General features: G+C 37.8%; 1 protein-coding gene across 2 annotated transcripts; it reads left to right on the plus strand.

Annotated features, from left to right (window-relative positions):
* The first annotated feature begins 36,846 nt into the window (after positions 1-36,846).
* Positions 36,847-96,561, plus strand: tmem26b (transmembrane protein 26b). 2 transcript variants are annotated; one of them, XM_028795385.2, is made up of 6 exons: positions 36,847-37,196; positions 60,039-60,144; positions 80,538-80,612; positions 81,101-81,312; positions 84,061-84,137; positions 96,200-96,561. In XM_028795385.2, exons 1-6 carry the CDS (start codon positions 37,012-37,014, stop codon positions 96,463-96,465), a joined length of 921 nt encoding a protein of 306 aa, XP_028651218.1. In that variant the 5' UTR covers positions 36,847-37,011; the 3' UTR covers positions 96,466-96,561. The 2 variants fall into 2 exon arrangements, with proteins under 2 accessions (XP_028651218.1, XP_051778799.1); XM_051922839.1 differs by having other exon boundaries at positions 36,847-37,189.
* Positions 96,562-144,179: the final 47,618 nt, after the last annotated feature.

Below are 144,179 nucleotides of genomic sequence, written 5' to 3' on the forward strand. Positions count from 1 at the left end.
CATTACAATACAACTGATTGTGCCATGCAATAATATAGAATCAAGTACATTCACTTATATAATATTTATTTTGTACACAAATAAATGCAGAGTTAAATGAACGGGAAAACTGAATCAATCAAATGAACGACTTCAGTAATATTTAATTTGAAATTAAACTTTTTGGCTCAAATTAAGTAAATAAGCTGCATAGACAGACAGACTTAATGCCTCTGCACATTGACATTTACAAATCTATTGTGTCGTGTTTGCATGTGCTCATGTCATTTTATTCATCTTTCAGTTCATTTTTGATTTTCCACAGAGACACACACGCACACACAGACACACATATAGAGACCATGCTAAAATCTACTTTGCTCATTTTTGATTCATAGAATCAGAATTTGAACTTAACTCTGTACCAAGTGTTTGACCCCATCACCAAAGTTCTATTTACATCGAAGAATAATGTCCTAAAATTGGCTAGTCAAAACTTCATGTCTCAAAATGATTGAGAATCTGCAACACTATTTGAAATCTGCAGTGCACATTTATCATCTGACTAACCAGAACAACCTGGTCAAAGCCATTCTTCTTGGAAGAATGGACCAAAATCACTTTAATCAGCGTGCAAAGCTGGTACCTACTTAGCCACAAGACCTAAAGGTATTATTGTTGCAAAAGATGGTTCTAAAGAATAATAAACTCTGTGGTTTCCCTTTTTTTTTCTTCATAAATTTTTTTCCTTATTATTTAGGAATTAAGAATTTGGAAATTTTTCACCATACTGCATGTATCACAAGTGTGAATTTATATAAAAGTGCATTTGTTAAAAAGATCATACGAATAAGAACTGGAAAGGTAGTAAATGCAGCCATTGATAAAATATATTGCTGCATGATTGTGCCCTGTGGTGAGCTGGTGTCCTTTTCAAGCCTTGTTCCAGCCTTTCACCCTTCTGCCTGGATAGACTCCAAAACTCTCCAGTCTGCTCACGATAACCCACAGTTGGATTAAAAGGAATTAAAAATAATTAGATGTTAATTCATGCCCTAACTAAGTATGGTATCCTAAACAATATTAATTTGAAGTGGAGACTTTGTGCTGCAGGTTTGACATGGCGAGTGGCAGTTAGAAAGCCATTCCTTAAAGGACAAAATAAGGAACCGAGGCTTGCCTGGGCCATGAAATAATGGCTATGGACTGCCACGTGCCCTGTCAAACCTGCAAACCAAAGTCTCTTTACAGTAGAAACAGAGACTTGCTTTTTTCCACCACTGTTAAGCTGTGCTTAAAGGTGTTCTGCTATGAGGTACCTATCACGCAAGACGGTGACCCTCAGAAACTTGTCTTCTCATTGGTTTGTGACTTCGTGTCTGCCAAATCTCTTCCTATCAGAGTTTCTTCCAGTTTTCAATTACCTTTGGATTGTATAGGACACCCTACTTTGATTTTTTTTGTAATGTCTTTAAATGTAAGGCCTGTACCTCTAAGGGTAATAATGCTCTGTCTCATTTTTTGTTAATTGTCATTTTCTTGACATTGTCACTGGAATTTACAACAGTGTAATACTGTGTACAGTGTAATATTGTCCAAGGAGTACTTCAGAGGGTGTAGTAACATAGTCTGTTCCAACTCTGCTTTAAGACAGAGAATTTTTAAGTAATAGACAGAAATTGGGACACCTTTGCAAATTGTTTGTTTCAAATTATAAGGCTTAATTTACTTTAACTGCTGCAGAACTGTATCTGTAGGTGGTAACCTATTAGTTGTTCACTGTAGAAGGCCCATTTGTAATATTCTGAAATGTCCTTTTTTCAATTTTGGCTAACCTAAACTCTACATTAAAACCTCTGGCAGTGTATTGCTTACGTTTTCAGCGTTTTAGGTCATTTATTGCAATTCAACTGATTAAATTTGAAGAAAAACTGGAAAAACTGAGGTGTTCTAAAACTTTTGACTGGTAGTGTTTAGTGAAAGACATCTCAGCACAGTTTACAAATATGTAACATTTCCAAAAATATTTAAACATTATGACAATTACAGGAAAAGAAGGCTAAATGAGTTGGCTGAGAGCTACACAGTGATTCAGGACTGGACCAGCAGGCCGGCAACTTAGAGTTCAACATGTGGGTCACTAGGCCACACCACATGTCTGTCACTCAAGCTTGTGTCATTTACAATGCATTTACAGCAATGTACTCTTGTATCACTTTCAGCTTTTAACAAAATACTTTGATGGAAGAGGTTTGGAGGCTATGTACAGACATTACACTTACATAAGGGAGTAAAAGAACAGAATCCAGCAACTGCTCCCACCTCCACTAAATCAATACAAATTCCACTGTTTAAATGCTCTGTTACACTTTACAAATGTGTTCACACTTTATTGTTCCAGAGGTTATAGGAAATACAGTAAACTATATCCTTATGTCAAGAAAAATTCTAGCCATTTTCTAAACCCTCTTAGCCTATTCTAGCAGCACTGGATTCAAGACAGGAGCCAGTCCTGGATGCGTTCAAGTCCATCACTATACACAATTACTTACACGCATGCATTGAGTAGTTTACTGTCTTTAGTTCACATAGCATACTTGTGTAACTAGAGTTCTTGCTACAGACATACACAGAGAAGAAAGCAACCATCTTATCCAGTTTTGCCAAAGGAAAACTGCATTGGCTCAAGTAGCCAAGTGCCTTCTGACTGTGCAGTGTCCTTTGTCTGCAGACTTATATCATTTGAGCACTTCTATACTTTTCCTTGAGATATGGGGTAAAATGAAAATACCTGGAGAAACACACACAAAAACACAGAGAGAACATGTATGTTGTACACCATCAGTGATTTAAACCCAGCTCACTAGAGACAGCAGTAAGGCCGCAGTGCTTAATGAGAGAGATTCCCTTCTGAGGACCTTTCATTCATTCACATTTTCTACTTTTAATCAATGAACTAAGGCATTTGTACCAAAAATTCATAATATACAGTTTATAAAAATGCAGTCTGTTTTCGTCAGCTTTTTTATTTAAAACAATGGATACATCTTTTTGTATTTTTATGAAACTAGCGAAGTGGTAGCGCTGCTGCCTCACAGTAAGGAGACCTGGGTTCGCTTCCCGGGTCCTCCCTGCGTGAAGTTTGCATGTTCTCCCCATGTCTGTGTGGGTTTTCCTCCCACAGTCCAAAGACATGCAGGTTAGGTGCATTGGTGATCCTAAATTGTCCCTAGTGTGGGCTGGCGCCCTGCCTGGGATTTGTTCCTGCCTTGTGCCCTGTGCTGGCTGGGATTGGCTCCAGCGGACTCCCCTGACCCTGTGTTAGGATATAGCGGTTTGGACACTGACTGACTGACTGAAACTAGCCATAGTACCTGGCATTGCCCAGATATATTTGTAGAATGGGTTAAGGAAAGAAAGCAAAGGTTTGTGCTTTTTAAATGGTGACCTTGCTGTTAGTGTTAGATGTCCCATCCATCATCTATACCAGGGGTATCGATCTGTGGTTCTGGTGGGTCGCAGTGGCTGCATGATTTCATTCTAAACATCTTCTTAATTAGTGATCAGTTTTTTTTCTGCTAATTAACTTCTTTTGCCTTAGTTTTAATTAACTTGACTGAGGCCCCTTAGTTGTTTCTTTTTCCTTAATGAGCAGCCAAACAATAAGGAGACACAAAACGAGCCGCCACATAACCAGCTCACCTGTGTCCATCACACAATATCTGAAAATATCTGGAAATGTCTGCTATGGCAGAATGAAAGCAGCAACAAGCTGTGGAATTAAAAAATGGGCTTAATTAACAGCAAAAATTGGAATCTCACCTAAGAAACTGGTTGGAGTGAAATTGGTTGGAATTTGAAGCCCTAATTTAGATGGTCATCTGTCGGCTTCTTTCTTTTCTCATTTCTGTTTGGCTGTCATTTAATGAAGAAAAGAATCAATTCAGAGGACAAAAAATGAAGGGAAAAGAAGTTAATTAGCATTGAAACCTGGTCTCTAATAGGAAAAAGGTTAGAATGAAAACCTGCAGCTACTGTGGCCATCCAGGCCTGGAGTTTGACACCCCTGATCTACACTGCCTCTCTATCAATGGATCTGCCCTCATGAGCTAAACAACAACCTTTGGACTCTCATCTGTGCCACACTGCCCTTCCACTCTCAATTAAAACTTCACCCATTACCGTCCTCCAAAACTGCACAACACTCTATTCTATATTACAGTAGGTAGAAGCAGCATGTAATGTTAAGCTATGGTCATTTTGTGTGCAGTCTGGCTTCAGTCTGTTCAGATGTTTCACTTGTTCTGAACCAGCAGGTGGCACTGGTGTGCAAACTGTAGCACACAGAAGAAAAAAAACACTGGGACCCACAGGGTCAAAATTTTGGGCTCTAAAGCTGTCTGTCTTGTCTGTATGGTCATAGAGAGCAACTATGCAAAATTAGGTTCAAAGCAGTTAAAGGATGCAGGATTGAATATGGAACATACAGAAAGACAGACATTCTATTTATATGTATATAAAAAAATATATACACATATAGATATAGTTATAGATATAGATGTATATAGATAGATTTGTGTAAAAGAGTATTCCTTTTTCACACACACACAATATTCTGCAAGAACTTGATTATGCAGTGCACAATCAGAATAGACAATGGATGGATGAATGAAGTCAGAATATATGTATTGTTTTTGATAATCTGCTCCATTAAGTCACTCTGAGACCTGAGCTGTAATATAAACGAGTAATAGCTTCAATGTCTACGTGATCTATTGTTTCAATTCTAATAGTGTTTCAAAATGAATTGCAAACTTCAGCAGAAAAGAACAGAATTTGACTTTCAGGAACTCGCTTAGACCCCCTTGTTGTCATGCCAGGCATAATACTGTAGGATTAATTTAAAAGAACTCCATGCCAGAATCATTCAGGCCTATGTTTTGTTACAGAGCAGAGTGACTTGAAGGAATTACAGGCATTCTGCCATAAGGTGACCAAGGATTCCAAAACATTCTCAGTACAGGACAACTTTGAAGAAACAAACACCAATTATTGCCAAGCATTTTAGGAGAACTGGACTTGTTTAATTTAGATATGAAAGTTTGCATGACGCGTATACACAGTAGAATTGTTTAAAACTAAAAAATATAAAAAAAAAATACAAAATTAGACATGTAAGCAAAGTAAAACGTGTCATTCATTAGAAGTTTATAGTACTAGTGTGTTGTACCGTGTTAGCCATTATGAAGGTAGAGAAAAGCCAAGCAAAATGGCACCTTTTATTGGCTAACTGAAAAGATTACAATATGCAAGCTTTCGAGGTAACTCAGGCCCCTTCTTCAGGCAAGATGTGATCATTACATCTTGCCTGAAGAAGGGGCCTGAGTTGCCTCAAAAGCTTCCATATTGTAATCTTTTTAGTTAGCCAATAAAAGGTGTCATTTTGCTTGGCTTTTCTCTACATTAGAAGTTTAAAAACTTTGTTTTTCTACGTCTTAATTTGAAGTAAAGCCAACTATTTAAAAACAAAGTGTGGTCCCAGGAGTAAGTGTATGTCTAGTAGTTTACTCAGTAATGGTGTATTCTATGAATAGAAAGTTTGTTAAAAATTCACTTCCCATCCATTTAGGACAATAGGCATATGTTCAGCATCAGACTTAAATGGATGTACTGGAAGTGGTGAAGTCATTACAGCAGATCTTACCTTATTGAGTGTGTTGAGTGTTAGTGGCACAAGTGAAAGGTAACCGAGAGGATTAAATTATGAATGCTCAGTTATGACTAGAACAGCATTGAAGGTGTAAAGAAAGTCAGATATACATTTAACACATAACATTTTTGTTTTTTTATTTGTAGTAATTATATTTTATGCAGGATAGCACAATTTTCAGTGTTGCTTCTTTTGTGAATCTCATGTCTTGAGTTTGAGTACCATTGTACTTAAGAAGTTTCTATGTTCTCCACATATCTGCCTGGATTTGCCTCTGAGGCTCAAGTTTTTCTCCCAAATTCCAAAGATGGGTTAGATGAACTGGCCAATCTAACTTGGATCTGTCTGAGTATGCACAAATGGGCCCTACATTGGAGTGCCATCCTGTCCAGGTTAGTTTCTGACTTTTTGCTCTGTGCTGAAGCCCTTCAACACCTTGGTTTAGATTAACTGGGACTGAGAATGTATGTACTGTATGCAAGCATTTTTCGTGTTACATTGCAAAGCTTTTAGGGCAATGTCAATCTATAAAATCTTAGTGTAGCGTTACCTTAGCAGCCCTAGTACATTAGTTGGAAATCAACATACAGTATCAGGTGTAATGGTTTGCTGATTTTGTAGCATGTGTTCCATAATCATCTGAATAAGCACCTTAGAATAATGTATGGACAAATGGACATGCAACTGTTATACAAAATCTAATGCAATATATACAATAAAGCATACATACAGTACACAGTACATGGATTTTTTTGTATTACTACATGATGTTAAAATTTTACAGCATGAGTGATTGTGCAGAATTTTAGAAGTCAGTATGCACTCTGCCTACTAGAGGAATATTAATGAGAGTTAGTAGACTTGTAATTTGTTTTACAATGCTTTATGCTAAATGGTGACATCGCTAGGGTTGGTGTCACCCAGTGCAGATTAAGACCCTTACAGGTCTCTGGGTAACTTGATGAACAGAACTCTGTAACAGAGAGTTGATCATACTTTATTCAATGCACCATGTGGACACTCAGCCATTTCATGCAGCGCAGTAATGCCCACTATCAATGTTGCACAGACACTCAATCGTATCATCAGGTGACTTCCCACTTGGTGAGTTCAGCCCAAAATACTCCAAGAATAATTCTGCGAACAGTCATTTGGGTGTCACTCCTTTTAAGTCGTCACCCGGTGCGGTCCTTACCCTCTGCACCTCCCTTTTGATGTCATTGATGCTAGAGATTTTCAAACAGGAAGGAAAACATGAATAAAAAAATTATTGTTTAACACAGGGGGTGACCGATTGTGGTGCCATAACACGTATGTAAAAGCTGCCGACAAATCATATTGACAACTATTTCTAATGAGCAGGGCTTTCCAATATTGTTTACACTTCTTTTAAATATAACTTCCCTTTGTATCTATTTTGGATTGCAGGCAAGGCAAGGAACCTAAACACAGGAAGCTGAAAAGACAGTTTTTTGTAGACTGTAGAATTCTGCACACTGATTTAATTGCATCCCTAAGTCATGCATGAATGCTTTCCTGTTTTGAAAAATGTTTTAGTAACTAAATGCAGTAACTGATTGCAATACTGACAGTGTCATTTTTGCTATGAATATTCTGGTGGAGCCACTCGCAACTGGTATAAAAGCACTAGCCGAGTGGTCATAGACATCTTGAGAAGCCATATACTAGAGGGTGGGTGGATGGGTACATGAGTGAGTGAGTGAGACAGGGATGATCAAGCACTTAAACAGCAGCACCAGCAAGAATCACACTTTTGCTTAAATCCAAGGAATGCTGCATGAGGGATAGACAGGGAATTTCGGATTGTACAGTATTAGGATACCAGCACCAATGACAGACAGACAGATAGATAGATAGATAGATAGATAGATAGATAGATAGATAGATAGATAGATAGATAGATAGATAGATAGATAGATAGATAGATAGATAGATAGATAGATAGATAGATAGATAGATAGATAGATAGATAGATAGATAGAAATGTGACTTTTTACAGAAGCGCTTTAAATAAATAAATAAACACACACTTTGGTCTGAACACACACTGGAATGACTCTAAAGCAAGAAAATTCAAAAGAAAGAAAGGTCTCAGTGAGGCATTATGCAGACATATTGCCATTAGTATAAAGGAGTCCCAGTAATGTTTCTTGTCACACTTCTGCATAAAAATACATTGGATGAAAGTCCTCAGTCTTAAAGAGGATGTGCAGCAGTGTTCATGATGGCACTCAGTTTAGTTTTAATTTTCTCCTCCACTATGACCTTCCATGGTTTGCAGACTGCATCCTATAACTGAGCTTGCCGTTTTAATTAGCTTGTGGATTAGCTTGAAGTGATGTTACCAGCCCAGCACAACACAGCATAAAAATCACACTGGCCATCACATAGTTATAGAAGATGTGAAGGATGTCACTTCCCATGTGAAAGGAACACAGTCTCCTAAGGAAAAAGAGAGCTGCTCTGCCCTTTCCTATATAGTTCTTCTGTGTTCTGAGACCAGCTCAACCTGTCATTAATGTGGACCCCCAAATACTTGTTGGAGTGGACCACCTCTACATTCACTCCTTGAATAGTGACTGGGCATAGAGGCTCTTTGGTGCAGTGAAAGTCAATAACCAGTTCCTTGGTTTTCCTGATGTTAAGATGCAGACAATTCTCTTTGCACCAGTAGAAAAACTTCCACCTGACTTCTACACTCTCTTTCATTCCCTTTATCAATACACCCCATAAGTGCAGAATCATCTGTGAGTTTCTGCAAGAGATGTGACCTGGTATTATACTTCTAGTCTGAGTGTGCACAGAGTAAAGAGAAAAGGACACAGGACTGTTTGTTGTGGTGCTCCAGTGTTGGTCACATCCATATAGAAACACAGTACTTGAGTCTCACAAACTGTGGTCTCCCCGTCAGAGAGTTCATTATCCAGGACACCATAGGCTCAAACACCTGCATATCTATGAGTTTATCCCTTAACAGAGATGTCTGGATGGTTTTGGATGTGCTGAAGAACTCAAAAAACATCATTCTCACAGTGCTTCTAGCTTTGTCCAAGGACGAATAAGCCTTATGGAGTAAATGGACAATTGCATCCTCCACTCCAATCTTTGTCCGGTAGGCAAACAGCAGTGGGTCCATACTCAAATAGTCCAGGACTATCCTCTCAAGGTCTTCATGATGTGAGACACAAGTGCCACTAGTCTGTAGTCATTAGGTGAAGAGGCTCCTGCCTTCTTTGAAATAGGAACAATGCAAGATGTTTACACAGCAGTGGGACTTTCTGACGTCTTAGAAGGCGTAACAAAGACACTGAAAAATACTCTAGCTTATATTGGGACAGCAAAGTTATTTTTTTCTTTCATCTTAACAACCTTTTTGTTCAAATGTTAGCAAAATTAATAAACCTTAGATGAATTAACCCTGAAAGAAGAGAACTAATAAAATGAAGAGATAAGATAACCATCACTAGAGAAAGTCCTGTAAGGCTTTTTTTAAAGTACATTGTCTGTAAGATAGGCCTCTGATGTAGTCTGTTGGTCAATCAGTCTGTTAGTCCACATATCTGGTCATAAAACTCTTGTCTCTATTCAGACCATTTTGTAAAGTACTGAATTTAGGTATACGTTTGCATTCCGATTTCTTTCTGTTCCTGTTGGGTCTTGAAATTACCCATAAACACAGTGACCTTCAGATCCTTTATGCTGTGGCCATTACTGTTAAAGTGTGCTGCCACCGGAAGATCAACACTGTTCTGATTAATATGAAATCTATGTCAGTTCATTTGCTGGCGCAGTGTCTGACCAGTTTCCCCTACATACAGTCCAGTGTTGGGGCACCTTATACACATGATTAGGTAGACCACATTAGCAGATTTGCATGTGAACAAACCCTTTATTTTATGCTCCTGCTGGCAATGTGGTATAACTACCTGATCTGTTGTGTAGATATGTGCACAGGTGCCACACCTGTTCTGTAGGCAGGGAGATGTGCCACTTGCTGCTGAACCACACATAGAATTTCGGACAATCAGTTGTTTGAGGTTTGGTGGTGCCTGTATGCAAGGAGGAGATGTTCTGGGAATATATCCTTCAGTTTATTGTCTTTCTGTACCATGGGTTGAAGCTCTTTCATAATTTTGCGAAGTGTTTCCAGATGTGGATGGTAAGTTACAACTAGTGGGACCCGGTTCTTGGTTTCTGCACCTTTGTATTCCAGAAGGTTTTCTCTGGGTATAGCCATAGCTCTCCTGATTTGTAGGTCTGTTGATTTGGGAGTGTATCCTTGTTTGACGAAGTCTGTCCTGAGTTTCTGCAGTTGTGTGTCCCGATCCATTGGGTCTGAGCAAATACGATTGTAACATATTGCCTGGATGTAGATGATGGAGTTCCGTATATGCTTTGGGTGGAAACTGTTATTTCTTAGATATGTCCATCTGTCTGTTGGTTTGTGAAAAATAGAGGTCATAAGGGTACCGTCCTTTATGCGAATGGAAGTGTCCAGAAAGCTGATTTCTGTTTGTGAATAATTTAATTTAAGTTTTATGTTGGGGTGGAATGAATTGTAATTCTTATGGAAGCAAAGAAGGTCTTTTCGCTTGCGGTCCAGATTATAAGAATGTCATCTATGTAGCGAAGGTAAAGTATTGGTTTTTTGCACATGTTGACAAGAAGTCCTGTTCTAATCTTGCCATGAATAAGTTTGCGTAATGGGGTGCGAAACGACATCCCATTCCAGTTCCCATTAGTTGTAAGTAAATGTCCTGACCAAAAGAAAACACATTGTGAGTTAATATGAATTTTATCAATTGTATCACTGGCTCTGTTTGTAAGCCATGTTGTTGCAGGTACGTCTGACAGGCCATAGTTCCATCATCATGGGAGATGTTTGTGTATAATGCCTCCACATCCACTGTAACAAGGAAGGCTCCCTCAGAAATGGTGTCTAGGGCAGCAAGTTTTTTAAGGAGGTGGGTGGTGTCCTGTACATAGCTGGGTGTGTTTCTGGCAAGGGGTTTGAGAATGCTTTCAACCTATCCTGAAATATTTTCCATCAATGTGCCAATTTCTGAGATTATTGGCCTTCCTGGGTTCCCATCTTTATGGATCATTGGGAGCATGTAGAAGTATCCCACTTTTGGATCCTCAGGGATTCGACTACTGATGTGGTCCTTGATGGTAACAGGTAAGTTGCTTAACAATTTCTTCAGTTCTTTCATGTAAACATCAGTGGGGTCCTTCTGTAGTTTGCAGTAATAAGTGGTATTAGAAAGCTGCCACACTGCCTCTTTTATATAATCAGATGTGTTCATGATTACAAAGGCACCCCCTTTATCGGCTGGTTTGACAATGATCTCTGTGTTTTCCCTTAGTGAATGTATGGCTAACTTTTCTTGTAAACTGATATTGTATACCTGGTTCTACTCTCTGTCTAGGATCCCAGTTTTGACCCTCTGTCAGAAGCTGTCTATGTATCTGTCCAGAGTGGGGTTTCTTCCGGTTTTTGGTGTTCATGTGGGTTTTTTGGTGGAATTATTGTATCGGCTCATGCTTGCTTCCTGTGTATTACTGTCCTCCTTATTATGGAAGAATTCTTTAAGTCAGAGCTTTCTGAAAAAATTCTTCCATATCACTGCAGAGTCTGATTTTGTCAATAGGTTTAGCCGGACAGAATGAGAGGCCCTTCAAGAGTACTGACATCTCATTTTCGTTCGGTGTATAGGAAGAAAGATTAACAATACAGGTCTGGTGCTCCATGTTTATTAATGATGTGGGTAAGTGTCCAGCTTCCTCTCTGAGTCTTTGTAGCTTTTTCTTTTTGTTTTTGATCAGAAGTCTCCGGAGTCGCTTATAAGATAATTGCAACTCTTTAATCATATCTTGCAAGTTGTTCTCCAGGAGAAGAATGAGGTTGCAGACTTCTTCTTTGATATTCTTTTTGAGGCTGTAGCAAATTTTTATTAGATGGTTTCGTAGCCTCTCTGAGCTTTTAATGCATAGCTGTTCTGCAGTTGTAAGTGTGTATGGTTGTATTTTGTATCAAGAGGCCTTTAGGAATGAGGTTCTCCTTTTTGCATTTGGTCAAGAAGAAGATATCGCTGTCCAAGTGGGCTAGTTTCTTCCATCGGGTTTTCAATTACATGTGAATCCAGTACATTGTGGTGTCTGTTAAATCTTTGTTACACCTTGCCTGATGAAGGGGCCTTAGCTGCCTCGAAAGCTTGCATTTGTAATCTATTTAGTTAGCCAATAAAAGGTGTCATTTCACCCTACTTCTCCTGTATCAATCTATGGCTAACACTCTACTGCTATGAAGCCTTAGAGACAGACTGAACAGGTGACAGAGGACACCACAAAGTTGGTCAGCACAGTCATTAAGAAATGGACTGACTCCTTCTGGTCCTGCAGCTTTTCCTATGTGTAGCTTCCTCAGTTGTCTCCTTAGCTGGTCTTCAGTTATGGACAGTCCACACTGATCAGAGGTGGACTTGTCACTGGCCATTCCGTTGACGTGGTAGGAGTTGTTGATGTTTTAGGGATGGTGTAGGGAGACTGATTGATGGAAGAAGGTGGCAGTGGGAGGGAAAATCTATTCAAAATTAAATGTCAGCCAAGTAATGCTTGCAAAATCACACAAATTTAAGATATATCAACATACTGGCATATATTACAAACTCCCAAGCACAGTATTAAAAAATATCTCAATATCAGTATCAAATACTCTAAAAAGCAGAATGTGAATCAACATTAATGAATTTTCTATTTATGTTCAATGATCAAACTGCTAAATCATTTTCTACATAAGTAGTCAAAGGGACTCCTGATAATAATGATGACTACTCTGATGACTATTATTTTAATAGTAAAATATGCAAGTCACATACACCATTGAAATTGCACCACAAAAAGTCGGAAATGAAATCTAGCTAGTACAATTTGCTAACTTTTTAAACTGGAACTTCCAAAAGCACAGCACATACTTGGCTATGCCATTCAACAAACTGAGCCCTTACGACACACTGTTCATGTGTCCCTGTAGAACACAGACTTATTTATTGTCTGTCCTGAATTGCTTTTTACATACTTGTGTTGTATCATTTGACTTATTATATTTTTGCGGTTGTTTTACAGTACAGTACATTAAAGCATTTTTACAAAATGTTACATTATTATTCAAATGGGCTTAAGGCTTAGTTAATTTTTGCACAACGGTATCACCCGCAGGGAGATTACGATGTTCTAACCTCATAGAAGAAGACATAATAGGCTAAAGGAGGCTGATCCATATATAACAATGGTCAGTAGAACCTGCAAATAGCTCACTGCATGGGCTGAATTGATAGTACTCCATACATAATAATAACAATAATACTTTACACTTATATAGAGTGTGACAATGCGGGTCCCCTTCAGACTTCCTATTCACATAAGGAAGCCTCTAGAACCCAACTCCATTGATAATTATGACCGAGATGAGCTGACAAATCTCACACAGAGCAAGAGGATGGTGGAAAAGTGCCAAGGTGCTTTTATTAAAAACCAAATCTACACAAAAGAAAAAGTGTCCACTGTGTAGTGTTTCAAATGTCCATAAATAAATCCATAAAAACCAAGTGAAAAAGTGGGGGATAAAAACCATAATAAATAAGTTCAATAAAAGCAGAGGTTAAAATGCAGTCATTAGCTCCTTCCGATCTCAGCCCACCTCCTTCTTCATTTCCCCGGCTCACCCATCACTCGCATAGCTGCAGGAGACTCAGCAGCCACAAACATCACTCATCTGCCCACCGTCTTGGCTGCCTCTAAACAGTGCAGCTAGACCGTCTGAGGTGGGCTTTCCTCCCATCTTTCTTCACACTCCCACAGTTGTACTTAGAGCGCCATAACCTACGCTCCTTTGCAAGGCTCCAGCTCGTGCTACCTTCCCCTTCCAGGTGGCCCAGTCGTCTTCCCATGACTGCTCTTCACATCTTTTTAACCTCTATTCTAGTCAATTCTATTCTCTCTTTCTTTCTCTCGATCCCCGATTCTCCTGTGCTGGCCCATACTTATACGGCTCCATGGGTGCAGAGCCTTAATCACACACTGCAGGAGGCCGATGAAGCAATTGAGAATGATTGCACCTGCACGTGCACTCACCCCAATTACCTCATTAACTCCCCGCAGTTGTGCAGTCGCACCCACGGGCCATTTTTTTTTAAGCCACGTACCCACTATACCACATAGAGCTTTTCTCATTACTCCAAGCACTTTGCAAACTTCACACCAGGTGGACCTGGAACACGATGCCGTGATCTCTTTACTGTGAGACAGCATACATAGTATTGGTCAATGGAAAGTGTGGGTGTAAAGTCCCGTCAGAGATTGAAAAAGCCAGATGTCCCATTGGCATAGACGTGACGCTGACTCTGTGCCAAGAAAAATGCCTCCAGACTACTCCAAAAGATTAGCATGCAATCATTAAAGACCCCACTGAAGAACTGTAAGGCAATTATATTGTAATGGCTTCTCTTTATCTGTATGTATGTACAGTATATACAGTATTACTGTACATTATATTGCAGTTACATAAGGAGTGAAATCTGCATTTTAAAGCAGATTAAATACAATACATTTTTTCTTTTGTACCATATTTCTCTTTTCTTAATATCTCTTGTGTGATTACTGATGAGAGATAACTATTTTTATAATTTTATTCCATTTTGTTGCTGCATATAATTTTGAATTTGCTAGTAATAAATTGCTGCGGTGGGTTGGCACCCTGCCCAGGATTGGTTCCTGCCTTGTGCCCTGTGTTGGCTGGGATTGGCTCCAGCAGACCCCCGTGACCCTGTGTTCGGATTCAGCGGGTTGGAAAATGGATGGGTGGATAGTAATAAATTGTCAATTATTGTACTGGTTATCTGGCTGCTGTCATTGTAATTAATGTTAAAAAGGCATAGCCCCTTTTATTGTGGGCACACACTGGAACTCAGTCACTGAGGTTTGCGGTCTGATTATTATTATCTTGTGCATGATCTTTAATTGTTAGGCTTTTAACTACACGTAACAAACATGAAGTTAAGCTGCCTAGCCTCTATGGTTTTATTCTGAAGTATATGCTAAGAAATGGTGCTTAACCTCTGAAGTTGCAAATAAAATAGTATTTATGTAATTCAGGGGCTAAAATAGCTACTTAGCCCTTGAAATTTTATTATGAAGTACACACAAGTTAAACAGAACTTCACTTATGATGTTACAAATATAAAGCAACTAAGAATAAAGAAAGGTCTGAAGGCCAGGGAGGACAGAAACAACAACAAAAAAAACTCCAGACAGCTGGAGAAAAAAAAAACCAAAATCTGCAGGGATTCTGAGGCCATGAGACGCATAGCCCCCACTGGGAATTCTACCTAACATAAAGAATTAGATGATGATGGTCATGTGGACCTCTGGCATTCAATCCAGCAATGTAGGTCAGGGGTCTCCAATATTTTGCTCGCGAGCTGCCGGTAGCTCATAACCCCTTTCCAATGAGCTCGCCAAAGGGTTAATAAACCCTACATAAATTTGAAAACTTGATTAGTCAAATGAGGGGTGGGCGATCTTTCCAAAAAATCATATCACAATCCTTTTAACACAAAATCACGATTCACAATCTGAATTGCAATCTATCTTTTCAATGTGGCATACACTTAAGGGAATATCCGGACTCAAACTCATCAAGACCTAAGTAACACTTTATTTTAAATATCAAACAAAGTTGAATTCAATTGTTCTCTCGTTCACTAGCTAAGCAGAGTTAAGGAACACACCCCGAAGCTGGCGAGTGAGTGAAGAAGGCCCCTCTGGAAAGGAGACTCTGGTGAGATCGGAGATAACAAGAGTATTTTTACTGTACTGTATTTGCAATAGACAGAAGACTGAGAATGAAGAATGAGAAGCATTTTGTTGGTTTCCCTTTATTAATTTGTACTTTGAGTTCTTCATTTATCTATTATTCCATGTAATTATCTTGTTTAATAAAAAAGCAATTTTTTAGTTCATTTTTCCTGTTATTGTGTTACATCTGAGTGTAGCGTGTAGCCATACAGTTCCTGTCCAATCACATTAGTTATACAATTTATTTAAATAAAATAAAATTTCTTCCTGTCAAAATTAAACTAAAAGACCAGTTCTTCATTGTTGGTTGACTATTTGATTAACAATGCATGCTGATTGATTATAAACAATGGATTTTATTTAGGGTACACAAAAAAATGTAGCGCCAACTAAGTCAACAAGTTAAGAAGGATGTGCAGCATTTGTTATAAATATTTTGAAAGGAGCACTAATGTGCATCCTTGCTTCTCATTGTGTAAGCCAACAGTCACACAGATGACTAGGTTAAGGTAAATGGTGGTTAATGTGAATGTGCTATGTGACCTACTGTGGAATAACTTCACAGCCAATGTTTCTTCTTGCCTTGCACCTAATAGATTCTGGCTTCCTTCAAATTTGATACGGAGTGAGCTGTAGGAGCACTCAACCAGTCACGTTCTATGCCATGGAACAGCTTTTTTAAAGCAGACATGCTGTTTTTTAAGTGATTTCTTTGGGATCTTTGCTCCAATCAGTACAATGTCTATCTGAATTTTATATTTCTCTCCCTTAGGCAGACCTTTAGTCTTCCCAATGAAGTGTTTCAGATCTGGACGTCACTTACACTCCTAGTGAGTAAATGGCAAAAAGGGGTAGTCATTTGGTTTCCATTCCAAAACTTCTAAGTTGGTGTGACTCCCTATTTATCAGGTTTCCCATGTGAGGCTTATCACTAGTTTCTCCCAGAAAAGAAAACAGAACAGGCACCGAGGCATTATATTGTAAGTCCATCATAAACCCGAAGGTTCACATTCTGGTTCACTTGAAAGCTTGCTGTGTGAAATGACACAGAAAGATTGAAACAAAATAATTTATTTTCTCCTTATTTAGCACAAAGAAAACAGACTATGAGTGTGACCGTCATCTTAAAAACTTGTTCTATCTTCAGATCTCTGTGAAAAAAATCTACCATTTTTGAGAAATGTACCCATAGCTGCCTGCCATGCTTTTGTTGAAAGATTTGTTTTAATGTAAGAGCTGTCATATTTACTCCATTTATAATGTATTCTCGTATAAACACTCAATCTCAGTTTGTGAAAGATGAAAACCTTCAGTTCCTTCATATTTCCATTAGAGTCCATACAACTCAGTGCTGGAATCAGTGAGAAGCTCCTCTCTGAATTTCTTTAGCATTGTAATGTCCTTATAATACAGAAACCAAAATAGTACACAGTATTGCACATGTGGCGTCACAAGTATATTATATCATTTAAGTGTAATTTCTCTTGACCAAGTGGAATCAAAAAGTATTCAGACCCTATCACTTTCTGCACACCTGCATTGTAGATTTAATTTTAAATATTAAACAAAAGACAGTCAATTTTCCCATCAGTCTACACACAATAATTCATAATGAAAAAGGAAAAACATATATTTTTATCCGAAAATCCTGCTATCTTTTTTAATTGCTTTCAAGACATCCAGGCCTTTTTCTTATAAGCACTTTCTAGCTCTCAGCCTCCTATTTTATAACTACATTGAATTACAAATTTGGCAACATATCTATATTAGCTTGATTATTTTCTCCCTTCTTATTTAAAACTGCTTCCAACTAAGCTACTTGCGATTCTCACACACATCTGCACAGGAGACAGCTTAAGGGCTTTGGTGATGGTAATTACCCGCCGAACCAGGGGTTGGCGCTGTATACTAATGCTGTCTCTTCTCATCCCTCTGTAGAATGGAAAACTGACAGTCATTTCATCTCTGATGTTATTTCAATGTCTGTCCACCTGGACCCTCTACTTCCTGCCACTTCAACTCATAACCCAAAATTGGCCTTCTTGAGTCAGTTAAGTTATGAACTTGAGTCTTTGAAGACGTTTCTGCAATTGTTGCATGCTTTTCTTTTGCTTTAAGGCTTTCAATTACACAGGGCACCAAGGTGGTGCCCTAACTCTTTATCATTGTTTCTGTCATATTTTACATGATGTATATTAAGCTAAGTACATTCTCAAAGTAATGGTAGCAGTTTTGTTTTTTTTTAAACAGGCACCACCATTTTTGGACTTTATTGTTAATGGCTGACATGTGGTTGTTTGGTGTGACATCATGGTTCATGGCTGGTGTGACATCCCAGGTAAAGGGCTATAAAGGTTAGTGCTCTGGATTTCCTGGTTGCCAAACTTTGAAATCAATAAAGAGATACAGCATTCTGTTTTGTTTTAACTCAATGTTCAACTCTTGTTTTGGCCCAGTTACGTGCATTATTATAGCTTTCAATCTACTTGTTCTCATTTTTCTCTATGAATTTTTTGTCTTACACTCTGGGCTTAGTTTATTATATTCCTACTCTACTGATTATGACTTTGGGTTGCTTTCCCCAACTACACTTTATCTTCTGATTCAAAAACAACTGCTTCCATGTGCAACCTGTACGGGCTATTCTGCATGATGCTGATCAGAAGTACAAGGTGGCTTGACTTTTGTTTGCAGATTGAATATCAGCATATGGTGGGATTTGTCTACTTAAAATATACCTATCCTAACATAGATTTCTCCATAGCTAATTTATAGTATATTCCATAGTACCAGAATAAGATTTCAGTGTTCAGCTAACACTGCAGAACTAATGGGACCCCAGAATTATCACTGTGAACTAGTAAATCAAAAAACGCATAGAGTGGAGCATTATTTATATAATGTTTCCCGAAACTCTATGATCTTCTTTATAGTAAAGATGATATACTGGCATAATTTGTCCAAATTACGAAAATTCTGGTATGTTTGTTTCTACATGCTAGCAATAAAGTGATTCTGATTCTGAAAGTATGGTAGAAAGTTAATATGTTAGTTTTAAAAATGTATCTGTCACACGATACCTCAAGTGAAGAAGATTGTAGAAGATATTGACAGAATATAACTAATCTAGTAGATAAATTGAGAATGCAGGGCTGAACCTAATGTAACACCACTAAAGTCTAGAGGGCATAAAAAGGTGAGAGAGACTTTAGCTACATGTATCTGTTCTCAGTTATTATGAGATATGATGGAATTTAACTACCCTTGTATCAGCAAGGACCCCAGAATCAAGTATATGCTGTAGGTGACTGTAAGATTTGCGAATGCTAGAGAAATGTTCATGAAGTATGATAGCGTGTGATCATTAGTAGCAATGTTTGTGAGATTGTTGCACTTTTCTCAGATTATGTTAAGTTTTTCTGGTAAGGGATATGTACTACAAAACTATTTGAGCCTTTATTTATTACAGTTAAAATGTTATGGGATTCAAAGAGCTTTTCAAGGAAAATAGGACTGGACTGCATTCTAAGCTGACTTAATAAATGACATGTGAACCCTGATCCTGAAATCACCTTACAAAAAAGATATCCTCTTCCAAGGAGAGCTGAGCTCTGAGTAGAAAGGTGAGTTAACACAACAGTTCTTCATACGCAAAATAAGATAACCATTAGGAGAGAGTTGAAGAAAAAGAAAACCAATGAGCTTAGAGCTTTTGCTAGACAGTAAGCAGGTCATTATCCATTGCATATTGGAAGTGGGTGTCTTGCATTTTCTTAAGCTGGTCTGGCAGTAGACAGAAGAATGTTGGTAAATTTTATTGTTGTTTGTGTGAGATCTGTTACTTCTCCTTTCTCACAATGTATAAGAGTGAATCATACACAAAACTACAGCATAAGTAACTGACTTCTAAGAAAGAGATGTCTGGAGTAATTTATGTAGAAGTGGAATGATCATTTGATAGTTGCAACACTAATCAGCTTTCACTGTGTGTTTTTTGTAAGATTAAGGAGACCAAATTTCTGTTATGTCTATAACACTATTAATTTATATATATGTCACATACATTTATTACAAGTGGTTTAATCTGGTTTCACTGTAGAAAATACATTAAAAACAATGACTAAAGTAAAACAAAAGTAAACATAACCCTTGTATATCTGCTGGAACTCATTAATAGAAAAAAGACATCTCTACCACACAGAGAGCAGGGAATGCTGTTGCAGTTGAAATAAAATATTCTACACAAGTCTAACAAAACAGCTGTCAAGTGGGGCAGATTTCCAGGAATGTCAGGCAATAAAAGTCTTTTTAAATGCTAAAGAGCTTTATTTCTTAATGTACAGCAACACTACTTTGGATGATATTGGTCACACAATCGGATTTTTATTATTCTTACATAATGAATTCCAGGTAATTGAGTTTGTACTGGAAAGATTTATCACTTATCTTTTATTGCTGTTCATGTAGCCGAAAGAAAAAATGTAAAAATTCCTGAGGTTCACCGTGTTTTCACCAGAAAAGGACATATCATCATTAAAATGTTATTTATCAAATGTCATAATTTACAGTTTTTAAAGTTTTTTTCAACTGTTTAAAAATGGAAGGTGTCTTATGAGTGAAAACCTAGCAATCTATTATTTGACAGAATTTCAGGAGAGTAACTTTAGGCTTCCTTATGACTTGCAAGATAACATATCCTTTTGATCAAGACAAGAAATATTTAACTTTAAACTTTGATACTCCCTTAATAAAATTTGTGAATTTCCCCTTGGGATTAATAAAGTATCTATCTACAGTGCATCCGGAAAGTATTCACAGCGCATCACTTTTTCCACATTTTGTTATGTTACAGCCTTATTCCAAAATGGATTAAATTCATTTTTTCCTCAGAATTCTACACACAACACCCCATTAATGACAACGTGAAAAAAGTTTACTTGAGGTTTTTGCAAATTTATTAAAAATAAAAAACTGAGAAATCACATGTACATAAGTATTCACAGCCTTTGCTCAATACTTTATCGATGCACCTTTGGCAGCAATTGCAGCCTCAAGTCTTTTCGAATTTGATGCCTCAAGCTTGGCACACCTATCCTTGGCCAGTTTCGCCCATTCCTCTTTGCAGCACCTCTCAAGCTCCATTAGGTTGGATGGGAAGCGTCGGTGCACAGCCATTTTAAGATCTCTCCAGAGATGTTCAATCGGATTCAAGTCTGGGCTCTGGCCGGGCCACTCAAGGACATTCACAGAGTTCTCCTGAAGCCACTCCTTTGACATCTTGGCTGTGTGCTTAGGGTCGTTGTCCTGCTGAAAGATGAACCGTCACCCCAGTCTGAGGTCAAGAGCGCACTGGAGCAGGTTTTCATCCAGAATGTCTCTGTACATTGCTGCAGTCATCTTTCCCTTTATCCTGACTAGTCTCCCAGTCCCTGCCGCTGAAAAACATCCCCACAGCATGATGCTGCCACCACCATGCTTCACTGTAGGGATGGTATTGGCCTGGTGATGAGCGGTGCCAGGTTTCCTCCAAACGTGACGCCTGGCATTCACACCAAAGAGTTCAATCTTTGTCTCATCAGACCAGAGAATTTTTTTTCTCATGGTCTGAGAGTCCTTCGGGTGCCTTTTGGCAAACTCCAGGCAGGCTGCCATGTGCCTTTTACTAAGGAGTGGCTTCCATCTGGCCACTCTACCATACAGGCCTGATTGGTGGATTGCTGCAGAGATAGTTGTCCTTCTGGAAGGTTCTCCTCTCTCCACAGAGGACCTCTTGAGCTCTGACAGAGTGACCATTGGGTTCTTGGTCACCTCCCTGACTAAGGCCCTTCTCCCCCGATCGCTCAGTTTAGATGGCCGGCCAGCTCTAGGAAGAGTCCTGGCGGTTTCGAACTTTTTCCACTTACGGATGATGGAGGCCACTGTGCTCATTGGGACCTTCAAAGCAGCAGAAATTTTTCTGTAACCTTCCCCAGATTTGTGCCTCGAGACAATCCTGTCTTGGAGGTCTACAAACAATTCTTTTGACTTCATGCTTGGTTTGTGCTCTGACAGGAACTGTCAACTGTGGAACCTCATATAAACAGGTGTGTGCCTTTCCAAATCATGTCCAATCAACTGAATTTACCACAGGTGGACTCCAATTAAGCTGCAGAAACATCTCAAGGATGATCAGGGGAAACAGGATGCACCTGAGCTCAATTTTGAGCTTCATGGCAAAGGCTGTGAATACTTATGTACATGTGCTTTCTCAATTTTTTTATTTTTAATAAATTTGCAAAAATGTCAAGTAAACTTTTTTCATGTTGTCATTATGGGGTGTTGTGTGTAGAATTCTGAGGAAAAAAATGAATTTAATCCATTTTGGAATAAGGCTGTAATATAACAAAATGTGGAAAAAGTGATGCGCTGTGAATACTTTCCGGATGCACTCACTCTATCTATCTATCTATCTATCTATCTATCTATCTATCTATCTATCTATCTATCTATCTATCTATCTATCTATCTATCTATCTATCTATCTATCTATCTATCTATCTATCTATCTATCTATCTATCTATCTATCTATCTATCTATCTATCTAATACTCCCTAGCATTGTTTTTTTTAATCCCTACTGCTCAATTTAAAGAACGTGGCCTGATTGTGTACATCAGCTGGCCTATTTTTAAAATATGACACTGCAGAGTCTGGCTGGTTACTTATCACACTTCCAGCTTAATTAATGGACTGATTGCCCAAGAACTCATGGCTGATGACTACTACAACTGGTTAAAGGTTCACCAAGAGGGGCTGAGAGATGCAAACAGAAAGGCAACATAGTATGTAAAAAACAACCAATTACTACCAATTGAGATACAGTGTATTAAATATCTAAGACATTGTGTGCTTAACGCACTTAACCATCAAAAGCACAATACCTATTGTTGTCCTATTGACATTCAGCCTCTCACTTTCTCCAACCAGGGAAGTGGTTATCCTTCTGCTCCTAATGTCTGCATTGCTGCTGACTGAACCCATGAGTTTAAATTCCATCCATGGTTGAGTACTTGGCAAGTCACACCATTATTTCCAGAGCCAAGAGCCAGTGCAACAGGGACATCAGGCTAGAGTTCCACCTGGAGGCACCTTGTGTCCCTGCACCCCTGAATTTTCTGCTGCCTGTAAATAGCCAGGCCCCCAAGGCAATATCTTTACTGAGTCTTTTATCAGAGGAACAGTAGGGCCCCATATTGTAATATGATTTAGGCTTTTTATATGTAAAATTCCTTTTACATATATTCCTTTAACCGCCACCTTATCGTGGTGGAGGGGTTTGCGTGTCCCAATGATCCTAGGAGCTCTGTTGTCCGGGGTTTTATGCCCCTGGTAGGGCCACCCAAGGCAAACTGGTCCTAGGTGAGGGATGAGACAAAGAGCGGTTAAACAAAACCTCCTATGATGGAAAACAATTTTGGACAGCGTTTTCCCTTGCCCGGACGCGGGTCACCAGGGCCCCACTCTGGAGCCAGGCCTGGAGGTGGGGCTCGATGGCGAGCGCCTGGTGGCCGGGCCTGCACCCATGGGGCTCGGCCGGGCACAGCCCGAAGAGGCAACGTGGGTCCCCCTTCCCATGGGCTCACCACCTATGGGAGGGGCCAAGGAGGTTGGGTGCAGTGTGAGTTGGGTGGTGGCCGAAGGCGGGGACCTTGGCGGTCCGATCCTCGGCTACAGAAGCTGGCTCTTGGGATGTGGAATGTCACCTCTCTGAAGGGGAAGGAGCCTGAGCTAGTGCGCGAAGTTGAGAGGTTCCGGCTAGATATAGTCGGACTCACCTCGACGCACAGCTTGGACTCTGGAACCAATCTCCTTGAGAGGGGCTGGACTCTCTACCACTCTGGAGTTGCCCCCCGGTGAGAGGCGCTGAGCAGGTGTGGGTATACTTATTGCCCCCCGACTTGGAGTCTGTACATTGGGGTTTACCTCGGTGGACGAGAGGGTAGCCTCCCTTCGCCTTCGGGTGGGGGGTCCTAACTGTTGTTTGTGCATATGCACCGAACAGCAGTTCAGAGTAACCACCCTTTTTGGAGTCCCTGGATGGGGTGCTAGAGGGCATACCTTCTGGGGACTCCCTCGTTCTGCTGGGAGACTTCAATGCTCACGTGGGCAATGACAGTGAGACCTGGAAGGGCGTGATTGGGAGGAATGGCCCCCGCGATCTGAACCCGAGCGGTGTTTTGTTATTGGACTTCTGTGCTCGTCACGGATTGTCCATAACGAACACCATGTTCAAGCATAGGGGTGTTCATATGTGCACTTGGCACCAGGACACCCTAGGCCTCAGTTTGATGATCGACTTTGTGGTCGTGTCGTCGGACTTGCGGCCACATGTCTTGGACACTCGGGTGAAGAGAGGGGCGGAGCTGTCAACTGATCACCACCTGGTGGTGAGTTGGCTTCGATGGTGGGGGAGGATGCCGGCCAGGCGTGGTAGGCCCAAACGTGTTGTGAGGGTCTGCTGGGAACATCTGGCAGAGCCCCCTGTCAGAAGTAGCTTTACCTCCCACCTCCGGCAGAACTTCGACCACATCCCGAGGGAGGTGGGGGACATTGAGTCCGAATGGGCCATGTTCCGTGCCTCTATTGTTGAGGCAGCTGACCGGAGCTGTGGCCGTAAGGTGGTCGGTGCCTGTTGTGGCGGCAATCCCCGAACCTGTTGGTGGACACCGGCGGTGAAGGATGCCGTCAAGCTGAAGAAGGAGTCCTACAGGACCCTTTTGTCCTGTGGGACCCTGGAGGCAGCTGATAGGTACCGGAAGGCCAAGCGGAATGCGGCTTTGGTGGTTGCTGAGGCAAAAACTTGGGCGTGGGAGGAGTTTGGGGAGGCCATGGAGAACGACTTTCGGACAGCTTCGAAGAGATTCTGGTCCACCATCCGGCATCTCGGGAAGGGGAAGCAGTGCAGTGTCAACACTGTATATGGTGGGGATGGTGCGCTGCTGACCTCGACTCGGGACGTTGTGGGTCGGTGGGGGAGTACTTCGAAGACCTCCTCAATCCCATTAACATGCCTTCCAATGAGGAAGCACAGCCTGGGGACTCAGAGGTGGGCTCCCCCATCTCTGGGACTGAGGTAACCGAGGTGGTCAAAAAACTCCTTGGTGGCAGGGCCCTGGGGGTGGATGAGATACGCCCGGAGTTCCTCAAGGCTCTGGATGTTGTAGAACTGTCTTGGTTGACACGCCTCTGCAACATCGCATGGACATCAGGGACAGTGCCTCTGGATTGGCAGACCGGGATGGTAGTCCCCCTCTTTAAGAAGGGGGATCGGAGGGTGTGTTGCAACTACAGAGGGATCACACTCCTCAGCCTCACTGGAAAAGTTTATTCAGGGGTCCTGGAGAGGAGGGTCCGTCGGATAGTCGAGCCTCGGATTCAGGAGGAACAGTGTGGTTTTCGTCCTGGTCGCGGAACAGTGGACCAGCTCTATACCCTTAGCAGGGTCCTGGAGGGTGCATGGGAGTTTGCCAAACCAGTCTACATGTGTTTTGTGGACTTGGAAAAGGCATTCGACCGTGTCCCTCGGGGAATCCTGTGGGGGGTACTCTGAGAGTATGGGGTACCGGCCCCCCTGATAAGGGCTGTTCGGTCCCTGTACAATCGGTGCCAGAGCCTGGTCCGCATTGTCGGCAGTAAGTCAAACCCGTTTCCAGTGAGAGTTGGACTCCGCCAGGGCTGCCCTTTGTCACCGATTCTGTTCATATCTTTTATGGATAGAATTTCTAGGCGCAGCCAGGGCATTGAAGGGGTCCGGTTTGGTGGGCTCAGGATTGGGTCACTGCTTTTTGCAGATGATGTTGTCCTGTTTGCTTCATCAGGCCGTGATCTTCAGCTCTCTCTGGATCGGTTTGCAGCCGAGTGTGAAGCGGCTGGGATGAGAATCATCACCTCCAAATCCAAGACCATGGTCCTCAGCCGGAAAAGGGTGGAGTGCCCTCTCAGGGTTGGTAGCGAGATCCTGCTCCAAGTGGAGGAGTTCAAGTATCTCGGGGTCTTGTTCACGAGTGAGGGAAGAATGGAGTGTGAGATCGACAGGCGGATCGGTGCGGCATCCGCAGTAATGCGGGCTCTGCATCGGTCTGTCGTGGTGAAAAAGGAGCTGAGCCGCAAGGCGAAGCTCTCAATTTACCAGTCGATCTATGTTCCTACCCTCACATATGGTCATGAGCTATGGGTAGTGACCGAAAGAACGAGATCGCGAATACAAGCGGCTGAAATGAGTTTCCTCCGCAGGGTGTCTGGGCTTTCCCTTAAAGATAGGGTGAGAAGCTCAGTCATCCGGGAGGGGCTCAGAGTAGAGCCGCTGCTCCTCCGCATCGAGAGGAGTCAGATGAGGTGGCTCGGGCATCTGATCAGGATGCCTCCTGGACGCCTCCCTGGTGATGTGTTCCAGGCACGTCTAACTGGGAGGAGGCCCCGGGGAAGACCCAGGACACGTTGGAGGGACTATGTTTCTCGACTGGCCTGGGAAAGCCTTAGGATTCTCCCGGAAGAGCTAGAAGAAGTGGCCGGGGAGAGGGAAGTCTGGGCATCTCTGCTCAAGCTGCTGCCCCCGCGACCTGACCTCGGATAAGCGGGAGACAATGGATGGATGGATGGATATGTAAAATTCTAGTCAATTTATTTTTTTTCTTAGATTAAGTATTCTGATTGTGTGATTTATTATTTAATTTGCTTAGAGCTCCTAAATGACTACATCCTGGCAAAGATACAAAGAGTTCCCATGATATCCTGAGTGCTGCGAATATATGTACAATGATAACTAATAAAAAATGCACCCAGCTTTTTCAAATAAGTTGCATCGCGTTTTTCTTGTTACATCCTCCAGGCCTATTGTTTTAGGTCAGGTTTCATCTGGTACTTATGCCCATATCCTTCAAAAATAATTTGACTTATGCTCAATGATAACTGCAGTAGAAATTGTTTAATTTAACCTGGATTTTAGCAGTCTATTCCATTTAGTCATGGGACCAGGTCTGTTAATTTGAAACATTTTTGTACAAGCAGTTTTTGAGATACATTATTTATTTAAATATTTATGTCCTCATAGTCACAAACACACTCACAGGAATTTATAAGGGCAGATAGCTCACAGATTGTTCTTAAGACCAAAATTAGGATTGACTCCAAATACGAGGGACTTTCAAAAAGTTTCCACACTTTTTTTAACTCTATTTATTAAGAATTTCAAAAACAAATTGCATTACTTTTCTACTTAGTTACCTTCCTTTACGATGCAATTTACCCAAAAAATGTTTTAGGTTGAGCCCGTAGCCACTGATGCACCGCTGCTTTTACATCAGGGTTCTTTCTTAATTCCTCATGGTCGTAGCTGTAGCTGGACATCCAGATCGCTTTGCATCTATCACACTAGTACAGCCATTTTCGAACATTTCAATCCACTCATGGACAACACTATGAGAGAGAGATTTATCCCCATACTGAGCACACATGTGGAGATTAATTTGTGAGCCCAGCACACCTTCTGCCCACAAAAAACGTATGACAGAACACTGTTCCTGTTTGGTGCAATTTATAGGTTTTGCAGCCATCTTCACCATGGGGTGACAACTCTTATACTAAACTGCAGGGGCAGCTGGCTTGCCAGAGAGAACTTGTCACATGACACTCTCAGGTACGACCAATTACTGCTTCTCCCACCTTCACCATTTCCAATGAAAATATAAATATAAAAGTGTAGAAACTTTTTAAATGACCCTTGAACAGTTGAATTTGCAACTCCCACAATCTTATGGATATGATCAGTCAAAGATGAAATGTTAACTTGTTTCAGGAATTTAGGTGCAACATTAAGTTTCCACCACGGAACAGGTGTTCCTCTTGGATGCCAGTATTATGTTGCTTTTGCAAAGCACCATTCTAATAGCAGTCATTTGACTCAAAGCAGAAGATCTGGCATTTAAAACAAACTGAAAGTCTGCAATAAGTTTAATTACTGTATAGGTATACCATATGGGATGGCAATATAAGTAGGAAAGACAGTTTCCAGTCCAGATAACCATCTGAAAATGGATGCACCAATTCAGATGATCTCTTTCCATGCCCTTCTGCTTCCTTAATGGGGTTGTGGCTGTAGAAAGTCAGAATGAACAGTCATATGTGGAAAAAGATAGGCCAAATAACATGCTGCACCACCCGTCAGTGGCCATGCAAAGCATGTGTTCATGGATATGCATATTTGCCACATACAAAACAAGTCCGGTTCAGAGCCGCTGGAGAAGGAGACAAGTTAAACAATTGACAATTAAAGCACCACATAAGCTCATTAGCAGTTACATGTAAATCAGCATTGTCAAATGCCTCATCTAGGTTACCAGAATAATTCATGGCGACATTCAGAGAAAGAAACAGCAATTCCTGATTTAGCCATGTAACAACAAGGTATTTAAGCATGTACTTTGTCCCATATTTTATGAATAATTGCCATTACAGTTCTAGTGGATACACAAGGTCCCAACTTCAGTTGTGGCAAGCAGAAAGGAGGGAGCACCTCCAGGGGGTAATGACTTGGTGGCTGCAGTGACAGTTTTTTGTAACACCAGGGGAATATAGGCATTATATTCTACAAAATTAATAAGAGTTTGCATGTATTTTTCCCCGAAAAACAAAACTGCCTAGAATGGATTTGGATTTAGGTGCTTATGCATATGATGGCTTGTTATGTGGGAACAGTAAAGATTTATGATACACTGATTGATCAGGTACTTCAGGCAATGGTCTTAATTCTAACTTCAAAGGATCTTTGGTAAACACTTCATATCAGTTGTCATTATAATATATGTGATAGTGCTTATCTCAAACTGCTACTTAAATTAATCAACAAACATTGCACATTTTCTGTATTTGTGAATAATTGTATGCTTTGCACATATGGAGCTCGAGTGAATTCTCTGCATTGCTACCTTCCACTCCTTTTCTGATATGTTGAGGGAGACATCCTTTTCCCATTGTCCTCTTGGATCTTTGAAAGGGAGAGACTGTAAAATGGTTTTATATGTTGCAGAGATTCTGTCTAAGTCCTTGAAACTGATGAATATATTTTCCAGCATAGAGGAAGGTGGGAGATGAGGGAAATTGGGCAGGTTCTGTTTAACAAAGTTTCTAAGTTGAAGATAGTGAAAGAAATGTGTTGCTGGAAAGTTAAATTTAGAATGTAATTGTTCACAGGATGCAAAGACCTTGTCTATGTACAGATCTCTAAGTGATTTAATCCCAAATGTTTTCCAGACATTAAAAACTGCATATGTTTGCGATGGTTGAAAAAGGTGGTTCTTGTGCAGTGGTGCCACCGATAAAAGATTCTCTATCTTAAAATGCTTCCTACATTGGTTCCATATTCTGAGTGAGTGAAGCACTATTGGGTTATTAGTATATTGGCGATAATTCACATTTATTGGAGCGCAAAGCAAGGAATATAAAGATGAACTGCAGGATTCTATTTCTATTGCAGACCAAGCCTGCATATGTTCATCTATTTGTGTCAATGTCCAGGTTTTAATATGTTGTATGTTTGCTGCCCAGTAGTAAAATTGAAAGTTAGGCAGAGCCATGCCACCTTCTGCCTTGGCCTTTGTAGGGTCGCTCTTTGGATACGTGGATGTTTTGAATTCCAAATAAATGTGGTTATGGTTGAATCTAATTTCTTAAAGAACGATTTATTGATGTATATTGGAATATTTTGAAATAAAAAGAGAAGCTTAGGGAGGATATTCATCTTAACAATGTTAATTCTTCCAGCTAAAGTGAGATGAAGGGTTGACCATCTATACAAGTCTTGCTTGATTTTTTCCATACAGACAGCAAAATTTTGTTGTTAAAGAGCTTTATGTTTACTTGTGATGTTTACCTCTAGATATTTGAACTGATCTGCGATGATAAAAGGGAAGATGTCCAATCTAATGTTGTGTGCTTGAGAATTCACTGGAAAGAGCACACTTTTAGTCAAAGTAATTCTGAGACCAGAAATCTTTTGGAATTCTGTTAGTGCTGTTAAGACTGTAGGCGCAGTATTTTGTGGGTCTGATATATACAGTACCATATCATCTGCATAAAAAGAAATTTTCTGTTCAAGTCATTCTCTGATAATCCCCTTTACCTCATAAGCATTTCGAAAGTGAACTGCCAGTGGCTCAATGGTGATGGCAAAAAGTAGTGGTGACAAGGGGCATCCTTGTCTGGTACCACGTTTTATTTTAAAGTAGTCTGAATTAATGTTGTTAATACAAACTGAAGCTTCTGTATTGGTATACAGTAGTTTAATCCATGCACAAATGTTTGGGCCAAACCCAAATTTCTCCAATGCAGTGAAAAGGTAGTTCCATTTAATCATATCAAATGCTTTTTCTGCATCCAAGGATAATAAAATCTCTGGGATATTTGACTTTGCAGGTGAGTATATTACATTAAACAGGCATCGAAGATTGGACGCTAAATGTCGGCCTTTAATAAATCCAGTTTGATCTTGTGATATTACTGAAGGCAGCACTTTCTCCATCCTTCTAGCTAGGACTTTGGAGAGTATTTTAACATCATTATTCAGAAGTGAAATTGGTCTGTATGATGTACATTGTAATACATCCTTATTTTGTTTAGGAAAGACGGTGATTGATGCTTGATGAAAAGTTTGAGGTAGAATTTTATTGTCTCTAGCTTCTGTGAATGTTGCTAATAGAAGGGGAGCTAGCTGAGTGGAGAAATTCTTATAAAATTCGACAGGGCAGCCATCTGGGCTTGCTGCTTTCCCACTCTGCAGTGACTTTATAGCATCTAGTAATTCTGGTAGCGCTAGAGGTTTATCCAATTCCTCTGCACTAAGAGTATCTATTTGTGGTATCTGTAATGCATCCAGAAATGTGTTAGATTGTGTCTTGTCTTCTTTAAGCTCAGTAGAATATAAAGATTTATAGTAGTCTCTAAATGTGTGCATTATATTTTTATGGTCAATGATTATGTCTCCGTTTGTGTTGGTAATTGCTGGGATTGCATTGCGAACTTCTTGCTTGTGGATTTGTTGAGCTAAGAGCTTATTAGCTTTCTCTCCGTGTTCATAGTAATGATGTCTTGATTTAAAAATGAGTTGTTCAGTTTCTTTAGTTGTTAAAAGGTTGAGCTCTGAATGCAGAGCCTGCCTTTTCCTATGAAGAGCCTCACTTGGACACCTGGCATGTTCTTCATCTATTCTAGTAATTTCGTTGGTTAGCTTTGATACCTGCTTGCTTTCCAGTTTATTTCTGTGGGAAAGATATAAGATAATCTGTCCTCTTAGGAAGGCCTTCAGGGTTTCCCAGAGTGTCCCTGCAGAGACCTCTGAGGATATATTTGTCTCTAGAAAAAAACTGATTTGTTTTGATATAAATTCTGTAAAGTTCTCATCTGCTAATAAAAGTGGGTTAAGACGTCATCTGTGGGGCATAATGATTTTATCTCCAGGATCAGAGAAGCATGGTCGGAAATAACAATAGCGTTGTACTTGCAGGATTTAATCGTAGGCAAGAAATAGTTATCTACAAAAAAATAATCAATTCTTGAGTAGCAATGATGCACTGGTGAGTAGAAGGAATATGTTCTTGAATTTGGGTTTAGAAATCTCCAGGGGTCTGATAAGTTGTGGTCAGTTACAAACTGTGTAATTGTCTTTGCAGTGTTAGATGTCATCGCCCCTGTGGTGTTACTGCCTCTTTGACTTGCATGTAAGCAGAACTCAGTACTTTGGTTAGTGCTATGCAATAGTTGTGTCAATTGAATGAATATCCATCTGTTTAACAGCCAGTGGGGCTAATGCTGCCTGAAGCATGGACCTGACCATAAAAAATCTCATGGTGAGAATAAACAGTTGATCTGTTGGGGATACCCTGAATTGTCATTAATATGTGAAGGAGGGCACCTGGCCATTTTAAACCAGTTTCTGCACAATCTTTATTTAGTTTGGTTTTAATAGTTCGGTTCAATGTTTCAACCATTCCCGCTGACTTAGGATGGTAAGAACAATGTAAATTATGCCTGATTTGTAATTCTTTGCAAAAGTCTTTTATAGCATTATTCACAAAATGTGTCCCATGATCACTTGAAATTATCCTTGGTATCCCAAACCTTGAAATTGGTTCCATTAACAAAAATTTTGATACTGAAATTGAATCTACCCTGTTATATTGTAAGGCTTCTACCTACTTAGTACGGTTTTCCACCATTACAAGCAGATAACCCAAATCTATGTATGTAAGTAATTCAGAAGAATCCATTTCAATGTGCACAAAGGGGTCACATAGGATTGGATGAGTTGAATCAGTCAGTTTTGGCACTTTATTTATGTTACACTGTTGGCATGTCTCATAATATTGGCAATAATGCTGAGCTACTGTTGAAAACCATGGAGTAAACAAATTCAGATATTCCTTTGTTTGAGATATAGGAAGACCCCTATGTATTGCATTGTGAGGGTGGACCACAGAAGGAGAGTTTTGGGTGTAATTGGGCGATCATCAGGTGACACCCACCTTTTATCTACAGCCCTGGGAGCGCAATCCTACAGAGCACAACTGGTCCCAGTGAGCTATTATTCAGTGTAGAGCTTGTGCTTGCAGGGAAGGCAAATTGAATGTTGGAGAAGCGGTTTAACATATGTTACTAAAATCAGAGTACCTGTCTCAAAGGAAATTGCAGGTATGACATTACCAACATCATCACAGGCATCTGTATGTGCTGCACATTTGAAAAAAGCTACAGAGAATGGAAGAGGAACAGCTTTAAGAGGGCTATTGATTCATACTTTATGAGGGTTCCCAAATAAATAAGAACACCACAAGCCTGCCATAATGCACCAAAATCACGAACAACTCCAAATGCATATTCTGAATCTGTATTTGTAGTACTAGGGTGTTGTACCGTGTTAGCCATTATGAATGTAGAGAAAAGCCAAGCAAAATGACACCTTTTATTGGCTAACTAGAAAGATTACAATATGCAAGCTTTCGAGGCAACTCAGGCCCCTTCTTCAGGCAAGATGTAATCTGTATTAAAAGTTACTTAATGATTTTTAACCAAAATACAAGCATGATTTAAATGTATCAGTTCTATTGCCTGAGCTAACATAGATGGGGGCAGACAACCACTCTCAATACATTCCAGTTGTGAACATACAGCATATCCTGAAGCCAACAATCTGTGTGGTAAACAGTGAGTGGAACCATCAACAAAGAACTTAAAATCAGTACTTCTAAAGCAACATCTTTAAGGTCTGGAAGGAGTCATGCCATGTAAAACAAAAATATCACAATTATGCACCATTCAATATTTAAATATGGCATATTAAGTAAAAGCAATTTATACTTAGTCAGCCAAGATATGGTGACATGCTGTTTTGAGATTTACTGTAACTGCTGTGTTTCTGAGTTAGTACAAATTGTGAAAAGCCTCTAGTCTCATGAACAAACAAGAAAAACTGTATAGTGGAGTTCGGGAGTTCTAACACAGTTCCTTTAATGTAATTCAGGAGTTCCTTATATGTTGTTTTAGCAGTTACTCAATTCCATACATGCGGCTGAGGTGAAGACAGTTTACGCAAATCGTGAAGTAGATGGGTCAACAAAACAAAACGTCACCGCTGCCAACAATAACCAATAATACCTAAAAGCTGTCACATTTGCTGATGGATAACTGTTTTTGGCACCGATTAAATTGCTCGGATTTTATCATCCAATCGAGCCTGGGATGGACCATCTAGAATGTGTCCCAAATATTTAACTTGCTCACAACAAAACTGAAATTTAGAGAGTGATGCTTTGGGACCTTTTTCAGCTAAGGTTTGAAGCAATGTTACAAAACCTTGAACATATGTTTCTGCTGAAGTAGGATCAACTAACAAATTGTTTATGTATTGATTCAAAACTGAGCCACTAAGCGGAATAGATTCAAGATCAGTCTTAAATGCTTACCTAGAAAGAGTGGGTGATTTGCAACACCCATGGAGCAAAACTGCCTGTGTATATTTATGTCCTTCAAACATAAAATCAAACAAATAGTAACAATCCCGATGTATTGAAACAGAGAAAGGGGCACTGAATAGTTCAACCACCATATAATGGGTCATGTCTGGTTTTAATCATACATAAAATAGTGGAAGGATCAAGATCAACAGTAATGCGAGGTACAGTATATTGCATGTATTAACAGCTCACAGGTCTTGAACAAATCACTACATTTTAGAATTGGGATTTTTAACTGGCAGAGTAGGAATATTATTTGGGCTGGTGAAAGGAATGACCACATCCCTCCAGGACCAGATGAATATCTGACAGAGCTCTTGCTTCAAAGGATACTGCCTAACTTCTGGTAATGGATTTGACAAGTCTATATTCATGCAGACAGGTTTAACAGAGAATATCCAACCTACCTCACTTTCATCCCTAACACAAAGGTTAGGTTAAACTTTTTCTACTGTTGGATGAAGAAGGATGAGTTCTGGAGCTTGATGGTAAAACTTAAAAGACCAAAAGGTGATTCCTCCACTGCAAGAGAGAGGGTGGTTAAAACAAAATCCTTGTGACCCCAAAACAGCTATTGACATTACTTCTAAGAACAGAGAAGAAGATGGTGTAAAGGTAAGAAGTTGGTGAACCCTCTGTCCAAGTTCTTTGACTCAATAAGTACAAATTTAAAATAGCAAAATCTGAGGCACCGAATTTGAAGATAAACAATACAATGGCACCTGTGCTCTATCTGGGTCCACTGCTGCTGCAATACTCAGCATTCCAATCATAATGTTAGAAATGTGCAGTGACAATATCTGACCAATGCAAAGTCACTAACTGAGTATATTGATCATTGACTGTACAAATATATGCCATACAATTTTGCTTTTTTATAGGCACAAGTGGCATGTTGTTCAGTTCTAGAAATGGCTACTGAAGTGCATTACCAACAGCATGTAACTTTGGCAAACCAAGCTTTGCATTTTTTAGGACCTGTTCAAACAGCAGTGACTCAAGTAACATTTGCAAGAACTGTGTTAGTATGACAGGTCCAGTTTCTGTAAAGTCCAGGTAGACTCCCTCTGACGTGCATTGTAACTGGCATCCCTACTTGCATAAAAAATCTCAACCCAACTAATTCACAGGTGTGAATGCTGATCTTATATTGGTGCAACAGAAATAGATATTTCCAAAGTTACAGGACACACTACTGATGTCCCTTTAATACCAACAACAGTAACAGAATCACAAGACTCAGGAACACATGGACAATCTACTGAATGCAAGTAAGATTTTGTGGCACCGGTATCCACCAGAAAGTTTGATCCTAAATTGTAATGGAAAGAGTAGGTTCTTTAACAGCTAAAGAAGACAAACGAGTAAAGGTATGATGCCTGTGATTATCTGGGGTTCATGTGTCAATATAATTGTCTGAAAGCCGGATTTCGCATTGAAAATGCAGCTTGTGTCATTTGATTGTTCAGGGCTGGGCTCTTCCGCTGCCACACACAGCAGGGAATTGTGGACCTGGGAAGGACTGTTCATGACGATAATGCCTCTGCAGACATTCTTTACTCCAGCGGTCAAGGCTCACACCCATAAAGAACACTTCAGTATGTCTATTCAAGTTACCTGAAGAATGGCCGAGTATACGTCCATGACCATTGCCATTCTTCTCATGTTGATACCCTTTCTCAAATAAAATTGCGTCTGTGCCTGTTGCAACTTATCCTGAGCTTGTAATTTATTATATTTTTCCAGCTCATGATTATGAGTAGCATAATCTATATGTTATCTATATCTGTCCCTTAACTCATAAGGAGTTTCCTCATGTTTCTGAATGCAAGTTTGCACCTGCCTCCCATCAATTTCTGGTGGATCAGTTTCTAAAATAATAAATTCCCAATTCTTCAGTTATGTCTGGTGTCTTAATAACCACCTGAATTCATGCCTGTTGTAATTGTTCATGTCTTATATTCTTAATACTTTCCCCACGTGGATTTATTTGTTATAGCAAACCTAAGTATATCTAAGTATGTCAACATCTTCAATATAGATGAAGAAATATGTATGACTAATTGTTTGATAAAAGCCTGAAAATAGTCTTTCATTGATGGATACATGTTCACAATTTCATGTAAATCTGCTGGTATCTATGAACGATAAACTTGCACAAGAATTGCTTTAACTTCTTTATTAATACCAGTGGGAGCTTGACCATAATATACTTAAATCTATTAGAAACATCAATCCCAAGACCATTGTAGTCAAATCTGTGAATCCACTGAGTTGGTGGTGAGGGAGTGAATGTAATAAAGCCAAGAATTGTCGGTCTATATACCTTGCCATAACCGAATGCCAGGGGCTAATGTACCTCATCCTCCACTTCATACATATCTGCACTGTTTATTTATACTCCAAGGAATAACATGTAACTCAGTTTTACAAAAATTTGAACTTCACTCTAATTGTGCTAAATTGTGGTAATCATGTGCTACCAGTGGCCTAATTCATCAAGTACCTGATATTTTATCTTTTTTTGTTCTTTACTTTTTAATTTACTTTATCTTGAACGCAACTGCTTACTTCTGAATCCACCAGATGATCACTTAAAACAGCTTCAGTTTTCTGTTTCTTATTCCTGTTAACTACTACCTGGTGCTGCCTGGAATGGGGGCACCAACTACAATCTGAAACAAGACATGGCTTGTGGAGATATCCCAGTACAATGGGGAATCTGTGCAAAGTTTAGTGGAAATTTAGTAAGTTGAAGGGTGTAGATTTTTATACCAGGCAAACAAAACCAGGGCTACCCTGTGCACCAACTAAATTTTGGAACAGAACATAGCCTATGGTCTTCCCCTCTGGAATTTGTATGACAGATACAGTATACACAAACACACATTCAGCTTTAGAAAATAAAAAAAACATAATAAAATGCTGCTCTGAAGCTCTTTTCGGATGTGTAAGGTACAGTTAATGATGCATTTCTTCTGTTTAAGCTTTCACTATTCAAGAATGCATAACTCTTATTTTTCTTTTCTTTTCATGCAGATAATCACGCTTTTATCCTCTCGCAGAAAACATCCTTTTATCTTCTACTTCATAAGTATTCATGTCTGAGTTTTTTGTTTTTTTTTTGTCACTTCACGTTTCACACTTTTTTACTCATTGATTGTGCTCCTTTCTAATAATTATTCGGGGGGGGTTGAAAATTCTGATGACACTGCAGCACAGCCACATAGCCACGAACGAAGTGTTTAAAGGCGGCGCTTGGAAGTACACTAGACGTAGGCGGGACAGCTCTTAGACTAAAGGAACGCAAGTTAACTTTGGGACCCGCTGTTTCAGGCAGACGGCGTGGACGTTGAGTCTGTTTGCACAATTCGTCTCAGAAGTGATTTTCGGAGCTCCGGGACAATGCTAGAGATTGCAGGAGCGGTTATTCCCAGGCTATTTTTTATTTTGCACTCACTAGTTGCTGTGTGGAGAGTCACCCATTCTTTACACGAAAGACAGTACGCTTTGCTCGCACTTCTCAATGTGCTCCTCATCGTTGAGATGATCTGGGCTCTAAAAAAAAGAAAAGGAAAAGATTGTAAGTGGTAAGTACAATGTACATGTATGGTACAATGTCCTGTTTTAACCTCTATGAACCGGAAAACATACGAACTAGTCTTGTGCGGTGGAAAAGCGGAATGAGACGGGTAATTTAATTAAAAGTGATAAAACAAAGTAGACAGCATTAGGGGTGCAATACAGTAAACATTTTTTTTCCAAAATCCGGACTAAAAATTGCAATGATTCAGATACTTGTCATCCGCTGTTATCTGAGACTTGCAGAGTTTTTAAGTACGTAAGCGAAATCATTTAGATTGAATCGTGTAGTCTCATAAAGTTGCATACGTATACTGTATCTACAAATTTGCTGGAATATGTTGTGGCGATTTTTTAAATTATTCAGATGAAACAAAAAAATGAATAAATAAATAAACAAGTGATTTTGATCTATGGATTGAGGAAGAAATGCCCAATTTGTTTTGCAGTATACAGTAAAGTTAACCAACGGACGCTGTTCATATTTCACACATATCAAAAACTAGGCTACGGCGCAGTATAACCGACTTGCGCATGCCTCCGCCTTCACAAGCACATCTTGTATACAGATGCAAAGTCGAAAAGATGCATCCTTTTTTCTGCACCGACAGGGAGCTGCAGTCTGTTTCTCCACGTCGGCTCCTGAAGTAATGACAATGACCTCCCTAGCTACGAACTTGGAGGGGCTACTCTCTGAAGAACCGGTCAAGCCTAATCGGGTCCTGCAACTTCAGACATTAGTTGTGTTCGTCCACCTAGACGGGAATGCTCGCCTTCTTCCAGCAAAACTATTGATTGCCTATTACTTATTATTGTTTTTAATATCCTAAAAGTAAAGTAAATCATATACTAATTTACAATATATTCTAACCATATATATTTAAATAAGCAACATCATACGATTTTATACATTTTATTTATACTATTTGCAGCAGCAGTGAAAAATAATAAGCTATGTGGAAAATTCAAAACATAATTTTCACTGTTGAGAGGATATACAGTATCTAAAAAGTAACTTCACACTAAGACTGTCATTAGTGGTGTACATTGGAATCAGAATTACTGGCTACTCTGTCGTAAAACAAGGACAAGTGGAGTGCTGCAGTGTTGGATGTTCTTTTGGAAGTTTCTGCCATCTACAGATTCTCTGGAGCTCAGCCAGAGTGACCCCTTCACTTTTTCACATTTTGCTTTGTTGAAGCGTTATACTAAAATCGTGTAAGTTCTTTTTTCCCCCAACAACATACGATACTCAGTAACCCCAGAATGACAAAGCGAAAACAGGATTTTAGACACTTTTGTACATTTATTAAAGTTTTAAAAACATAATTATCAGATTGTCTTAAGTATTCAGACCCCGTACTCAGTACTTAGTTAAAACGGCGATTCCAGCATGGAGTCATCTTGAGTTAGGACGCTGGGAGTTCGAGATTTTCTGCAATTCTTCTCTATTGATCCTCTTAGGCTCAATCAGGTTGGATGGAGACAGTCATTGGAGAGCTATTTTCCGGACTCTCCAGAGATACTCAGTTGGGTTGAAGTCCAGGTTATGGCTTAGCCACTCAAAGACATTCTCAGAGTTGTCCCTAGGCTACACTTGTGTTTCTTTTGCTTTGTGCTTATGGTAATTGTTCTGTTGGAAGGTGAGTCTTCAGCCCAATTTGAGGTCTACAGTTCTCTGGAGTAGGCTTTAATTAAAACTATCTATGCAATTTGCACTGTTCAGCTTTCCCTCAACCCTGTCTTGTCTCCCATTCTCTGCCACTGAAAAACAACACCCCAGCATAATGCTGCCACCACCATGCACTTATTGCTAATCGGGGTTTCACAAAACCAGAGAATCTGCTTTCTCACAGTCTTAAAATCATCTAAGTGCCTTTTTGCAAAATCCAATTGGGCTTCTTTGTGTCTCTTACTGGGGAGAGGCTTCTTTTTGGTTACTCTGTAACAGAACAAAGACAAGTGGAGTTTTGTAGTGTTGAATGACTTTCTGGAAGTTTCTGCTATCTCTACACAGATTCCCTGGAGCTCAGCCAGAGTGGCTGTTGGGTGGTTGGTCACCTCTCTTACCATGGACCTTCTCTCATGAATGGTCATTTTGGCAGGGTGGCTAGTTCTAGGAAGAGTTGTGGTTGTTCTAAACATTTGCTATTTAAGAATGATGAAGTCCACTGTGCTCTTGGGAATCTATCAATGCTGCAAGATTGTTTTTTGAAGCCTTCCCCTTATCTGTGTCTTGACACAATCCTGCTGCTAAGATCTGCGGACAATTGATTCAACTACATAGCTTAGTGTTTGCTCAACTGTGGGACCTTATATAGACAGGTATGGGCCATCGCTAATCATGCCCAATCAATTGAATTGACCACAGATGAACTCCAGACAAGGTGTAGAAACATATCAATGATGATCAATAGAATGGGTTGCACCTGAGCCATATTTCAAGCGTCAAAGCAAAATGTCTGAATGCTTGTGTCAGTGTGACAATTCCATTTTTAATTTTTTTTATATATTTGCAAAATCTGCTAAAAGCCTGTTTTCTCTTTATCTTTCTTAGGTATTTAGTGTTTTGCTTGACGTAGGATAAAATTGATTTAAATAATTTTAGCACAAGGCTGCAAGATAACAAAACATGAAAAATAGTGATGGGTCTAAATACTTTGTGAATCCACTGTAGATCCTAAAAATCAAATGTAGCTCTATGAATGTCAAGATCTAAAGTTTGGAACCCTTTCTCGATACCAGAACATTATATTTTATTCCACTTTTTATGGCACTTTTAAATTAGAGAAATGAATATAAAACATTTGGTTTCTTTTTTAATATTTTCTGATTGTCTCCAATAAATCTAGAACAGTAAATCAATGAATTTTTGGTGTGGAATCCACAAATACAAAACAAACTCTCCTATCTTCTGCTAAAGTCTTTCAAGTTATGGTTGTCAAAGTTGCTCATATTAAAGTATACAGTATAGCAGAATGACACATTGTTTAGTTTTCATTATATTATAACCTAACATTCCACAGAACAACCTATTAATATCTTGGTTTGGCCCCCAAAACTTGATCTTGCTATTTTACACATCCATAAGTGTAGCACTCATTTATTATGTCATTGGCTTCCTCTTCCATTCATATTTTCTTCATCTTCCTTCTTGGCTTTATGCTACCCATGTCCATCACCTGTTCAGCAAGTCATCTCTGATTCCACATGCCCAAACCACTTCAGTCTTTCCCTTCTCACTACGAGGTGAAACTGCTGAACATCGATTACTTCTTTCATCATCCTGAAATCTTAAGTAAAACTATACAAATCCATCTAATCAATCAAAGCTTGTTTTTTGTTGCTTTCATTCATATTCTATTTTAAGTGGCCTAACATCTTCTATCAACTTTTGCTTAGAGTGCCAAAGTATACGGCTGTAGAAGTCCAAAAGAAAGACAGCTCCTGTACCTAATGCTATGCACATCTCATCTTCATAAATAATACCCTTGTCTACCTACAACAATGTGCAACATGTTAACTAAATAGCAGATCTTTCTTTTTTTCTCCAAACCATGTCCATCGCTGATACATGGTTACAATTAATACATCTCATCCCCTACAGTAAAACTATAACTATATAGGTTATATATATATATATATATATATATATATATATATATATATATATATATATATATATATATATATATATAAAAAAACATTCTTTATGAACCTTTTTTTATTGAAGCAATGCTTTTCATACTCGGCATGGACCACCACCTGCACCTGCTCGATCACTTAAATGTTTACATTCTCCTTCAGGCCATGTCAGTATCTTCTCATTTTTGTCTCCATTCAACATCACTGGCCTGCATGAACTCCCATTGTCATGTACCTCTCTAGTCAGCACTGCCATTATTGGCATCCTCTCCAGTGTGATGAGTGCCAAAGGAAATTCAAATAAAACTGAAATAATTCTGTACATATACTGGAATCCAGAACAGAATGGAAAGTGTAAAGTAAAAAAAAATCAGGGATATTGAATAACCACTTTGAAGATATGAAAGATTAAACACTAAGGTTATACTTATAATTAAAATGCACTTAAATATTAAAATGACATAGACTATAGCACATACACATTATTTCTTCAGATCCTTATTTTTTAAATGACTAAAATTTCCTTAAATATCTATTGCACATCTCCCATTAGATTCCTTGGACATTACTTAACCAGATTTTTCTCAGCAACAAATTGCCACAGGCAATCTTTACTCCCCCTCTTATTTCTGCTGCTGGTGCTCCATCAGGGAATTCTAATTCCTGCCATCCGCATAAAGTATGAATTCCTCTGGAAGGAAACAGTGAAATACACCCCATCCTGTGTTCAGTTTTAGTGTCAGGGGTCACAGGGGACATATTGTGTTTCTGATTTCCACATCTTAAACTAAAAATGCTAGGGGTTTCTGTGCAGTCAACTTCCATTTCTAGCTACTCATAGTTTGGTGACTGCCCTCTACATGTATTTAGTTTTGGTGAATCATAACAGACTACAGTTTTACATGGATTGAGCATTCTCTCGTCATTTTTAGCGAGCTGTCCTTAAAGTTGGAACTCCCATGTAAACACACATAGTAACAATTGTCCATAGAGAAATGGGACAAAAAATATTGAAAACAAAACAGAAGAGGACAGAAAAAGTGTTTCATGGTTGGCACAAGCAGGAAACTGCCTGATAAGGTCAAAATGTAAACAGGATCCATGATAGGAGACTTAAAAGTCCTCCCATAGATAATTCAGCAGACCAGTAACAAAGGGAATTTGGAGTATGTAAGTCCTGCTGAGTAGTATTAAGTAAGTTCACTGGTGGTCCTGGGTTAAGAAAAACGCACTGGGGAGACTGGTCTGGAGCAAGCACTACTCCCTTTTCCCATCTGGGTGTGACAAGTGACAAGTTCAGGTGGTTCTCACAGACCCATTTTGGGGTATAAATTGTTCCATGCCAGAACTCATTGCAGGCAGAACCAGGATACATGTTGGTAGGAAAGAGTTCATGGCGCTAATGTAGTGAAAAGGCAATTGTTGTGGGATTTTTAAAGTGACCAGAGTCACAAGTCAGTATGTCTGGTATTGTAGGTACAGACAAATTCCAAGTGTAGTCAGACCCAGTGAAAAACCGCTTAAAGGAATACTCCACCCAAATGTGATATTTCTTCTAATTGTTATTTATCCCGTGTTGTTTGTAAGGTTGGCTTAGAGAAATTTTTAATCTTGTGTTTTTATGGGGTGTGGAGATATACAATATGGAATATGGAGAAAACAAAGTTCCTAACACAGTGGGCTTCAATAGGGGAAAATGCCAAACAAAATGTCCATCAAAAACGCCTCAACTTATTTGTGGCACATAATCCATACATTAGTTATTCAGTCATATACTCATACCCCAAACACTTGTATTTCTGCTAAAATAGTGTTAAATAAACCACTTCTGAAGATTCTGGTCATGAATAGTTAGGAAGCACACTTAAACAAGAACATTATATCAACATTGTAAACCATAGTCTAAAAGAGAAGTACATTAGAAATTAAAAGTTAAAGAAAAGCAAGTGAAAACATCATCAGATGGTCTAATATTAGTGCATCTGAAGTGTTTCAACAAGCAAAAATGTCAATTCTCCAGTGCAGTTTCACAAACACTTCATAAAAAGGCCCATTTATACAGCATTGTGGCTTAAGAATCTACAAATGATGGAACAGCTAGGTCTTCAGTTTAATTTTCTGTGAGCGTGGTCTTCAGCCATTCATGAGAAGATTTTTCAGAGGTGGTATATTTAAAAATATTTTAGCAAATTTACATGGGTTTTGGACATTGTGAGCATACAACTGGATATCTGACATATAGATTATGTAACAAATAAATACATAAATAATACATAAATAAAAACATTATGTCCACTCTCTGTAAAAGTATGAGATTAAAACTTTTGCTCGGCTATTACTACAAGCAACTCGGGGGGAGTAACAAATAAAACAAATGTCTTTTTTGGTAGAGTATTTCTTTGATCCCTGTGCTTATCCCTCTTTTGTATTGAAATATAGGTTTCACAGTTTGATGCAGAGACCTTAAATATAATTGTACTCTGAGTTCATGATCATTCTTTAAAACAACAGAATTACTATGAAATCTTCAATCAATCTCCTTTACCCACTGTTTCACTGCTCTTATCATGGAAGCCGACATCTAATCCAGCAGTTGGAGCTCAATTATTCTAAATTATTATACAGTTTTACACTGTAAATGAGAAGGATTCACAACACTGAATTATTAAAAAATAATTACTTTTTCTGTGACTCAATTATTCCTTCTCATGTGATCACCAAGATTTTCCTTGAACACTCTCTCAACATTTATAAACTACATCTTTTTGGCAGTTAAACTTTAATACTGCACTTATCAATTAATTCCTGTTTACAAAGCCAACACAAATTCATCCATGCTGGTTTGAAAATAACAGCTGTGAAAGTGCTTTCTGTGGCTTAAACCATTAGTCCACCAGGAATGTTACAGCAGAACTGCTTTTGCTCTGTGTTAGCCCATAAAATCCTCTTTGCCTTTTTAGAGTGCAGGAGATCTGTCTTGGCTGTCTTTCAAGCTCCAGTAATGTAGAGTTGAAAGTCATTATTTCTGCATATAATTCAAATAAGCAGTATGTGGTATCTTAGTGAAGCCAATTGGACAGTACATGAAATGGGCAAGAACAGGTTATAAAGTAATTAAGGATAATTTATAGGTGATATAATTTATTATAGAATTGTTTGAATATACTCATTAGGTAACACGAGAAAAAAGAACATGTGTCCTCATCTTGTACCAGAGTCCTGCTCTTTCTACCACTTCTTTCCTTCTTCAGGAACCTCATTGTCACTTCAAAACTTTTTCACACAGATGGCATCTTTGAGGGCAAATAGGTGGAATGTTTAGTAAGTAAGGTCTGGGCTGTAGGGGAATGGACAGTACACCCAGGTTTTGTAATTGCACACTGTTTTTAAAACATAAATCAACGCACAATGCCATTACCAGTGCCAACTGGGAATTCACTAGGAAATGGATTGTTCTGTGGCAATGCAGTACCAAGCAAGGCATTTCAAATAAACCGCAGAATAAGCTGCAGACATTTCCTATTAGTTTTAACAGAAGTATTGAAAGTCATGAAAAAATGTTTGGTAAACCAACGTGTTGTTGTTTTCTAGTAATACAAAATAATCGCAGAAAGCAATCTGACACCAGTAGATGTCAGGTGTTTTATAATTTCATACTGATTTTAGAAATTTTGCCTCCAGTTCTAATATTAAAATGCCTGTCTGTATTCTTGTTTTAGCTGAGAGGATAGCGGAGCATTCGTTTAGGTATGTTTCAATGAAGCAAAAAACAGATTGTTCTTGTTATGCAAACACCAACAATAAGAGAAAGGGCCAATAAAAAAGATAAGATTAAATTATGGGATACCAGAGGAAAAAAAAATTCAAAAGACGATCACAGAAGTGCTGTTGCCTGAATGCTGAACTCCCGGGGCTGCCATGGTCACTAATGGTCTCCCGATATCACTATGGCTTTCCTCTTGGTTTTTCCAAATTACCTTCAACATACTAATAATATTCATAGCAGAATAACTGATGATTCAAAACTAGCTGGTGGGTTTGTGCTTTAGAGAGCAACACAGCAACGGGGTTGTGTCTAGTGATGTCAGGGTAGGTTTCAACTGTGTGCGTCTCTAAAAAGGAAAATGTAAGCACTGAAAACAGATTAGTATATTTCAGCATTTTACCAAGATGAAGGCACAAAGGCTTCATTGAGGCAAGGACATTAGTCAACACTCTACAAGACTTCTGGTCTAGCTTAGTACAAGTAAACAAGGCTAAATTTAAGAAAACTGTGATGATGAAATATTTCTCGAATATAAAACACCTTTAGTTTTTACGTCTGTTGACTTTTCCTTCAGTGGAGTTTGCATTTGCCTGATTTATAGTAAATGTGCTGTATAGGAAAATTATATACATTTAGAAACAAATTGGCTGTTTGTTTGTAGAATAACTTCTGAGAACACTTTGAAGATGTATTGTGTAATATCTTGTATAATCTAGTAGAGACATTTGATAGTTCCTTATAAAGCATTACATTTGAAATTTCTGTCCAAAGCAAACAAAACACAGGAGTCTAAGCAATAACACTTGTTTGTTTCATGGGGTCCGGGCCCCATTCATTGCTTTCCAAAGCAGCCCTCAACTTTCCAACCACAGGTTAGTGGCATTGCTCCACATTGCCTATCACTAGGAAACTATTTAAACAAGAAAGAAAAACACACACGTTTACAGTGATTTAGGACATAACTGTTAATGAGAACAGACACCCATTTCAATAAAATAATTGGGGAAGTTTCAATTAATTTTCAAAATATCATTAAATTGCACATTCAGATATGTATTTATTTATGCTTCCATCCATTATTTGTACCTGCTTTATTCAGTAGAGATTCCAGAAGAACGCAACTAATCCTGGCAATACGGGCATAACTAGAATGTCAAGGTTCCAAGTGCAACAAAATAAATTGGGCACCCCTCTTGTGAAATTAAATTAAATCCAATTAAAAAATGACTACCATTAATAAGATACATCAGACATACAGTATAAGCTACATAAAAGTTCAAGTATCATAATTAAGCTTCATAGAGTTGTGGGAATGTTAGCACCATTATCTTATTGATACTGAAGTCAAGTACGCAAGCACATTAATAATAAAGACTTGAAAAATAGAAGCCTTGCAGTCAAAGTGTACCACCTTATTATCATATGCTGTGTATCTGCCACAACCTAGAAGCTTAGGGTGCAACATAGGAACAAACTTGAGCAAATTACAAGACCACTGCAGGACTCACTCACACCTGCATTCATGTTTATAGTCACACTGGATGAATTTGAAATCAAAATTTAACTCAATCTGCACATTTTGGGGGATGTTAGAGGAAAACCAGGGTATTTGGTGGAAAACCCAGATAGGTGAAAAGAGAATGAGCAACAGCTACACAGATTGGACTTGATGTTATTTTAGAAGAAGTAAGTGGATAGGTCTGGCAAGCTTTGTTGGGCTGAATGGCCTGTTCTTGTCTAGATTGTTCTAATGTTCTAAAAGACAACAACCTGCCAAAAATTCCAACTCCTGTGTCTAGAGCGTAGAGGACATATAATATAATATAATATAATATAATATAATATAATATAATATAATATAATATAATATAATTTTTTGGCATTGTGGTACAGAGGGTATCATTGTTATCAATTAGTATTTGAAACCTGTGTGCATTTTTAATTTTCTCCTTAATGGGGTTCCACTAGTTATTTCAGTTTACTCCTACTATCTAAAGAAATGCTTTTAGGGTGATTGGAGACCAATTTAAGGGTTATGAGAGCGACAGGATGAAAGTTTGTCACTTTGGTCTTATCTTTATCCAAGACTGTAGTAATTTATTCTAGTAATTCTGCAACAGTATGTTTTGATCTTCTAATTAACAAATTTTTGCACATCCTCCTGACTTTACTATTTGTTTTTTGTTTAAAAATCATGTTATGGTCTCCCAGTGACTATCCTTACTTGTCTCTGTATCCAGCAGGGGGTGCCATCTCCCTGGTTGGAATAAGTTCTTTTGTAATTGTGGCATATTTACATAACCCGAAATTATATAGATATAATATAAAAAGGCTATACCCCTCCCTTAGTGATACAGCGGTAAGAAATCACATAGGAGAAATAACTTAGCTTTCTTTAATGACGGTTTATGCGGCATAACCGACAAGGAAGCCATGACAAGACCTTTCGGGTAGTGGGGGCCCAATGTGTAGTCTGCCATTTTTGTCGATGCACTGGAAGGATTTTCAGGATCGGGTGACGTTATCTCCCATCTGTCCATCGGCTTCAAAGGTGTGCCGGGCAATGTTCCAAGGCTTTATGCTCTTTCTCCATGTTCAGGCCACCACATAGGTAAATCATGCCATTCCAAACAAGGAAAAGAAGATCCAATGTCATGCTGACTCTGACACACAGAAATAGTACAATGCCCATTTCGCAGTTTGTCCTTAACTTGTCTTTTCTTAAAAAGCTTGCCCTGCACTTCTTATATGATGAACTCCTATGTGCTAAATCTGGCTTTGTGTTAGCTGTACAGTACATGTGATTAGAAAGGAAAAGTAGATTTAAAATATTTGCACAGAGCACAGTGACATATTAAACTTATATTCTGATTACAGCCTCTCATCTACATCTTTGCTCCTGATGATAATCTTTTTTATTTGCTATTTCCTACACTTAGCACCAAAGTAAGGGTGTGTGAATGTGTGGGTGTGCATCTCCAGTGAATAGATGGCAACCTGTCATGTGTCTACTGCTAATACCTAGAATTTCAACACTAACAAGAAAAAATGAATGTGAAAACAAATTAATAGAACTTTTATTGGTGAAATTGCCTGGTAGGTTGTTAAAATCCATTGTAAGTTTTTAACCAATATCTGAAGGTTAGAGGCTGTGAACAGTTCTATTTTATAAAAGACAATTATGGTGATACTTATATTGAATAATGAAATCTCCAGCTAACCTCAATTTATTTTAACAAGAACAAATATTAAACATTCCAGTGGCAATATATATACTGTATATATGTATATATATATATATATATATATATATATATATATATATATATATATATATATATATATATATATATATATACTGTATATATATATATATATATATATATATACACTAGCCATCCCCACGGCTTCACCAGCGTATTACTGAAACAGGATAGTGAGGAGGACCTCGCCCAGCTCTCTACTCCTGACGTTATTCTTCCCCCTCCCCTTGGCCTGCAGCCTCTGTCTTGGATTAGCGCAAACAAATTATTCCTGCAAGAAAACTATGATTCTTAGTGCAATGAGAGAAGTCGCAAAATCAACCGGAATGTTCAAGCAAATTATAGAAAAAAAAGACCTAAATCCATTAAGTAGTTCTCTTGTTTGCTAACTAAGCAGAGTTAAGGTTACGCCCAGAGGCAGATGCGTGAGTGAGGAGGGCCCCGCAGCCCGACGAGTCTCTCTCGAATTTGCGCTAATAAATTGGTACTGCAAGCAAACTAGTGATACTCAACGTGATGAGTTACACTTTTTAATCAGAGTTTAGCATCAAGTCAATGAAACGTCTGGGATATATATATGAAAATCAGAAATTGATATATATGAAAACAATAAAATGACCACCATTGGGGTTATTTTCTGGTATTCTTTTCAAACAAATGAATATTTTAGTATTGGTGTCATGTTGAGTTTCATGTAATGCTGTACACTACCTGCATTATCAAAGCCTACTCACTCCCGTGTCCTTTGGGATAGTGAGCAGACAATTTACTGATACACAATAAGCAGAGCAAAAGAGAATACAGCTAATAGCTGTACCATAACAAAAAAGAAAAGATATTTAGTCCCTTTGGGGCCCTTTTACTGTCAGCTTCAGACACTTCTATAACCATATATTGAAGGTACTGGTGATACCAGGCTGTCACACTCCAGAACCATATAATGAAGGTACTGACTAGCACTTGGATCATTCCATTTAGCAGACTGACAGAAAGATCCTTAGTGTATTGTTTGTGTGCCTCTGGGTAGGTAAGCAATTCAAACAAAGAGAATTGGTGATGAGTAGTAGGCAAGGTAAGGGAACTTATATTTTTTCTCCAGCTAACCTCAAAATATATGTCTGAGATGCTACTACTTAAGGATCATGCTCCTTTAGTGCTCAATGATCACATCAAGGCTGAATAATAATGTTTAGTCTATTATCTTTAAAACTGGCATTCCTAGTTTTCCTGGAACTTGAATCTTTTTGACTTTCACTCTTTTGATGGACTATTCTATACGGTTCATTGTTTACTGTACAGTATGTACTGGTGTGAATATTTATTTTTTATGTGTTATAATCTCATAATATATACAAACAAGAGTTGTATATCATTAAGATAGGCAAATATATCCATCCATCCATCCATTTTCCAACCCGCTGAATCCGAACACAGGGTCACGGGGGTCTGCTGGAGCCAATCCCAGCCAACACAGGGCACAAGGCAGGAAACAATCCTGGGCAGGGTGCCAACCCACCACAGGACACACACAAACACACCCACACACCAAGCACACACTAGGGCCAATTTAGAATCGCCAATCCACCTAACCTGCATGTCTTTGGAATGTGGGAGGAAACCGGAGCGCCCGGAGGAAACCCACGCAGACACGGGGAGAACATGCAAACTCCACGCAGGGAGGACCTGGGAATCGAACCCAGGTCCCCAGATCTCCCAACTGCGAGGCAGCAGCGCTACCCACTGCGCCACCGTGCCGCCCTAGGCAATATATATTGAACTAAAATTCATAAGCACATATGGTTACATCAAATGAACTTCAAAGAAGGTATGACAAATGTCTGCTATGCTACAGCAAGTATGGCCTTCTTGTAATCATAAAACATGTATTAAAATATACTGTGCCAGGAAATAACAATAACTCATCTTTATTATTTAAAATAGGATTATACTCCAGAAAATACCTCAGTTTCTATAATACAACAAATGTTTGTACAGTACATGAAATGAAGGTCAGTGGACACTTGGTTGTGTTTGGTGTATCAGTATGTTTATAAAAACAGAGCCTGGCATACAGTGGCTGTCATCAGGAGTAGTGAAGTTATAATCAAAGTGGAGAGCCGTTTTGTTTTTCCTCACCTTTTACTTTGAAGAGGATAACTCCAAAACTTTTCAGAAAGAAATAATACAGATTTTCTTGTTCACCATGCATAATATTACCAAGAGGAATACAATCACAGGATTTACTTTTGGTAACTCATCATGTACAATAGGGCTGTTGTTTTTCTGGAAGGTTGGCAAGTTTTTGATGGCAATTAAGCTTCTATATAAATACTATAAAAATACACACTCATTTCTTTCCTCAGATGCTGCATTATCAAAGCCCAAATACAACTTGTTTGACTGTTCACCACCACAAGCACAGTGAGAAGTTGAAATCCAAATGAATTTGGAAGGGTTAGTATCTCAGCTGTTAGACCCAATTTTTATTGTTCCTCTGCCAATCTAGGTTTAGGCAATGGTGATGATCTGCTCTTCCAGTTACTGTTTGATGAATTGCTCTGAGTCATCTAATCTCTGATTACTTTCAATATAAGTGCCAGTGGCCACTTCCTTTGAAAACTGAATTTTAAGGAACAAGCCACAAAGATAACAGAATTTCAGAGAGATTATCTTGACGGCATCTGAAAATAAGATATAGGCTGTTAGATGTCATTTTTCTTGTATATTAGTGTTTATAGTTAGGATATAGTACAGATGAAGTACAGTTTATAGTTAGGATATAGTACAGATGAAAAAAACTATTTGTGAATTGATTAAGTGATCGTGCAGACATGCTTCCAGTATGACTCTATTAAAAAGATCATGAAAATAGAAAAAGGCACATCTTCAGAGTGTACAGTGTGTGGAATAATCCTGTTGAGAAGTAGTTCTAGACAGATGATAACTTAATGTCAGCATTAAGTATCTTGACTTCAGATATATATTTTCTACTAAAGCAGCCTATTGCTGTCTTTACTTTTCTATTAAAACAGGTGTAATTTATTTGAGCTTGGGCAGAAAACCTGTAGTTGGCTGCTATAGTAAAGTAAATATTTTTTTGAGAAGTGTAAAAGATACTGTAATAAGCTCACATGGTAGCACAAGGAGTTGACTTGGACTGACTTTTTAAGTTATGAAATTATTGTAATGCTTCCCATGGTTTTTATTTTTTAATATCAAAATGATATACAGTACTGTTATGCATAGTGTACTGTACATTGGTGTTTTTTTAAGATTTATCATTGATTCTTACCTACTTTTGTAACTATAATATATTTTTATAAACAACATCATTATTATATGTGTTAACCAGTTATTGAGATTTTTGACTTAATGGCTGTATGTCAGTTCCCTATTTCTGACTTAAGTTGCAACTCCACTAACACAGAGGGTTCAGATATCCCTGGAATTGACAAATCTTTTAGGATGAACACTAGTGATCTCATTCTTATTTCCTGTTGTGAAGATCCAAAATAGCAGATGCTATTCTATCTTACCGCCTGTGACTATGAAAGAAGCAGTTGAAAAGGATATTGACTGGGTCTAAAATACTGAAAAGTATTATCCGTGATGACGCGAATTGTATTCAGCATAATTATATTAACTGTATAACATTACTTTTATGCATTATTTACATTCTCATAGATGATTTGTCTTATGTGGATCATTTTTTAAGAACCTTGTGCCCTCTCGGGAGTCTCTGTCATCCTTATCCAAATGGAGTAATCAGGCAAAGTGGAACTGAATAATAGAAAGTGTCAATAAGTTGTATTAAGGTGAATTTCCAAGAGAAAATTAATGTGGGCAAATCGGTATACTGAAAACTAAAGGGAGTTAGCAGAAGAATAAAAACCAGCAACAAAACTGCTTTAGAAGCTAGCTACGTTCAGGCAATGAGTCTGTTCTTTAAAAAAATGTGAATGTTAATGAATTTGCCAATTATTAGATGGCTAGCTTAACATCACAAACACATGACCACATCTTCATACACAAATAAAACCACGCCCCATATGCTTGTAGCCCCTCCCTCTAGCAACGCCTACCACCATGAAAGCATTGGAGTTTCCAAAAATAGTATAAGATGAAAAAAAAAAATGAAATAGCAAAATAAATTAATTCTTAAAAAATGCATAAGCAGAAATTTATGTCATGTTAGTCTTTGAAAACATTTTTTCTGGGCAGAAAGTGTCTGACCATAGATATTTACATAGATAACAGCTGGTTATTAATACTTTAGTTTAACTTTTGGTTCTGGTTTTGACTCAATTCTGACCTCATAATTGTTTTGCCCTTTGGGTTTTGAAATATGCCTATTTCACTTGGACATGGCTGACCACAATTATTCCTAAGAAGAAACCTATTTACTTTTCTCTCCACAAACTCTGAATACAATCTTTGGAGTGGCTAATTTAATAAAGTGCATCAGACATGGTAGAATATTCTACTTGAAGGCTGGCTTCCTGTCTCCCTTGCTACTTCAAAGTGAAAGTTGGAGGTACTTGATTAAAAACAGTCACCATAGGGCATCTTATCAGAATGCAAAAAAAGTCCTTTATTAACTGCTGTTTCAAAAACATACCTCTTAAAAATACACATCTACATACAGCAGAACAAAGTCAACTCCTTTGGCCACAGTAAATTCATAACCAACAAGCTCTCAAATCAACTCTTAAGGAGGAAACTGTCACAATTGGAGTGGATTTTTTTGACAAGTGTAAATTTGTTTTATTAAACCTTGAACTTTTTTCACAGATGTATTTTTGATTTTTAATACATTTGTAACAGTATAATAAACTGATCAGAACTTAATTACATTTTAGGGTAAATTGAGCAGAGTTTAAGAAAGTTTAGGGTATTCTAAAACTGATCTTTTTGCAGAAAAAACACAAAAAAGTCCAAATTACATGTACATAAGCAGTTTAGAGTATCACCTTAGAACCACATGTCAAAAAAAGTGAACTCATCGTTTAAAACCTGGATAGTAAGCAGATTATACTAATTTCCCATATACTGGACATCAGAAAATAGTTTATGGTGGGCCACCTCAAAGTATACATACCCATCAATTAACTACTTTTGGTTTAAACTTTTGTACTTGTTCTACTGTTTTTCAAGCCCAAATAAAAAAAACAGACAGCTATGAAGCATGTTGTATCATGCAATGTGCAAATGTCTGTGTCACTGAACGATGACTTCCAGAAATCCAAGCGCATTGTCATGTTTTGCGTTTGCACTCTGATGTATAGATATCCCAACTTAATGCCTTGTGACAGCTGCAGTTCTCATAACATTTCACTTATGTCAATTCATATAAATGACTATACAGTAATGTGGTCCACAAACTAATGCAAAGAGTTGATATTTGTAGAATAATTTCTCCACTAAGCTTATTTTTGTCCATTAAGGATAGCTTGGTTTCCCGTGAAATGTCAGCCAGATTGTGAAATATTTAGAGGTCACTCCATGCTGAACATTTTATTTGTATTGTTATTACATGCATACTCTTGTACGGGGTTCTTAACTGCTGTGGGAAACATCCCGAGCACAGACAGGTAGACATGATTTAAGCACAACAAAATGTTTATTTACACTATTTATACAGACATAACCCAGTGCCGCAGCACCAATCAACCCAAAGTCCACTCCTCTCCTCCAAGCTCTGTCCTCTTCCACCCGACTCCAGCCATCGAATGGAGGGAGGTGGCCCCTTTTATCAACACCCGGATGTGCTCCAGGTGCCTCCCGATTAGCTTCCGGCGGCACTCCCCAGTGTGGCGGAAGTACCGGCTGCAAACCCAGGAGCACTCCAGGTGTCCCTGGTCTTCTTCCGCCCAGCACTTTCGGGTGTTGCGGAAGTGCTGAGGGCCAGGGCTCCATAGGCATTGGGGCGCCCCCTGGCGGTGACCACGGGCCCCTATAGGGTTGAGCTTCAAAGCTCTGTTCCCATGGTCCCCAAAGCCACCAGGGCAGTTGCCTCCATGTGGTGTGGGGGAGGCATAAGCCCTCCTCTGGTCCTCCTGGGCATCCCGGCTGGGTACCACCTCCAGCCTCCTATGACCTTGCCGGTATCCGTCAATAAGGGCGCGCACATAAAGGCGACCTTCAAAAGGGCGACCTCAATTGGGCGCGGTGAATAAAAGCACACATAAATAAAAGCGATCTTCAAAAGGGCGACCTCAATTGAGCGCCGAATAAAGGCGCACGTAAATAAAGGCGAGCTTCAAAAGGACGACCTCAATTGAGCGCCGAATAACTGCGCGCGCAAATAAAGGAGAGCTTCAAAAGGATGACCTCAATTGAGCGCCGAATAACTGCGCGCATAAATATAGGAGTGCTTCAAAAGGGCGACGTCAATTGGGTGCAGCAAATAAAGGCAAACGCAACAAAATTATTACAGAAAATTTATTAGATAAAGGCAATGATTGAACGTATAAAAAGGTGAAAGCAAGAATATTAAAACATCCAATTAATTAATGCATGAACCTCTAACGAACTATTTCTAAAGCTCTCTATATTTCGTTGTTTTCAAAATTACAGAAAATTAGATTAAGGCAATCAGGGCCGCTGCTGGCCAAATGGGTGCCCTAAGCAGAAATTTACTTTTGTGCCCCCTCCCCCAAATATTACGGAAGTAAAAATAAAATAATAAAAAAAACACCTACTATAGGGGCCAAAATAGGACTTTATTCAAATAAAAGTAAATCCATAAATAATTTGTATCATTTATAAATTACAATTGTAGCTCTACAGCAAAAAATACAAACTAAAATTACACTTTAAATAAAACATTTATAATAAATAAAATAAACAATAATAAACTGAAATAAAATCAACACTGTCATCTGCTGGAGCTTTCCAAAGTTCAAAATTTACAAAGGCACACTTCTGCTTTTTCTTGAGGCAAAGTCGTAAATGAGCTCTTCATATGATAAAGCCTTTGCTAATTCAGAGTTGATGCTGACAATTGCCAGACCACTCATGCGCTCTTGTGCCATAGATGAACGCAAGTACGTTTTGATGAGCTTCATTTTAGAAAAACTTCGCTCAGCAGAGGCAACAGTTACAGGGAGCGTCACTGCTATGCGCAGAGCAATCCAGAGATTTGGGTACAACTCTTGTAGGTGGTTGTCATGGAGAAATGCCTTGTATTCATATTAAGAAAGATGCGTTAGTCGTGAAATTATTACCGACATTAAAACACATTATTAACGTCGACAGAATAAAATAAAGTTTCACAGGATTATGAACGTACCTGAAAGTGATGCACGGGCTTCATCTTGGGCTTTTTTTTTCTTTCGTTTCTCGGCGCCGGACTGTTGATGTCTTTTTCCAGGACCAGGCATATTGTTCAATTATTAGCATTTTTGGCCAAATAGGCAGCCGTAACAGAGGTGAGGGCGCGCGCGTCATCACGTGTGCTTAGCCTACTCTGCGTTCACCGTAAAATGCAATATATACGTTTATATTTTTGTTTATTTGTATATGTATATTATTAATATTAATTTATTATTATAATATATAAAAACGATTTTTTTTAACAGCTGGGTTGGTGCCCCCCTGGGAGTTGGTGCCCTACGCAGACTGCGTACTCTGCGTATAGGGAGCGGCGGTACTGAAGGCAATGACTGAATGTATAAAAAGGTGAAAGCAAGTTACACTTGAAGCTGTAGATTATGTGCAATGCCACGTAGATATTCGAGATGCGGTCTATTAGCATAATCAAGGACAATTAATTTAATTCGCTCCGAAGGTCATCCTTTTGAAGCGCTCCTTTATTTGCGCGCGCATTTATTCGGCGCTCAATTGAGGTCGCCCTTTTGAAGATCGCTTTTATTTATGTGCGCTTTTATTCTCCGCGCCCAATTGAGGTCGCCCTTTTGAAGGTCGCCTTTTTGTGCGCGCCCTTATTGAATAGAACCGACATTGCCTAAGTGATTAGTAAACAATAAAAGAACAGTGAACATTCTAATACTAAGGTGGAGTTCCCAGAATATTTGAGTTGTAAGTAAAATTTCCAGAAGATTCTAGTATTAAGTTGGAGTTTCAGGAATGTTCTTGTAGTGAGTAGCAGTTTCCATTTTAGCCCTTTTAGATTACAGAGTTTCAGCAGAAACATTGGAAAAAGATGGTACAAATTTTGTAGCAGCCACCACTATCAGACTTTCCTTAACATCTTAAGCTGACAATGAATCTGAACAGCTGAGGTTGGAAGATCTGGTAAAAGAAAGAACGTCATCATTCTTTGATGTACTTAAGGAAAAAGGCAAAGAAAGGTCTCAGTCATTCCTCAAGAAAGCAACAGAACAGTGGGAAGATGAACCAATCTGTGAGCTGTTGGCACGCATGATGGTAATGAACAGCCCAGCTGAAAGAGTAATAAGTCTCATCGAAGAGTACAATTGCATAATAACAAATGACAAGGAACAGAAGGAACAGAAAATGGTTTATTCTTTGACTGACCATAAACCATCACAAGAATTTTCCAACTTCATCAAAGACCATGTTTATGTTGTAGATCTGCAAGTGTGGAACAGTTGCCTGCTGTTCAGTTCAGATGAATTAAAACTGCCAAATGGAGTGACCTCTAAATGTTGATTATTTTCATTAAAATGTTGTGCGTTTGTTATAAATATGATAAAGAAACTGCCCTTGTGGAAAACTTAAATCTGGCAGTCTTCTAAGGCTTTCCTCTTTTCCTCTTGCCTGGTAGTTCAATTCCTACCATATTTCTCCAAACATACCCAGCTTCTCTCCTCTGCACATGTCCAAGCCAACATAATCTTGTCTCTCTGGCTTTGTCTCCAAACTATCCAACCTGAGCTGACCCTATAATGTACTCATTCTCAATCCTGTCCATCTTCGTCAGACCTAATGCAAATCTTAACATCTTTAGCTCCGTCTCCTGTCTTTTGGTCAGTGCCACCATCTCCAACCCACATAACATAGCTGGTTTCACTAACGTCTTATCGACCTTCCCTTTCACTTTTTCTGGCATTTTCCTGTCACAAATAACTCTTGACACTCTTCTCCAACCACTCCACACTCCCTGCACTCTCATATTTGCCTCACTTCCACACTCCCCATTACTCTGTACTGTTGATCCCAAGTATTTAAACTCATCCTTTGCCTACTCCCTGCATCCTCACCATTCCTCTGACCTTCCTCTCATTCACACACGTATTCTGTCTTGCTCCTACTGACTTTCATTCCTCACCTCTCTAGAGCATATCTCCACCTCTCCAGGGTCTCATTGACCTGCTTCCTACTCTCACTACAGATCACAATGTCATCCACAAACATCATAGTCCAAGGGGACTCCTGTCTAATCTCCATTGTCAAGCTGTCAATCACCATTGCAAATATGAAAGGGCTCAGAGCCGATCCCTGATGTAATCTCACCTCAGTCTTAAACACACCCGTTATGCCTATCGTAGACCTCAACACTGTCTCACTTCCCTCGTACATATCCTGTACCACTCTTACATACTTCTCTGCCACTCCCGGCTTCATCATAAAATACCACAACTCTTCTCTAGACACCCTATTTTTTCCAGATCCACAAAGACATAATGCAGTTCCTTTTGGCCTTCTCTATACTTCTCCGTCAACACCCTCAGAGCAAACATCGCATCTGTAGTGCTCTTTCCTGACAGGAAACCAAACTGCTGCTCGGTAATCATCACCTCCGTTCTTAACCTAGCTTTCACTACTCTTTCCCATAACTTTATGCTGTAGCTGATCAATTTTATCCCTCTGTAGTTACTATAGCTCTATACATCCCCCTTATTCTTAAAAATCGGCACCAGTACACTTCTCAGCTATCCTCTCACTTTCCAAGATTGCATTAAATAATCTGTTTAAAAAACACCACTGCTATCTCTCCTAAACACCTCTATGTTTCCATACTGTAAGTATGTCATCTGGACCAACAGCCTTCCCATTGTTCATCCTCTTCATAGTTGTCCTTACTTCCTCCTTCTAATGCATTGCTCCTCCTGGTTCATTATCTCTGCATCATCCAACCTTCACTCGCTCACATTTTCTACATTCATCAACCTCTCAAAGTACTCCTTCCATCTGCTCAATTCACTCTCCTCGTTTGTGGGTATGTTTCCATCATTATCCTTTATCACCCTAACCTGCTGCACAACCTTCCCAGCTCAGTCCCTCTGTATAGCCAATTGATACAGGTCATTTTCTCCCTCCCTCCTTAGTGTCCAACCTCTCATGTAACTCATCATATGCCTTATCTTTAGCCTTCACTACCTCTCTCTTCACCTTACTCCTTATCTCCTTGTACTTCTGTCTACTTTCTTCATCTCTTTGACTATCCCACTTCTTCTTTGCCAACCTCGTCCTCTGTATACTCTCTTATACTTCCCACCACCAATTTTCTTTGTCCTCCTTCTTCTGTACAGATATCACACCAATAACTTATCAAGCTGTCTTCCTAACCACTTCTGCTGTAGTTGCCCAGCTCCCTGGTAACTCTTCATTGCCAGCCAGTGCCTGCCTTACCCCCTCCCTGAACTCCACCTTACAGTATTCCTTTTTCAACTTTTCACCATTTGATCTGTGACTCTGCCCTTACTTTCATTCTCTTTTTGCTCCTTTCCCCTGCCACTACTTTGCAGTCTACAATCCCCTTCAGACTGACCCTTCTGCATTGGATATAATCCACCTGTGTTCCTCCCTCTTCTTAAAATACATGTTGACCACAGCCATGTCCTTCCTTTTCGCGAAATCCTCAACCATCTGACCTTCTGCATTTCTCTCCTTGACACCATACCTACCCATCACCTCCTCATCCCCCTGTGTTTCCTCCACCAACATGTCTATTGAAATCCACTCCAATCACCACTCTCTCTCCCTTTGGGTACCACTCTCCACCACTTCATCCAGCTCATTCTAGAAATATTATTTCTCATCCTTCGCACACCCAACTTGCAGGGCATATGCACTAATAACATTCATCATCACACCTTCAGTTTCCAGCTTCATAATCAATACTCGGTCCAACACTTTTTTAACCTCCAAAACATTCTTGACATACTGTTTCTTCAGGATAACTCCTACTCCATTTCTCCTCCCATCCACAAAATGGTACATCAGTTTGAACATGCTTCTGATACACATGGCCTTGCTCCCCCAGCAGTTAGTCTCTTGCACACACAATACAGTTAATCAACCTTCCTTCTTTCCATCACATCAGCTAACTCTCTTCCTTTACCAGTCATACTGCCAACATTCAAAGTTCCTACCCTCATTTCCACTGTCCTGACCTTCTTCCTCTCTTCCTGCCTCCAGACACGTCTTCTTCTTCTCTTTTGGGGAACAGTAGCCCAATTTCCCCCAGCACCCTGTTGGCTAATAGTGCTGGTGATGGCTGTTGTTAATCCAGGCCTTGACTGATCCAGAATGGAAATGTATTTTTTTCTGCATATTGATCTGGCAAAACTTTCCACCGGATGCCCTTCCTGATGTAACCCTCCCCATTTAACTGGTGTTCAGACCGGCACAAAGAAACACACTGGTTTGTGCATCCCCTGTGGCTGGGTTGCATTTATTTATTGTTATATCATGTTTGAAACAGCAAATACATTTTGTGCTGAATGGGTTTTTTTTGTTGTTCATTTTTATTGTAGGTGCTTTACCTCTGATTCTGTTGGTTGTTAATTCATTAATGTATTTGTTACAAAAGAACACCCCAAAGATATTAAAGGGTGCTCAAAGAATTTTAGTACAATTGATTTGTATTAATGTACTCAATATAGTATTCAGAATATCTGATTTTGCTTTGAGCTACATAAAATTAAACTAACATTTTCACAATGTCTATTTTGTTTTACTATCTCAGCTGAATAATTAAAATTTAACAACTCAGATACATAAAAATGAAGATTACTGAAATTGCAATTAAAGAATATTATAGAAGGAAAACTTAATCAGTTCTAGAATTAATTTGCATTGTAGCAAAACAATTTTGCATGCTTCCTACTCTTACTATGAAACTTATCACTAATTTGCTATTAAATCTTTTAAGGTTTATTATAAAATTAAAATAAGAGAACTTCATAGATGATTTTAAATTGACAGGTAATAAAAAATAACATATCTTTCTATTTGTTTTCAAACAGGTTTTCTCCAGCAATCCTATTATATCTAATCTGTGTAATGCCATCCATTTGGATTTTAGAAGTACATCACCATCAGGCGGAAAATAATGACAAAAATGTTTCAAATGTAGGTTTTAATTTTTTGAAACATATCTTCTTTTTTTAATCATGTTCATATGTTTTTGTCTATGCTGAGCCAGATAGACACAGAGTGATTGATGAGAGCTGAATCACACAAATGCTCCATTGCCTGGAAGCCATAAAAGCTTGGTTCCGAGCCTGGAAATAAAGAGAATAAACTACCTAGTAGAATTCTAAAAATGGCATATTGTAAAGTATAAAGAAAGCTTTCAATGACCTAGTCAGTATACTGACATATTGCAACAATGAATTTAACATGTGTTTAAAAAAAACAGAAAGGCAGAACAAAGGATGATAGTCTAGTAGACAATGCTGAGTAGATTAGTATTGAAATTTGCAAATGTAACAAAAGAAAGAAGAACATGACATATCCATATATGACTTAGGGAAATATTACTGAGCAATCCTGAGAACAAATCATCTTCATAAGCATGGAAAGAGAAGGAACACGTCCTTTGCTTTGTACTCAACTGAATATTTGACTAGTAAAATAAGCATTCATGTTGTGCATTATTAATTATCAGTAAATATAAACTTAGACTCACCAATGATATGAAGGCTCATGAAAGGAAAAAAAAAAACAAAATGTATAGTGTTTGTGTGTAATGTATAATGTTTTACAACAGACAAAAACCTAACACAACATAACCTTAGAGATGCCAGGATGGAAGATAATTTTCACTACAGGCGTTTTCAAAATGTTCACAATAAGGTCAGTATCTGACAACCCCTTCCCAAGGAATACACCATGTTGGTAACCGCTATACTGTGACAGATTAATTTCTTTTATTATTACTTCAAACTTTAAACATAAATGTGGGGCAAATGACTATCCTTTCAAGCTTATCATACCTTTCTTTAGCTCAAGAGTCCATTTATGTATTTGCGGCTCAGATGAAGTCATTGTACTCTGTCAGGCACTCCTTCCTTCCTCACCCTCAATCAGACTTAATTATGAGTAACAGAGAGACACATTTTGGGTATTTTTCCTTATTCATTCATAGAAAGCAAATGATTGTATTACTGAGCTTAAGAGGCATTCCTCAGAATGTTTTTACTATAAGGTTGGGTGATAGAAATTAATGTTTTGTTGAACCCCAGGCTGAACACATAAATAAAACAAAAGCATTAAAAAATACCAACTATCATACTCATTATACATTTATATTGTGTAAATGTGACTGGCTATGTTAAAGTTGCAAAACTATATTTTTTATGATTGCATTTTTCCATTATAGAACAACTTAAAGCCTATACCAACAGCATCATGCACAGAGTGGAAAAAAACCTTGAAAGGAGGGTCTATCTATTGCAGGTCACCCTCACCAATAAATTCACACACATCTACAGAAGGCATTCTTAGAGCTGCCATTTAACATAAGATGAACATGTCTGGGAGATGGAAGGACACTGAAGTAACTGGAGAAAATCCAAACTCTATACAGAGAATTGACATCCTGGGAATAATACAGTGTCCTGAAATGAGAGCTTCGTTACAGCTGTATATCTGTGTGTAATAACTTTAACTGTTAGCATTATATTTCCACTCAAAGTAAAAGATACAGAGCAAGAGTGTTCAAGTTTGGTCATAGTGCACTATTATAAATAATAGTTCTTTAATGGTATTTTACTGAGCTGTATGGTTCCATTGCTTCAAAATGAACCAATTCATTTTGGGACGGGTTCTTTGCATGTGAGATTGAAATTCTTTGTACTTTGAAAAAGTTCCTAACATGTTAGGCAGGCATAGTGGTTAAGGCTTTAGAGATTGACGGTTCAAATCCCACTACTGACACTGTGTAACCATGGGCAAGTCACTTCACCTAGCTGTGCTCCAATTGGACAAACAAAGGAAATGTAACCAATTGTATTTTAAAAGTTGTAAATCTCCTTAGATAATGGCATCAGCCTAGGAATAAACAGTAATATTTAATGTATGGTGCCGGATATGAACAGATCAAGAAATCCTGAACTTAGCTTGTGTTATTCTCCTATTTTCATTTAACAAATCTATTATCATCTCTTCATAATTATTTATGGACAATGTTACAGATATAAAGGTTCTTTCTGGAACATTCATTCATGTGGATCATTTTTTTGGGAAGAACAAATGGTTTCCCTATGGCATCACTCTGAAGAACCATGCTGGCACCTTTATTTTTAAAAGATTGTGGTTGCAGGTTTTTTTCCATGTCAGTTTCTTAATTAGAAATAAATCCTTGCCAGTAATAAAACTTATTGAATTTTATGGTTTGTTAGTATTTTCATTCTGCCACGTCAAATCATTCCTATGTTGCAGATTTTTCCTTTCCAAGAATATCATACAAATGATTTGTAGCCCAGAGCAGATTAGTATATCTCAGTCCTTTGTTTTTTTTTATTTCCATTTATTTCTAAATATTTTCTTTAAACAGATACTGCTTGATTAAAACACACTGGTATGAATGGACCAAGTTATTCTATGAATTGCTAGTTTCTTTGTTATTTGCATGTCCTGCTATTCAACAGCTAGTTAAGAAAATAAGCAACCAAACCTCTGTTTAACAATGTATCTGTTTAAAAAGAAAAGGAGCAATTAATGATTTAGAAACATAGCAAGTACAGGAACTACAATGAAGCACAAAAATGGTGCTTGAGCAATATGTGCTTCAACAGCAGTAATTGGCTTCTAATTAAAATTATGGGTTGAACAAAAACCTGCAGCCACTGTGGCCTTCTAAGACTAAACACGTGAACCCCTTATACAGAGCAGCAGACCTTGATAACAAGAAACTTGTCAGTTTCATAGATCAGAGGGTTCCATGTGCACTCTTTGCAGACCCCTGTAGCTGCAAGTTTTTGTTTAGACCAATTTCTGTTTTTAATTGGATTCCTAACTTTCAACTGCTGCTCAGGTGAAGCCCCTGCACTTTATCAGGTACTATGTCACTCCACACCCTCAATTGAACTTCAAGAATAGGCCATTCTGCTAATCCTTTACCTAATATCTTTAACTGAGCTTTTATTTAACTGTTTCAGTGTTGTGGTATTAATATAAATACAGTACTATAAAACGTGTTTGCTAAATTTTTAATTTTAATTGGAATGTAGCAAAGATTTATGTATGTTACATGGGGATAACTTTTTTAATCTACAATTTCAAGATTTATATCATCATCACCATGAATTCCATTCAACTTTTCCAAGTGTTCTGGCTACTTAAGCTATTGCGGTAGTGGGTCTCACTTTGAGGGCTGTGTGACCTTTCAATATTTGGTGTCATTTGCCCTAATGTCTCCACAGCTTGTTGTTAATTGTCTTTATCAGAATATAATTAAGGCATCAGAAAAGCTGAATAATAAGAAAATGCGAGTGCTGTAGCAAAAATATAAAAACTTCTAAATCTATTATATGTGTTAATCTCACACTACTGATCTTTTCTGAATGCAGAATAAGAGAAAAAAAATAAAGGAACACTTAAGTAAATAATGAGTTCAATTAGAGGGAAAATGGCTCACTGATTGTGAAACTGGTTGGAAGCCACAGGGGTCCCCAGGAGTGAACTTGGAAGGCATTGGAATAGAACATGCAGATATCGACAGTTACCAAATTACAGGTCGTGTGCAGAAACATCATTTCTTTTTATTTTAACAAGACACATTAAAAAATAATTTTAACAGAAAGTTGCATTAATTTAAAAACTGTTGTTCTTGCTAGCAGAATATCCACTGATCTATTGGTTTGTATTTGTTTACTTGATTAGATGATCCAGTGAATACAGCGATCTTCATAATGTGAGTATACATCTAAACTTACACAAAGGCCAATAAACAATTTACAAGTCAAATACAGTTCAAATTTCAGGAAAGAGTGTAAGCCACTCTAAGCCATTGCATTTATGTGACCAGTTGTGGGATTTATGAGAAATGGTTGTAAGCAGCGTGCATGAGAATATCCCTCAGCACTTAGAAAAAAAAACCTCTAAAGCCTGCTTACTGTATATGAACAGCACATCCCGTCAGATTGCATTACCACTGCGGTCATAAAGAAGACAACAAAATCTGAAAAATATATTATCATCATTTTGTTGATAAGACTAACATTCCTTCTTGAACCAATTTAATGTCATATGTGGTGATAATAATAGTCATTGGGCCTTTCTATGTGGCAGGTCATTATACTGCATGTAAATTCCTTATGCTAGTTTGAAGGGATAAACCTTCATAGAAGGATTATTTGCAGGGATTCTTTGGTCTAAGATTAGGCTTTCTTTCTTTCTTTCTTTCTTTCTTTCTTTCTTTCTTTCTTTCTTTCTTTCTTTCTTTCTTTCTTTCTTTCTTTCTTTCTTTCTTTCTTGACACATCATTCATGGGGAACAGTGACATTTTTCTGTGTTTTAATTGCAGAAAGTACTCTTTCATGTGGGAGCTTTGAGAAAATCATAGCCATCTTTGTAAAAAGAAAGGACGAATGTCATCAGTGATCCATTATTGTGCTGCTCAAAGAACTCAAAATCCCACAAATCAAAGAGATGGGCTGGTTATGCACAGCATGGATTGGAGTTTTTCCACCAGCATAGTACTAGACTAATAATGTCACCAATCTGCTCATTTTTGGTGATTTTTACAAAAAGGCTGTATTATGTAAAAAATATAATATAATATATAAAAAATATATGTCACAATATTTTCGAAGATCCCACATGAAAGAGTACTTTTTGCTATTAAAATACAGAAAATGCAACTGTTCCCCTTTGACTTCACAAGAGATAGATAGATAGATAGATAGATAGATAGATAGATAGATAGATAGATAGATAGATAGATAGATAGATAGATAGATAGATAGATAGATAGATAGATAGATAGATAGATAGATAGATAGATTTAAGTACGCACTATACAAATATCAAATAGTATACAAATACTGCAGTCACAAGCTGGTGTATACAATAATGCCAGTGCAATGGGAATTGTGCAAATAATACTATAACACTGCTATACTGTATACATATACAGTGGTTTTGTCAGCATTTATAAAAAATGAATGAAAGATTGTGATTTTAATGACAAAGATTAAATTAACAATTTTAATTAGACACTTTTAGGTATTCATTATAAACTATCCATTAACAATCTATAAACAATTTATAACCATGGTATTTACAATAATACATTATTGTTAAAAATAATAAAAACCTTGAAATATGTTATTATCTTTTTCATTGTTTTATATAATGTTAAAAGGGCTTTTGTTTTATCACATGCAAGCTGTTAATAACTGCTTATAATGGATATTTAATCTACAGTGTAGCCCAAGTTATATTATAACAGGGAGGTAGTAATGATTTTGTTTCTTTGACCACAATTATTCATTTTCCATTCAAACATTCATTCTCTTTTTATGCAGAACTAATGCAACATGAACCATTAGCAGGTGCTTTTCAGAGCTAACAAGATTACACAGCAAAGCCACATTTAATAATTGGACAGTACAATATTAGGAATAAACACGCTTATAGAAAATATAATGACAGATCCACTGGTTAACATCAAGTGAGCATCAGGCAAATGTCAAACAAATTTTACACAGCAAGCATCAAAAAGAAGTTAGATATTCTATACTATATATCTAGGATAGCTATGGTGTAAACTTAGAAAATGGGGTACAATAACAATAAAGACAGGCAAGGTAACATGGGGGGCTGTTAAGCACAGATATTGAATAGATCATCTTAGCAGGATGATAAACAAAGTGAAAGAACAAGGACATATTGAATTAATGTGATTTAGAAAACATTTAAGCAAACACTTGTGAATTGGATGCTGTATAGCACCCGACCCGGCACAGACTTACACAGAGGCACATGTAAAAGTACAAAAAGACTTTATTTTTCTTCAGCTGGAGGGCATGTCTTCCCCGTGAACCCTCCAGCCACAACACAGTCCCAAGTATAGTAACAACACAAGTAACAACCTTTCTTCTGGCACCACCACTCCTCCCAGGCAACCTCGTCCTCTTCCTCCCGAATCTAGCCCTGAGTGGTGGTTGCCGGTCCTTTTTATAGCCCACCCGGAAGTGCTGCAGGTGCTTGATCACCTGTTCCTAATTGCACTTCCGGGCAGGGCTGTAGAGTTGTCCAGGTTGGCTCCAGGATCCATGCAGCACCCCCTGGTGGTCCCCCCCAGATCCCCACAGGGTTGTTGAGAACTCCATCTCCCATGGAACCCTGTGGGAAACTGAGGCATCATCATCAGCCAGGGATGCTGCCACCAAGCGTCCCGGGGGAGGTACTGAGGAGCCCATGGCTGCTCCCCCGGAACATAAGTAGAAGGGGCGTCCCGGCCGGGCATGGGACCCAGTCACCCGCCACACACTATAAATGAGTGTTTAGAAAGAAACCTCAAAGTTTGCCATCAATTTAAAACAAATTTAGGGTAGGGCATAAGCAAAGTAGTTAGTCAAAGAACTCTGTGATTGTAAGGTTTTCTCTCTTTTGTTGAACTTCTTAATCTAAACTACTGGACCAAGTTGATGAATGAAAGGGGCAGTCCTTGTGCAGGTTTGTGGGGGTAGATAGTTTAAACAATTACAGTACTTAGTGTTTTACTGATGAGATGAGCTTTGACAAAGTGCCAAAGCCCATACAAGTGCATTACCAGTGGTCTGGATTCATTATTATTATGGATGGAGACAAAATGCTCACTTAACAGTTTGACAGCAAGAGCTGAAAAAACAGTTCTCATTCTGAACTCCTAGGCAGACCAAAGACTAGAAGTAGAGAAAAGCACCACAACTTACAGTAGGTCAAAACAAACTGTGTTGACCCAGATCCTATTAACAATTGGAAATCAATGGACAGTGGAAGATTGCATGTTTATTAAGGGACAGAATATGCTCAGCAGACAGTTCTGAATGAGCTGTGGACGCAGGGTGGCAGTTACTAGAAGCTCAGCCAATGTAAGATTCAGTCAGTATTCTCGCCTAAACAGAAGTGTCTTAAGAAGGAGTTGAGTAGCAAAGGTACTGATGAAAGATCAGATCTTGAAGGCATATTTCAGGTCTCCCAGAAACTGACTGGACTGAATCGCCACTGTCAGTTGTAGTGCTATATTTGCTATGCCATATAAGCAGGAGTGGCACATGCATTGTATCGCCATATTTCAATCTCTGTAAAATGAGTATATGTAATCCGGCAAGAAGCAGGTTCCAAAGTCACTTGTGAAATTAAAAGATGTACATTACCAAATAATTATTTGCTTTAGTTTGTGTAATTTATTATTTTAAACTTTCTCTCTATTGTGAAGCTTTTTAGGAGAAGCAAGAGGGGAATTGTTTGGTTTCTAGAAGCTGATGCTGGCTGCGTGTACACAAATTCATTCTTGTCCTTAGGGAAAAACTGACATGAATGAACATGCAAAACCACTTTCACAGAAGTTGAACTTGTGTTTGCAGATTAACAAGCTAATTTGGAATTTGTTGATAGCATATGAATCATGCTGAAATTAAGAAATGACAAAATGCTCTAAATAATTGAATCAAGTGCAAATTTAAGGTTGTGATCTATTTGTAAAAAAAGATTTTTGTGTGCAAAAAAACTGGTGTTATTGTTCATGATAAAGACAAATGTGGGTAAAAAATTCTATAAGAGGAAAGAGGATGTCTAACTCTTTTGATTGGCTCTTATGATTTATTTTTGGGTAACATTGATCCAATTTTCAAAGGCCATTCTAAATGTTTCTGTTTGGCTCATCTTCGGTAACCAATGCATTTCTGACATATTTTAAAATTTAAGGAGAAAGAGGGCATACTTTAGCAAAAGAAAAAAGAAATTGGATTATTTACCTAAAACTATTTTATTGTATGGTCCTAATACATTAATAAACAGAAAAAAATATACAGAATTTAATTTTTATTAAATGAATATCTGTTTTCTAAACTTCCTATCTAAATGAGAGTATTGGGCATCATGGTGGAAACCAGCTCTGGACATGGCACACTCAGCCACTCACATTCATTCACATTCAGACTTGCCATTTAACCCATCATGCACTTTTTTGAGATGGAAGAGAAAATGCCACAAAGATGCAGGAAGAACATGCTGACATCACATAGATATGTGACAGGCCTTGAATTCAAATGTAGGGCTCTAACCACTCCACTACTCAACATTTTATTAAATGTGGGATGAAAATCCTTATCTGGCATGTGTCTGATATTAATAAATGACATACAACAACGTTAAAGAAAGATTATAAGAATATATATTTTATATATTATAGAATTTCAGGCCCTGCGGTGGGTTTGCACCCTGCCCGGGGTTTGTTTCCTGCCTTGTGCCCTGTGTTGGCTGGGATTGGCTCCAGCAGACCCCCATGACCCTGTAGTTAGGATATAGCGGGTTGGATAATGGATGGATGGATGGATGGATAGAATTTCAGTAGAATCCCCAATACCATTTCATCTTTTAGATTGGATTAGATTATATTTAAATTAGATTAGATTAGATTAATTAAACTAAAATTCAAATGCATATAGCAGCAGAAATATAAAAAACAAAGATACAGACTAACAGGATAGATAATACAGCCAATCATTCAATAAGTAAATAAATATGTAAAAATAAACTTTACAAATATATATATATATATACTGTATATATATATAGAAGACCCCCAGAGGTGCTTCTTAGCACACCATGGTGGAATAACCATGTGGCTAAAAGAGCTCCAAGAGAGTGCTTCCTGGAGGGGATGGAGGGGAATTGTTCATAATGGCATTCAACTTTGCCACCATCCTGTTTTCTACAACAGCTTCAACTGTATCCAGATTCGCCCTGTGATGGAGTCGGCTTTCCTGATAAGTTAGTTGTGGTTCTTTTGAGCTCAAGTTGCTGCCCAGGAGACTGCAGCGTAGTACATAACAGTGGCTATTATGGACATATATAGAACATTTCCAGTAACTTGCTGCATACATCAAAAGACCAGTGTCTCTTTAGCAAGTACAGTGTGCTCTGGCCTTTCTTGTGCAGCTCTACTGACCAGTCCAGTTTGTTGTTCATATGATTACCCCCCCCCCCCCCAACTTGTAGCTTTGCATCACTTCCACATCCTCCTCTTGAATGGTGAGTGGTCTCAGAAGCTTCGTGGCACCACCAGATCTTTTGTCTTGCTGTTGAGTTGTAGGTTGTTGTCTCACAAGACAAAGTCCTCCACAATTTTCCTGTACTCTGACTCTTCTCCATTATTAATACAGCCCATGATGGACAAGTCATCTGAAATGTTCTGTAGATGGCAAGCACTGTATTGTGCTGGAAGATTAACAAGAAGAGAGACAGGACAGTTCCCTGAGGTGGTCCAGTATTACACACCACCATTTCCGACACCCAGTCCCTCAGCCTCACAAACTGCTGTCTGTTGGTCTGGCAGTCCACGATCCAGGAGATTCATAACCTTTTACTAAGTGCTTCATGCTAACATGTAAAAAAATGCTGCAAGTACATTAATGTAAATGGTTAGTGTTAATATTTGAAAAATAAAAGTAGGATTACATTATTTCTTCTAGTACGTAAAAAAATTATTTCATTGTTAATCAAATCCTTATAAATGAAAAAATGGGTTTACTACATTTTCTTATATCTTATAAAGATTACTATGTGGCCTGAAATTGGCTAATTTTTGTTTAAGTATTTAATAATGTTTCAGATACTTCTATTAATTTCATAGGTGATGCAGTTCCTTTGTTGTGACAATTGTTTCATTTGTTCAGTAGTTAACAATCCTGCCTAAAAGTCCAGAGTACTGGCCTGGGCACTGCCTGTGTGAAGTGTGCCTGTTCTTTGTGTTAGGTTTTCTTTAGCTACTCCAGTGTTCCATGTACATCTCAAAGACGTGTTAATTAATTTGCTCAATGTGAGTGAATGTGAAGTTTGTTGTAGACACTGGCTCACCACAGTCCTAATCTGGATAACATTGTTAGAAAATGAATAGATTAGAACATTCCTACTAGACGTCTGACACATCTTTCTCACTAACGTGCATCATAATGTTCAAAAAGTTTTTTATTATTAGATATTAATTTGTTCAAACCTAACAGAGTTTTGCAAATTTCTCCAGTCCATTAAGATGCTACAAAATTCCAAAAATTAAAAAAACAAACAACAAAATATATCAATCATTCATTTTGTAAATGCTTCAGACACTGCAGTTACTGTACTTTGTTATGACAATTGTGTGGAATAAGGTGCATATAATAAATACATTATTCTCTGGCATAGTAATTCAAAACAATTTTTTTTCTTAGGTAATTTATACATTGCAAATGCAAATTTTAATAACAAGTTTGTTCAATATGTTAATTAATATATTCAAATGGAAATGTTCCAAACATTTACATATGTCTGTTGCAATAGAAATTTGGTCAGCAGGAAGCTTATGCTAATGTAAGAGTAGGTAAGAAAAAAGGGGCCTCTTCTTCATTCATTTTAACAATTGATTCATATGCACTGATGCCTGCTATTGTATAAAAACATTTTCACAGATTATTGTGTGTTAATCTAGGTAATATCTGTTTATGTTACAAGCAAAACATGTATATACTATGAAACACTTAATTATACTGAAATCGGCTTCAAACAGGTCAGGGGTCCTTTGGACGTATTTCAGAAAAGAAAAGCCAAATAGGACTTTGATCGCAGATCTTCCCCCATGAAACTTCCATCACCTCGGGTAGGAGACACTACAACAACAACAACATTTACTTATATAGCACATTTTCATACAAATAATGTAGCTTGAAGTGCTTTACATGATGAAGAAAGAGAAAAAAAAGACAAAATAAGAATTAAAATAACGTAGAATAAAAGTAAGGTCTGATGGCCAGGGAGGACAGAAAAAACAAAAAAGCTCCAGACGGCTGGAGAAAAAATAAAATCTGCAGGGGTTCCAGGCCACGAGACCACCCAGCCCCCTCTAGGCATTCTACCTAACATAAATTACATCAATCAGTCCTCATTGTATTCAGAGTTCTCATAGAAGGACTTGATGATGACGGTCACGTGGACTTCTGGCCTTTAATCCATCAATGGAGGGACATCACGGTGCTTTGATTAGGAGGTGGTGGCACAGATCGCCACCACAGAAAACCGGAAAAAGAACAGAAGAGAGAGCAGGGGTTAGTATGGATTTTGGAGCCACCATGAATAATAATGATAATTTATTGCATATACAGAGTATCAGTATTAAACTAAAATGAAGTTATGAGAAAGCCATGTTAAAGTAATGTGTTTTCAGCAGTGTTTTAAAGTGCTCCACTGTATTAGCTTGACGAATTCCTATTGGCAAGCTATTCCAGACCTTACCACTTCTTTTAAGTTTATCACTTGGAATTCTAAGCAGACACTCATTTGAAGATCTAAGGTTACGATTTGGAATATAGGGTGTCAGACTTTCCGAAATATAAGATGGAGAGAGATTATTTAAGGCTTTACAAACCATAAGCAGTATTTTAAAGTCAATTCTGAATGACTCAGGTAACCAATGTAGTGACATCAAAACTGGAGAGATGTGCTCGGATTTTCTTTTCCTGGTTAAGATTCTAGCAGCTGCATTCTGCTCTAGTTGCATTCAATTTATGTCTTTTTTGGGTAGTTCTGAGAGGAGTGCGTTACAGTAATCTAGTCAACTGAAAACAAAAGCATGAACTAATTTCTCAGCATCTTTCAATGATATAAGAGGTCTAACTTTTGTTATATTTCTTAAGTGAAAAAATGCTGTCCTAGTGATCTGATTAATATGTGATTTAAAATTCAGGTCACAGTCAACAGTTAACCCTAAATTCTTTACCTCCGTCTTGACTTTTTAATCCTAATGCATCAAGTTTATTTCTAATAATCTCATTATATCCATTGCCAAACACTAAAATTTCAGTTTTCTCTTTATTTAGTTTAAGAAAATTACTACTCATCCATTCAGAAACACAAGTAAGACATTGTGTCAGTGAATCAACAGAGTCAGGGTCATCAGGCACTATTGATAAATATAGTTGTGTGCCATCAGCATAGCTGTGGTAGCTCACGTTATGCCCCGAGATAATCTGACCTAATGGAATCATGTAAATCGAAAAGAGCAGACTCTAAGTAGAAATCTCATCTAATATAAAAATGAATTAGGATGCAAAAAGTCAGAACTCATCTAGTGTAAAAGAAATGTACATAGTGACCTTGTCCCAATTTATTTATAATCATAAACAACATATTCTTCTGGTTCTTCTGCTTCTTTATGGGAACAAATTTGTAACAGTCTAAATAAAATTAAAATCACAGTTTATGGCAACTCGGACCTTCCTAAAATTTTTGTGTGCACTTGGCATTTAATCTACCTCTCTATCACAGGCCACAGGAAACCATTCTACGATAATAAAAATAACTGCAAAATTCACAATGTTAAAAAAACAGTGAGTGTTATAGCGCAGTGGTTCTCAAGTTCAGTCCTGTAAACATGCACTGTAGCTGCAGATTTTCATCCCAACCAACTTAATTTTTAATTGGACTTGTATGTTAATTAGCCAAACTGTTTTTCCCAGTTTCTGTGTTTTGGTGTCAATTCAAATTATAAAACTGGATTTCTTATATTTTGATTGCAATGTAGCAATCATTTATGCATATTACATGGACATAATTGACTTTTTTTAAAATTTTAATGTTTAAAATGATTTGCATCCCCGCTTTGTAAAGTATTCTGGTTTTTCATCACTTATTTATTAATGGCTTTGCTAGTCGGTTTGACACTGAAGTAGCTGTAGCCTTTCAGCCTTCAGTACTCTTTGCCCTGGTATCTGCTCTGTTCATTGTCGTCATTACTAGGATACAATCTCAAAAGGAAAAAGGTGAATTAAAAAGAAAATGGCAAAAGAGAGATAATCGTTAAAGTTACAGCAAAAATGCAAAAAATGGTATATATCATACAATGAAATCTCACAATACTGCATTGTTGTGAATGCAATATAAGAAAAGAACAAAATGACCAGCCATATAGATGATCGGGTTAGAGTTAAAATGACTCCCAGAACTGAACTTGAAAAACACTGCTGTAGTTTACTCTATTCTGTAACACAGACTGTAACAGAAGTTTTATATTTTTATGTTTGCATTGAACAAAAGGGGGGAAGTGGGGAACTACTTTAGGAAACCACAGATGACCCACTACTTGTGTGAAGGCATACTGTAGGATCAGGAAGAAAAAGATGTAAGGCAAATGTTAATTATATCGATACACTTAACAGTGCAATGAGAAGTTTTGCATACTTAAGGTTGAAGTAAAACAACTATGTCCAACATTTAATCAAATTTCTTTTTCTATTATGGAAAGTCAGAAGCTGTTCTGGCAGGCATCAGGCAATAAATAGGAACCATCACCAGATGGGTTGCTCACACTCCCTCACAGCAATTTAAATTCACAAGTTATCCTAACATTGTCTTTCGTATGTGGAAAAAACTGAAGTGGCTACACAGACACAAAATGAGTAAGCAACACAGACTGTGATCACACTTTGACTCTTGGAAGTCTGAGGGGGACAATAGTAATGACTGGGCCCCCGTAGAGTTTGGTGTCTTCCTGTCATATTCTATTCCAGGTTGTCCTGTGACTGTTTATTATACAGTAATTACTTGCAATTACCTCCTATGACCCGTGTTGTACAGTACAAGAGTGACATTTTCCAAATTTAGCTGTTTTCTGTTGGATTCAGAAAAGAAATAAAAATAGAAACAACAGAAGGTGTAAATGTGAACTATATTTCAGACAAAACCCGCTCATCTCAAAAATGAATTATTCACATTTTTGTTCTGGCAAACCCTCCCCAACTGTGCAGGTGCTTACATCAGTCAAGTCTATGCTTACAGCTATTACATTTTGGAGCAACAATATTAAAAAATATCCATTTTAATGACCATGCCAAATGTTTTTGGGTTCCAGCTTATTAGAAAAGGCAAATTATTTAGAATCTGCCGCTTATGTGAATTTCCCATTGGGATTAATAAAGTATCTATCTATCTATCTATCTATCTATCTATCTATCTATCTATCTATCTATCTATCTATCTATCTATCTATCTATCTATCTATCTATCTATCTATCTATCTATCTATCTATCTATCTATGTATATCTTTGATAATCTTTGCTACCTCATAAATATACACACAATAATAATCTGTTTACTTACATTATCTTCAGTACCTTTTATGAAGATTATTAATAGTAATTCTTTGCATTTATATAACACTTTTCTCACTAAGTGCTGTACATAGTGAGTGGGGAGCCACTTCAATCACCACTAATGTGTAACATCCACCTGGATAATGTGACAGCAAACATTCTTTTGCCAGTATGCTCATCACACATTAGCTATTAAATGGTGAAGTGGTGAGAGATAGCCAATTAGACACAGGGCATGATTAGGGGCCCAGAAGGACTAGGCCATGGAGGTCAATTTAGCCTGGACAACAGGATATACTTTGGTCTTTATGAAGGATGCCCAGGGATCTTTGATGACCACAGAGAGTTAAGACTTCTATGTCTCATCTGAAGGGTAGCACCATTTTTGGAGCACAGTGTCCACATCACTGCACTGGGGCATTGGGATCCATATTCAGGCTATAGAGTAAGTGCCCCATGCTGGCCTCATCAACACTTCTTCCAGCAGCAACCCAGGCTTTTCCTAGATGGTCTCCCATCTAAGAACTGGCCGGGCCCAAACATACTTAGCTTCAGGTGAATGACCTCTTCTGAAGTGCATGTGGTTAGCCTTTAGTGTTCCAGTTTTGTTTTATTACTATTACTTTTTATATAGTGTATGCAGATGGCTTTGCAGCAAAGAATTACATTCTATCATTTAACCTATGACTTCCTTAAAAACTATATTTAATACCACTTTATAGGAACTAAGCATCTGTCATGTCCTGCCAAGCTGTGGAGATATTAAAGGGCAAAACACTTGGGTATTCAGTTTGTTACAAAGAAAAAATACAGTTCTTTTCTTGCATGCAATTTATCTAAAACAGAACGATATAACAGCTTAAATAAATGTCCACTTCGAAAACCTCATGCAGAGATAAAGGTCTGATGAATGGGTCCTCGTTTTAAGCAGAAGCTGCAGATTGTTTGCGTATTACTATTACTTAAGTAGTTCATTCTTTGTTGGCATCTTTGTATTTTCAGATAGCTAAAATATTCTAGAGAACATAAGACTATAACAATATACATGCTTACATGAATATAACTCATCTGGTACAATAGTTTGTATACATGCTTACTTTAATGTGCCTCTAGGTAAAAGAAGTAGTAAATGAGCAGCCTATTTATGATTCTATTTATGTCATTATCATTATTGTGATTAGTAGTAATTTTATTATAATATCCTCAGATAATCCCAGTCCCAATTTCCTACTTCCAACACTCATACAAAATATCTCTTAAAGACTGAAACTTCAATACAAATATATTATGAAAGGAAAAATTATTAGGAGGATGACACCTTTATCCAAGGCAACTTACTTTATCTGAGAGATACAACTGGTTGTATTTATTTTGTCATTTTCATAATTGGATCACAAGCAAGGAAAGTGACTTGCTCAGGGTCACAGTGTCAGTAGCAGGATTTAAATCACAACGTCACTGTTTGAAGTCCAAAGCCTTAACCAGTACAGCACACTGTCTGACATACATGATTCCATTCATAGTAACATGAGTTGATTCTTAAAAAGCCATTTATTGTTTAGGGTGGCAAAGAGGTGAACACAGGTAGCTCTGGTCCTAGATCCATAGCTCAATTCTTATATTTGTGTGGGGTCTTTTCCAGGTTCTCCAATTCCTCTCCTAGTCCAAATCCATGCTATCAGCTCTAAAATATCCCATTGTCAGTGGGTGTACGTGTGCAAAGCCAAATCATCAGTGGAGTTATTTATAATTGATAATTATTTATAATTGATAATTGATAAGCATGCTCTCTTTTTATTAGTTACTGTTTTGAATGTATTGGGGGGAAAAGGTACGCAGTTTTAAAAAAAAATTAAATCTTCCACTTCTCTTTTGTAATTTTTTTCCTGAGATTTTCTAGTTTGCTTGCTAACAGATGGAACTGTGTAAAATGGTCCTTATATGGCATTTGTGGGTATTGGAAACTGGAAGTGCCTATTTGCACTTAAGTAGCTTTTTGGATTCGTTGACTTGACACACATGGTTATAATAAATTTTTAATTGTAAGCATATTTGGTGAAATGAAGATGTGTTATTGGTAGCTGGTAATTAAGGAGGGAATGTACCCAAATAACGCTGAACGTTTGATAAATTTGACCCATGGGTTCTAAATAACCAACAACTGTACCCCAAAAGTCAAACTTGGACTATTGTTATTTTGAGAAATATCAGTAGGTAAGCACATTTCCATTATTTAGCACCTACATTTTCTTTATTTTTCTATCAGATTTAAATTAAATTTGCTGTGTCTGTTCAAAAGTGAGTGTATGTGTCACTGCAATTGATTATATGTCCATCTTTAACTCTTGTATTATACCTGTTACACTTGAGTCTACAACTGTACTGGAAGGTCAGAAAATAATTAATATAAAATATATTTTAAGTAATTATGCATACAGTATGTGTTAAAACCAGCTGCTAGGATTGTGACTTTGGCATGGTGAGGTGTGTCCCAACGATCATAAGGGCTATGTAAACGGGAGTTTTGTGGTTTTGATAAGGTTATCCAGGTCAAATTGACATCTGGGAGGGTCACACAAGTGACAATTCATAAACAAAACAGTTCCAGTTACATCATAGTGAATCTTATCTGCAACAGGAATATTCAAGATCTAAACATGGAACCAAGCAAGGGTTTTCTAAGGAGTGCTTAGTGATCAGGCAACCCATGTAGCTATTGACAGTGGAGCTTCCATGAAGGTTCACCGCCAGCAGGAGTGGGATTTTGGGTGAATGCCAGTTAGTTGATAGGCAAAAATCAGACAGATTCAGGCATACTATTCAGGCATTCTACACCATCACAATGGAAACTGGCCATTGCAGCAGGGAACTTGTTCAGGCTGCTCAAAATATAGGTTTAGTTATAAATGTTTGGAAAAATGATGGCCCCAGAACTAGTTTTATCAACTAAGTTCAAGTGCAGTATTATTGTCACATATGGAACCATCACACAACACATCACCACTCTCTGACACCATGATCAGTATGTATTACTTGTTAAATATGGAAACCTTTGTTGTTCCTCTCATACTGTGGCATTGCTCTGTGGGAGAAACCCCAGGTTCATGTAATGCTATTCAGAAACCCCTGGCCAGGTACCATCCAGCATATGCCTGTTCCATTGAGCAAGTGTGCTGCCTCAATTAAACCTCAAATTGCAGATAGGAAACTTTTAGTGTTATTCACATGTATGCTCTCAAACAGGTATTTAGTGTGTTAGGTCAGTTTAGAGACATTGGATTTGGGACTCAAATAGGTAACATCTACTCACTCTGTACTTCTGAGAATTTTATTTTTTCCAATTTCAAATAATATATAACATCAGTTACCTATTGAATTAAAAGGGGAAAGTTAGGATTCTTCCAGTTGAGCAAGATATGTCTACTTGCCAATAGTGTAGTAAAGGCAATTACAGTATGTTTGTCCTTCTCCACTTTAAGCCCATCTGGAAGTACACCAAACACAGCTGTTAGTGGAATAGGAGGGATTGTGACACCAAGGCTGTCTGAAAGGCATTTAAAAATCTTGATCCAAAATGATGTTAATTTGGTGCAGGCCCAAAACATGTAACCCAGTGAGGCTGGACTTCTCACTCTGTACTTCTACTGGATTTCATCAACATTCACATTAAAAATAGGGGAGATAAATGGAGAGATGTGACCTGGAGGAGTGTCTTCCTGATCTCAATTTAAGCCATGAACTGTTTTTAGTTTTCTAGACGAATTATGGTCTGTCCACAATGAGCATCATAATTGATCACAGTTATAATTTGATCCAGAGTACATTTGGCTATAGGACATTAATGAACATTGTAGTCATTTCATCAGAACTGGCTGCAGAATAGTAGACAAACTCTTTGTCCTCACACAGATATCTGAGGAGTCATGGGAGTTTCCTAATCATATTTACATGTATTTTGTGGGCTTGAAAAAACCTTATGACTGTCCACTACTTTTGACTGTGGACTGTGCTACAAATATATGAAGTTCTGGAAACACTGTTATGTGGAATTTGGCCCTTGAATTTACACAGCAACAGTTGGGTTTACATATTTTTTTCCTGTTCAATATAGGTATTGCATTCTACTAGATTTGCATATTTATGTTCAACTGTTCATGATTTTAAAATTCAGGATATCAGTGTTTTGCTGAGATACAGAGGGTGTCCAGTGTGGGAATTTCTGTCATTTGCGGATGATATTGTCTTCCTTGTTTCTTTAGACTGTACAGTATTTTCCATTATACAATAGAACAGTTTCTATCTGAGTTTGATGTGGTTGAGATGAGAGTTAGCAACTTCAAATCTAAGGTCATTTCTCAGAATGGAACGCCTTCTTCTCTGCATGTATGGGGTAAGCAATTGCCCAAGGTAGAAGAGTTCAAGTGCATCTGGGTCTCGTTGACAAGTGGGGGTAGAGTTGATTTTGAGATTGACCAGCAAAGCAGTCAGTGCTGTGGCATCAGTTTTACTGAAGTTGTCCTAGGCCATCATAATAGAGCTATAGATAGATTATCAGAAAAAAAAGTTTTAACTTTATTAGTGAATCATCCTCTGTGTTGTGACTGAAAGAATTAGATTAAGAATACAAGTGGTAGAAATAAGAAAGAGTTGCTGCACTCCTCACCTTAAAAGGGTAAGGAACTTGGCAATAGAGGATATTTAAGTAGATTTGCTGCCTCTACAACTACAGATGAGCCATCTGATTTGGTTTAGGCATGGAGTGAGGAAGCCACCAGTTGCCTTCCTTAGAAGATGTACCATGAACATTCCCCTGGAGAAGACATAGGTAGACTCTTGACACACTTGAGGGAATATAATTTTCAGCTGGCTGTGAGGAACCTGGGATTTTCTCCAGGGAGCTGAAAGAACTTGCTATTGATAAGTTGGCCTGGTCTTTGTATGTTGGCAGGTTGTGAATGTTACCCTCAGCTGGATAAGATGAGCAAATGTGAACTGAAGTCATAAGGATTAAAAAGTTAACTAATGTTTTACGGTACCATGAAATTAAAATATTTAAGATGAAAATTTTTACATTTAGGAAGGGGAAGACGTTACCTCATTTACCAGAATTTCCAAAAACATCAGTTATTTAATGTAATTATAGTGCTTTATAAAGGAATTAAGAGTAAATATTACCTGTTACATGAAGAGACATGTCCTGGAATGCACAGGATCTACAAATACATTGCTGTGATTAGTGAAACAATGAACCTCTTATTAACTGATCACTGTAAATGCATGACATAAAAGTCAGATTGATTGCTAAATATTTGCAACATGCTTTTATTTTATTTGCTGCTGCATGAGCAACACCTCAGAGCCTTATTCATTAAAAACATTTATGCTATTGAGAAATACCCTTATGGAAATAACAACAGCACTATGCTACCAGCACATTATTTTAATTTTTTATAGATATAACATTTTTAACTATGCCAAATAAAATGTTATTCTTGTAGCCACACACATAAACTCATCATCATAATTATTTTTCCTTTTGTGCCATGTCCTAAGTAACATTCTAATGACAGGGTATTTTGGATTCTTGTCTTGGACATATAAACTGACTTTGGGGCAAATATTTATTTACTTAATGAGCTGACATCTATGTTTTGATAATAATTGACTGCATATACCTGACAAGATTTTCATCAGTACATCCCGATTGATGATTACAGTTTGGCACGCAAAAATGTCCCGTGCTTCCTGCACTGTCGACGCTTTAGTTCTGGGATCCTATTATTTCTTACTGTCAACATAAAGCAGAGGGTCCACGAACATGAACCCCAGCCTGTTATGGCATAAATGACATAAAATTCAAAGTATTTCTGGAGGTTAAAAATGTGTGACTTTGTAAAATTTGTAAAAATGACACCATCTTAATTATTATTGTAGCTATGCATACCTTTACATGGATATAAATTTCTTTACCACGCTCTTCATATGTGTCCAACTCATTTAGCACAAAATAATAAAAATTACGTAACCAGAATAAAGGGTGCAGATTCCTAACACCCAGAAAACAATTCTGTCATTTTGAAATTTAGTGGAACTATTAATGCATTAAACAACCATAAAGTAAATAAATCAAGCAGTTAATCACTTAGTTTAATTGTTTTCTTAACACTTTTTGTTTTTTCTCTTAGAAATGCATAGAGCTTAATAATGAACTGGCTGGTGCTAATTCTTATCATCTATCTTTTAATCAAAACCTAACAGAGGTATTTATTTTTACATTTTTTTTATTGCTGTAGTTAAATGTATTTTATCCTTATATAAGTTAAAATGATGCATTGTTATCAAAATAAATACCAGTAGATTCATATTAGTTTTTGTGAGTGAATGTACTAAATTACAAATTTTAAAATGCATGAATAATTCAGTGAGTGATTGAAAGTTGTACACACATTTCAAACTGATGGACCTGTACTTTAGGTGATATATGTGTGTAGGATAAAGTTATTTTGTCAGAATACTACATTTGTTGCTTAGAGTTGAACTCGCGTAAAGCAAACTATGAGGGTTGTAGTTTAATGATATATTTTCATTGTGAGAATTATTTTAAATGAAGTAAAATGGCACTAATAATAATCTAGCAAAAATACAGTCTACCAGGAAAATATTTCTATTTTCCTATGAAATCTTATAGATCATTTTATATGAATAACAATACAAATAAAGCTCATCAAGTCTTCCTCATATTGTTTAGATTTTTGAACTGTTGTCATCTGCGTGTAATGATGCTTGGATCTTGGGACTACATCAAACACTCCTAATCCTGCTGATTGTTGGAAAATGGGTTCTCCCAATGGGTTATGGAATTACAAGAGATGAGTTTTCTCAGCTGTTACTCATCTTTGTCTCCATTGCAGCAGATATCCTAGAATTTACAACTGAGACATTATCTGAACCAAATGTCAGGTAAGGTGATTTTTGAAGTTATTTGATTTAAGTATTCAAATATTAATCATAAATTAAAAACAAACATATAGGTTTATATATACACACATGCATATATATACAGTATAAATATATATATATATATATATTAGCTTAATCAATAAATTCACATTTATTAAACCATCGCAAGGCACTTAACAACCAAAATTATATAATTTTCAAAGTAACAAAATAATACTAAGGGTTACCTATTTTTAGATAAATGGTAGTCATACATAGCATATACTGGCATGTTACAGGTTCCAAATTACTTGTGTACTATTTTGAATTATTGGTGTAGTTATTATTACCATTTTGTAGGATGTTTAACTTGGAGATGGCTAAGTTGTTGCTAGTAACAGCATTGATGGCTAACATTATTACGCATGCTGTTGCCACAGTTTAAGAGGGTGGCACATTAACTTCAGTGTCCAAGCTTTGGATATTTTAAAAAAGAACCTTCAAATTAGGTAGTTATTAAGGGAAAGGTACTATGAATTTGAATTTTATTTTGTTAAGAACCCATTTTGAGTGTCATTTTTTTGCATATTGTTTTTATTTTAATGTTATTAGTTTTATTGTTTTCTCAGTAAGCATTTATTGTCATTTTGTTCATCATTTGTGGCTGTGGGCTCCACTATTTTGTGACTTTTTACTTGTGGCAAATGTGCTCCTCAGCCCCACTACTGAAAGTTGCATGTTATGATGTCATTGTACTAACAATATAAAACATGGCAGAACCCTGCACTCTGTGTCTAGGTTTCTGGATTGCACTCAGAATGCTTCTGTGTGTTTAATTGTTCAAAATTTTTGAGGGAGTTAAATATTCTTGTATGAGTTTTCACTACTCTTTCTGTTTTCCATATTAAGCGTAGATATTTCAATTTCTGGTTTTTGGCTTTGGTCTTTGCCAGTGTTTTGACTTTGCCTACTCTCATGTCCAACTAGTATTGTTTTTGTTGTTTGCTGCTTTTCTCTGGTAGGAAATTTTTTATTTGACTGAGTTTTGATGATTGGAAGCTTGCCCTTTAATTGGTTTTTCTGACTTCCAGGCTGGTTTGCTTATAGAAAATAACTTTCCTGGTCTCAACTGATGAAAAATGGTCTTTTGAACAGACCTATTTGAGCCTCATCATAAAAGGCACAAATCACATCAGTATATTGAGTCAGCTCTCGTCCACAGACAACAACAGGAAGCAGCTACAAAAAACACTTGGACTAATTCTTATCAGATCCAGACAGACATTTCCATCAGTATTTGGGAAACGGTCCTCACCAGTTTCATACCACGGTATATTTCTCTTTCCCAATGTTTAAAAAGTGTTTTTCATTTAATATCATTCAGAACCTGGCTGGGTAAAGTGCACACCTGCTTAGGAACGAGAACATGTAAGCCTGTAGTTTTAGGGCTTAAAAATCATAGTCATTGTCACAGAGACTGCTGAGTACTAAGACATTGTAGTTAATAAAAATTAGGCATTACATTGTAAATAAAAAATGAACATGACATTACAAATAACGGCACTATTTTTGTTGTCAGATGCTTTTTTATTTCTTAAATCACACCCCCCTGCTAAAGCTAAAATGTGCTTCCTACTTTTCAAATTACTAAGAAGTAAGTTCATGCAGTGATTTTTTCTTTCTTTGCACTCCTTTTTCTCCCTTGGCAGTCAATTGTAGTGACATGGCAGGCTGAGTGTGTGTCCTGCTTACAAATGGTGGCTTCAGGGCAGGTTTTAATTCTAATTGAGTGGAAACTTGTATGCAAATGTCACGTGGAATTAATTGTGATGTATTACTCCTTAATGACTCTAAATTCAATGACGTATGCTTGTTTATGAAACATGACTTAAAATGTGTCCTTTGCCTTTGCACACTCAAATTTGTGAATTAAGACTCTTTTTAACCACATACATAGGGAAGAAACAATAACTTATACATTCTGTTTTGATTTTTGGAAGAAAATTATCTAATGCATATAACATTATTATTTATATACATTATGAAATAAGCACAAGAAATGCTTCTTATATATGTGATGCTTTAATCAAACCCAGAGAGATTCTTCTGTGTAGAGACTGGGAAACTTGTAACTGTTTTTATTACAATGCAATATATTCACACCATGGAATGATTTATTTGCTGTTACTTATTTACTATTTTGTTGTGAAAATGTGTTAACAGCCCCAATGTACTTAAATGTGCTCATTTATGTACATATATTTCACTTGTTTCAGTGACATCAAGTTGCCATTTTGTGTTTTATTTCCCACCTGTTGCTACCATCTGACCATGTCATTATTGCATTGCAATTATTGATGAAGGTGGCACATCAAGCTTCAAACTAAAATACTATTGGTGTGTAGAATAGTTGAGCTTTTTTGGTGTTGAGTATTGGTACAATATATATATATATATATATATATATATATATATATATATATATATATATATATATATATATATATATATATATATATATATATATATATACTGTATATATATAATTACAATTATCTCCCAAATTTTGCAAGCTTTTAGCAGGTAAGTTAACATAGTGGCCAACTGCAGAAAATGTGATGATTTCTATTCATGTGCTGTCAATTTTTCTGCTTCAGATAATATAGTAAATATGTATTAATTAAAAGTATTAAAATAAATAATAAAGAAATAATTCATTGATGCTATGTACAGCTCACTATCCCAATTTTATTCCCAAAACTGCTTTAGAAAAAACACAGTCTTGGTGTATGCAATCCTTGGTGTATGGTCATGGAGTATGCTACAGTTTCCATTGCATCTTGCAGGTAAGGCAATGTGAAGACATTTAAATAGATAGATAGATAGATAGATAGATAGATAGATAGATAGATAGATAGATAGATAGATAGATAGATAGATAGATAGATAGATAGATAGATAGATAGATAGATAGATAGATAGATAGATAGATAGATAGATAGATAGATAGATAGATAGATAGATTTTGATGCACAGCAGGAAATTCACTTACTCCAGGACAATATAAAACACAAAGTGCAACTAGAAACAAAAAACAAAGACAAAACAAATACAGTACATAAGAATATAATACAAAATTGCTTTATAATGTACCTAATGAAATATTTTCCTTTATCAATGTGTCTACAGTATTTTAACTGCCACTAGTGTCAATAGGTACCTTAAGAGTAGTCATTGTTTATACTAATAGATACACAGATAAACAGAATTTTACTTGTCCCTAAGGGGAAATTTAGCTTTTTACCGAGGCTTATTAAATAACCTAATAAATAAATAGATAAATAAATTCAAGTTGTATATATACACGGATACCATCATCAGAACAGAACAACTAAAAAGAAAGACAATTAAAAAGAAAGAAACTTCTGACTTGGTAATCACAGTCGCAGTGGGACATTATGCAGGCATATTGCTGTTGATGTAAAGGAGCCCCAGTAGCGTTTCCTAACACACTTTTGCTGAATAATTCATTGGCTGAAAGTCCTCAATGTTAGAGTGTCACAGAGAGCATTGTTCAAAATGGCACTCAGTTTTGTTTTAATTTTCCCCTTTGCTACTGTCTCCAGGGAGTCCAGAATGCATCCTATAAGTCAGGGGTGCCCACACTTTTAAAATGACCAGGTCAAAATGATCTACCTACATTAAAAATGCTATATATATATAATATATATATATATATATATATATATATATATATATATATATATATATATATATATATATATATATATATATATACATACTGAGTATACTTGATACATAAAATATATTTTGTCGTACCTTGCATAACTGAATAACCTTTATGGCACAATAACAATTCAGTACATTTATGGTCACTACAATATTTGGATTTAATAATCTTCATGTGGGAAAAGGCTGACTCTCATAAATAAGTAGAGCCGAATAATGCAGAAAGGAGGCAGCACATTTCCTCATGTTTGGGTACTTTTCCTCTGTGAGTAAGTTCCAAAACTGTCCAAGAGCCCAAGACTTTGAGGACAGATGTTGCATTTTTCATTTGCTTTGGTGTGTCTGCCTTTGCTTTTGAATTCAGCCGAGTGAAAAATGACGGCTGTCCGATTAACTGCGATTTTAGTTCCCTCTCCTTTCTCTTTCTCAGATCGCTTTTCGGAAGTCAGTTTAGTAGTTTTTATGAACAGTTCGAAAGTGCCTTTCCACATTTTCCTTCTTTGGAATAGCAATGATAGATTGACAGATCAGACAAACGCACTTCGATTGTGACATTGTGAGAAAAAAAATCCTCTTCCAATTCCACATCCAGCCCATACCCTCCCCAAACAATTTTTTTTTAAATCCCTTCTTTAGTCGATATAAATAGGAAGGCTAACTAGATCACAGCCGGAGTTTTGCAGTAGCTTGCGTGTTTGATTGTGCATGCGGGGTGACCAGTGTGTTAGAAGAAAAGAGATCTCAGACTGGCCGCCCCGTATGTCAATCAAGTGGCAAATGCCATAGGGAGGATATATGATAGACTAACGTTTACATTTTTTTTTTTTTAATACAACGCGATCTACCTACACTACCTTTACGATCTACTGGTCAATCGCGATCGATGCATTGGGCACCCCTGCTATAAGTGATCTTACCCATTTATTTAGCTTGTAGATTCAGTAGGCCTCTCTTGAAGTGATGTTAGAAGCCCAGAACAACTCCACAGTGTAGAAAATCACAGTGTTGTAGAAAATGTGAAGGATGTCACTACCCATATTGAAGTAACACAGTCTTAAGAAAAAAGAGCCTACTCTGCCCTTTCTTACATAATTTCTCTGTGTTACGAGTCCAGTCCAACCTGTCATTGATATGACCCCCAGGTACTTGGAGGAGTGCACCACCTCTACATCCACTCCCTGAATAGTGACTGGATATAATAGCTCTTTAATGCTATGAAACTCAATAACCAGTTCACTGGTTTAGCTGATATTAAGTTGCAGACAGTTCTTTCTGCACCAAGATGCAGTTCTTCACCTGATTCCTATACTCTGTCTCACCCTGTAAATCTAGAATCCCCTGAGAATTTCTACAAGTGACATAACCCAATTCAATATCAGAGACACAGTTCTTGAGTCTCGCAAACTGTGGTCTGCCTGACAGTTAGTCCATTAAACAGGACACTATAAGCTCATCCACCCTCATACTGTATCTCTGAGCATACCTCTCAACAATGATGGCTACATGGTATTTAAGGCACTGGTCAAATCAAAAAACATAATTCTCACAGTAGTGCCAGCTTTGTCCAGGTAAGAATTACCCTTGTGGAGTAGATAGATAATCCACTCCAATCTTTGTCTGTTAGGCAAACTGCAGTGGGTCTAGTTGGTCTACCACAAGAAGACTCATATAGCTCAGGACCAGCCACCCAAAGGTCTTGATGATGTGAGGCATAAGTGCCACTGCTCTTTAGTCATTAGGCGAGGAAGGCCCTGCCTTCCAGGAACAATGCAGAATGTTTTCCATAACAACAGAACTTTCTGTAACCTTAGGGACAGGCAGAACGTGTGACAGAGGAAACCACAATATTGGTCAGCAGAGACCTTAAGAACTTGAGGACTGACTCCATCTGGTCCTGCAGCTTTTCCTGTGTGTAGCTTCCTCGTTTGTCTTCTGACTTGGTCTTCAGCTAGGAACAGCCCATACTGATGGTCAGAGGTGAACTTATCACTGGCCTTTCCCGTCTAAGTGGGAGGAGCTGTTGATGTAGTAGGGATCGTATGGGGGACTGGTCACTGGAAAAAAGTGGCAGTGGGAGGGAAATTTTATTTAAAAAACATATATATATTTGATTATTTAAGATGTATTAATCCCAAGGGGAAATTCATATATTTGATTCGCATCATATATACTATATTATATATTATATACTAGCAAAATACCTGCGCTTCGCAGCGAAGAAGTAGTGTGTTAAAGAGGTTATGTAAATATATATATACATATACATATATCTACATATACACATATCTACATATACACATATCTACATATATATACATATATACATATACAGTATATATATACATATACACATCCACATATATATATACATATATATATATATATATACACATATCAACATATATATACACATACATATACACACATACATACACACACACATATACAGTGGTGTGAAAAACTATTTGCCCCCTTCCTGATTTCTTATTCTTTTGCATGTTTGTCACACAAAATGTTTCTGATCATCAAACACATTTAACCATTAGTCAAATATAACACAAGTAAACACAAAATGCAGTTTGTAAATGGTGGTTTTTATTATTTAGGGAGAAAAAAAAATCCAAACCTACATGGCCCTGTGTGAAAAAGTAATTGCCCCCTGAACCTAATAACTGGTTGGGCCACCCTTAGCAGCAATAACTGCAATCAAGCGTTTGCGATAACTTGCAATGAGTCTTTTACAGCGCTCTGGAGGAATTTTGGCCCACTCATCTTTGCAAAATTGTTGTAATTCAGCTTTATTTGAGGGTTTTCTAGCATGAACCGCCTTTTTAAGGTCATGCCATAGCATCTCAATTGGATTCAGGTCAGGAGTTTGACTAGGCCACTCCAAAGTCTTCATTTTGTTTTTCTTCAGCCATTCAGAGGTGGATTTGCTGGTGTGTTTTGGGTCATTGTCCTGTTGCAGCACCCAAGATTGCTTCAGCTTGAGTTGACGAACAGATGGCCGGACATTCTCCTTCAGGATTTTTTGGTAGACAGTAGAATTCATGGTTCCATCTATCACAGCAAGCCTTCCAGGTCCTGAAGCAGCAAAACAACCCCAGACCATCACACTACCACCACCATATTTTACTGTTGGTATGATGTTCTTTTTCTGAAATGCTGTGTTCCTTTTACGCCAGATGTAACGGGACATTTGCCTTCCAAAAAGTTCAACTTTTGACTCATCAGTCCACAAGGTATTTTCCCAAAAGTCTTGGCAATCATTGAGATGTTTCTTAGCAAAATTGAGACAAGCCCTAATGTTCTTTTTGCTTAACAGTGGTTTGCGTCTTGGAAATCTGCCATGCAGGCCGTTTTTGCCCAGTCTCTTTCTTATGGTGGAGTCGTGAACACTGACCTTAATTGAGGCAAGTGAGGCCTGCAGTTCTTTAGACGTTGTCCTGGGGTCTTTTGTGACCTCTCGGATGAGTCGTCTCTGCGCTCTTGGGGTAATTTTGGTCGGCCGGCCACTCCTGGGAAGGTTCACCACTGTTCCATGTTTTTGCCATTTGTGGATAATGGCTCTCACTGTGGTTCGCTGGAGTCCCAAAGCTTTAGAAATGGCTTTATAACCTTTACCAGACTGATAGATCTCAATTACTTCTGTTCTCATTTGTTTCTGAATTTCTTTGGATCTTGGCATGATGTCTAGCTTTTGAGGTGCTTTTGGTCTACTTCTCTGTGTCAGGCAGCTCCTATTTAAGTGATTTCTTGATTGAAACAGGTGTGGCAGTAATCAGGCCTGGGGGTGGCTACGGAAATTGAACTCAGGTGTGACACACCACAGTTAGGTAATTTTTTAACAAGGGGGCAATTACTTTTTCACACAGGGCCATGTAGGTTTGGATTTTTTTTCTCCCTAAATAATAAAAACCATCATTTAAAAACTGCATTTTGTGTTTACTTGTGTTATATTTGACTAATGGTTAAATGCGTTTGATGATCAGAAACATTTTGTGTGACAAACATGCAAAAGAATAAGAAATCAGGAAGGGGGCAAATAGTTTTTCACACCACTGTACATATATACATATACACATACATACATACACATACATATGTATCAAAGATAGTGTGTCCTTTCTTCTGACGGCATTGCGATGTTCCTGTACACGTGTTGAGATTCTTTTTGACGTTTGTCCTATGTATACCTCTGAGCAAGAATTGCATGGGATACTATAAACTGTGTTTCGTGTTTCTGCTGTCGATTTCTTGTTTTTAGCATTAAACAGGACCGTGCGCAGATTGTTCGTGGGTTTGTGTGCTATTCTGATGCCTCACTTGGTCAGGATGCGCGCTGTACCTTCTGACACATTGTGATGATAAGGGAGTGAGTGCCAGGTGGGGGACGCACTATCTTTGATCTATGCACATACTAAATCGACAGGACACACATTCAACTGGGACAATGTAAAAGTAAAATTTAAGGCCAGTACTAAAAGTGCCAGAGAGTTGGCCGAGTCTTGGCTATCAGATGAAAACGGCATCAACAGACACATATATATATATATATATATATATATATATATATATATATATATATATATATATATATATATATATATATATAAATATATATAGCCAAATCCCCGCGCTTCGCAGCGGCGAAGTACTGCTTTTAAATTTTTATTAAGAAGAAAAGAAAACCTTTTTAAATTGAGGGAAAATATACCAATAACAATTTGTTAAGGATCTGTTTTTTTGTGAAGCTGCCTTTACACAGCCTCTCCGCTGTTTTATAAACAAACGCCATATAAGGCCGTCCTTTCTCCTTGCTTAGCGGTTCTGTATTGTTTTATTGTTCGTTTATTACGATTGTTATAGTTATTGTGTAGCTATTTGAGAGTCACTTTTCTGTTCAGGTACCCATTTCCTTTATGTAGTCCGCGGATTCTCCGCTATTTTTTGTTCATTTATTACGATTATAGTTATTTATTGATTCCCTTCTTTAGCTGACTGCCTGCTCATATAAGGCGGTCTGCTGTTTTTTTGTGAAGCAGACTTTACATAGCTTCTCCGCTGTTTTATAAACGAACGCCATATAAGGTCATCCGTTTTCCTTGCTTCGCCAAGGAAGCAACCTTTTTATTTAATCCACGGGTTCTCCGCTGCTTTATTGTTCATTTATTACGATTGTTATAATTCTCTTTGTATACCACGTTGTTAGTTCAGCACTCCGGTTGTAATATGACCAAGCCGTGCAAGCTTACTGTTGAGAATGTAACGTATAGTTGTACAGGAGAAAAGCAATCTTGCCTCAAATCAATGGCAACCTTTTGTAGGTCTATGAACTTAATTTAAACTTTAGGTTTACACGGTGCTTTGTTTCCGAAGTACCTGCACTCATGAATATGTCTGTATGCGTCAGTCGCTTCATATTCTTTTCCTACATTATCAATTGTGTCAATGTGTTTTTTGAACAGGTTTGATTCATCGAAGTGATCACTCGTGCTGCACCGTGCTTTGTTTCCACAGTAGCTGCACTTATGAATATGCTTGTATGCATCACTCGCTCGCTTCTTATTGTTTCACTGCCTTCTCAATTGTGTAATGAATGTTTTCTTCAGCGCTCTTTGGGGCTCTTGTCCACGGCTTTATTTAATGTTAGCTAAGACCTGGCACTTAAAAGTTTCTCGCTACAGCAATTTTAACTCCGTTACAAAGTGATCCAAAGTCTCGTTTATACCTCGTGTCTTCTCATTAAACTTGTATGTCGCGAATATGGTATTGCAAACGGCAGCGGGAGCGTTTCTATAAACTTAATTTAAACTTACGGTTTACACCGTGCTTTGTTTCCGCAGTAGCTGCACTTATGAATATGCTTGTATGAGTCACTCGCTCGCTTCTTATTGTTTCGCTGCCTTCTCAATTGTGTAATGAATGTTTTCTTCAGCGCTCTTTGGGGCTCTTCCTTGTTTTCTACGTACTGCGTTCACAGTCAGTTCACGTGATTACGTGGGAGGCGTGATGACGCGATACGCAACTCCGCCTCCCACGGCCATCGAGCTGCAGTCTATTACAGTATATGGACAAAAAAGAGGTTCCAGTTATGACCATTACGCGTAGAATTTCGAAATGAAACCTGCCTAACTATTGTAAGTAAGCTGTAAGGAATGAGCCTGCCAAATTTCAGCCTTCCACCTACACGGGAAGTTGGAGAATTAGTGATGAGTGAGTCAGTCAGTCAGTCAGTCAGTGAGTCAGTGAGTCAGTGAGGGCTTTGCCTTTTATTAGTATAGATGACATGTACTGGTGCTTGTTGCACCTGTTAAAAAAGTAAATCCTCCTCAAAAGAAGAACCTGTCCTGGTCATTTTTGTGTAGCACATCTGTGTTGTCCACACTTAAGTGTGTATAAAACTGCATATCCTCCACTAAGTCCTAACAAAGTATTGATTTTGGGGGGGGCACCCTTTTCACTTAGGTTTTCCACCCCTCACTGCCTTGTTTATCTTTTCCAGTTGCAGATCCTGTAGTTCTCAATGCACCACTTGAGAAAATCATCCTGTTCCCCCTCCTTTGTTTATATAGTTTGTAGTGCCTATGATTTGAAGTCTCTTTTATTGATTACCTTCATTTAGACAATAATATGAGAAAATAAATATCAATTCATCCATCTTCCAAAACTGCTTATCCAGAGCAAGGTCGTTATGAGGCTGGAGCTATCCCATGTACAGTAGAAGCATTTAAAATTATTACCTATATGAAAAATAAATGAAACACTTTAACCATTGATCAATCTGAAGCAAGGGTTTATTGCTAGACACACACAAATGCCCTACACCCTGGTGGGGCCCTGCTGCAGCTCCTAAGATGTGTGTGTGTGTGTCATTGCACTGAGCAAGTTGCTTTTACAAGTTCACACATACATCATCATTTATCTTTTATCAAAATTCTTTTCTCTAAATGAAAATTAAAAGCAATCTTGAAAACTAATGGGAAGGCTAATTTTTAAATAAGCTTCATAGGCAGCTTTGCTAGTGCAAACCACAGAAACATAAGAGCCTTATCATTGCTGCTCCATTATTTGTCATAAGTAAATCTATAAGCTCTGCGGTGGGTTGGCACCCTGCCCAGGATTGGTTCCTGCCTTGTGCCCTGTGTTGGCTGGGATTGGCTCCAGCAGACCCCCGTGACCCTGTGTTCGGATTCAACGGGTTGGAAAATGGATGGATGGAAATCTATAAGCTAAGACAATACCTGTAGATAGAAATAAGCAAACAAGGGCTACAGGCAGTAATGAGCTAATACAAACATGGGCTCAAATAAAATCTAAGTCAAAACTGCAGCATAGTTAGAAAAACAATTTAACCCTTAGCACTCATCCTTCAAGATTTTAACACCCAAGAACTTCACCAATTGTGGCACCAAAAAGCATTGGTGCAAGGCAGTAACAACACCTGGACAGGGTGCCAGTTCAATGCAGGGTGAGCACACACACACACACACACACACCTGCAAGCACACAATGGCCTGTTTAACATCAATTTACTGTATATTTTCATTTTTATTAAATTTATTTTTTAGTTGCTTTTCATAAATTGATTATTTGCTTTAATTATGGGAATAACATATAAATGTGCCTTTATCATAATTTTAGATTTATATATACATTTTATAGATTTTATACAGTATTGTGAGTGGTGCAGTTGCTAGTGCCATAGCCGCACAGCTTGAGAGGCTTTGTTCAAGTCCCACTTTCAACATTATCCGTGAGGCGTTTGTACATTCTGCATCTTCTGTCCAAGTATCTCAAGCTCTGTTTTCCTAAACATTAGGTGTGTCAGGAGCTGCGACTGACTCAAGCATAGTTGTGATAAGCAAATCATTTGTCATGTGGAGAATAACATAAAAATAATACAAAGTTCTGATGGAAGCCAAGCCAGGAAATTGTGTGGAGATTAAAAGCAGCCATAATACTAGAAAAGTGTTAATGTTTGTTTGTCCTTCTAAATGGCTTTACTGAATATGTAACAGCACTCCCAGAAAGATTTTTCTTACATTTTGTAGTGTTGAACTTAGAAAAAGTGGACCAGTTTTCCGAAGTAATTTAAAATTGGGAATAATAGTAGAATTTTGAATATAAACAGTTTCATGGCAAAAAAGAAAGGAAACACCAGCCCTTGGCTCTATACCATCTTTCTCGTTGACTCTCAGTTTGGTTTCTTTTCCACTCACCAGTGAATCTTTTCTACATATTGAACCTAAGGGCCTGTTCTCTTCAAAATAGGGTAAATCTCATTCTAATTCCAGACTTAGTGGGACTCTGACTTGGAACACTGCAAATGCTCTCCTGGTCTTACTTTATGCCAAACCTTGGATTAATTTCTAGGATTAGGGTGGAATGTTACAGAAACACAAGACTCCTACACAAGCTTGGTGTCCCTAAACATCAGAATCTTTAGAGCTAAAGACCACAGGGAGCTAAAATGGGGGGATTTCTGGCAGTTCAGAGTTGGGATTACAGGAATTCATCCAGGTCATGATCCTCCTAGCTGTACAAGAGAGGGAATGGATGGTAAGTTTGTGTTGTTACCTTATGTGTTCACAGTATAGCTTTTAAGATGGCCCCTGTAAGGCTAGCATGCAATATTAGCCTTACACAAAAAATGAACACAAGGCAAAAGACAAGACCAAATCTTAGATGAACACATTCAGTGGTGGTTGAGTAGGTGGTTACAACAAGGTCATAGGTATGTTACAAGAAGGTAGCTCATAAATTTAGACCATGCCCTACTGAAATGGCTTATTCAAATGGCTGCCTGCAGGCCACATGCAGCTCAGAATCAACCTCCAAGGGGCCTAGCACATGGTCCTTCCAGAAACACAGAGAAAAAACACAGAAAAACACAATTACAAGCCTTCAGAAATTCCTACATAAATTCCACAGTAGTACAGACCATGAATGCAAATTCTGCATAGCCTAGAACATTCAATCCATAGTGAAGTATGTTGTTGTGTATCTAGAAGTGGTGGTAGTCGACTATGAGACAGTGATTTTTTTTTGTGGTGTATATACTGGTACGTTGTGCCAGTACCTTGGCCACAATATATTAAATGATTTTATAATTAATGGTGTGCTGTGTCTTAGTTGTATTCCACTTTCATCAAGTGAGTGCAAATGTGGGTTTTCACAAATGAATCTAATTGCTACTCCAATGAGAACCTCCTTATTGACAAGCACTGTCTCTGCACTTCTTTTCATATGATTAGTTGGCCATCCACTCACACACTTGGATCCAGCATATTCATGACTGTAACGAGAACAATGATCAGCCATTGACACTCAAAGCAAAGAATGGATTAGAAAGACTGCATTTGATGAAAGTTTGGAATTTTCTTTAAACCTCATTCAAATTAAGCACTGATTGATGGGCCTACATAACAACTTTTTTGTAGAATATAGACCTCGTTATTAACCATCCATCCATTGTCTAACCCGCTATATCCTAACACAGGGTTAGGGGGGTCTGCTGGAGCCAATCCCAGCCAACACAGGGCGCAAGGCAGGAACAAATCCCAGGCAGGGTGCCAGACCACTGCAGGACACACACTAGGGACAATTTAGGATCACCAGTGCACCTAACCTGCAGGGAGTAAACCGGAGCACCCAGAGGAAACCCATGCAGAAGTGGGGAGAACATGCAAACTCCACGCAGGGAGGACCCGGGAAGTGAACCCAGGTCTCCTTACTGTGAGGCAGAAGCGCTACCACTGCACCACCCTCAATTTTGGAAATTCTGTGTAATTTTAATCTATCAAGCATAATATTATGCAGCACAGTATAGCTGTGCAGGTGGTGTAATGGAAGTGCTGCTGCCTTCTGATAAGGAGATCATGGGTTCACGTGCCAGGTCCTCCCTGTGTGGAGTTTGCAAAGCACTTTGAGCAGTGAGTAAAGCACTATATAAATTTAAAGAATTATTATTTTTATACTTGATGATTTGTCAAGTTCAAATTTTAAACATTATGTTTTTTCACCAAATAAACAAAACATGTAGCGCTAGGACTCTCAGCCTTTATATACCTTCACAGTACCTTAAACTTGATCCAAATGCAACTATGCATACCGCCACCTTTTTGTTAACAAAAAAAGCACTGCTAATTACACATGTGGTGATTTAAACAAACCTATGTTGCTTCAGTGTGTAGTAAACATGGTATTCATGTGTGTTTGTCACTTTTATCACTTGTTATGGGTTCGTGCACTGATACCTTTTAAAGTATTGATAGTTCTTTTTTATTCTGTTAAATGCACTTTGTGATGTGCCTGGGTCATATATGACCAGAATTTTTTTTTTTATAAAGGTAAACAAATGTTATTGCTAATACTGTGCACTATTTTGTTTTTATGCATTTTGACATCTGCCTAAGTCAGATATGACCAAAATGTTTATTCTTTTATTTCAAAAGTGGAAAAAATAAGTATTGCTACTACCTCAGATTCTGTTCAACTATAGCTTTTTATTGTTTTTTTATGTCCTTTTTGATGTGCCTGTGTCAGATGTGACCAAATTAATAGGGAAACAATTAATAAATATTGCTTGTTTTTCAATACATTCATTTGTTTTGGCTTAAAAATTGTTATTACCTGCTGCTTAACAGCTGCTGAAAATGTCTGGCCCAGCTAAATTTCTTCATTTGAAAATCTGGCCCAGCTAAATTTGTAATTGAATAGCCCTGCTCTATATGTTCCAGTCTAAACATCCTTGCTCTAATATAGCATCAACATTCACCCAAATATTCAACTGCACAGGATAGGGAACACAATTGGAGTGCCATGGAAATATTACAAAGACTTGTGAGAAATACACAATACCTGGGAAATATTAAAAGACTAGTGAAAAGTTCATGAACAGTGTGCTGACAGTGACTGCTCCCAGACTTGTGAACATAGGTGGCGTCAGGCAGAAGCATATACCGTATCAGTGTATTCCTGCACTGTTTCGGAAACAAATTGTTTAGGATTAGTGATGAGCAAAACTGAAAATTAACCACCTTTTATACACTTGATGGTATCCTCTGTTGAGCTTTATAATATATGATGAAAGTAAAATGTTCATTTAAAGGTTTGCTATGTTTTAAAGACATGCTTTTTTTGATTCTATCAACAGTGCTACACACAGAGCCTTCATCAGCAAGCCAGAATTCCTCTGGATCTTTGTTGTCAACATACCGGGCAGATATTTGGAACATCATTGTAAGCCTTTTCATTCATGATGGGCCTTTTTTTGTATTACGAATGTTCGTGATGATCCATTTCAAGGTTATTCATCAAATGCTGGTATTTTTCAGTATTAAGAACTTTTTGGTACTATTAATTCAGATCTATCGTCTTTCAGTGATCTGTGAGGACTACAGATCAAGACTACCACATTAGCACAATCTCATAATTATCCCACTGACTTGTATTTGAGAACCGTTTTATAACTTGTTGTATTATTCTTAGCAAATAAATATGTTTCAGAAACCAAAATGTGTTGACTGTTTTACTACCAATGAACAAATTCCAAGAAAAGAAAATGAATGTCAATGAGTGCTACACATGTAAATAATGTTAATTATGCTGACCTGGTACTGAGAGGCCCTAATGTGTATGTGTCAGGAAAATAATTCTCAACTAACACCAGCTTATGTTGTGTTATGAACTAGGAATCCCAAAGCACATAATTCCCAAACAGTTCCAAAATTGCCCACTAGGAGAGATTTACCACCAAACTCTGGCTAAATGCAGACTCTTTATAACATAAAAGATTTATTTCACAAAAGGCACTGTAACACAAAAAGCCTCATAGTGCACAAATGGCAAAAATAAATTGCTTGAAAGGCAATCTAAGGCAAACAAGTTCAAATTCATAGATTCAAATAATAGTCAAAAAATAGAGCATAGGTTCAAAAATCCAGGAAATCTCAACACCACATGAAAATCACAAAAAAGTACAAGAACTCACCACTCCCTAGTACTTTTGGAATGCACCATTAGGAACTGTGGGAAACCCTTATCTTTAAACGACTGGGGGCAGTAATAAGATGCAAATGACAAAGGAGCCAGCAGTTCTCCATATAACTTGCTTCAGTACACACCTGTATGCATTCATTATGAACAATCTGGTTGTTGTCACTGCAAAAGTTAAAACACTACCAACCTATGAAATTAAATAAGACCCGATAGTGGCAAGAATTGATTTCTAATTAAACAACTGGGTTGGAGCACAATTCTGTAACCATTGCAGAACTCCAGCACCGGTGTTGCTCACAGTGGCGTAGCTCGAGTTTGTGCCACTCTGGGCGGGGCGGTGCTTCAATTTGCCTACCTCCAACATATAACCTATTTAAACAGAAAATTAAAATGACTTATAGACAAAAATTAAGATACATTTTGCATAGATTTATTCATTCTGTATATAGAGAAACAGCAATCATTTTTCACATATAATTATTTATAAGCAGCAACTAGACAAGAATATAGTATAGATGCACTGATAAGCCATGTTCTAATTATTAGTTTAATATAATTATGATGTGAAAACCAGAACCAGTGTAGTGTACAAGTGATAGGTGGGGATGTTTTCTGCGTAGAGCAAGAACGCATTCAGACTGATAACGAAACGAAATTATAAATTAGTTGTTTATCTTTGTAGAAATTATTATCAGTGTAATATTTCTGTTTATTTTTGTTATTGCCTCATAAATTTCAACTGTTGTGTCTGATGCCGTCACAGAAGGACAGTGTGAAAATTATTTTTGAAGCATTTGTGGATAAAAATCAGAGAATTTTACTTTTTTCATTCATGAGTGATATGTTTCCAAACTTTGCTGCTTACACACGAATTGTACTAAGCCTTTTGGCCAATAATACCGCCCCCAAAAATGTACCACCCAGGGCAGACCTCCCTCTCCGTCCACCCCTAGCTACGCCACTGGTTGCTCACCCCTGCCTTAGACTGATATTACTTGATTATGGTGTCCTCTTTTGTAAGTCACTTTGGATAAAACCGTACGCTAAGTAAATAAATGTAAATGAGCCCATCAAAATAATGGTAAAAGTTATAACTAAAAAACAAGAAAATCTATAATTGTGAACACACTAGACAGTAGTTCTTTATTACTGACTGAATCATGTGACCTGAAAGAAAAGGCCGATAAACAGGTAGAGTCAGTAACTGAAAGATATAACTACCTGGCAACCAGCTCAAAACAAAAAAAGAAAATCTTTGTTGAAGTACAAAGCAAAATTCAAAAACCTGTATAATTCAAAATGAGTCCCAACTGAAATTCTTTTGAAAAGCTAATACAAAAGACACAACATATCCCAAAGATAAGTTAATATGCACAATATGTTGCCATGTTTTATAACGCAGCATTATGACATAATGACTCATGTTAGTTGTGGCACTCTTTCTAATATATAGTAATGGTGAAAATGAAACCTGACATCTCTAAAACCCAAACCAAGCCACCAATTTATTATTTGCCAAGCCCAAAGAAAATTGCCATTCAAATGCATGTGCACTGAAAGCATCAATCGGGTTTTTCATAGGTGCCTCATGAGGGTCTGCTTGAAAAGACAACAGAGAGCAAACTACAAATACACAATGCAAAAAATAAACAAAATATAATTAAAACATGATCTTAAATAAATCAGGACAATACGAATGAGTACTATAAATATATTAGTATTTTTTCAAATGGTTTTCTGGGATGTAGTTCTCAGCTTTATTCTTGTTCTGCATTTTTATTTTGTTTTAAGATTCTTGGAATTAATTTGAAGTCAAGTTTTGTTTTTCTATCAGGCTGTACTTTCTTAATTAAAATGCTTAAATCCTGATTAAACCCTAATTTTACTGCGAAGCTAAAAAAGTTTTCTGAGGGTCTGTCTGCTCTACATTGTGGTTGCTCATGTCACCTTTAACTTTTCCAAAATTCCATTTCTAAATGCACATACTATGGCCCTGTTTCTGCATCACCAAATCTGCTGATTCTTCTTCTTTCTCTTCATTTTTGTGTCAATGTGCCTGATCAACTTTCTCCATACAGCTCAGTCCTGCACCTCCTCACTTGTCTAGCTGTTTTTCCTTCAGGTATTTTTAAACTTTATCCCGCCACTTCCACTTTGGCCTCCCTCGCTTTCTGTTCCCATGTATTTCCACTCTCATCATTCTTTTTCCCACAAATTCATTGTCTCTCTTCATCACATCACAAGTGACCTGGAGCACCAAAATGGCAATGCTCTTGAATAACCAGTATGGATAACAAAATGGTGACAAAATGATCTGACTGAAAAAAATGGCAAAAAAATAAAAGAAAATTGGGACATTTCTTCTATAACCCTGACCAATACCTATTCCAGTTAGTGGAGATGGCCTCCTTTTCTCAATAATTAACAAAATTAAGTCGTAGTAATTGTTTTGGAAATTGCATCCTCATTAGTTTCAAGGGGTAGGGCCACATAGAAGTGAACTGATTTCTTCCAGTCCTGTCTCTCCTTTGCAGGGACCCTTGTTGCCATGGCTTAGAGGAGACAGTACTCCAGTTTCTGATGATGTGGGGCTGACTAGACTCATAGGAACATACGATGAACTTCTGGTGCAGAACATCCATCCATCCTCTTCCACTTATCCGAGGTCAGGTCACGGGGGCAGCAGCTTGAGCAGAGATGCCCAGACTTCCCTCTCCCTGGCCATAGTCTCTCCAGCATGTCCTGGGTCTTCCCTGGGGCCTCCTCCCGGTTAGACGTGCCCGGAACACCTCACCAGGGAGGCGTCCAGGAGGCATCCTGATCAGATGCCCGAGCCACCTCATCTGACTTCTCTCGATGCGAAGGAGCAGCGGCTCTACTCTGAGCCCTTCCTGGATGACTGAGCTTCTCACCCTATCTTTAAGGGAAAGCCCAGACACCCTGTAGAGGAAACTCATTTCAGCCGCTTGTATTCGCGATCTCGTTCTCGTTCTCACTAGGCCTACCCATAGCTCATGACCATAGGTGAGGGTAGGAACATAGATCGACTGGTAAATTGAGAGCTTTGCCTTATGGCTCAGCTCCTTTTTCGCCACGACAGACCGATGCAGAGCCCGCATCACTGCAGACGCCGCACTGATCCGCCTGTCGATCTCACGCTCCATTCTTCCCTCACTCATGAACAAGACCCCGAGATACTTGAACTCCTCCACTTGGGGCAGGATCTCGCCTCTCACCCTGAGAGGGCACTCCACCCTTTTCCGGCTTCTGGTGCAGACCCTATTGTAAAAGGAACAGAACAAAGTTTGAGGCATCTGAAGTTCCTCCCTCACTCCACTAGGGTATTCCAGTCTAGTACTCATAGGGAAGAGGCGTGAACTTTGACAGTATAATAAGCTGTAGGCAAATTTGGCAGTTTGGAGGAGCAGGCTATTTGCCATAACAAGTATCTGTTCCTGGTAAAGTGATTATTGAATGTATAGCCAAACAAGTACATTTATAATACATTTTGGGTTATATTCTGATTATTTATTTAATGAAGATCACACTCTCCCTGTATCACAAAAACATGGTTTCCTCCCACATCCAAGACATGCTCCTGTTACATGTGAAGGATTTATAGAGGGCAGTGCTACTGTGTACAGTATTTATAGAAGAAAGATACAGGACTTAGCAAAAAGGATGATGGTAATCAAAAAGAGACTAAGAAACGCAGTGAGTCTTTCACTGTTGTGTCACATTTCTGCTCATTATAGTATCTCAGCGTTTCATCTCTTGTTTCCACATTGCGTGTAATAATAACAAATGGATTGAATCATTTTCCAGGTGAGGAAAACAGAGGTTTCGACATAAGGTCGTTGCGCCAGAGTGGCAATTAGCACATGCAAATAAGAATTTTATTATACTCTGTTCACTTGTCAACAATGACTCTATAATGACCATCTTTGTTTTATTTCTTGAAATTTTATTATTACTGTTTTGAGTTTATTTCATAACTTTTTTTAACAGTTACAAGGCCCACTGCTGATCAGGCAAACATGACATGTGACTTTATGTCAGAGGGACCTTGGTTTCAATCATACAAGTATTTTGTGCAGCACACAACAGCCACGTTTTTATGTCATCTGAATCTCTTAGATAAAGGAAAATAAAATTTGGTTCCATAAATATTTTTTCCCCATTTGATTTTGTGTTTTGTTTATGTGTTCATTTTTGGACTTGACAATCATTTCCCTGACTGACTCCTGGTACTCTGGCATGTTCTGTCACTTAGATTTTGTCTACTTCCACCTGGTAAAGACATGATCTGGTTGTGTTCTCATATATCTTTCTCTCTGGGCGATGTTTTCCTTCATTGTGTCTATAACAGTGATGACTGGTGTTGTGCTGCCATAATCGAAACGTGTCAGCATTTTAATGAATGAGGGACCAGGAGATGAGAAGTGAGCCAAAAGCCTAGCAGAGTTCGTACCAAAAAGTCTGTCTTATCCTTCTTTGGTGCCCAAAACCAAACCTAAAAATCATTGTCACAATTGAGAAACAAAAGCTTTTTCTAGAAATACTAACAAGAAACATGTCAAGAATTTTAAATATCTATCTATAACCTTGAATAACCAGAAAGTGCATGGCACCGACCTTTATATCATCCCTGGATATAAACCCCATAGCAAAGTGTAAACCAAAGGACACAAAATAGCACTACACTTCAACATTACTAAATTCAAACTGAATGTGAAAATACTGTATGTATTTTCCATGGATAAAAACTCCAAAAATGAACCAAATTAGTTATGAAAATATACAGGAAAAATGTTCTGCAAACTATCTGAGTAAAGACAAATCAAATCAATTTTAAACGACATTGTAAAACAATTCATTTTATTTCAGATTCTGTCTATAAAAATAAATTGAATATAGCACATTTTGAATCTGTGCAGCATGCTTAGCATTTTATAACAACATTGCAGTAGACCGATTGTTTTTTCTAACAACTGTGGTACAGGCACACACTTAATATAAGTTCACTAAGCCACACTTCCCACAAAAGTAAATTTAGGCAGAGGAAATTTTTTTTTGTTTTAAGTGATACAAAACCAGAGCCTGCTTTGTTATTATTTCACTGCACTCTTGAATTTTTTTTTTCCTTTGCTGAGTTTACAGCACTGGTTTTGATAATGATGTTTAAAGATGTTTTTCTCCATAACCAGATTTGATTTGAAGTTTGTTTTATCAAATCCAGAGAGCTTTTTAAAATATGCCTGACTACAGCAGCATGTAATGAGCTGAGATGAGGAGAATGCTCAAATCACTGCCTCCTTCCAAACAATTTTAGAAACAGTTATTTAAGAAATAGTACGCTTCCTTACACTAAATACAATTACCTCAGAGGTCACTTTTAAAAAAAAACTGATAAGTGGTGCTAGAGTGTGTAAAGTGTTAAAACACTGTGGATTGGACGGTAAGATTTGTTGCTTTTATGTTTTATTGTGTGATTTCAGACTGCCGTTGTACATAACAGAGTGATATTTAAGGTTTATTTTTCACTCGAACATATAAGGTCGCATATTAACATTTTGCAACAGTTATTTTAAGTTACTTTTATAAGTATTATCATCTGTTTTCCATATGGAATAGTGATTTCAATTTTTAAAAACAATTTAGAAAAGATCATAAAAAGTGCTCTTTATTATTTCGAATTTAGCTCAGTTGATTGTACCGCCATTATGTACAGTATTTCATGAGTCCGTCTGTTAATGACATGCTGGAGCCAGGACTGTTTGCTAAAGCACATAAAAAGCAAATAAAAAGCTGTTTTAAAGGTCTGTTCTGTTTTGTTGTTGCCTCACATAAGACGTGTTAGAGGAAATCATAATAAGAGCTTTTTCTCCACCTGGAAAAACATACATTTGCTTGGTTAAATGAAGGCATGCATAATAGGTCAATAATATCTGGTTCTCTCCCCTTTTCAAAAGAAGTGTCCTCATTATAATTAAACATGGTTGTAGAAACTACATAAACATCAATTTCCTGTAAGAATGGAACAAGTAACCAGGTTATGACATATATACTCAAAATAAACAATTCAAGTCGTTGAAGCTGTCATAGCTAACAGTACATAACAGAATTCTTCAAATGTCCAAGTAACCTAAAATTAAGTGTGCGAATATATCAGGTGGGTTGGCCCGTGAAAGTGTTCATTGTCCTTCTGTCCCAGTAGTCCTGTATCTTTGTTCTTTAAGGAATAACAGGTTGCAGAAAGAGGTGAGGCAGACATCTCAATTAAGCTGACCAACAGACAACTCCAACATCACTGGGTAGATGGAGATCTCACATGTTCTCATATACAGTCTGAACAGAGATGTTATAGTCCAATGAACAGTAAACTTGGTATGATGTGCCAGTCTCACCATCACATGTCTAAACTGTGTTATATTTGACAATATCCTTTCCAGTGATTAGCAAGGTTTAATTTATTTGAATGTTTTTTATTTATTTCTAAGTTACTTTATTTTTATACTAACATTATAAGACTTTCTCTCACTACCAGCAGTGAAACTGTTTTGTAAAGTTAAGTTGAAGACAGATTCAACCTTCAAAATCAAACATGAGACAAGTTTTCTTGGGTAGGATAAACAATACAGATATCTAAAGGCCAATGAAAGATGAAATAGATAGTATATCCATTACTACCTTGTGCAGAAGTGCTGTACGAGGGTGAAGGGCGAACACGGCACCTGACCAATCCGCTCGCTTTTGCACATGACTGCTCAGTTGGCCAAGCACCGTAATCAACCTTGGAGAGGTGCCATCATGTGCCCACCTGCACCCATTCCAAGCCTGCATGCTCTCAAGAGTTGATTATTTATTTAAAATTTGCTGCACGCCACAGACCACTTATCACAGTGAGGCATTCATACTCAATAAAAAACAAGACAATGTTGGTGATTCTAATCTCAGTTAGAACATTAGAACAATTTTGACAAGAATGGGCCATTCAGTCTAACAAAGATCACCAATCCTATCCACCTAATTTGTCTAAAATATCAATTTTTCATCTGAAGGATGCTAACGTCCTACTCTACCACAGTCTACCACACTACTTGGTAATTTATTCCATGTGTTGATGGTTCTCTGTGCAAAGAAAATTTTTCAAACATTTGTGTGAAATTTACATTAACAAATTTCCAACTGAATCCCCCTGTTCTTGTTGAATTTATTTTAAAGATAACTGCCTGGTACCACTGTATTAATCCCATTAACAATTTAAAAAACTTCTATCATATCACCTCTTAATCTCTATACAGTAGAACCTTTTGTCACGAACGTTTCCGAACACTTACAAATCGGGTTGCGATCAAAAAGTTTGCCAAAATTTTGCATCTGTTCACAACCACGTGCTGTGGTGGTGAACAAAAACAGTGGCGGCCAGTTTCCCTATGCGCGTTCGTACGCGCCAATGATTTGCCATTCTCCGTTTCCCATTTTCTTTTGTTTGCGTATACAGGGCCAAACAAAGCAGCTGATGCTGCAAAAGGAGTTACAATGTTACAATGTTAACCAAGCAGAAGCCTCAAGTGCTGGAAGAGGTGGAAAAACTGTTGCTAGTGTGGTTGAACAAGAAGCAGCATGCAGGGGTTAGCGTAAGCGAGGCGATCATATGCGAGAAAGCCAGGAAAATTCATGGAGATTTGCTGAAAAAAAATCCTTCTTCGAGTAGCAAAGGTGAGGAATTTAAAGCCAGTAGAGGATGGTTTGAAAAGTTTTGCAAGAGAAGTGGCATTTAATTTTTTTTCCCCTGTGCTTAAAACTCATTAAAAAAGTGTTTACAGCAAGCGGTTTGCAAGGGTCTAGTGCAAACTCTTACAATGTTAGTTTTCTCTGTTGTTCAAGGATATCTCAGTGTTATTCAATGTTTTTACATTTAGTTTACTATTACACTGTGCATTCTATGGTATAATTAACTATTTTTGTGCTTAAAAAATATATATATTTGCATACAGTTTGTACGGTCTGGAACGGATTAATTGTATTTACATACAATCTTATGGGGAAATTACGTTCGGGTTGCAACCAAATCGGGCTGCGTCCAGAGTTTTGGAATGAATTACAGTCGTGACCAGAGGTACCGCTGTATATATAAAATCCAACGTCTGTCTGTTTTTCACAAGCAAACTACTTAACGGATTTAGATTGGGTTTTTTTTCTACAATTTCCTTGAACATCATGATTTTGTGATTTCTCTCATCACGCTAAGTATTATAGTTCGCTTGCAGAAGCAATATATTCACGCTAATTCGAGACAGAGTAAGCAGGCCGAGGGCAGGGGGAAGCGTGACGTCAGGAGTAGGGAGCTGGGGAGGGACCTCCTCACTCACGCGCCAGCCTCCATTCAAGTCTGCCTACCTCTGGCCACGTTTTGGAGTTTAGCTTGTGATATCTGTTTGTTTATTGATTTTTAAAGTTTGTGCTGCTTCATTACTAATGTGGGTGGAGCCACAGGGTACAGCTAGCCTAAAATATAAACTAACATTCTGTTAGTTTTCTTAGTATTTTCTAAAAACCATGATGAGTCCACTACAACTCCTAGGTCCTTCTCATAAGGGCTACTTTCAAGTTTCAGACCTCCCATTGTGTATTCAAATCTAACATTTTCACTTTCTGTGTTGTGGCAGACAGTCGGGGCCCTTGCCTGGCTGGGATGCCCTATGTGATGGAAGGACCAGGGAAGAGAGAACATTATCTCCCCTGGGATGCTAGAGGGCCGTCCCCCTGGGTTGCTGTGGCTCCACGGATTCCCGCAGGGCACGCTAGTAGTCAGAGTTCGCTGCAGTCCTGTAGGGTTCTGTGGATTCTGCCAGGGCAGCTGTGGGATTGGCAGAGCCTTTCATGGCAGGAATGGCGTCACACCCGGAAGGAGATTGCTGGACACCTGGATCACTTCTGGGTACTCTATAAAAGTCGCCACTACTCCGGGAGCCAAAGTCAGGAGGTAGGGGGATGAAGCTTCCCAGGAGGAGTGGAGGAAGACTAAAAAATAGAGAGACAGAAAGAACAAAAAAGTGTGCTTTTTTGTGCTTTATTGTGCTTTGGACTGTGCAGGTGAGAAACAAGGGTAAGTGTTTTCCTTGAGAAAAAAAAAATGTGTGTGCTGAACTTATGTCCTGTGTCTGTCTGTGTCGCGTTTGAGTGCACCCTGCAGGCCATAATGTGTAATACTTTGCATTTACTTAAATTCAGTTTCATCTGTCACAAATCTGTTCAAGCCTGTATGTTGTCTAAGTCCATTTGTAATGATTCAAAAGATTCTAGATTATCTGCCATTCCACCAAGCTTGGTATCATCTGCAGACTTAACTAGTTTGTTGTTTATAACATATGTACAGATCATTTATATATATTTATTTTATGAGTGAGGAGGGCCCTGCCCCCTCCTCTTGGCCCGCTGCATGACTCTCAGATTTGCGCAAATAAATCTGTACCACAAGCGAACTATGATACATAGCACAATGAGAGAAGTCGCAAAATCACCCGGAATGTTCAAGCAAATTATAGAAAAAAACCCGATCTAAATCTGTTATGTAGTTCTCTTGTGAAACAGACATAAAGACAGACAGATGTTCAATTTTATATAGAGAGAGCTATTGTGAAGGTTAGTGAGTGTGTTTGGGTGAAGGTTCTCTAATAAATGAATTGTCTTAAAACTTTCAACTTTCAGGTTAGGATTTTGTTTTGGGTTTGTTGAAAGATCCATTTGACATTCCGGTTATGACCTTCCCTTTTTGACTAATTTTCATTTTGTGGTCCTCAGTGTAAATAATCTGTATGCTTTTCTTTCTTTGAAGCAGAACAGCTAGCCATGCTTTTACACAATCTGAACATCTATAGTCACCCTACAGACCTGTGCCTGAAGAAAACAAACATCATCACAAGCAAATAGGCATTTTCCTGCGTGGAGTTAAGAGTCCAACACTTTTACTTCTGGAAAGGACTTCTCACAAGTGGTGGAGATGAGCTCCAAAAGTCACACTGTAATTTTATTCAAATAAAAGACACATACCTGCCAAGGAAGACCTCACAACACCTTTTAGGTGTTAACTGCATTAGTGAGATTGCTGGGTATGACTCGAAATTGGTGCAAGTACCTTGTGTTGAATGTAGTCTTTTCCTGGTCTTTTCTGTGACCTTTATCTACCAGGAACCAGGAAGTGTGTTTAAGGAGTCAATTACATGAAAGAAGTATTTAATAGTAGCACTTTTTGTAATGTACACAAAACCTCCTATCACCATTGTTCTATTTAACTTATATTACCGGTGACGCTCAGGGACTGTACCTGTCTCTGTCTTTTTCTAAAACACCCTCACATAAGCTCCTTGAGAGTTGCCTGATCGGTATGCACACTGTCTCAAAGGAGGCTTATGGTTTTTTTCTGATGTTGTGTTTACTCATTTTGCAGTGACCTGTATTCCTTAGAGTATTGCTGAAGATGCCATTAAACTAATTGTTCCTTCTGGGAGAGGACAGGAGAATCCCGGCCTAAAAAAAAAGGAATAATAGTCATCTCACAGCATTAGTAGATGCTGTAATTACATCCTAGTCTGATATTGTTGTAATACTGAACTTGGAGGGACCCTGGTGTACGTTTATCTCCTGCTCTTTAGGATTAAGGAGACAAGCCACAGAAACCCATTTCTTCCTGAATGTGACTGTGCACACCACAGTGGGCTTTATGTTCTCAGTAGTGTTGGATTCTAAATAGCTTACACGATCATCAGGAGGGGATGACACTCAGAGTGGCACATCACTTTCATTAAGAAGTGCCACAGTTACTGTGGATATCCCAGTCACATTACAGAACTCTAGAACCATATCTATTTTGGGCAAAAGTGAAGCAAATCAGTTTAAAAATTTCAGCCTTATCTGTGTTTGTACTTATAAGCGTATGATGTTTGACTGCCCTAACAGATGCGATTTAGTAGAAGTACAATACAATATACACTTCCTGCTGTTAGGCATCTGAGCCAATGTGTACTATCAAGATGATTGTGTCCAAGCTTCCCATTAGCTGACCTTTAACTGCTCAAGACAGAAGACAAGGTTTAGAAAAGGAATGCTTTCTGAAAGAAAGCAGAGTGATTTGAATGTTAATACTCACAAATGACATACGAGTCAGACAGAATGACAACATTTCCTTCAATAGTGACCGACACAAAAGCGGTGGTGGGGGTCTCCACATCCTTCTATGCGGTGGAGCAACATATTTCTTCACTTCCCATATCTGGCTCAGGGACAGCAGGCTGGCCATGACTATTATGATCTGCAGTTCCAACCACAGGCTCGGTCAGTGGAAGTTTTCCAGCTTCCTTTGTAAAACTGCAGTTTAGTTGAACTAGAAAAAAAATGTATTCTTTTATTTTCATTATTTGTACACACAATGGTATACATTATTGAATTTACATTAGGAGCAAGGCAGGAATCAACCATGGAGAAAAACAATATTAGTTCTGAAAAAAAAATGGTTAAAAAAACTAAAAAACCCAGAAGCTCATCACAGATGTAGTGGTAGCATTACATTTAATTTGGGGAAACAGCAGACTAATAACAAATCTGAAACTACTGTACTAGGTTATAATATGCATTGCTGGATTTGAGGCCCCTTTTCAAAAAAAGTATTGGTTTTATTTTTTGCAGCCATGAAGAAAATTTTCCCTTGATATCAGGAAGTATGCAATGCTTTTGTAATTTGTAATGTGTGTAAACATTTCTCAGTTTGAGATGCTGCAAACAATTTACCCAATACATCTCTAGGGCAGACAGCTATTAAAAGTTTGATTTATTAGTGGGTTTTTGGGGAGAAAAAAAAAACATGTATTTCTGTTTACACAATCTTGTAGTGGAGTGGCAGTTATTAGTAAGTTCTCACTTGGTTAAAAATAACATAAACCGGTAGGCTGTCATATGAATGTGATGCGTGTATGATTGTTAATGCTCATAATTAATATTGGTGATCCAACATTAATTAACTGCAATTATTAGTGATTAACAACAACATGCATAAACATTACAAATATATCCTCTTTTGGCAGCAGCCCCTTCTTAAAAAACCTTCACACTCTTTAGTATTCTTAAGTCAGATATTGTTGCTACAATATTATTACAATATACCTCCAAAGCATTAAGAGTGGACATTCAATTTTTAAAAAAGTATTTACTCTTTAATTTAAATAATAAGATAATTTAATTAATATAATTTATTACTTTTAATTAATATTTTGATAAGAGATGACCACACTGTGCTCACTTTATTATTTATTAAACAATTAGCTGTGCTACCTGCTTAAGACAGGTTGGACTTTAAGTACACAATGCGGACCTCAGCATTAACGTATGCAGCGTACCATGCAATGACTATGCCTCTGTCATATGGGATTCATAAAAGCAGTGTTAATGTTTACACCACCTATTAGAATGACAAATGCAATGGATTTTATTAGTAAAAAGGCTTTCATGCACCATCTTTTGGAATGACAAAAATATAGCAACTGGATGGACACACAGACAGGCACACAGACACTTATACTTTTATTAAGGTGGATGTGCCTTCAACTTTAACTTACACTTGTCAACCCACAAATCATGGTGTAGTGTTATTGTTTCCATCAGGCCATAATCTCCCTCACTCATCCCACTTTAAGCTTTAAGAGTTTGGTGTTTCTGAACTTAATAGACAGACAGCTGCCTGAGCCAAAATAAGTTGAAGGGTTTTACAAAAGTAAACAGAAGTTAACCAAATTGACCAATGTGGTATTTTATAATTAACTGCATGTTGTGTCCCATTTTACAGAGTTTTCAACTGCCAGAGGAAACAGAGTTTTATATTCACCCAGTCACCTTTTTATCTGAGAGAACAGTGTATGGTGAAGTTATCTACAGTAGGACTGGGACAGTTACACGGCTTAGTTCCTGTGTCATTGACAGAATGATCTCACCCAGCAAATTCTGTCATGTGGCTGCTGTTTTCAGATGGAAGGCTTGGCCACAGAAGTTATCGACACTTTTCAGCACACGTCTAGACTATCTGTTACTGTATCTTCATGTTATCAAACCGTCTGTGTTTCTGGGGCCTCTGTATCTCATGTAGACAGAGGATTTGAAATGCACAAGTAAAGTCATGAGCCTATTTTGTTGTTAAAAGCTGGCAATAACATTGAAAGTCACATTTTGTCCCATCAAAGCAATGCAATTCATAACAAATTTGTTTTTGTCATCTCATCTTGGACTTTGCTGCAAAATAAAAAATCATGTAAAGTGATTTAGTTATGAGATTACAAATTTCCCTGCCATCCATGCAGTGCTTTTTTAAAATGTGCCAGTGTCTTTCAGCTGTTTTTAATTACAGCCCGTCATTCTGTCGTAAGTCATAAGATATGCAGTCAAATTGATTCTATTACTTTATATCATCTTCAGATGGGACATCTGGGTCAGAGCTTTAGAAAGTTTGTCTAGGTATTTTTACATTTCAAAAAAGAAAGCTAAATCAGGCATTATTTAAACATCAGTGAAATAAAACTGTAGTAGGCATAATTGTAATGAGTGCCATATTTGTCATTTTAGTCTTTGACAATACTTAACTCTGCTCAAGATGCTCGTTTTTCAAGTTTATTTCTTACCTAATTTATTTACTTAACCATAGTTTGAAAAAAATGTTTAAGACATATTCATATTATTCTTATATTACCATTCATACTTCATTTATTCAGTCTGCAAGATGAGTTTACAAGGCCTCTTCAACTTCTTGTATGTGCCAAAAAGGCACCTTTAATCTCCAATAGTAACTCCCAGTCTAACTGGTTACATAAGCTTATAGCGAATTTCAGATGTATGTCAGACTTTCTTCAAAAAGGAGCTTGCTGTTTTTGGCGGTCTCACAAAGCAAATTTTGCTGTCCTAAATTTAAAAAATTAACAATGAAATCTTTCAGGGGGTAGTTACCTAGTGTGGCGGATGGCCGGGGCCTTTACCCGGCCAGGATGCCCAAAGTATGGAAGGACTGGGGAAAAGAGGATTGTCAGGACAGTTTCTTCCCTAGGCCGATAGAAGGCAGCCTCTTTGGTCTTCAGTGGGGCCACGGGTTATGAGCATGGACCTTTCCAGGGCCTTATTTAGTCACGCTTCCGCCACACCCAGAAGTGTGGCCGGAAGAAGCTCATTAGGCACCTGTAGTCCTGTAGTGCCTTAGAAAAAGGAGCCGCCTCACTCCATAAGGGGCCAGAGTCGGGAGGAGATGACAAAGCCTGAAGAGGAGTGGAGGGAGAAGGACTGACGACAGAAGGGACTGAAAGGTGTTAGTAGTGCTGCGTTGTGCTTATTATATATATATAGTAGTGCTATTGTCGACTGGTAAGAAACTGTAAATAAACATGTGGTGTGTGGCATAACTTGTCTCCTGCCTCTCTGTGTCTTGGTTAGGGTGACAATACGCCCCCTAGTGGCTTACACTAGTAAATAATGAGCATTTTCAGTTTCTTGGATTTACTATTAGCACTTTCAAAGACGTTGGAGAAGAAATCAAACATTAATTTAGTGTACTTTTGATATAAAGTAGAGGAAAGTACGTGCAGATGGTATTGCCTCTGAACAAAAGTGAGTGGTTTGAGGAGGAACTGATCAGATGAATGTGCAGGCAGTTGATGCAACAGAAAAAAGATCATTGGAGCCACAAGAATGGAACTGTGAAAGATCAGAGCAGTGACTGAGGAAGGAGATGGCCAGAAGTAAAACTAATGCGTAGTGAGGAACAAAATGATAACTGAAACAGAATCCTCAATTTATGTAAATTGTACATTAAAAAACAATTAATGAATTGCTTAAAAGGGCTACAGACTCTAAGCCCCATGGTGAAACTGAAACGTTTAGGCTGTACATGTGCACACAGGAGCAAACGTAGGTCCAGAACCCAAGATATCCATAAAACAGACTAGCTGTGTCAGGCACAAAAAAAAATTCATCTACTCCAAAAAGAAATATTTTTCTACATAAAAAAATGCATTTCATGGAAAATTGAAAAAAATGTGATTATGACAAATAAATTGAATTTGCTATAAACATTTTAACAATACATTAAAAACTGAGGCAAATTTGCTACTTACTTTGCTCAACAACACTCTGCTGATAAATGGGAGGGAGTGTTCCGCTTGCCATTTACGCAAAAATACCACTGGTATTCATTCCCCGGGTGGGCTAAAGTGCAGGTGCAATCACTAAATAAATTCTTCAGGGGGAGAAATTTTGGCCCAAATCTGTAATATAATTGATTAAACCAATCAACTTTGCATAATTGTGACTAGATCCAGGGGTACTTCCCTAATAAAGTGCAGGTGTGATCACCAAATAAAATTCTGAACATTGGAACAAAACCTGCACAAATGAAGTGTCTGGGTAAACATTTTAGGAGATTGTGAGAATGTGGATTTGTATACCAGACAAACACACAAATACACATTCAGCTTTATATATTAGATTACAAGTTTCACTGATGAATAGAAGATATAATCTGTAAATGAAAAATCATTAGTATTTGGCATTAGTCAATATGAGCAACTCACATTTTTTTAAGATACCTTTTATGGTGCTACAGTGGAGAGCCCTGCTGCTTCATGAATCCAGTAACCTACATTTAAATACCATATGCAATCACTGCCTAGATGGGGTTTACAAGTTCTGACCGTTTCTACATCACTTTTTCTCAGAGTACTTTAGTATTCTACTCTAGTAAAATGTGTCTCTGGTGAAATAGTGAAGAATGTGGCCATGGGTATTTGGATATGAACAGGTCCAGTGATGGACTGGTGCTCCATTCAGGGTTGCTCCCAGGAAATGTCTTAACTGGGTTAAGAACAAAGCTTAGACTTTACCTGTATATGAAGTGCTATCAATGATCAAGAACAGAGTACCACTGATCATCCTTAATCAATTTTTTATTTTATTAATGCACCATTCATTGGCGCTAGCAGTGATATTACTGGGACAGCCAGTAGTCCGCTTGACCTTACATAGGACTTAGCAGGTGTGATGGCAGACTCATGAACCTTTCATGGGTGAGCACAATAGAACATTAGAACCATCAAGACAAGAACAAGCCATTCAGCCCAGCAACGCTCACCAGTCTTGTACACTTAATTCCTCCAAAATAACATCAAGTCTAAATAATAACTTTCAAGACATTAGATGATAATGAATGAGCAACAAGTAGTACTATCAATAATCATTTACATGGTAATAGTAATTAAACTCAAATCAAAAATTATTCCATATAGTACCTTTTCAGATCTTTACATCTTGTATTTTGAGAAACCAGTCAGCACAAAATTATTAAACCTAGAAATAGAAAAATGCATGCAATACCAATTAATCAATAAAAGTATAATAGCAAAGGCAGATTTGTGACTAAAAAGAGCAAACAAGTGACGTACATTTGTGGTCAGCTTTTACCTCCTCCTCTGAAAATCATTTATGTCTGCGTGGCAATTTCCTGCTGAAAAAATTAGAACTGAAAACATTTTCCCAGCTGCGGTAACAAGTATATTGGCAAACTGTAAAAGTGACACATCTTTTTCCAGATTGCGTTTTAAATTATCTGTCTCTCAAAAATGAGTCAATCTTAAAACCACAGGCTCTTTTGTACTGGTGCTCAATACTGACTCCACAGAGCCCATAAATAAAGACTGCTTTGTTTTTATTGATTTTATGTACATCTATAAGCAGAATATGTGAAATGACAGAATTCAAACCCAACAGCATATGTCCAGAATCTTATGGTACACTACAGAGAAAAATATGGCAATATTATGACTTAAGCAAAAAGTTATTTAAACTGCATTTTATTGACAGCATATTATTTTGGTTAACCCCATCAGTATCCTCATGTAAATGCCCAGATCAATCCTTTCTGTCAATCTAAATCTGTCTGTCTAAATGTTTTAAAGGATCCAGATTGGCAGGTGACAAAGAAATGGAAAGGAACACAACATAAATATATTTATCAAATGTGTCAGCTTCCCCACCACACAATATTAGACTTTTATTATGATATGCCTAATGGAGCACAAAACCAAATGGCCATGTAGCAGCCAACATGAAACTGAAATGTGACTACCTCAATACTGACATGGACAGATGTGCACGTGCATCCATTTGACCGTTGTAATGTTTTTCTTTTATGAAATGTGGCAATTGTTTTCAGTCACTCCACATATTTGTTGGCCAGCCTGTTCATATGTTATGTTTAATTTGTATTTTGAAAAATGTGGTTTCACAATTAAATATGCTGACCTTAAAAAAATCACCTTTCACACACATTTTCATGTCAGGAAAACATATCTCATTGATCACCTTCAGAAATGACCAACACTGGTCTGATTTCATCTTTCATAGTGTCATTCATTTTCAGTTTGAAAAATATGATTTTGCAATGCAGCACGCTCTGAAGGACATGGCTCGGTAAGAATGGGGTGAAGAAGGACACTATCACATGCAAACAGTTATCAGTGAAAACCAAATCTTAAAATCAAACTGACCTGCCGTGCACCATAACAGAAATGCTTCATCAGGATGGTTAGAAGTCGCTGTTCCCAGTTTTTCATAATTCAAATGTCAGTTAAGCACTGACAAGTTCTGTGTCACAGCATTAAGCACTGACAAGTTCTGTGTCACAGCATGAACTAGCTTCTGATTAAGAAGCTGGTTGGAGTGAAAACTGGAAGTGGAACCAGTGGCCACACTTGTTTTTGTCATTCTAGTGTATTGTTTAAATACAAGTAAATAACGTTGGTACACAGTACTCTTATGGTATCACTAGATTCTTGATTGACTGTGGTAGAGGCTCTTAAACATTTTAATCTGAGTACCCAAATAACAAAATTCCTATCATCATTAGATCTAACAAAAGCATCCATCTATATATATAATTCTCTAAGCCGCCGCCAGAGCGGCACAACACCCATGAAAGCATGCAGGAAGGAACCATATATAGATTCTCTAAGCCGCCGCCAGAGCAGGCAAGACACCTATGAACGCACGCAGGAAGATGCCACACCCACCAACTCTAAGACCATTGGATACAACGAAAACTCGCACAGCCACGCCCACCAACTCGGATGCGCCGCCTCGGAAAACATGCCGTCATTTCTGTTTGTCTGTGCTACAGTCCACATGCAGCTCTGAGCCACGTTAACTTTTCATTAGTCAACCTCAGTGGAACCTTGGTTCACACAGAGGCAGCGCCAGAGAGAGACAGAGGCACACACACAGGCAGCGAGAGAGAGAGAGCCTCGCACACACACAGGCAGCACCAGAGAGAGACTGACACACACACACAGGCAGCGCGAGAGAGAGGGGGCTGGACTCATAAGGTAGGAAGGCAGTTAAAGAATGCACTGGGCTTGATTTTGTTTTCACTTCTGTTTACAGAGATCAGTTCGTAGTGTGCATTGTTGCAATGTTACTTTTCTTGGTGGTTTATTAAATTATGGATTTTTTCATATGTTCATTTTTTTCCCTGTGCTTAAAACTCATTAAAAAAAAAGTGTTTATCGCCAGCGGTTGGTAGCGCTATAGCTATAGTTAGTTTTCTCTGTTGTTCAAGGTTTTCTCAGTGTTATTCAATGTTTTTACATTTAGTTTACTATTACGCTTTGCATTCTATGGTTTAATCTATATATATAATTCACTAAGCTGCCGACAAGTAGACACCCATGGAAAGCACGCAAGACAGCCACGCCCACCGTGTAAAACAGTTTGCGAGGGGTATCCCATGGGATCCTTAAAACAATCCTTTAAAACTGAGGTTAAAACACAATGAAGGAAGCAGTCTTTAAAAACCAATAAGCTCTGTGCCTCTTTTTCATTAGCGTCTCACCTGCTTCACCGATGCAGGCCCTGCAACAGTCAAGACGCTCTCTCAGCAGCTGACCTTCTCTGTGCCTGACTCCACTACTGTCAGTTGCCTGATTAAAAATGGCCTTTTGAAGGGGAGCTTGGACCTGCTATACCACACGAACACATTGCCTTCGAGCCTGCTCTCGCTCACTCTAACGTACCGGCTTTCTCTCTCTCCTCACTCGCTCGCACACTGCACAGGGGAGAAACGCCCGCAGCACGACTCCACCAGGAAACTGTTTCAGCCACACTTCCACGCCCCTCGCTATGCTGTGAGTACGATGATTATTTATTTAAAAATGGCCTTTTGAAGGGGAGCTGTGGACCTGCTATACCACAGGATCACCTGTGACATTGCCTTCACATTGTTTTCCTTTTATTTATGATGCCATCGAGCAGATCAGACACCCAGGCAAACAACACTGAATAATCAATAGCTGCAACTACTTTGCCCACCTCAACTCCTCACCTGAGTCGGTTTCGTCTGTGTTCAGCAGTGTTTCCCAAACTCGGTCCTGGTGAACCCCTGTGGATGCAGGGTTTTGTTCCAACCAGATTCCTAATCATTAATGCTGGTGAAACTCATCAGGGATAAGTCGTTTTTTCAAATGTAGCCGTGTAGCAGATTAGTCTAGCAGGATGTAATAATCCAAGATGAATGGAGTCTAGAAAACATGATCAGCAAGTCTTTGATAGGCTGCAACAAAATGATGAAAGAACGGGCGCATTTTTTTCTCACAAGCTGGATGGGTGGGTGTTAGTTAGTTAATTAGTTACTCGAAGGATTTCAAGATTTAATATGCACAAGCGGTAACTCTGCAAAAGCAGCCCAAACCAGAAAAGGCGGTTGGCAAAAAGTGGCCGACAAAATTAAACACGTGTGCATTGTACTTACTAAAAGCAGTGTTATGGATTTTGTAAATGTTCATTTTTTCCCTCTGCTTAAAAAACTTTAAAAAAGCGGCGTGATTATGCGGCGTATACTACGCCGCGGGTTGGTATGCAGCGTGTAAAACATTTTGTCTCGGATAATTTGCCTTTTACTTTAACACGAAGACAATTTCCTGTTAGATTTGCCTTTACGATGACAATTAATAAGGCACAAGGCCAAACTTTCAAAAAGATGTGCACATACAGGCGGGCTCGAGATAGAGCGAGCGCTGGACGCATAAGAATAATAATCCTTCATTACATTGATATACCGGTGTTTTCAGTATTCAAAGCGCTATCCACACAGGGAGAAACCGGGAAGTGAACCCAAAATCTTCCACAGTCTCCTTACTGCAAAGCAGCAACACTACCACTGCGCTACAAGGCAGTTAAAGAATACACCGGGCTCGATTTTGTTTTCACTTCTGTTTACAGCGATCGGATCGTAGCATGCATTATTGCAATGTTACTTTTCTTGGTGGCTTATTACATTATGGATGTTTCACATGTTAATTTTTTTCCCTGTGCTTAAAAGACATTAAAAAAGTGTTTCTCAACTGTGACTCCGGAACAACTCAGTATGCAAGCTATATTAAGCGTCAACAATGAAAACTCGCTACACCTTAATGAACAAGTGCTGAAACTTATCCCTACCGATGAAATAACTTTCACCAGCGTGGCCTCCATCGTCACAGACGATCTCGCTTTCAGTCACAGACAATTGTATGTTGCTCTCTCCAGAGGTCCATCTTTTCATTCACTCACAGTGGTATCCACAAATCCACCCCATTTGGACAACTGTGTCGTTCAGGAAGTGTTCGCCCATCAATACATAATTATGCGGCGTATGCTACGCCGCGGGTTGGCTAGTTATTATCATAATGACAATAAAGGCATACATAGACAAACAATAATGACCATATAATAAAAAACAGTAAAAGCTTTTGCTTCTATTCAAATATATTTCTCACATGAACATTACTAAATGAGAAAAGTGGAAAGCAAACACATTGTTAATAAAACTGTAGTTCTTATCTCTCTATTATAAAAGAAAATCTTGAGACAAGACATTTTCCAGGAGATTTTTTCAAGTCCCGGAAGATGAGACTTTTGCCAGGAGATTTTGTCAAGTCCCACCGTCCTCTCAACCATTTACAACCACGTCCACGGTCCTCTCACCTCTCATTCATGTGAATGCTTTTGTCTGACACAGTTCCTGTGCTCTCAGCTCTTCTAAATTTTTCCTCACTTTAAGTTCCCAATAAAAGAAGACTTATTATATCGAAATCTTATTGATGAATTTCATCCCGCAGGGTTATCAACAGAAGAAATGAGCAATCCAAGCACCGAGAAATGATGAAGTCAAACAAATTAACATGAAAATGGTCGATCGGTTACACGGCGATGACATGTAAAATTTTAACAGGCGACAAGAAAGGTAATGTAGTACATCTTCTATGGATAACATTAGACACCAAAGTAGTTCTTGATATACCATTTGTAAAAGCCATTTTTCTAGTTCTATAAAATTTATGAATATTTATTAGATGACAATGCATAATCTATGGGAGGTTCCTATAACCCCCGTAAATAGATTTATATTGGTACGTTCTTGTCTTTTCTAACGGCTTCAAGTAAATATTATTCTTCAGTTAGTGACAGCCTTGCCTTGTATGAGGTGTATAGGCATACGGTTTTTAACCGTGACTGTACTCGTGCTTGTGTTCGTGCTCATGCACGTGACCATGCTTGATGGCCTACGGGCTCTTTGAATGTGAGAAATAACACGTAAAGAAAACTTGTTTACTTAAGTACTGTACCGTATGCTAAGGTGTACAGAAGAAGAAATTAAGAATCTTTAAGTAGTGAAATAACTAAAGTTCTTTCAAGAAAAGCTAAGTTTATAGAAGATACATTTTACCTTTTTTTTGCCTTTTATTCTATATGTAACTATTTTTCCCTTTATTCTTGTATGGATTATTTGCCTTTAACTTTCACTAAATACCTTTAAAAATGAACTTTTGGACTTTGAGAATTCTTTTGACACGCCTTTTACCCGTGCCTGATAACACCTTATATTCCAGCAGCTACACCATTCATATTAAAACGTTTACAGTTTCCTGTTAGAATAGCTTTTGCTATGACAATTAACAAATCACAGGGACAAATATTCAAAAAAGTCATTTATTTATTAGAGAGAAAGAAACAATATTCACTCACAGGCAGTTATATGTTGCGTTGTCACGATGTAAGTCCAAACACGGAATCAAAATTCAGTGCGATATTGACAAAAATCGAATTCAAAAAATTGTTTTTACTGAAGTTTTACAGTAAAAATTTAAGTTTAAAAAGTAATTGCGTGTTAATTTCCAAGCCAAACTGAACGAAAACGTATAACGCAACGAATAACTCTAACGCAACATGAAACATAATTTTCTTTCCATTTATTACGTTTTACTATTTTTTACTTTGGTTAATTACTCACTGTAATGTAAAATAGTTAGTTCTATTACGCATATGTGACAATTCCCATGAAAATAACAATCTGTTTAAATTGTACATCAGCTTCCCCATACGTGAGCGGCAGATACGCCAAGTGGCTAGCGTGTAGCACCCACCTGGGTGTTGGCAAGTGAAGCGAGCAGCGGGCAAAGCCTCCTAGTTTTAAACAGGGAAAAGATTTCTGTGGTGTATCCCAGCAAGTATAAAAGCTTAGTGTTTAGTTAAGCTGCGGGAAATATATTTTTCTTTATAATGGGTGTAGCATGAGGTGTCATGATTTTTGAAAGGACAGTCTGAATGGTCAGTTAATTTAGTCATTTAACTCATGGTGCTGGATAAGGAATAAAGCAGTGAACAAATAATTAATCAATGCTCTTTATTTAACTTGTCTTAAATAACATTTTTTTAAGTAACATTTTTTAAAAGGAGCTCCACCATCAAGTATACATTTTTCTGAATGAGATCCTAACTTTTTCAGTATATCCCGGTTTACATTTAACATAAACTGAGTACAATTGGTTGAGCTGCATGGCTAAATAATTCCAAAACTGTATGCACTATTTGAACTTTATATGGCTGATACTGTACACTAATTAATAGTGCTACTTACATTTAGGATTCTTTATTTCTTCTTCTACACTTCAGAAAAAAAACATGCAAAGAGAGGGCCATTGACAGGATTCTTTTTGTCTTTGTTATTTTAAAAACAAGCCAAAACGAAACTAGACTTCTGTGTACTGCACACCTCTTCTCACGCACTCTCTCATTCCCACTCTTCCTGAACACACCAAAGAGTGGAAGTCTACATATTAGAATATTATAGTACATACCATCTGTAATTAGACATTTAAACTTACAATAGGATTAATCCTAATGAAGAATTCCACAAACTGTTGAGTTTGATATGTTTAATGTGCCCAACTGGTATTGTGCTGAATGGCAAAGTGTGCTCTACAGCCTGTCTCACCCTTTTGATATTTTCTGCTGTTCTTGCAGTTTTCGTTGGTACAACAAACTTGTCCTTCACAACATCAGTAGAATGAAATTTATCAGACTGCTTTTAAATTGTGTTAGGAGAAGTAATTTATCCTTGTTAAAGAATAAATCAAAATTTTCTTTGCATTTCAGTTACAGATGTACTGAAGATTGAAAGTATGCCATAGTGCCAAACACATGTTGAGGCACCAACTAGTGAAACTGCCACCGCTCTATATGCCCCCCACAATACAGACTCACCAATATTCCAACAACACTATGAATACAGTCACATTCTTGTACCCCTCCAGTTCTTTTTGTTTCAACATTTTAATCTAGTGCCATGGTCACTTCACCTCACAAGCTTGTCTGTCATTCCCACTATTTTCTCTCCCCCATTCTTATACATGTCTTTGCTGTCAGTCATTTCATTTTGTGTGTTTCACATTTTGGTATCATCAGGGATATTAATTATGTTTTCATAGAAATGAAAACTCTCTTTGATGCTTCAACGACACATCTCTGATAACATACTGCAGCAATAAATATGGTGGTAAATAGTTGGCAGTTCAACCCTCACTACAGAATTCACACTGTGACAAACTCGGCTAATTTTACTACACAAACTCATCGTGACCCATCACAAAAATGCCCTCAACCCAGTTCCCATAGCTAAGAAACATTGCCTTATGGCAGTGGTTCTCAATCTGTGAGGTGGGCCCCCCTAGGGGGGCGTGAAGTAACAAAAAGGGGGGTACAAAGATGTGAAAAAAAGAAAACAACAATCAAAAATATGAAAAATACATCTATTGAAAGCAAAACAAATTAACTTAAACTACATTCTGATACTAGAAAAATAAATATAGAGTTAGATAAATGTCGATAAAAGTTAAGTAGGTATAATAAAATATGCATCTATAATATATCATTAATTAAAAAAAACAAATTGGTATTAGTGGGCTCCTTTCAAAAAAACGTTAGGGGGGCGCGATTAGAACTGTTATGAAAACTCGGGTTGCAAATACTTAAGGGTTGAGAAACGCTGCCTTATGGGAACTTACATACTGCCACCAAGTGGATGAGACAAGAATTAATCTAAATAACTGGTGTTTTTACTGTGATCTCATGCACTATTCAATATATTCTTGTTTATCATAGTGCTGGAGAGAGGTGATGTGTTGCATATTGGTCAGACAGGCAAGTAAGAATCTGAGTGTGCTTTGCACTTGTGAGAATAATATTTTTACTACCATTAGAACTAGTATTTGACATAATTCTGCAAACCTGGGTAACAGAATGTAAGCCATATTGATAGCTAATAGGATGAGAGGTAGTGCAATGAGTAACTCAGAACTAGAGGGTTGTCCAGCTTGTGCTTACTCAAAGATGCCATGTATTTTGACTTTGAAGCATTCTGGTTGGCCCTACTTTGCGTGGTCACCTGTGTAACATGATACCTTGTTACCTTGTGTGTATTACCTTTATTGCACCAATATATGAAATGTCATATTGTAAAAAAGTAGTACAGTATTGATATTGATTACATGCAGCTATATCCCTAACAGGCCTTTTACAGCCCTTAAGAAGCACTGACATTGTCAAAACTTCTATGTGAATTTCAGTGCATACTGCAAACTTTAGCATCTGATCACGACTGCACATCAGTAGATTTGTTGCTTTTTCAGGAATTCTGATATGAACTTGAGCATATATCTATATATAGTGTTTGAGTGAGGTGTACTACGAGATCCAAAATAAATGTTGAGGTGCTATCTGCATCACCTTTTTTAATAATAGTGCCATTATGAACAGAAATAGTTCTTGTTGGTGCAAAAATAAACAAAACAGTAGCCTGCTGAGCCTCTCATAAGCACTCAAGTCTGGGGTAAAGCTCTGTCCTCCACTGAGTTTACGACCAATTGAGGCGCCACCTTCCTGGAGCTCCTCAAATTTATAGTCCTCTGACTGGAAAGGGTGGAGTCAATTACTCTCATTGGATATCTTCTGAGAGTTGCAGGCAGACAAATAGATGACATCATTAGTGACAACGGCTCCTCTCGTCCCGGGTTGGTATTGCTTACTTCGGATGAGCCCAAAAGATGACACTCTGATGTGCATGTGTGACAATATATATAATATATTAGTTTAAGATTCTTTTCTTTGCTTCTGGATTATTGGGCACACAGAATCTATTATATTTCACTGATTTTAAATTGCTTGGGTCAATAATATTTGTTTATTCTTAGCAGCTCAATCCATTATTTGTATCCATTGTTGTTTACAACTGTACATTTGCATTAGCACTGTATATATAGTATGGACAAAAAACTGTATTGAATATGTTTCCATTTGCAAACAGTCAATTTCTCTAACTGAACTTATTTTATTCTACAGTCACATCACAGTTGTAGGTTATTGTTAGAAACATTCCATTAACATGTTAGTGTAAAATCCAATGTTCCATTATTTATGTATTGCTATAAAATTAACATTCTTTTCTGGTTACATTCTGCGAATGTAACATGAATTTTAACTTTAAAAAATTGGCTGTTACACTTAGGTTGTAAGGTATTGCACACAGCCATATCACATGCACTTCAGAAGAGGTCACCCTCTTGAAGCTAAGCATGTTTCGGTCCAGCCAGTACTTCGATAGGAAACAATCTAGGAAAAGCTTGGGTTGCTGCTGGAAAAGGAGGTGTTGGTGATACCAGCAAGGGGTGCTTACCCTGTGGTCTGAATGTGGATCCCAATGGCCCAGTTCAGTAACGGGGACACTGCTGTAAAAATGGCACCGTCCTTTAGATAAGACCTAAAACTGAGGTCCTGACTCTCCGTTTGTCATAAAAGATCCCTGGGCGTACTTTGTAAAGAGTAGGGCATATACTGATGTCTGAAGGCCTAGTCATTCTGGCCCCCTAATCATCGCTTGTGTCTAATTGGCTATGTTTCTCACCACTTCAACAGCTAATGTGTGGCATACTGGTGCAAAAATGGCTGCCGTCACATCATCCAGATGAATGCTACACATTAGTGGTGATTGAAGTGGCTCCCCACTCAATATATATGTATCACTACTATACTAAATAACTGCAAAGAATTATTATTATTATTATAAAGTTAAAGTAATCTGGACAGTTCATGTAACAAATAGCGATTAGGACAAAAGAGGCTACAGGACACCATTGCTGACCATAGATTAAAATTCGCAGGACACATCTTCAGACTCAGTTTCACATATCCAGCATGCATAGCCATGGTCAGGAAACCATCAATTGGGATAAAGAGGCATGGTCGACCCAGGACGTCATGGACAGCTACAATACAGGAAGACCTCAGAGCTCAAAATGTAACATGGGAAGAGGCTCCACAGCTGGCTACAAAAAAGGATCCTATGACGGTCAATTGCTGCTTGATGCCCCATTAGGGACTGGAGGAATTAAATCTTAAAAAAAATATTATTATTACAGTATTTGTAATCCTAAAGTTCTGGGTTTCAAAAATGGCCAAAATGAAACAGCTTTCTCAAGGAACAATATGGTCTATTGTTGTATTTCAAAATAAAGGTTATTCCATGTAACAGATTGCCAAGAACCTGAATTTTTTATACAAAGATCCACTAATTCGGCAAACTGGATCGAACCAGGATGAAAAGAAGTGAAAGGCCCAGATGGACAAACTGAACAAGAGAATAAATACTCAGTTGGCTGCTTCCTTAAATACACGCCTAATTGCTAGTGAAATCTGCAACAGAGAAAGGACGATTCTAGGATGCTGGCCCTTAGTGGCAAAGTTTCAAAGAAAAAAAAACATATCTGAAACTGCAAATAAAAATATAAGGCTGAAAAGGATCAAAGTCTGAAACCATCCCGAAATCCACTGTCTAATCACCCAGAACTCTGCCAAGCAAAGCTCATGTTCTTTTGCCACACTTGTGGATGATACCTGTATTTGGTGTGTGCTGTTAAAGGAAGCAGTCAACGAAGGACATGTCAGGAATTTGTTTCTCAAACCACACACTCTGGTCTCCTTCTCCTCTTGTGCAATTGTATATCTGGGCCTTTGAATTCTTCTTCTGTTCTGTTTAGATCCAGTTTTCCCTCTTCTCTTAAGACAGTAGCAGAATCATTTGTATGAAATCTTCAGTTTTTTGGCAATTTGTCATATGTAATAACCATAATTTTGCAAATCAACGATAGACTGACATGTTTCTTAGTAGAGATGCTTTACTTTCTCCATTTCTGAACCCAGAATTTAACTTATGAATGCCAGTACCTGGAAATTTTGTGTATATATGTCATACTCCATGCTCAATCCTTTCTAGTAGCTGCAGAATTTTGTAAACATTGAAGAAATGCAAGGAAAGAGTAACACAATAAATAGAATAACAGGTTTAAGGTGTACTAACACAATAACAAATGTTTTTGCTAAAAACCAATTAGTTTTAAGCATAATTAATTCAGAATAAGCTAAGAGTTTACTATTAAGACACAGGAGTAATTGTTACAGAAAAAGGGAATTTGCTGTCATATATATCTAGTAGTAGTGGTAGCCATTTGCAAAATGAGTATTGTCTTGGCTATATGTTTAAAACAATTTCATAGCACCTTGATAAAAATGATCAATTTCTATCAAAAACATAAAAAAAATTCTGGGTGATTGCAAAATTTTGAATCCTAGTGCAGGGTTCTTTAATTTCTGTTCAATTACTGAATTCTTATTTTGTTTAGTATCTCTGAGCAATAAAATAAGATACTGTATAAATACCACATGCAAACAGAAGGAGAATCAGCCCAATATGCCAAACCCATAAATTGGTACTTCTTCTCAAACAGTCTCTGGTATGTATAAGTGACACAATAAAGAATATGACACCTGCAATATGAATCCACAACTGTTCTCAGACTGCTATGGACCCTGTCACCCACACGCCAGCTGATCTCAGGAAAAAAAATGCAAATAGAAAAATAAGATGCATGCAAGCTTCTCACATGATCCAACGGCACAAACAAGTCTTAGATGCTTGAGACCACAGCTGCATGCATTGTTCCTCCCTCAGTATTGTATTGCAGTTAAAATACCCCATTGTATCATGCTCAACCCATGAACATCTCCATTATTAAATGACTGAATTGGTGATTTCACCACAGATTTTACCAGTACTACTTTCTCTATTTAATCTAAATTCTGAGTAAATGGAGGTATTTACAACATTATAAATAAGTAGCTGGAATTAAAGTCATAAGATCAGAATTAATCAGAGTTTATTAGCAATGAATAGGACTGGGGACTCCAAATGGGGAATAAAAAATTGACAATGCAAGAATCATAAATTATACACCTGGCCCCTCAGCTGGGGTGACCAGGATCCATAAATGATACTGCTAAGGCCGGCATCATGAAAGAAACTCTCAGCCTTTCTGCATCACCCTCTTTTGTACCTTATAGCATATTAATCATGGCACACTCCACCATATGGAACTTGGCTGTAATATTTATAAAGGCAAAACATAAGTTGCCAGCTTTTCTGGCACCAGGCTATAGCAGGAAATCAAGCTCCATCTGTTCTAGCAAAAATGAGAATGCTGATAATATAATACATTCTGTAGCAACCAACTCGTGTCACAAACACACTGAAATTTTCAAGTTGGACACAATTAAAAACTACTGACAAAATCACAGTCCCTGGTACCATCATATGAGGACCTTAAGAGACTATGAAGATAAAGGAAAGAAGCTTTTCCAAGGCAGTTTATTCTGTGTGTGTAAATATGATATTTAATGCATTACATCAATTTTATCGATAACTGGGTTTTCTTTTGGGAAAGTTTTTTTTCACCAAAGAGATGGCCTGCACTCTAAGATTTTATTTAACAACTAGGGGGTTCCCCCTGCTCACTTCGCTTGCCAACCCCCCGACCTGCGCTATGCACCAGTCACTTCACGTTTCTGCCAGTTGCGTTGTGAAGAGGGGGGCTTGAACGCACCCCAAGGAAACACAGTCACTCCACCGAAACCCCCTCTTAAATGGTGATACAATGGGAAACAAATACAGTTTTTTTTACCTCCTCTTTACTCAATCAACTGCTGATGCTGCTGCTGCTGCTGCCATGATCTGTATCTCACGCAGTGCTTTGAACATTTAAAAGCCTGTACAGCAGCTGTCTTTGTCATCTACTCTTTGTCTTTTATTTCCGGCCCCGGGCGTGGTTAATTCTTTTGGCACAAAGTCTCATCTCGTCTCAAGGGACATGAGTTCTTGATATTTTTTAGTTTATAATTTGAAAACAGAATAAGAATCTGAAAATCTAACAACATCACATTAAAGTTAGATAAATTCTGAAAAGAATGATACTAAACATATATATGTAGGTTTTAAAATAAACCAGATTTAAAGCGTGACAAAAAACGTGACATAAAAGTGTCACATAAAATCGTTGCACAAAATCGTTTAGGATTTTATATATATATATAGAGTAGATTTTCAAAAGTTGACAGACAGTGACCATAAAAGTGTTGTGTATTACTGCAAAACCACGGAACCCTCTAAGCTTAAGAGGGGTACAATCAATAACTTCTGGTCAGAGGACTTCTGTGATCATGAAGGAGAGTAAGGGTGCAGGAGATCAGGAAAATAAAAGGGGGCTAAACCATTTAGGGCTTTAAAAACAAACATTGAAATTTTAAATTTAATCCTGTAATGAACAGGAAGCCAGTGAAGAGATGTTAAGACTGGTGTGATGTGATTCTGTTTTTGTGTGGCTGTTAGAAGCCAGGAGGCAGCAACATGGATGAGATGAAGACTAGCAAGGGATGACTGATTAACTCGAATGAATAAAGGGTTACAATAGTGAAGCTGAGAAGAGAAAAATAATGAATTAGTGAAATCATGTACAGAAAGAAAGGGCTTGACCTTAGCCAAATTCAAGTTACTCAAGTCGCATAATCCACATATCACTTCTCCAGTCATATGCCTACAACATTCAAAGCATTCAATGCATTTTCTACTAAAATATCTTAGAATAAGGGTGGCACGGTGGCGCAGTGGGTAGCACTGCTGCCTCGCAGTTGGGAGACCTGGAGACCTGGATTCGCTTCCCGGGTCCTCCCTATGTGGAGTTTGCATGTTCTCCCTGTGTCTGCATGGGTTTCCTCCCACAGTCCAAAGACATGCAGGTTAGGTGGATTGGCGATTCTAAATTGGCCCTAGTGTGTGCTTGGTGTGTTTGTGTGTGTCCTGCGGTGGGTTGGCACCCTGCCTGGGATTGGTTACTGCCTTGTGCCCTGTGTTGGCTGGGATTGGCTCCAGCAGACCCCTGTGACCCTGTGTTCAGATTCAGCGGGTTGGAAAATGGATGGATATCTTAAAATAAATCATTCTAGAAAATAAGAGCAACACATTAACATAAAACACATTCACAGTTTTTTTTACTGAAACATAATATTACAAATATTTCTCAGCCATCACTTCAAACAACATGAGTTCAGTAACAGATGAAAAAAACTGAATGTAACTTGGGAGAAAATTCTTTGTTAAATGTAAATGATTTTATTATATACAGTATCATAATAACATATATATATTACAATTACTGTTCTTCACAAATGTAGTAGTCTCCTGCTACCATTTTGTTTTCTAATTTTATGGGCAATCTTTGGGTAAAATCATCTGTAACCATTTTCAGAATTTCCATAGCTATGCAGACAGCAAACAGCCACACATACCAATACTGGCAGATGAGCTAAACGTGTGTGCAATCTAGATTGTATTATCAAACAGAAAAAAAAACTACTTGGAGTTGTGACTAAACTTGAGCATTTACTATATATATTTATATAATTAAGCATAGGTCATTCTGATTGGTACCAGATTACACAAGAACATCTGGATTTTTTTTTATAAAATTTGGGGGTATTTGTAGGATAGCCAAACACAGGCTACTAATTGTTTTTTTTTGTATGCAACCAGATGTTTACTGACTTGTTGATGAAAGCAGGAGATGAGGCCTTTAGTAAAGACACTGAAACAGTTCCTTCAGCTGAACTTTAAAATGTTGCCATTACAGTGAAAAATTTAGGCTGAAATGTGTGCCTTGATATTTGACACTTTGTAAAAAAAAAAAAGGGAAAAAAAAACATGTCAACTGCCTATGTGAGCTCTTTATGCTGACCCTATCCAATGAGTAGGCCTAATTTAATTCCCAGACAATTTAGTACATTCCAATGAATAGCATACAGAACTAGAAGGAAACATTTAGATATCCCTCTGAGCTTTTAACCTCTGTCATGTCATTGAATCTGGATTTTCTACACTTAACATCACAAAAAACATTTGAGCCCCACTAACTCTAATGTTCAAGTCCTCCAGAATTGTGTAATGGGACAAGACTTCAGTTGAAAACCATTCATCAAAATGGATTCAGGAGACATATTTAATTCCTTTAAGGTGGAGTGGTGGCCCTGAGGCTAAGGATCTTTGCTGGTACCTGTAAGGTTGCTGGTTCAAATCCCATTACTGCCAGTGGGGATCCTATTCTGTTGGGCCCTTGAGCAAGACCCTCAACCTGAAAATCGCTTCAAGGGTTGTGTACAACAGCTGACCCTGCACTCGGACCTCCAAAGGTCACGAGAACAGACAACATCCCCTTGGGAATTAATACAATGTACCAGATGCCTTCATTTCCTATCAACATAAACTTTTACTATGGAGCACTGCTTTATTTGTCTAGTTATTCCCTAACAGTTTTTATAATATTTAACCCTGAAACAGAATAGAAACCCCAGTTCAATAACATAGCAACAAAATATAAAGGCTCAACCTGCTCAACTCTTCTTCTTGATGCTATATTGGAATAAGGAGTTCAGCAAATTAAGGGATGAATAAACAGAAAAAAGTGACAAGTATACAAAAATTTCCTGCCACAAAATAGCAAGCCATTTAGCTCAACAAAACACTGGATATTGGTCTGTACCAATACACAAGCGGAACCACTGAAGATACCTCAGGCAGGTAGTACAATAATTTCTTCATTGCAGGAACTGACACGTACATGTAATAAATCTGTAAAACACAGGCCAGAGCCCTACTGATCTGACCTGTCCTAACATCTGCTTCCAGAAAGATGAATTAATGGAAAATGTTTGTTTCACCTCATGATAGGCATTATATACAGCCCTGCTCGAATAACAAAAACTACTACTATGGATAAATAAGTATGAACATTTCTCTTATGTAGTATATTTTTGTTTAAATAAAGCATCATTTTTGGCTTATGTCTGAGCTTGTATCTGGCCTTTGGTCTTAGCTTCTCCTTCCAGGTTTTGAATTCTGTTAACAAGGCCATATTATCTGCTTAACAGTTAATTAAATCAGGAAATCGTGTCATTGGAGGTGTGTTTATTTTATGCTGAATTGGAACATTTAAATTATAAACAGCTGACCCACAGAGGCAGGTCACCATGATGGTCCAGAGCAACTTCCTGGTAAGCAAAAAACCAGCCTTGTGGCAGGCAAGTGAGATGGTAAGCATTTGAGAAGTGAGGTATGTGCATAACACTTGTTATGGGTAAGTTTGGGAGTGTGCATTCCACAGACAAAGCCATAGTCAAAAGTAGAATTGTAAAGCAAGAAATTGATCAGAATGACACCAGATTTATTGTATAAGAAACTAAATCACAGTCAGGGTAGGAATAACACTGCACAACAATTTTTTTGAAAAGTCTTGCTTCCTGAAAAGTTTTTGCAGATTGCGACAGGTACCTACGGGGTATGCACAAATATAGTTTTAGTTTTACAGCATCACGTAGGAACTCTGAGAAAAAGATATGTACAGTATATGTTTACTGACAATAACGTATTTAGTCACGCTTATATTTTGCATAAGCTATTAAATTCAACAGAATTAAAAATGTTTTGTTCCTGATTTTTTTTTTGTATTCAATGTCTGGTGCATCACATTGCAGTGTCCAACAGTAGTCAGCAAGCATTGATGGATTCCAGTTGCCCTGGTATCATTTCTCCATTTTAGCAATGTCCTGGTGAAACCTTTCACCATGTTCGTCACTGACAGCACCGAGATTTGGGGCTCTGTAATTGCCCAGAAAATTGTCAGCAATGTCTTTGAAGGCTTTCTTTTTTCCGGCCCAACTAACAGATCTTCAAACCGCGTGGCACTCATAGCTTGTTTGATCTGGGGGCCAACAAAAATGCCCTCTTTGATCTTGGCGTCAGTTGTTTTTGGGAACATCTGTCTTAAATAGTGAAAACCTTCACCTTCCTTGTTCAGTGCTTTCACAAAATTCTTCACGAGTCCCAGTTTTATGTGAAGAGGAGGCAAAAATATCTTTGCCGGGTTGACAAGTGTTTCATGTGCCACATTTTTCTGTCCTGGAACTAACCTTTTACAGAGTGGCCAGTTCTGTCAAGAATATTACAACTCTTTGCACGGCTGTCCCATTCACAGATGAAACAACAGTACTTTGTATAGCCGAGCTGCAGTCCTAGTAACAGAGCAACGACTTTAAGATCTCCACAGATATTCCAGTTGTACCTGCTATACTGGATGTGCTTCAGCAACAGTTCCATATTCTCATACGTTTCTTTCATGTGTGCTGCATAGCCAACAGGTACTGAAGGATAAATGTTGCCATTGTGTAGCAGAACAGCTTTCAGGCTTAACATTGACGAATCAATGAAGAGACACCACTCTTCTGGGTTGTGATCACAACCCAAGGCCAAGAATAATCCTTCAATGTCACAACAGAAACAGAGACTGTCGACTTGTTCAACAAATTTGGTTATATCATGATGTCACCCTCGAAACACAGAACTTTTCGTACCTGATGAAAGCAAACACCATTCCTGCAGTCTCGAACCCAGCAGACTTGGCTTTTGCTTTTGACAGACCCAAATCTTTGACCAAATCGTTCAATTCGGACTGTGTTATCAGATGTGGATCGCCTGATGAGCATGGTTCAAAATCCGGGTCAATATCACTGTCAGTACCCTGCATTGCAGTTTCTTCATCTGGTTCGTCTAAGGTCCAATCCTCTGGTGGTTTTGAAATTGGAAGATTGTCGTCATGTGGCACGGGTCTCATTGCTGATGGCAGATTAGGATATTCAATTGATTTTTTGTTTTTGGCAGAGAAACCAGACACATTAATCAAACAGAAGTAACAGTCCATCACATGGTATTTCTGTTCTCACCATATCGGAACAGCAAACGACATCATCTTTTGAGTGCCTCTGAGCCAGGCTCTCAGACTGACAACACATGTCGCACATCAAATATGAGGCACCCATTCCTTCTATAGATCATCAGTTATGCAGCCGAAATACAGATGATAAGCTTTCTTCATAAGAGCAGTCATCCCACATCTCAGAGGCGCCACATATATACAGTGTATATTCACCACAGATATAGCAGAATGTGTTGACATTGACAAGACATATTGCCCGACACTAAAACATCTATAGCATCAAGCTTACTTACTGTTATATTGCTATAGATACTATACTTTACTATACTGATACTATACATACACACTGACTATCTACAGTATATTAATCAAATGAGCAGGATCGGTGTATGCAAGCCACCTTTATAGCATGCTGAGATAGCGTCAAGCTCGTTCAGACCTGTCCAGGCATGCCCTGGATGTAGGGTTGCCACCCGTCCTTTAAAATACGGAATCGTCCCGTATTTGAGAATGAAATTGCGCGTCCCGTTTTGAATCAATACGTATGCGTCCCTTATTTTTTTGTATTAAAAGTGGTAACCCTACCTGGATGTCAATGTCCACAGAACAGCTTCCAGCCTGGACTGATTCCATGCCTGGATATGCCCAGGCTGCACAAACTGTTGTTGATAAGTCACTTACAGGAGCGAAAATGTTTGGATACAAATAAAGAAAACATCATGATATAACCAAAACGGTACGTGATGGGTAAATTTTGATGTGATATTCGTGATAAATCTATAAGAAACACCCAACAGTGTTCAAGAAGCAAAAACTAGTTGTACAATGTAATTAGATAAGTAGATATAGTTCCACATACTAAAATACAAAACAGAGGCTAAAGTCCATGGAAACAAGAAAAACAATAAAATTCTGAACAACAGACTGTAAAATCAAAATGGTGTAACACATGTGTAGCGACATAGGCAAGCCACAAAGACGTTTTGAAGGGACCAGATGATACCATAATCCAAAAAACACAGAAATAATGTGTTTGTCATAATGAAAAGATTTTAACAGAATCAAAGTCAAAGACTTGTAAGCAATAGTGAAAATACTGAAAATACTAAAGATTTTGAAAGGTGAACTGAAAGTTTTTTGAAAGCGAAATAAATATCTTTAAAATGTTGTGCTAATGACATTGAAATGCACTACTTTTGGGAACTGTGTCCCCAGTAGTGGAGATCATGTCTTAATAATGAGAACTCATAATGAAACATCCAAGAACAAGAAAACACAAAGAATTATATAAATACTGCTCTAGAGATCATATAGTTGTGAAATAATGACAACACAATGCTCTCCAAAACAAAATTTTATTTAAAGGTCAAGAAATAAATAATATTATCTGACCCAAACAGGATGGACACAAAAAAGTAACACAGTAAAACAACAAGAACAAGATTTATTTATATAGAACATTTTCATACAAATGATGTAGCTCAAAGTGCTTTACAGGATGAAGAAAGAGAAAAAAGACAAAATATAACAATAAAATTAGGCAATATTAATTAGCATAGAATTAAAGTAAGGTCCAATGGCCAGGGAGAACAGAAAAAAAAAAAAACTCCAGAGGGATGGAGAAAAAAAAAATCTGCAGGGGTTCCGAGGCCACAAGACCACCCAGCCCCCCTAGGCATTCTACTCAATTGGTTCTCATGGTTTTCAGGCTTCTCATAGAAGAATTAGACAATGACGGTCATGTGGACTTCTGGCCTTCAGTCAATCAATGTAGGGACTGCATGGTGCTTTGATCAGGGGGTGGTGGTTCAGATCCCCACCACAGAAAACCAGAAAAAGAACAGCAACGAAAGTAGAGGTTAGTATGGATTACAGAGCCACAAAAAAAATGATAATTACATGCATATACAGAATATCAGGGTTACACTAAAATGAAGCTATGACAAAGCCATATTAAAATAATGAATTTTTAGCAGTTTTTAAAGTGATCCACCGTATTAGCCTGGCATAGCTAAGCCATTCCAGATTTTAGGCGCATAACTGTAGCAACAACCTTTGAGAAGAGAGAATGTTAGTTATACTGCTAGTGCGCTGATTGCTAGTTGTGGGGTATGTCAGATATGCTGGATCACGTCAATTTATGTGACTGAAAATCACCAGAAATATCTATTTTACCACCTAAGTGCTGACCTTCCAGCACAGTCGTACTCACCTTTTGTGTGATAGCTTATTAATAGCACTGGTGTGGTACAAAGAGCTAACAGGTACAGTAAGTTCAGCTGGAGTCTTGGCCTTATTTATTTTTTTTTACCATTCTGTTTTAGTACAAAAAACCATGAGACATCAGAAAGACAAGTGTTTTTTTCCATTACTTACATTTTTTTTTGTTTTAATTGATCCAGTATACACTATAGTGGACTACTTTAAACTTGCATTTTTAATTAACTCTCTAAGTTCATTATCTTTAAACCTTCGTTGTATATACAGTGCAGAATAATTAATGCAGTAATTATGTCAACTAAGGAACCGAAGCTATACAAATCCATTTTGTACATTTGTACCTGTAGCTGTTTCTCTGGCTTTCACAACTAACTAAGTTGCTGGAAGTTTTGTACAAGCTGCCTAGATGTCACACATAATATCTAATGACTAAACGGAGTGATTAATGTATAGTCAGGCAGCATAAGTAATCAAGATAAGATCAAAGAACATTTATTTTTTCACTCAGCACTTGTTTGATTAAGATGTTGGAAGCATTTTTGTTCAAGATATGCAGTTAATAGTTTTTGTTGCTTGATTATATTCTTGTTAATTAAAACAAAAATGTTCACTTAAGCGAATTAAGCCAAGTTAATGATTCAGAGAAAATGTTTTCATTCAATTGTTATTTTTTCCGCTCAAGCAAAATACAAGCCTAACAGAAATATCCTTGGAGCTAGGAGAAATCATCTGGGACCAAATGAAAGTTCTCATTAATAGCTCATGTTTGTTCTGTTTTCTGAGTAGGTAAGACATTACATCTCATTTACATCAATTCATTCTTTATAATATTCAAAAATGAATTTTGCAAGTAGTAGTAGCAGTAATTGTAGCAGTAGTAGTGTATAGTACTTATGTATGCACAGTACAGTGAAATTCCAGCTTGTATGTCTGACCAACCTGCTTCACATTGCCTCTCTCCACCACCATGAAACACAAGAATACATTAAAATACAGTATTGTGTACAGTGAGCAGAACTAACCGCCACAATACGCTAGGACTGGACTGGCTCCTTTATACTACCCATAACTTTTATTTTTTTTTTGCAGCAAGTTTTGAATGTTTTTGTGTTTTAATTCTAGCTCAGATGTTTATTTTTAAATAAGATGTCATCTCATTAAATCACGCCAATAATAGACACTAATGCAATCTGCAAATATTGGCAGTCATATAAAGTACAGAAGAGACTGACCAGCTCTTTCATTTCATTATGAGAACTATACTAAAAAATAACTCCTTTGGAATATTTAGCGGTGTCCAATAAATGAGACCACAGAACTGCCTACTGGTCAGTGAGTCAGTTGAGGACTTAAAGAATGGGTTATGTTTAGTTCGGTTTAACCAATTAATATATAGTAATATTTATGGAATCAATGTTTACATAAATCTATGAAACAGCAAGAAAAAAGTGTGAAAGATACACATATAGTAGGTTTAATGATTTGTTCAGATAATTATTTCGGATACAAAGGCATTATATGAGCAGCAGAATAACTAAAAATGAGGGGTACTGCTTGGACATGCTAGATGATGAACTAATCAAAACTTATTTGGCAAAAATCAAGCCAACGTCGAAGACTAAAACTCAGTAAACAAAACCCAAAATGTGATTAAATAACAGAGTGAAATGGAATGCTATGTAATAAAATACACTAAAATACTACTAAACACTTCAAAAAACACCTTTTGCCATCCAGAAACTTGGACGATGGAAGATGTGTGACACTGACCTTCACATGACACAACTTCTCATTGTCACATGGTAGCAATGGGTATAGAAACCATAAAACAGTACAATCCAAAATGGCAAAACTAATAAAGGAAATTGTGATGCAGGACACCCAAACAAATGGGTTGTGCAGAGTTTATGGGTCTCTGATCTGCTGCCTCCGACAGTACCCACAGATCCCTACTACACATCCCATGGCATCCTGACTCTGTCTCTGCAAACCCCATCTGTGCAGTCCATAGCACCCCAACCTACCACATCCATCGGTCACCACAGATCCCTTGATAGAGTGAGATTCCTGTATCTGCTCTAGCTCTGCCCTCCCCATACTGATGCTGCAATGCTCCAGATTTGTCCACCATAGTTCCGCTTTATGTGGCCCCATGTAACAGTAATTTTGTGCATATCTTAGACTAACGGCATCTGTAGGCATACCCGAGGGACATGAGTAGGAGGATACAGAGAAGAGAATCTCCACCCTTCTCTGCTCCCTACAAGCAACCCAGAAGATATGAACTTTGCTGCTCCATGTTGCTCCTCAACACACATCAATCCTACTAACTCACAAAGTCAATCAGCCACGCTGACGCCATCCATCCTGCTTCGTCTGGGCCAGCTTACATCCAGACTGATCTTTGATTTTTCAATCACCCTAGCACTCATCCTGTCCTCTTTTAAATTGTGGTCCCCATAGCGGTCACTCATTGATTGCATTCTGCTCCACCTACAATTAACCAACCTTGTGCACATACATGTGAGCCATTTGTCAGCAGCAGTCCTTGGAAATGCTTTAGAAACCCTTAACACCATCAAATAAACAAACTCATTAAAACATGACTACAATTTACCACAGAAATGGTAGTGTGCCAAGACATTAAATACTTTAAGCAAAGTAAAAATTTCAAACCCAATTACAGAAATGGATTCCATGTATTACCAAAATCTCTAAAAAGCAGAAAACAATGCAGAAATATTTGGAATAATGTCAAAGAAAATTTTTAAAAATGCATATTCATGATTCAAATATTATTAACCGTAGCACCCTACCTAACGGTGTTTCCTCACTTGCACCTGATGCTTCCAGCTTAGTCTTCAATTGCCCACAACCTTGAATTTGAGTAAGAAGGTTCAAAATATGAATGAATAAATGACAAAGATTACAGGAAAGCCTGGAATAAAGCACCCAGTCATTCAACATTATCTAATAACTTGCAATCGTAAATAAACTGACCAAATGAAATGTGTAAAATACATAGGGGATCTAACCAGAGAAGATATATTTGTAAAACTTTTTTATATTGTTACTTTTTATTTATGCATTTTGGTACAGTTAAAATAGCAGGTAGAAGGTTGCCATTTAATATACACAGTACTTTTGTAGTGTTGTAGAGGTAACAAACAGTATACTGTATCTGCTTTGCTTTAAATGCATATGCAAACAGTCATTTTGATATATTTACACATTTAGACATAGTATTAGTTTGCAGTTACACAAACATACAAAATATTTTAGCTTGTACTACAAATATTTAGACACAAATGAGTTCGATCTTCAAGCTGTAAAATAAGCCTCTTTTCAAATGTAAACATCCTGACTGCAAGCCAAGTTACAGCTGAAGGTCAAGCATAAGATCTTTTATATAAACGAGAGCTTTCTGGAATATTCTGGTTGCAGAAAGAACCTGGGAAGAAAGACATGTAGTTATTATATTGTTTATTGGACTAATTCTTACTATGTTGAATAGGATGATAAAAACAGCATCTGCTACATCCTGCTGTTCGCTATCTGCCTATCAGAATAGTTAAACATTTGAGTGTTGTCTCATTGAAAGCTATTGAGGCATCCAGGGTTAGGGTTAGGGTTACCAAGACACGTGCCAGGAAATACTTACAAGAATATAAATGAAAACTATAGAGAGCCAAACACAGAGGACCCTGTTCAAATACTAAAAGCAATAAGGCAGTTCATTGCACCGGGTAACAGTAAGTGGGAGGTGTGGACAAAAGTAGGAATGAGTAATAAATGGAAATTTCTTTTATTTTCCTCTGTTTTTCTTACTTTTTTCCCAGTGGGGGCTTTGGAATACATGGAATTAATTTTCTTAATTAGGCTGTTAATTTAAAGTAATTTCCAGTCATCTAAAATGTTTCTGTTAAAGACACGATGGGGTGCCCAAAGACTTTAAAATATCAGAACATGATCACGAAAACAAGAACATAGTCAGAAATAGGAAAAGGGTCAAAACCGTAAGATCAAGCCAAACCAAACAACCAAGAACAAAAAGACAAAGCAAAGTTTGAAAACCAAAACCAAAGAAAATTCAAGACGGAAACAGACAATCCTATCTCTAGGGCCTACTTGAAAAGTAAACTAACTGGCAATTAAGAGTTTGAGAAGAGGTTTATCTACATAAGGATAACGCATAGGGTGATGGCCATCCTATTTGATAGCATAACTTCCATTATATTATTAGTGAGACTGTTGCAGTCACATGATATCCAAAACAGCACCCCATAAATAAAAAATAAAGATTTTCAATAAATTAAACATCATGAACATAATTCTAAATGTAACTTAAACATTAGAATCTAAATCCTCATGGGTAAAAATCCAAAAATATACATATGTAAACTATCTTATGGGTGCTGCTATTTTTAGAGTGTTTGGCATTTATCCTAATTAGTACCATGTGACAACTGGATTTCACACTGTCACATACCTCTGGATGTCCAAGATTCTGGATACAAACTGGAAAAAGGAATCATTAAACAAATTAAATGCTGTTTAAAATTATTTTAGGGTTTATCCATAATTTTGATGCAGGAGAACTTGCAGCACACTTCTCAGGACTTCATCTCTCAGTAAGGAATTGTTTCATGGTAGCAACAATGCCACAAATTGGCGGAGTCTACAAAAACAAAATGGTGGCTCAGAAAATTTCATAGCATAATAATAAACACAACGAATAAAGTTTCAATCAAAAGATACAAAGGAAACGATAATATATTTATATGTTATGTCCAATATGTTCAAAACTTCAGTGAAAAATCATTAATACTTTTTTAAAGGTTGAAAAATAGTAACACCAACAAAAAGCTTGTGTGGTGGTAATAATGTTTGCTATTGATTTACAAGATTAGGAATTCTTTCACGTCTCCAGCCTTACTATTTTTTATATGAATTTTCCAGCAAGTCAGAACAAAATAGACACAGTGCATAACAGTGGCAAAAAAACTCCCAATTATGCAATCACAGTCTTTTTGAGTTGTGAAATAAATGTGAATAGTCAAACATTTTTTGATCAGAATACAACCTGATCACTATATAGTGTGACTGAGTGAACAGATTGAAAATGTTTAATTATTTGCCAGCTTAATTCTTAATTTTTAAAAATTTTTATTTTTTTATCTTTTTTTTATTTTTAATTATTTGCCAAAAGATGAAAAAAACTAGTGCCCTCTGCTTGCAGCAGCCCAAAGGTATGGCACTTCGGCAGGAGCTCTGTCACTGTTGAGGTTCAGCTCCATGAATGCCTCCCTCCATGGACTATCCGTTTTTATGGTGTCCCAGATGGAAGGGGTGAAGCCTTCTCAGGGCATTGTGAGCAGGGCTTGGTGTCGTCCTGAGACATCTGATGGCGCTGAGGTTGAGAGATAAGAGACAGCATCAGTACCATCTTTTGTCCGCTTTTGCTATTGCTTAATTTCTCAAATCCTGGAAGGTGATCCCCAGGGGTGGAAATGTGACAATAGGTATTATTGAACAAAACAGTACTTAAAAAATGAAAAAAAAATCTATACATGTAACAAATAATTATGACCTTTGATGGTGGATCAGGCCTTAAAAATAACTGTATGTGCTATTCCATCAGTTACATTACACAGGTATATTATTTAGGAAATCAATAAGGGAAATGTGGTATCCATCCATAACAAGAGCACATCATCAGAATCCCCTCCTTACCTCGTAGTTATTAATCAGTTCTTTTAAACAATCAACTTCTAGAATCTTACCATAATGTTTTTCTTGAGGATGCTTAATAATGTCGGGACATGGTTTAAATTTGTTGTGCTCTTTTAAATAACTTGTAAAACTTGTTTAAGAAATGCACTTTTCAGGACAAACGCACTTTTGCATAAATGATTTAATTTGATTTTAACTTCATCCATCCATCCATCCATTTTCCAACCAGCTGAATCCGAACACAGGGTCATGGGGTGATTTTAACTTACTGTATATAAATATTATGCATATGATTTAATACGATAGGTAAACCTTATTGTATTTGTCTGAAAAAGGCTACTGATATGCTATCCAGGGTGGTATCCTGCCAACTACTCTTTTTTGCAGAGACTGGTTCTAGCCTGACTCTGATCAAGCTACCAAGCTATAAAAATGTATTGATGAATGCTTCCAAAAAACTAAAAAAACAACAAAGATCTGTAAATCTCAGAAATTTTTCAAAACACAAACATTGTGATTACATTTTATAAGAAAAAATGGGATTTTGCATAAGAAAATGATCATAGTTTAGTTCTTTCAAATTCATTCCCATTTACTGTGACTTCATTATAACTGCAAATTATTATTAGATTAAGCAAAGTGTCCAGAACAAAATGTGGGGAGCCATTGTAAAGTCCAAAAAGCAAAAAACTTTTAGTATTGTTGCTAAACAGCAATTTTAATAATATCTAGCCTTTTTCTTTCTGGAACTTTCTTACAGTAGCTGTTACAAAATACTGACCAGTGCATATGTACACTACTGCCACAAGATGGAGCTACAGAAAAAGTAAACCTACAGCTAAAATGTTCAGCCACAAAATCTTTATCCAGATATGGAGAATTCTTTCTTCTGATTATCACTTAAATAATATCACAGTTAGTTGCCATCAACTAAATAAACACAGTAAATACTCTGGTGTACCAGGCAGTTTCAAGTGTTAAGCCAGTGGCTCACAATCTCTGTTCAAAAGTCCCTCTGAGGACACTAATTTTAGTTTCAATCAATACCAGTCTTTCCTTTAAATCATTTTGAATTAGTTGCCTTGTTTCTTCTCTAAATATGCAAAGTGAAATTCAGTTTTATATTTTTTGCATTGCAAAATATCCTTTACCCACCGTCTTAACTTGGATAAGCACGTGTAGAAAGTAGCTGCAACAATGGAATGACACACAGAATATACTGTAATATCATTGCTGATTTTTATTTGTTTATTTATTTTCGTCTTAAAAATTCACTTAGTGGTTAATGAGTTTTTCACTCCTCTGCTTCTAAAACGTGTCTCTCAAAAATGACCCAGTGCAAATGTCCAGTCTTTTTATTCTGATTTATACTCATCTTAAATTTGCAAGATCTGGTTAGGTGTCATCATCATAATTAATAAAAGTGCAATGAAACAATATATGGACAAATGTTCGTTTTTCCTTCTGTGTAATAAATCTGGATAATAAAAATGCTGACATTTACCAGTATGTTTTGCTCTTGATTTTTTTACTTGACTGAACATTTTCATTGATTTAAACTCACTCTAATTCCTGACCCCTAAAGAACCATTGCATTAAGACCTATTTTGTGCTGTCATCTCTGCAGGCACATGACAGCAGCTTGATGCATGTCACATTAGGAATCTGAAAGTACATTAATGGTGGGGCTCATTTTCTTTATGAGCCTGTGTTTCATTGCACAGATGGTCAAAATTGATTTATTGTGTTTGCTCTGTAAACCACTGTGTGCTAGTGTTAGTGGGTCAAAAGTGACAGGAAATATAACCCATCATACTGTATCTTCAAAAAATAAAGACAACACACCAGAATAATTGTGCAGAATGGAGCTGGGGAACTGGATGCTTTAAGTGAAGAAAAATAAAAGTAGTAAATTTTTAAGTTATATGGGACCTTTTCGGTCCTAAAGAGTAATTCATCAGCACTGCAATAACAGTACTAGTTTTTAGGCATCTATTTCTAAGAGCTGATTAGCTGAGTTATTCACAGTTGCACAGACAGGCAGAAGAAGACGAGACATGTGCCCTTGTGTTTTCTTACCTGCCATACTTGCCAATCCACATTACCCGTCTGCCTTATTGTTGACTTTTTTTTCTTTTTTATTATTACTTATTTTACAGCTTCAGCTTTAATAAATGAGGCAGCATCACTTACTGATGGATTTAATTTGAATTCACAAAGCTGCGGGGTTAAATGTCACCTATGGTGGTAGTGTGTGGTGAAGCACATTAGGGGTCTGTGGCAGTGAGAGTTTTGGTTATTAAAACAGTGTGGCTCAGCTTAGGTTTCTGGGTACAGGAGACTTCCACTACATAGTGTTGCGGCTCTGGGGTGTTCAGTGGGGAGGTGAGCTGATTGGTTGTTACAAGTAGGTGTAGTCAGTTCAGCCATTCTCCATTGAATTCTCGTGCATCGTCAGGTGGAGAACCTGCACCCACAAATTATAAAAAGAGCTGGAGAAAAAAACAAAGAGAAGAGCAAAATGGCAAAACAGATCGCTGGAGGAAAAAATCAAAGGATGAAGACAAACAAGGAAAATTCAGCAACAACACAGAGCTGGTGTGGCAGAAAAGGGTCATGGTGGTCAGGGAACAATTCTCAGTGTGGAGCAGTGGTGATCTGGAGGTAGGGTCGCTCCTGCTGAGCATCCAGAGAGTAGAAGCAGACAATCTTTAGGTCCCATGGATGCCGAGGGATGGCAGTGGAAAAAGAGATCATTGCTCACAGGGTCCCCATGGACACCAAGGTATGGTGATGACAACATGAGCCACTGAGGGTTGACCACGCTTGCTGGAGGGCATCTCCTGCTGTTGAACAGACCTTATGGGTGAGCAGCACGGACATGGAAATGGAAGGATCCACTGGGGCTTGAGTTTTTGGAGAGGACTGATTCTGACAGTCCTTTAACCCTTGATTTTAACCCACTATGCATTATTTATTTATTGTGATTTCGATCTCGACAGAGGCACTACTTTTATCCTATTTATTGCAGACTGTGTCACACTTTTTTATTGTATGGATACTGTGTTGATGAATAAAATGCACTTAGCACATTTTGCACCACACTTGTTGCTTGTCCTCATTGCACTAGTCCATCTCAGTACATGACTATCAATGTCTGGGTTCAAGAAGAGGAAATACCAGCTGCCAGCAGCCTGAGCATCACACTCTGTGGTCACAAGTAACACATTTAATTTACCTTATCTACTATTTTAATACTAATTAAATGATTTCATTTTATTGCTCTATTTTTGGCTGACACCTTTATCAAAGATTACAGACACTTTTGTAAAACTGGAACAGTTTAGGTGGCTTTCTTAGGGTTACACAGTAGGGCAGAAGGTAGAAGAGAACCAGTGCACATTGCGGTTTAAGGGCCAATATCTTAGACATGACACCATACTTGCTGCCCACAATAATCATCTAACTTAATCAAATAACTCAGTCCACTTTAGGGTATAGATTTGCTGGAGCCTATATAGGTAGCACTGGGCACAAAGCAGGAAAGTCTATATCTCCATAAGTCTAAATACAGTATATGAAAAGAGCAATTTTTTAAATATAAAATTCTCAAGTCAACTTAATTTAGTTTAGGGACCAAAGCAGCACTGGACACAAGATAGGAAATGGGCCTGGACAGGGTCCTTGCCCATTATAAGTCCCACTCACTCACACACACACACTCAGTCTGGCCAAATTGGGATTTTCAGTTGACATAGTCTACACATCTATGAGAATGAGGGAGGAAAACCAGAGAATAAGCCACAGAGACAAAGGACATCAAATTCAAACCCATCACATTGGATCTCATTGCCTCTATGCTGCTCACATACTACTTTTAATAATAATAATAATAATAATAGATAGATAGATAGATAGATAGATAGATAGATAGATAGATAGATAGATAGATAGATAGATAGATAGATAGATAGATAGATAGATAGATAGATAGATAGATAGATAGATAGATAGATAGATAGATAGATAGATAGATACTTTATTAATCCCAAGGGGAAATTCACATACTCCAGCAGCAGCATACTGATAAAGACAATATTAAATTAAAGAGTGATAACAATGCAGGTATACAGACAGACAATATCTTTGTATAATGTTAATGTTTACCCCCCCGGGTGGAATTGAAGAGTTGCATAGTGTGGGGGAGGAACGATCTCCTCAGTCTGTTAGTGGAGCAGGACAGTGACAGCAGTCTGTCGCTGAAGCTGCTCCTCTGTCTGGAGATGACACTGTTCAGTGGATGCAGTGGATTCTCCATTATTGACAGGAGCCTGCTCAGCGCTCGTCTCTCTGCCTCAGATGACAAACTGTCCAGCTCCATGCCTACAATAGAGCCTGCCTTCCTCACCAGTTTGTCCAGGTGTGAGGCGTCTCTCTTCTTTATGCTGCCTCCCCAGCACACCACCGCGTAGAAGAGGGTGCTCGCCACAACCACCTGGTAGAACATCTGCAGCATCTTATTGCAGATGTTGAAGGACGCCAGCCTTCTAAGGAAGTATAGTCGGCTCTGTCCTCTCTTGCACAGAGCATCAGTATTGGCAGTCCAGTCCAATTGATCATCCAGCTGCACTCCCAGGTATT

The sequence above is a fragment of the Erpetoichthys calabaricus genome, chromosome 2 (genome assembly GCF_900747795.2).
Source record: "Erpetoichthys calabaricus chromosome 2, fErpCal1.3, whole genome shotgun sequence".
NCBI lineage: Eukaryota > Metazoa > Chordata > Cladistia > Polypteriformes > Polypteridae > Erpetoichthys > Erpetoichthys calabaricus.

Excerpts from the sequence above, each read along its gene's own strand:
- tmem26b (XM_028795385.2), top strand. The coding sequence starts at position 37,012 with ATGCTAGAGATTGCAGGAGCGGTTATTCCCAGGCTATTTTTTATTTTG. Across the intron at positions 37,197-60,038 it reads AAAGGAAAAGATTGTAAGTG|GTTTTCTCCAGCAATCCTAT; the intron begins GTAAGTACAATG and ends GTTTTCAAACAG. Across the intron at positions 80,613-81,100 it reads TTAATCAAAACCTAACAGAG|ATTTTTGAACTGTTGTCATC; the intron begins GTATTTATTTTT and ends CATATTGTTTAG.